General features: G+C 49.2%; 2 protein-coding genes across 4 annotated transcripts in view; both read left to right on the top strand.

Annotated features, from left to right (window-relative positions):
• The window catches only part of LOC133349641 (protein cordon-bleu-like), a 25,392-nt gene extending 8,634 nt beyond the window's left edge, over positions 1 to 16,758 (top strand). The window contains exons 5-9 of the mRNA XM_061563250.1: positions 989 to 1,036; positions 1,688 to 1,788; positions 3,238 to 4,206; positions 7,172 to 7,324; positions 14,162 to 16,758. Of these exons, the coding sequence (XP_061419234.1) occupies positions 989 to 1,036; positions 1,688 to 1,788; positions 3,238 to 4,206; positions 7,172 to 7,324; positions 14,162 to 14,188 (1,298 nt within the window). The 3' untranslated portion in view covers positions 14,189 to 16,758. The remainder of the gene's footprint in view (positions 1 to 988; positions 1,037 to 1,687; positions 1,789 to 3,237; positions 4,207 to 7,171; positions 7,325 to 14,161) is intronic.
• A 25,536-nt stretch (positions 16,759 to 42,294) lies between these two features.
• LOC133349638 (growth factor receptor-bound protein 14-like) lies at positions 42,295 to 128,757 on the top strand. Of its 3 annotated transcripts, XM_061563236.1 has the most exons (18): positions 42,295 to 42,707; positions 55,646 to 55,829; positions 63,161 to 63,254; positions 73,878 to 74,121; positions 77,018 to 77,150; positions 83,217 to 83,264; positions 110,774 to 110,930; positions 113,382 to 113,503; positions 114,085 to 114,189; positions 114,891 to 115,028; positions 116,430 to 116,540; positions 117,352 to 117,447; positions 118,508 to 118,591; positions 120,223 to 120,339; positions 121,967 to 122,036; positions 122,602 to 122,689; positions 123,050 to 123,143; positions 124,554 to 128,757. In XM_061563236.1, the coding sequence occupies exons 2-18, from the start codon at positions 55,779 to 55,781 to the stop codon at positions 124,698 to 124,700; spliced, it is 1,899 nt and encodes a 632-aa protein (XP_061419220.1). In that variant the 5' UTR covers positions 42,295 to 42,707; positions 55,646 to 55,778; the 3' UTR covers positions 124,701 to 128,757. The 3 variants fall into 3 exon arrangements, with proteins under 3 accessions (XP_061419220.1, XP_061419221.1, XP_061419222.1); XM_061563237.1 differs by lacking the exons at positions 42,295 to 42,707; positions 55,646 to 55,829; positions 63,161 to 63,254 and adding an exon at positions 73,144 to 73,400; XM_061563238.1 differs by lacking the exons at positions 42,295 to 42,707; positions 55,646 to 55,829; positions 63,161 to 63,254; ... (1 more) ...; positions 77,018 to 77,150; positions 83,217 to 83,264 and adding an exon at positions 93,624 to 94,478.
• Positions 128,758 to 143,655: the final 14,898 nt, after the last annotated feature.

Below are 143,655 nucleotides of genomic sequence, written 5' to 3'. Positions count from 1 at the left end.
TGTATTTTATAATAATATTTTTTTATTTGTTTACTTGGGAAAGGAAAGGCACACCGAGTCCCAAGCTTCTCTTCATTGGGTATATTTGGCCGGCTCCGTGTTCCAGGATTTATTTTGAGTGTGGGAGGAAACCAGAGTGCCCGGAGAATTCTCAACGCCAAGCTGCACGCACACGGGTCACCACACTCGGGGAAGGTTTTTCTGCGCTCGTTTTTGCGAAAAAAATTGTAAAATAAATGTAATGCTTGTTTATCTGTACTTATTTACACTTCTTATTTACACCCCACTCCCGCCTACCCCTCCCCCATTCAAACAAGCGCTCATCTCTGCACGTTGGTATATTTGAGTTTTTCATTGAAATTCCAGATTTCTATGGCAGGATCCATCCTCTCCATAGCGAGGTCGACAGTAACCCATTCATCCGCGTGGTGCAATAGTTTACACACCCGCGCTACGAACCTGCCCACCTGAGTTCGAGTCCTGGCCATGGTATCACCAACCCGTGGTGACGTATGGTCAAACAATCCCCTTGTACCGACATGGCGTGGGGAAGGCCTCCATCCAGCAGTGAATTGACAAGGGCGCTGTACGTTGCGTTCATTTACCCCTTTATTTAGATCAAACCCAGGAAGGATGCGTGACTGATTGGGAACCTTTCCGAGAATCGAACTCGTGGTTATTTCCTTGTGAGTGAAGCACAGGTTACAGTCAAACGCACCGATATCTGTTGCACGTCCATCATGAACGGCCACGCTTTTTGAAATACTCTTTACCTGCATTTTAAGTTCTCATACGCAGCATATGTTAAAACAGTGATAACTATGACACCGCCTGGCCAGATATCGCTGTTCGGCCGGTCACAGTGTGGTCGATGATTGATGAACGATGGCACGGGTGACAAGAGGCCCTCCAGGATGTAGGAATTGACACCGGCAGTGTCAGTGGCGTCAAGCTCTCTACTTCTTCTTCTTGTTCTGTGTGTTGACAGCGACCGCGCGATGCCATCCCATCGTGCATGGCTCCCACACCTACCCAGGTAGGGACCCCACCCACACCTGAACCTCGCACTGCCGCGATGTCTCTAGCATCGGCCCACGCACCTTGGGTGCCGGGAACCAGACCGCAGAAAAGAGAGATGCGCAGAAACGTAGCGAGCCACGAAGAGAGACGAACAAGGAACATTGGTGAAAAAAAATAGACTGACAGAAACATTGCCACAGAGAGAGAAGGGAATCGAGGTAGACACAGATAGACGCAGAAACATAGCGGCATACAAATAATAAATACACAGACGCAGAAAAAATTACACAAACAGTAACATAGTGACACAGCGGGACAGGTATGGAAAAGGACACGATTAGAGATAGACAGATACAGAATGAGAGAAACGCAAATACACATAGAAACACACAGAGGTAGAGACACACAGAGAGAGAAAGAAACAGAAACAGAGATATACACAAGACAAAAAGAGACACGCAGGGGAGAGAGAGACACATAGGGGGAGACATAGTGAGGGGGACAAACATAATCACAGAGACAAGAGACACACGCAGATTGAGTTCACCGTAACTTGCAACCCCGGCTGACAATCCCTCGGGACCGCCCAGGGTACCGCGTGTACCAACCGGGCCCTGTCAGCGAAAACAACGATCCTCTGACCAGTGGCCATGCATGTGTTGGACAGGGGCCCGCAGACAACCACCGCCCCCTCCTGGAGTCACAGAGCATGCTGGGAAGGAAAACGCGGGCATCTTCAGCTGCCTTCGGCCCCGAAAGAAAAAAATGGTGAGTCTATCACACGTTGTTGATTTGTTTTCCATTTTATGAAATACTGAGAGTGGTATGAACAAATGTGCAGCGGCTAGCGCGACCCGAGTTCGTTTTCCGCTCACGGCAACCACCAGTGGCGATTATCTGAAACGGTTCCAGGCCTCCCCTAGGTCGACTCAACCTCAAATTAGTACCTGGAGCGATGTGTAAACATCGTCACTGGGGAGACAAAGGCGGCCAGGCGTGGTGCTGGCCACCCACCCCATCGTATGCCGTGCTGGGGTTCATAGGTGCTCGCTAACAGCACTTGCCCCAACAGCGTGTTGAGGCTATATCGGGGATCTGTGTCTTTGCTACGAACAATTCTCATACTAATTGTATGTAATTGCCTAATTTGGCTGTGATTGTTCTCTACATTATCAGTAAGTGATCTGAAATGATAATAATTGGCGCGTTAAACGCTTGTACACCAATGCAACAATTACAATTGTTGGTTTATGTCGGGTGGGACATAAATGTGGCCCAAGTAGAAAATCAATTATGAATCCTAACATTGGCTGCGAAAAAAACCTGCGCACGAGGAGCATTACGGCACACCGCACGATGAACCCCGACAACCTTGGTTCGATTACCGGCCAGGGGCTCACATCAGCGGCGAGTGACATCGTAACCGGTCCTTGGCCTCCGCTAATTCACCAACTCAAATTGACCGGCGTGGTGAAGTATGTTTAGACAGCCTCCGTGATTGGCAAGGCGTGGATGGGCTCTCATCCAGCAGTGGTTTTATAGAGTGCTGTAGATTCTAGAGCAGCGTTATCCATTGCAGGGCCACTGGTGGTCTTTAGTGCGGCCCCCCCGACAATACGGAACACGTGACAACACACCCTTGCCGGCGGCGTGGCGGCTCTCACACTGACGACGTCTTGTGGTCAAAAGTGTCGCTCCCTCCTCGGCTTACGAGGGTTCGCTTCTGTCCGGATGACGTGTCACAGTTCGTGGGGGTCGAGGTTCAAGTCTCTAAGAAGTTACGTTTTTGTCACTAGTTTCTACAGGAGCTCTTGCAGCTCAATTGCATAATGTAAAAAACAACTACACGCAATATGTAAACCAATTACATACAACGTATGCCAATCAAAAAGACCACAATCGATTCTCGCGAGCACGATTCGATGCCTGCTGCGTGAGGTTAATCTCTTGAGTTCTCTCCTGGTTAAACAAAATCGACTTGACTTTAACTAACGAATCATTAACTCGGATACTGGACACCACACAGATTCCACTCTAACATCCATTTCCGAATCGAATCTTGAAATCCGCGGCACTCACGGCAAGGGTGAACCTGCGACATCTCACCGGTGGCATCGGCAGCGCCGTGCAGTCACGTTCCGCGAGATCGCGGCCTCGCCCCGACGAAACTTGCGCGTCCCGCGTCTTTGACGTCGTCGCCGCTGCTGCCGCCCGCAGGTTCACCACTCGGTGCCGGCGTCTCCAGCCCCGGTCCTCGCCGCCGCCGCGGCCCCCAGGAGACGATCGCTCGAGTCGGACGCCCCCAAGAAGCGGCGCGCGCCGGCGCCGCCCCTGGTCGCCGCCACTCTGCCTCGCGCCGCCTCCTCCGCTCGGCCCCGCGCGGCGCCGGCTCGGCCCGAGCGGCCGCGCAGCCGCTCGCTCCCGGGGGCCGATTCCGTGGCGCCCGAGGCGAGCGGCGACGGCGGCGCCGACGGCGGCGGCGCCAAGAAGAAAAAGAGGGCGGCCCCGCAGCCCCAGGGGCAGCCAAAGGAGCGGCCGCAGGTGCTGCCTCAGGTTCAGGAGCAGCCTCAGGTGCAGGTGCAGCCACAGGAGCAGCCTCAGGAGCAGCCTCAGGTGCAGCCTCAGGTTCAGGTGCAGGTGCAGCCACAGGAGCAGCCTCAGGTGCAGCCAAAAGTTCACGAGCAGCCTCAGGTGCAGGTGCTGCCAACGGTGCAGCCTAAGGGGCAGCCAAAGCCACAGGGCCAGCCTCAATCACAGGATCAATGTCACGGGCAGCCGAAGGGGCGTGCTCACCCTCGGACGCAGCTGGTGATCGTCAGCGGCTTGGAGGTGACGGTCATCAAGGACTCGCACCCGGAGAAGCGCGGCCGCTGCGACGGCGAGGCGTGCGGCGAGGCGGACGAGCGACGGCGGTGCAAGGAGGGCGACCGCGGCGATAACGAGCAAGCGCAGAAGACGGAGTGCGGCCACGGGGAGCGCGCGGCGGGCGGCGGAGATGATGACGCCGGTCCGCAGGCGGACGGTGGTGCCGGGGCCGGAGGGGATGCGGCGCCAGTGAGGGTGGTACCGGTGAGGGTCGTGCCGAGTTCACCGGAGAAAGGGACCGGCCACACGGTGACCTGGGCGGACGTGAAGGTGGCGGAGGCCGTTGCGGCGTTGCCGTACATCGACAGCGGCTACGAGCAGGTTCGTGTGGCGACAACAACATCGGTTTCTCTCTCGCCAATCAGCCATGATCGATCCGCCGGTGGATGTAGCCCCTCCTCCCCATGGTGTGTCAGTCAGGGGGGCTGTTTGGTCATACTTCCTCATTCTGGACTATTGGTTGGTGGAGGCTAACAGCCAGTTCAGACGTCGCTCGCCACTGATTTCAGCCGTGGCCAGGAATTGTATTTCAGTTGCCGGGTCCATAGCGCGGCGCGCACACCACCCGCTCCACCCTGCACACTCTGCAGACATTGACCGTCTCTTCACTGACTTCTGATGTATTTAATGAAATAGAAAAAACAACGTGTGGTTTATTTTATAGCGATTTCTTTTCGAGGTCCAACGATTACAAAGGAGAGGTTCAAAGTGGTGGAAGGGAGCTCTGAGATTTACTCAATTCCGACGGAGAAGCAAGTAAATCTGAGACAGCGTCTGTGATACTACTCCACTCCACGATTCTCTACAATGCCCGAGTAAGCCAAGGAGCAGAGCCGGCCCTAGACCTTTGGGGGCCCTAAGCAAAATTTGGTTGGAGGCCCCTTTGATGTATGATTTTTTTCACCCACTAGCTAGCAGTGACTCTAGGGGGCCCTCTGCTGGCCACGCGGCCCTTTGCAATTGCAAGGGTCGCTTAGTGGCTGGGCCGGCTCTGCCAAGGAGGTCCACGGTTGTGAATTGACAGGAAGTGACATCCCAAACCAACAACAACTCTAAATTTGTAACAGTTGCGCGTCTAAAAGTCTGGTGATTTAAGATTGATATACGTGTGTATATGATTGTACACGTTAGGCTATTCGAAAGAACAAGACAGAGCAAAAAAGACGAAACATGCGAGAAAAATAACACGAACAAGGTAGCACCGAAAAAGACATGAGAATAGCATTTTATAAATGGAATTGTGACCCCAAATCATGACCATTTATCACCTTGCCGAGGCGGTGAGTCGATAAATGCCGCATCTTTTCCTGGGCTTCACTCCGCACGGGCTTTGTTTGCTGTGATCAGGATGGTGTCGGTGAGAGGCAAGGGGGGTCTGGACGATGTTTGGGTGATGTCCGCTCTCTCCCCTTTTTAAATCCTTTATATTAAGTTCGCTTGCGTGCTTGCTTGCTTGCTTACGACCGTGCAAAAATTTCGGTCGTTTTTTAACCCACTTCCCGTGATCCAATCGAGCTGACATTTTGCACACAGACTAGTTGTGCAAGACAATTAATGTTCGTGAAATTTTTTTTCCAAAATTTTACACTGTTTAGGGAAAACAAATGAAATATTTAATTACCAATTGTTTAATACTGCAGACAATCATCTGACCCATAGGTGGCAGCCATCTCAAGCCAGAGGACGAGAGGACTCGAGCCGCCACGCATATAAAGGATTTAGAGTGAAAAACTTTGTTTTTACGGGTTAATTTTTTAAACCGTCCAAGAAGGGAAAAACGTGAATTCATTAAACACTGCCGCACGGCTCCCACCAGCAGGTGGAGACACAACCTCGTGTGTGGGACGACTGCTCGCCTTCAAGAGTCCCAAGCATTTAGAACATGCAGCGGCAAGGCTTGGACACATTTACCCCCAGAGATTTGAGGAATGATTGCAATTTGGGTCCACGATTCAAGGATGGGTAGGCGTCTAGCAGCTTATCCCCACAGATAGTTGATGAATCATCGCAATATGGGTTCACGATTCGTTTAAAAGATGGGTTATTGTTTTGTTTGTATTATTTAGATCGTGTGTTTTTACATAATAGCGCTGTAGTACGTTAGCGTTAAATTCGCATACGGTTTTCATTTATTGTAACCGATTCTTTGACGGCAATATTATGCACGTATTGTGACCACCAGAATTAATGACTCTACAACTCATTACATTCCGTTTGAAAGGACGTGTGATTATCATGATATACTATACAGAGTTTTACTGGCTGTGTGCGTGCCTGCATGGCCTTCACGTCTGGAGCGACGGAGTTTAATTTAAAATAATTATCTCATACGGATATATTCACGTTTGAATTTACTGTACAGTACTTCAGTCAAATCTCACAATTCTCACACACTCCATGCAACGCGTGTACCCAGAACGGAAAAGTCATGGGTTTTTGTTGTTAAATCGATTGATGGAGCCTCATCGTTCACAGAGGTGCAAGGCAGTTCCGCATGCAGCCAGAGTGAGGCGCACCTTAGCAAGACGACAATCAGCTGTTGCGTTAGGGCGTTATTATAGTTGCGTTTAAATACGTGTACACACAAAACAATATATCCTGTGAAACAAGATCTCAAAATATTTCTAAAGGTAATTAAAAAATCGTAAGTGCGTTGCAGTAGATTTGTCGCGGTTAGCGCAGCCCATCATCTTCTTTACTCGGTCAATAAAATCCGTAACCATTTGATGGAATATCAACAGGAGTTGTGCTGAACAATATTATCCATTGTGAAACTGGCTCGCATCGTGTGACTGTGGCATTCACAGCCTAGATCACCCGCGGCAATGAGCACTGCTGCACATTTGTATTTTATTTTCTGTCTCTCTGTCCCCATGTCTTTTTGTCAATCTGACTAACTCCCCGTCTTTTTATCTTTCTGCCTATCCTGCCTGACTACTCGTGGTCTATCTTAGTATGTGCGACTGTTCATCTGCCTGTCTGCCTCTATGTGTGCTTGTCTCTTTCTGTTCACCTGTTTGTTTGGCTGTCTATCTGCCTGTCTGCCTGTCTGCCTCTATGTGTGCTTGTCTCTCTCTCTGTTCACCTGTCTGTTTGTCTGTCTATCTGTCTGTCTGCCTGTCTTTGCGACTCTCTGTCTGTCGGTTAACTCACCTGCCTACCTATTTGTTTACCTTCTCTCGCCGCCTCTCAGTTTTGCCAGTCTCTCTCTCTCCCCCCTGCCCCTGCCTTTCTGTTTGCCTGTGTCTGCCTGCTGTCGTGTTCACCTGTGCGCTCTCCGCTGCAGGAGGAGCTGAGCGAGGCTTTCCCCAGCATCTCGGCTCACGGCCCGGCCCTGGAGGACGGCGAGACGGGAGGGGGGCGGCGGGCGGCGGGAGCACCCGCGGGGCCAGCAGCGTCCCCCTCCTCGCCACCCAGCGAGGGGCGGCCCCCACGCCAGGTGAGGCCACGGGTCACCCCCTCCCTGCTTCCCTCCCCCCCTCCACCGTTTTATAGTTCATTTGTTAAAGGGGGAGGGGGAGCTATTGCACAAAATTGTCTCACCGTGCTGGACAACCAAATGATATAACTTAGTTATCGTGTGCTGCGGATTGTACGTCGCACAGTTATTCCTGTATTATAAAGCCAGAGTTGGGGGTGCGTCGTAGAATCCGATTGCTGTGTTTGTGATTTGTATAATTGTATTCACGCTGGGCACACGCTGTTTGGGGTATGTCTTTAGTTGGCGGAGTATCTAATGATCTGGAAAAGATGGTAAAAATGTTTTTAAAATAATATTCTTTGTTAATTATTTTTAATTCACCACTATATCCCAATTGCGCTATCGTCTTCACGCTGTTGAGACGAACACATTCCAGCTAGCAGTGCATCACCCTGTGTCAGAGAACGGCTCCAGGTGGTGATGCCGCTGAACCGCTGCAGTCGGCTTCTCTCGCCACGCTGTTGTCACGCCATTGTACATGCCGTGCAGTGGTCATCACATGTCCATGAAACAAACCGTTTCTAGTCTCAGAGATAGAATTTAACATGATGGGATTTTATGTGCAGCGATTAGCAAGTAGATTGAGACCATGGGCTGACTACACTTGAGAACGCAGTATAGTCCACTGGTTGCTGGGACTCGGACTCAATCCCAGGCTCTCAGTGGTGCTGGTTCACTGCACCGAACCGTAACCCACAGGGTGGCCTCTCATTAAAAATAACCGTTGTGTTCAAAGTCTAAGTGATTGCACTCGAAATTAGTTTGAGACTCATCTCCGATTTACAGCCCTGAGTCAGTCGTGGAGATTCCGCGTCCTGACTGTGGAGACTAGTCTGCTCTTAATTAGCAGCAGAAACACGAACGACTGAGTTTGATCTCCGATGTGCATTCACAACCTTCCGATTGTCAGTCGCGTGCTCTGCCCACTTCCCAACGCGGCCAGCACTCGTCTCGATATGTCACGCGCACCAACCGCAAGGCCTAACCTGTGCGTCACGACGACCAGCATTTATCGCCGGTGAATGTTCGGTGAGAGCGAACGGCGATCGGTTTAATATGTCGCGGTGAAAGTTGGCGAATATTGATTCGCCGGGGTCCACGTGCGGCCGCGATTTCGGCCGTCTCCTCCTCCGCGCAGCGGCTGCTTTAGCGCCGCTCTGCTAAGCGCGGGCCCGCTGGGGCCGGCGGGGGCCGCGGAAGGAGCGACGGGGCGAAGGGTTTTTCTGCGGGCGGTCAATGGGTAACGATTAGCTCCTCGGATTTTGAAGGTTGGTGAAGTGGGATCAACAATTCCTGCCGATTGTCCCCCATTGCATCTCTGCACGCTCTCGAGCTCGGGGTGCATTTCACGCGGCTGCTTCTGCGAGAGCGGTTGCGTCAGACGGGAGCGTCTAGTTGGGCAGGTGCGTGGGATGGCTCTCGACGTGCTCATCGGAACACGCCCACCACGTGCAAATAATAATTGCGTCGTTACAGCGCCGGCTCCCACACACGTGCGCACGCGCACGCATTCTCAGAATCCCATTGTGACCTCCGACCTGAAGCACTGACGCACGCATTCTGATTAGTGTGTTATGGCACACAATGTCTTTTGGGAAAGGAGTTCCAATTCGGCCTGATTGATGTTCATATCAGGAACGGAGAGACACGTTTAGGTTTGTTTGTAATGTCTAAGCAGACGATGAGCCACGGTCAGTTAATTCCGTCGTTTAGCTTCAAGATTTGTTTTTCACCGTCATCGTCATCATCGCCATCATCATTTATTATTCATACCGCGCCTCCCTTACGGCGCATCTCAAGGCGTCTAAACAAAGTGGTGTTTGAGATAATTACTCAGCAAGGAAGCGATTGCAGACCAAATACAACGTTCAAAAAACTCCACAGTATAGACAATCTAATAATCATACTAATCTTTTATAATGCACCGTTGACATCCAGATGTCTCAAAGTGCTGTAGATAAAAAAGTATATATACTTACAAGTACAGATACAATTATATCGAAACAGTGAAAGCTGATAATAATGATAATAATAAACATGCCAATAAAATAAAGAACAAACAAAAAACAAAAAAATTATCACGCTCACAGCGGAGGTAAAATCCACACGGCAAACGAGAAAAATCAAACTTGAAGAGCTGAACTGTGCGTCGGTTCATTCTTTGTAGGATCACCGTTGATAATGCTGGTGATGTTTTTTGGTGACTCACACGACGGCGCAATTTACGATGGGATTCTCTTGTGAATGTGGCTCAAGAAGAACGCGTTTGGTCATTGCGCGTCACCTGCTGTGGCACATTGGCGAGGAATGTGGACGCTGGCAGCACCGAGGGAACAAAAAACCGAACGGTGCGTAAATACGCGCGGGAGGGGTGCACACTTGCAATCTCGTCTGAGAGGTAGTGGGACACATTGGCCAGAACAATACACAAGCCTGGCACATCGCGGCTACTGTGAGGGAACGTGCGTGCGTTCGCGTAGGGCACATCGCAGGAAGGGACGGTGGGCGGTGGTCGAGACTAATTACAGAGCGGCAGCCAACGGAGGGAACGTCCACCCTGCAGGAGCTGCCCTTATCCCTCACGGTCCATCGGTGTAATCATCCATCTCGTGTGCAGGAGCTCGACGGATTCTAACATTGATGGGCCACGAGTTGTCGTTGCGGTTCGTTTTGGGAATGCCTTAATCTGGCAGTGGCTCGATCGCGATTTTGATGATAAGAACGGATGATGCTATTTTCTAAAAAAGATCCACGAGGCATTTGCGGAATGGGAACGCGGGCACGCCGATCAAGTTTCACGTCGTCGTCTGCTTCGGCACAACATCGTAGATCCCCCTGTCCACAGTGAGCCATGCGAACGTCGCATTCTGCGATCCCGGCAATGTGCAGCGTGTATAGCGTCTCCATTAGCGGCCGCCGGGTGCTTTCTCGCGGCTGCGCTGAGGCACATTAGTTCAACGTCCTGACCGCCCTTACGTGTAGTGTTACCGGTTCACAAATCAACATCGTCCGTTTGGCAAGTGGTGCACAATACGAACAGCGATGATGATAGTCATGCAAGTAATGCCCTTAGTTCTATCCAGGAAAGCCTCATTGAGTCACATAATTGATTTTCAGGAGGGATATTTGAGGATGTTCAACCAGTTCCATGTATGCGTGTTTGGCGTGTGAGAAGAAATCAGAGTAACAGGATTAATCTTATGCACACAAGGGGATAATACTCAAAGCTCCACACAGATGGATTTCAAGAACGCGCTTGCTGTACTATGGAGTAGTGGTGCAGTGGTTGGTGCACAGTGCTCTCGACCTGGTCACTCCAGTTTGATTGCTAGCCAAATATCTGCCAGAATTCAGATCCTAATAAACATGAAATAATAAATAACCATGAAAATCTATTAATGTTTCTAATCACGATCTTGCCTCCAGTTCATCCCACTTACATCTCTGCCTCTTGTACAGATCTCTCTCATCCCACTTACATCTCTCACTTGGCATTTTTAAGATGAACGAGAAGGCCCCTCCCCGAAGAAAATTATTTCTTTTGGCGTCATCTGGTCCAACCCATGTGAGACTAGGCTCTAAGGAAAGCTGTCTCGGGTGTGGACCAATCAACTTCAAGGACAGTGCATACATTATCAGAGTTATGTTTTTTGTTTGCATTATGACTGCAGGTATTGTGGTCTATGCAAACATGACTCCTCGTAAAAAAGGTGTCAGTTTTGTTGCCAGATAGAAGGGTAAAAAAAACAGTCATCTCTGCTGCTGATGCCATCGCTGCTGCTGCTGCTGCTTCTGCTGCTTCTGCTGCCGCTGAGGAAGAACGCGCTGTGCCCCGTGGCACGTCAGCGCCGCCGAGGGCTCGCCAGATGGCTCGCGGAGATGCACCGATCGGGGCGCGTTACGCAAGTGGCAACAGAACCGAGAGTGTCACAGCGTCGTGCCCCCCCCCCCCGCCCCCATTGCTCCGTGCGCACCCTCCGCCCCGCCCCCCCCCCCGCGTCCATGAGCGGTCGCCTCGCTCGTTAGCGACAGGGCGACAACAACTAACGAACCGGGGCACCTGTAAAGAACTGCATTGTGGGTTTATTTTAATGATGGTGTTCTTATTATTAGTAACGTTATTATTTTTTATACCTAAGAGAACATTTTCTTTTGCAAGTGTCGGTGGTCAATATGGCGCAAGTCTTTGTGAGCTTGCAAAATGTCAACAAAACTGGGACAAGAAGTATACTGATGTGATGATGATTATCATTCATTTTGCAGAGATATAATGGTACTAAGTTTTCTGAGGGTTCCTTTGGAAATCAAGCAACCTCTGTGCATATCATGACAAGATAGATTTTGTATGATACCAACATGTGTTACCAGTGGAACCATAACATTAAGCACAAATATAAAATATGGAAATGGATTAAAAGCTCAAAAGTGCACAAAGAAGCATGGCGAGGTGCGTGCTTGGATTAAACTTCGAGACCAAAAAGAGCAACACGTGGATCACAGAACACACAGACTCAAGGTGAACATCATATTGACCATTCGGAATAGCACGTGAGTCTCCGCAGAACACATCGCTGGAAGGGGACGTGGGCCGGTGGAGCTGCGGCCAAAGGAGTGACCTACTCAAGTTTCAAGTTTATTTATTAGGTATAGCCCTCTTCTTGGTTCTTTCGGTAAAGTCACGTAGAAGGGAAGTAATAAAATAATAAAAAAATAAAACATAATAAAATAAAATAATTCTCACGACGTTTCGGCTACAACGCAAGCAGCCGTCTTCAGGTGAAGACGTCTTCAGGTGAAGACGGCTGCTTGCGTTGTAGCCGAAACGTCGTGAGAATTATTTTATTTTATTATGTTTTATTTTTTTATTATTTTATTACTTCCCTTCTACGTGACTTTACCGAAAGAACCAAGAAGATGAATCCCTGCAGTCACGAAAGCTTTAAATCGAGGTATAGCCCTGTGAGCCATTCGGCTCTTGAATCGGGTGCAACCGCAACAAACAAAAAAACAAAAACATGAACAAGAAAACATCTGAAAGTGACTATGTGCAAACAGAAAATCCAAGAAAAGACAGCAAAATATTGCAGAAAAAGCACCGTACACCAACGCTGTGTGCAAAAATCCCATTGGGATGCATATCAAACAACAACAACCACAAGACAACTTAGATTAAGGCCATCAGTCTAACTCTGTACTACAACAAACAAACATGGCCAAACCGAAAACACTTTTCAAAAATCACCAAAATAAAGCCATAAAAGCAATGAAACAGTGATCATACGAACTGTGACCTAATTTTCACAATAAACGACGTAAACAACATGTATTACCAAACTCATGCAGACATAGCTGGCTGCATGAGTCACTGCACGCCCACTGTGGAGATGGAGCGTTGGCATCAGCTCTCTCGTGCAGGAGCCAGAGAGATCGTTTCATCTCAAGACCAAGACGCGTGGCCACGGCTTTGGGGAGACCTCCATCAAGCAGTGGATAGGTGATGGCGGTGATGGGAAATGCAATTCCACGGTGCCTCAATTGATTTTCTGAAAGCCTGTGTGTTCAAACTACCATGAGGTCATGTTTGGTTTGTGGATAGTCCCACGTCAGTGCTGTTGTGACTGAAACCTACACTAGAACCGGACAATTCCACTTCTTGCCGTGTCACCACCTGTGAACAAGCGCACGTGCTCGTTGACTCGTGTTGCGTCATCTCCCCCTACCCTGTCTGCGCGCGTGGGGGGATGAGGGGTGACGCGCTACAAACCCGGTGACCTCTCCGTGTTCGATTCCCGGTCACGCACGGACGTAGACTCATCGGTGAAGCGGTGTCTGGACCCGTCCTGAGCCTCCTCAAGATTGACTCAGCCTTAAATGTGTACCTGTTGCAGCGTTTAAATATCAGCACTGGGGAGACAAAGGTGGCCGGGTGTGGCACTGGCCACATCGCCCATTGTGCTCACCAACAGGATTTCCCCCCGTCGGTCTGCGTGGTTTCACGAGGGATCTCGGTGCCCGTGTGTGTGTGCGTGTGTGAGAATTCGCGCACTTGAGCCGCGTGTCCAGTGTTTGTTGTTGGGTTTAACGGCACAACAGCGGCTTTGAGTCTCGCTGAGTTCATCACGGAGCCCACGCTCGACAGCGAGCACGAGTGGCTGAGTAATTTGCTGTTTTCTTTGTGAGTAAAATAACCACGTCGAGTGAGTACACGGACGATTTTCCAGGAATGAAATTAAATTATAATAACAACAACAATAGCCGCTTCCGATGTTCATCGCACTCGAGGGGCAGCGACGTGGCCGAGTGGTGGCACTTGTTGCAGGGAGTTGCGGTTCGAGCCCCCTGCGGCCGCCCTGGTCAATACGCCGGTGGGTGCATCGACCGGACAATGTTTACGTGCCGTCTGCTCCACAGCGGCCGTGAACGACATCTGCAGCGTCATTCGGAAAACGGGCTTCCCACGTTTTTCGGAGTCGCCCTCCAAATTTGTCAACGTATAAAATACCTCTCTAATTGCTCAATTGGGTTAAACCGCAGGGCAACTTTGCCCCCTACTGTGAAACTACTGCGCGCGATAATTGTCTGTGAAACATTATCCACCTCGTCATAACCTCGCCCCGCCCAGTGGATTATACGTGCCAAGAAATAAGACGCAAGTGCCTTATCTTGACGTGCAGAGTTGCAGCAGAGGGAGGGGGCAGAGAGGGCAATGAGAGAATGACATGGGCCAACACTTCAGTGTGCTGGTGATGTTTCTATTACTCTGCGGCATCACCGTAATTGAGTGTTTCTCTGCAGGTCTTCGACATCAATCAAGCGAGCTGAAAGTTGGCGATGGCGAGCATGGCGAGAGTGATGTTCCTGAAGAGAGAAGCCCCGGTGCCCGTGGACGGTTGCAGCCATCACTCTCTCCTCACCTTTTCCCCCATCTTTATTTCACATTAAGTCGTGACGTGACATTTCATCGCGATGATTAGCAGCGGGTACCCGCGTGCGACTGTCCTTTTCAGCCGCTGACAGCTTCATCGCATATAGACGCGTCCGTGCGTTCGGGGCGCACAAGCTCATTCACGTGTATATCTTTTCGTGAAGCTTTTCGTTGTTATTTTTTTTATTTAATGGGCATACAGCTACATAACCAAAGAAGCTTAAGCCATTTACTGAGCACAGTTGTGTAAATGACACTGTACGGTATTGTCAGGAATCGTCCCTGAGGCTCGCACTGCGGGCGTGTAGGTGTAGGGTTGTGGTCTACGGGCCGCCCCCGCGTGTTTTCGGGTTGTCCGACGTTTCGCCCCGGTGAGTCGCATCCTGCTGGGAGCTTGCCAATTCGGTATCGTAAAGAAGCTGCCGGCGCTGGGAATCTAAACGGCGCATGTCAAGCCGAGCAGGGCACGGCACGAGCCGGTGCATGAGCCAGTCCGGCGGGTGACTATGAGAATATGAAATGGTGTTAGGATCCTGTGGAATTCCTTCAGGATTTCTATTTTGACATTTCGTATAGAACCCAACGTTGCTTTGGGTTTTTTTAAAGGGATATCTGATGTTTTATTCATTGATGATAATGACTGCAACTTTACATTTCTATATAGTTATATATATTAGTTTGCATGTAAGATTACATTTTTAGAGCAAACATAGGCATATCTTATGCTTCGAGTGGGTGCTGCAGTTAGAATACAAGCCCCGGCTAACATCAGTGGCGAGTGATCTCTGAAACCGGTTCCGGGCCCTCCCCTTTCACCAACCCACAGTGACCAGCGTGGTGAAGTATGGTCAAACAACCCCCATGACCGACACGGCAAGTGGATTGGCACAAGGACTGAAAAGTATTATTATATCATGATTACTCGGCATATCTTATAGAATTGCATCTGCTGTCCTTTTTAGCTTTGCTTTGCTTAATAAATTGCAGTATAGACATTTTCATTTAGTCGATGCAGAACCCAAAAAAAATGTAAGCATTGCCTGTGATCGCTGTACAAAAAGCGTACGGAATTTGTGGAAGTGGTGCCGGTGAATGCAGTTGACTCGGCATTTACAACGCCCTACACGGCCGCGCGCGCGCGCGTGTGTGTGTTCCCCTGCTCGCTGGCAGCCTCAACAGAGCCCCTTTGATTCCCCTCCGTGACAAGGGCAGAGCTGGAATTTTATTGTACCCCCCCCCCCGCTCGCCACCCCGTGGAACAAAAGGCGTGGATTTTACATTTAAATGTCAGGCCACTTCCACCGCAGACGAGGCCCCTGTGAGACGTCGCAACGCCTGAGCGTTTTTTTTTATTTCTAATGAAAATCTAACTTTTTTATTTCTAATGAAAATCTAACTTTTTTATTTCTAATGAAAATCTAACTTTTTTACGATCTCGTTTTCCCTTTAGCAAGGAATTGGAAAATATTTCTCAATTGTTTTTCATTTTCAAAACAAAAAGAGAAAGCCAAACTTTTAACCCGACTCAAAAAATGCAATAAAGTTAAATGTGTGCGGGATGTGAAGATACATTATATGTAATACCGCAGGTTTTTGTTGTGCAAGAACCATGTCACGTTGTCCCGTGACAAAACATCCACAATTCTGGAAAATGTTTAACGTTAAACGGTGCTAAGGGTTTCTAAGAATTTCCATTTGTAAACATTTAGACGCTCCTTTCGGCTTATGAAATCAATGAGGACAAATTGTAAAATGTCTGTAAATGTTTGCACACTCGCAAAGCTGTTTGCGCAATTGTGTCGCGGGAAGGAAGAAAAAGAGACGACCTCAGTTTACGTAAAAAGTTACCAGGTAGATGTTTTTTTTCAAGACAGCAACGGGGTGTTTCCAACTGGCCTGGTTGCTGGTGACGTATCTAAAATAGACAAACCCCGTTTCTCAGGCGGGGGGGGGGGGGCGGAGGAGCTGTTATTTTGGCTGCCCTCACCGAAAGGCCATGTGGGACAAGTGAAGAAAACGAACAATCCTTGGGAAGGCACATCCCGTCCCCCGCGCGCTCGCGAAGGGAGCCATGGCGCAGCGTGCCCGGTCGGGCCACGTTGTGCCGACGCCGTGGCCAGAATTGCCACCCAACTCACCTGGCAGCTTTTGGCATCGTTCCCACAGGGCTTGCTGGCAACAGCCGTGTTATTCATGCCACGGCGCCTTCCAATGATGACAGGACGTGTGCAAGGAGAAGTGAAATGTTCGTTTTATTCAGAGATGAAACAAAAACAGTTTGTCATTTCTTACCATATAGTTCAAGCGTTTTGTGTCTCCTTATGATCATCATCAAAACCCAGAGGAATGTGTGTAGGCTACAAACAAAATGTTAAGTTCGGAAACGTTTATAGTGAAATACTGTATGGTAACTACGTGCAGCGTGCTGAATATATACACCAATGGTGGCGTCATCTTGACATGCAGAGCATGCTGGGACTTCCTTTTCTGCACTTGCTGTCTGAAAAAAAACCTTTTTGCACGATTACAATTGTCATCATGGTCACAATGTGTGAAGCAAGGCTGCTGTCTACTGCATTTATGCCCCCTTTCTCCCATCCATCCACATATTCACTTGCAAAGATTGGGCCCAAGTCAGGCCTGGTTTTGTAATATTCATCCGCCCAACATCCCTCCACATGTGCCCTCATCCGTGCTCATCTCACGTTTACTCCGCCGTTCTCAGGCACGTAACCCTGAAGTGAAAATTCCTTTGCTTAGAAGCACAAGCCCCACTGACACCGATAATCCCCTACATGCATTGTAACAATCAGCCCGTTCCACGAAGTGGATCTACAGCCCTGGCGATTCGGGCTGACAGATGAACGCCAGGGCAGTTCACGCAAGTCTGTGCCCGATCACTGCGAATGAGCGTGAAGCGTTACGAGCGTGGGAGGCGCTCAGCCAGACTCGGGGGTGAATTTTCTGAAAGTTCCATAAGCGACGATGAACTGTCAGTCGCCGAATGAGCGGAGAGTTTCCAATGATGCAGCCGCCTAGCATGGGCGTGCCGCGTGGGTCTTTTGTACACAGCCAATCCTTGCCTGAACCCAACAACAGATCTCGGCAGGCAGGGCGTGCTCCCTTTTGGCGATGCAACCACGCCGATTGTTCCCCTCCCTCCGACTGCCACTCTTCCCCCGGGCTGCGTCAGAGTGGGCTCGGTGGGGATTGTCTGTAGAAAGTCACCGTCCCTATAGAGGGCTGCTCTCGTATTGGTGTATCCAGCACGTTGTAAAGCAACTGCAACAAGGCGATTGGGGTTTCGCCGCTGTTGTGCCGCACAGATTTCCGATGTGTTTTTGGGTTGTACCGCGCGTCGGTCGGCACGATATGCGACGTTTCTCTGCGCATGCCAGGGCGATTCTTCAGCAACCCAATCGAATAAGCTCCCCCAGCACGTATGTATGTACGTATTGTGGATTGAACTTCTTTCACACCTTACGTAGCCAACCGTGCTAACCAGAGGTGCGGGGGAAGGACAACAAACTAGACACAAAATGCCGTTCTAAAGAAATTAAACGATGAGTCAAACGTAGGACAACATTTCCGAACAAAACGCGATACAACCCAAAAGTTAGTTTGACCACAAGTTCCATCCTACGTTCATGCAAGCACGAGGTATCGTGCTGCGCGATGCAGAGCAACGCTAACAGCAGCTACGAAGCTGAACAGACACACACACCTGTTACAGCTACACCTTCATTTCATTCCTGACCATTTGTAGGTTCAACACGAACCAAAGTCGACTTCACACTGACCATTTTGGTTGTCACTCCCGTTAATGTAGGCTTTGGTCCTACAGTATCCCCCCCCCCCCCCTCGTCCCCACTTGAACCGCACTTGATACAGGAGGATGAGATGTCAAGGTCAGGCCCAGCTGCGCGTGTGTGTTCCCACACTTGATCAATCGGCAGACGGAAGGATGGCGCGGGGCGTGAGTGTTTGTTCTGCAGGCAAGGAGGTCCCTGGGCTTGACTCGCCTGCACACCAAGGAGAAATCTGCCGTACGTACGAATGCCGCAGTTGCTTGAGCCCTGCTTCAAGATAAGGTCAAACGGGCACGCCTGATGACAGTGGCAAATGTTGCGATCTTCCAACTAAATGTCTTTTACCACAGCAGACCTGGGATTTGTTATTTAAATATTGATGATCGTAACACCCGTGACCAGCAGATCACATGGAAAGCGCCTGGCCCGCGTGAGTGATGCGAAACTGAGCAGAGTCGAGGCTTGACATTGCTCGGATGGGCGACCACCTTCCAGACAGAGGTCGTCAGAGGGCTTGTGCGGGGCAATGTGTTGTACTGCACCGACATGCTTCCGTGTCTACCCTCTCCACCCTCACCGACCCGCACTGAGCAGCGTGGTGAAATTCCGTCAAGTAGCCCTCGTGATGAGGACTGCCTCATCCAGCAGCGGATTGACGGAAGGGCTCAATGTGTATAACCACTTAACATCCACATATGATGGTGCAGAGTGTGACCATCAAGCACAAGTCCAGTTGCACAGTTCCTTGCTCGCAGATTGACGCTGATGAGTGTCGTGTGGATCTGTAGCAAGCAAGCAAGCGACATCAACAAGATCGAGGGCGATTGGCAATCACGCGCAGAGCGTGAATAATTGCATTGCGGCGTGGGCTGTAAAAGTCGGGACGAAGGAGCGCCTCCCCTGTGACTCCGAGGCATGCGCACAGCTGTTGCGCCAGAGTCATTTTAGGACATCGGATCTTGGGCAACATAACATTCCTCCAAACGCAGAGATGAGCCCATTCGGCTCTTAAAATCCAGATCTCAATCCCCAGCGGCTCCCCGCCCCCCACCTCGCAACCCCGCATCTCCAGCCTTCCACGCCAACCACTCCGCTCAGTCAGAAAATGCGGAGTGCACGCTGTGGTGGTCTTGATGAACGCAACACGCTGAGCGGTGAGGGTTGTACAAGAAGAGATTTTAGGTTGAGACGAACGATGCCCGGTTTTAAGGCAGTCGCAGAGATGTGGGTATCGGCCGATGAATGGAGAGGAGAGGGAAATGAAGAGGCGAGTTTGACGAAGTAAAGTAGACATATTTCACCTGGGTAATCCTGTTTTACGAAACATTTCGTTTGCCTGGGTGCCCAGGCTGTCCATTGAGGTTCGTTACAAATATGTTTTGTATACGAAACCGAATGTACAGATCGAGAGGAAAGTGAAAATCCCGTTCTCAGCCGATCTCTTCCGTGTGTTGATTAATACTTTCAATTGCACTTTGGAGTGAAGGCATCTCAATTCATGGGGAGACAACTGTTGCGTTTGTCCGCCTGCATCTCATCCAACCAGTGAGATGACCAACGTCAATTACCACCAAATAGTAAAAAAAATCATTTTAGTTTATACGTTTAAATATACTAATTGAAAAAAATATTGGTACCAGTATTAATGTGAAGCAAGTGTTAGTTGCAAATTCACACGAAGACACGGATTCCTGCTCGAGCCGTGTCGACTGTTCACGTGACCATCAATTAAAGCCCGCACGGCACGCAAGCAGGACACCACGTCCAACTCTCATTGTATCGTCCCCAATGCCGATGTTTACCACACTACACTAGGCACTCACTTCAGGCTAAGTCGACCTATGGGAGGCACAGGACAAGTCTGATATAAGGTGCCACTGATGTTAGCCATGGCCGGGAATCGAACGCATGTCGCTGGGTTCGTAGCGCACCGCTCCCCACACACACACAGACAACAACCGCCATTCACCACGAAGAGACGGAGATGCCACCACAGCGCTTGTGTCAGGCTAGGTGCACTTTGAGGCCACGTGAGTGTCAAAGGCTTGCTGGCAGGAGATCACAGGACAGACCCACGTGTTATGGGTTGACTGAATGAGATGGCTGGCTGATACACAACCTGTGCTCCCACTGTGCCAACTTGCTGTTCTGCCCTCTGTTGTTGGAGGGCAATTTCCTCCAAATGCCCAGTAGAGTCCTTCACGAGGCTCTTCCACGGAGGCCTATCTTGACACCGCTGGTAGCAATCGTTTGAAAAGTCCAAATCAGCTCCACATCATCCTGTACCACATCAGCCCATGTCTTCTCTCGCCCCCATCTACCCAGACAAACAGAAGCAGCCCCCGCAGTATCGCCTGCTGGAAGAGCTCACTGATAAGACATGGTCCAGATCTTTTAAAGATCTGTGAGCTCCTCACATAATCCAGTCTCGTTAAATCCGGGATGGATTGAAAGCAGGCCCGCCTGAATGTTTCAAGCAAATACAAAGATCCCCCCTATAGCCTTTAAGCAACTGTTGGGGCAAGTGCTGTTAGCGAGCACATCGCTAATGCACACACATACATACAGACATCCACACTAAATGGATGTGTGCAAGTGAATATTTAACACTATTTAACACTATTCTTTTCTACTCATTTTTTTATGACTGTTTAACACTAGTTAACACTATTCGCTTCTGCTCCGCAAGTGTATTATTACCATCATCATCATTATTACTCTGATGTGTGTGTTTCACGTGGGTTTGTTTCAAACATCTAAGTATGCAAAATGCACAACAGCTATCCGGACGAGTAATTAAGGGATTGTGTATTCAATCAAAAATTCACCGTCGTCGCTGTCAATGCCGTCTCGTAACGGACAAAGGTGTGGGCCTGTGGGGTTGTTTGTGGTGTTGTTTGTGGGCCTGTGGGGTTGTTTGTGGGGCTGTTTGTGGGGTTGTGGGGTTGTTTGCTCAAGCCGGCCCCGAACGGAACTTCTGGACGTTTCCGCGACACCGTGGAGGCGGTGACGTACCCAATGCGTTCTGCCCACAGACACGGAACTCCTGACGCGTGAAACGCTTCACCCCTGAAACAGCCTCAACCGCACTGCATCGCCCGGTAGAATAAAAAAAATGTGCCTTTCAAAAAAAAATCACATCTGCCACGCTCAAGGTGCTACACGTTACAATAATTGTTGTTTGGCAGGTTCTGACCAGGCCGTGTGATGCGTAACACTGCTCCAGTTTAAAATAGCCATTAGTTACGCCGCAATGATCAGCCACGTAAAGTTAACGAACTGTGACTTTGCTGTTAACTTGCTCAAATGTGCCGTGAGCTCACGGACATCGAGATTGAGCCGGGCACAGTGGAGCGCACTTGTGATCCGGCGATTTGAATGCAAGGGTTGGGTGGATCACGTCGAGATTTGTGAGGCTCCCACACTGGCTGGGAGTTGGCAGTACTTTAAGTGGGTTCATGAACTCCATCATGCATCAGTGTTGACTGCTCGTATACACAAGCTGAGTGCTCTTCGTTTCCTGCCATATGCAAAGCATGCCAAATGAAGTTTGGCAAACATCCAAAATGCAGAATCCTCTTGAAGGTCTCGAGACTCGCTGAGATTTTGCTGGATTTATAAATGATATTACTATTATTATATCCAATGCCCGGTGGTGCAACGTATTTTCAGTTAAGCTACAAAGTAGTTTTGTTGGTCAGTACTGACCCTCCATTCACTTTTTCTACCAAATCATAATCCTTTATATCTCTTTTTCTAAGTAAAAAAACAAAGAGCCCGCCTCTACACAAAGTCTGTATTTGAAGTGCCAAGTTTTGCCTTAAATATTTGTCCTAATAAGTTCTTGCAGGGACACTCTCATTTGAGCTCCACGACTCGCGGAGCTGAGGGCAGATTTACGACTTTCATCAATCCCCGCTTTGCGGTGCTGCTCCTGCCAAGTCGTTGCATTTGTCACGACTGCATGAGTCGGACCGCGACGCGCCCAGTCGTAAATGATCTCAACCCTCTCTCTTACAAAACGGGAATCGTAACCCTCCGTGTCCGGGGAGATCCCGTAACGCGGCGTGCTCTCACCTGACTTTCATTTGGGGGATTGATCGGTTGAAGACAAACGCCAGGGATTTCATTTCCAGTCGTAACGTCGTTAATTACTCCCCCCCCCCCGCCCTGTGCCACTAAATCCTCTCCGCACGAGGCTCCCGTGAGGAAGCTGCCTGGTCCCACGATGAGAGAGTTCGGGCTTGTTGCTTTTCTTTTCACCTTTTGTTCACCTGGAAGTGTCCTTTGTTGTGTGTCGCAAATCCCATTTTTACTCTGCACACTCAGGCTCACGCTTGACGGTGTTATAATTTATATTAATCCGATAAGACTGCCATGAAGCCAGACGAGATGTACTGAAAATGAAACGCGTTTGCCAGGTTCGACGACGGGGAGACGCGAGTAAATGGAAATCTATTCCGTGATTTATTGTGCAAAATTCATAATTGAAATGAAGCCTCGTGCCTCTTGTGTGTCGTCAATTGTTTGCTCCAGGAAAGGTTTACAACGTTGTCTTTACAAGCAGTATTTTTCCGTGCGCGGCACCATGTAAAAGGAATAGAGTATCCCGAAATAAAGGAACCGCTTTAATTCAGTAAATGGTAACCATGCTGCCAGCTGACGTTGAATTGTTGGCTTGTATTAAATGCACGGCTTTGCCAGGGCACAAGTGTGGTTCATTAATAAATGCCATGTGCTTGGCAGGCGTGCGCAAACACACGCACGCTCACATACACCCACAAACACACCTAAATGTGCTCAATCTCCTCAAATCTTGTAAGCTAACCAGGTTTAATCCTGGTGAGTACTCGGATGGGTGACCACGAGGGCTTGCCTGATGTTATTGGTGTAAGGCTGGCAAAGAGATAAAAGTGTTTCGTTTTTTAGCCCCTCATGCATGCTGGGTTTTCTCCGGATTCTGTCTGAATCAAAGCCAAACGATGATTGATTGGTATTGGCCAATACACCTCAATGTAAACAGGTCTCTCTGCTGAAACGAGTCTTGAGACCCAGCGATGTTTTTCTGTGTTCATATCTGGGAATTGTATTATTACATGCATACATACAAATACAAAGATCGCCCGTATAGCCGTAACGTAGTTTTGGGGCAAGTGCTGTGAGCGAGTACGTATGAAGACTGGCACGGCACACGAGGTGGTGGGTGACCAGCACCACGTGATGTTTACACACCGCAGAAGATACTCCTCGTAGGCTGAATCGATCTAGGGGAGGCCCAAGACCAGTACAGATAATCGCCACGGGTCGCCGGGCTAATAGCTACACTACCGCTCCCCACATGTATATCTACACACATGTGCACACACGCGCACACGCGCGCGCGCGCGCGTACACACACATTGTACACATTTTATAATGTGCATGCACTGAATGTGGACTCAAACACCTTTCGCACACACATACACATGCAGGGTACACGTGCGCGCGCACACACATGTTTTGCCCATGTTTCATTGGCACTTTGCCAAATGTGGAAACTTAACCTTGCGAGAAGGCAAGCTTGACTGAACACGCTTTGGCTGTTGGTGTGCGGTGCGTTTGGGTCACAGGCAGCTTTCTCTGCCCCACCGTCCCACATTCTCGATCAGGGCGTGGCTCCTGCTGCTGCTGTGTTGGTGGCTGTCTCAATCAGACCCCATCTCTGAGTGATCCACCAACCCTTCCTTTAAGCCTCTGCGTTAAAGGCATGGGCCATCATTGCTACCGTGAGAGCCGGAGAGAGATTACAACGTCCGGGCGTCCGTTATGAAACGTCTCGGTGAAACCACTGAGGCTGCTACATCTGTGTGAAGAAAGATCATTTGTTATATTCTAAATAAATAAAATTAAAAGAGCCAGACGCCAAAGTGGCCACCTGCTCCAATAAGCATGGGGCAACTCTCATCTCTTGTTTTTACCCTTGAGTCATTGATTAGAATTCCACATTCCTATGGCCGAATAAAATATATATGTTAAGTACAACCGCTGTTCAATTCCCACAAAAAAGGTACTGTACTCATTTTTTTCACGCGTTAAGGAATAAAAAGCTGACCGGAGCCTCCGATCGTTAGTCGAACTCCGCAGCCTTCCGATTGCGCTACGGCCACGCGCTGCAGCCGGGCAGATTTAACAAAGGGCTTCGGCAGAAGCAGAATATACCAGTCAGCAAAATAAAATCCGAAAACTCAGGGCAATATCAGCTCCGCGGTGACGTCATGGGCTCGCATGAGTGCCCAACAAGAGAGCACTGATAAGTGCTCGCAGTGGAGCAGCTGGAGCAGGGCCCAAACCGATGTTCAGATTAGGCGTGCGCGTTCACACGCCACATCCTGACCACTCCAGCCGGGTCAATGACCACGAACAAGCCCCGGTTGTGTCGCTTCGAGCGGGCGAGCGAGATAGCGTCAAACAGTTGACGCGTCCCGGCGGGAACGATTTCAATCGGGGAGCCATCCGCTGGAAACTGGCGGAAAAAAAAAAAAACTGCGTCGCTGTATTGTGTGTGGAGGGGGAGGAAGAAGACATCCTCAATTTGGGAGGAGAGCAGCGAATTCACCCGATGGGATTAGAATGAATGCCGTACTTACGGTAATCATAATAATAATGCCAATTGTTGACATGGGAAAGCCTCGCTCCAGGTACTCTGGTTCACTCCCACGGTAAGCCAAACAGTCATTAGTGGAATTAGCACAAAATACAAATTGCAGGCCCATTCTGAGAAAGAGTCTTGAAGCTCATCGAGGCCAGCCTGGGTAAGTAATGGGCCGAGTTATCAAGCCGGTGTGGTAAATTCCTCATTCGCAGATCGGGGATCCAGTAAATTCGTACAACAACCACTGCTGACGTCTCATAAAGGTGTACTAACTTTATCACCCTAAAGTGATGATGGGTTGAGTCAAGCCTCCACCCCATCCCCATCCTTCTCCATGACCAGCTTTTAAGCTGCCACCACAAACACTCTGATCGTCCAGTGGAGGACTCACAGACACGCCACCTTGTCATCGTCGAGTGGAGGACTCAGACACGCCACCTTGTCATCGTCCAGTGGAGGACTCAGACACGCCACCTTGTCATCGTCCAGTGGAGGACTCACAGACACGCCACCTTGTCATCGTCGAGTGGAGGACTCAGACACGCCACCTTGTCATCGTCGAGTGGATGACTCACAGACACGGCACCTTGTCATCGTCCAGTGGAGGACTCACAGACACGGCACCTTGTCATCGTCGAGTGGAGGACTCACAGACACGGCACCTTGTCATCGTCGAGTGGAGGACTCACAGACACGCCACCTTGTCATCGTCGAGTGGAGGACTCACAGACACGGCACCTTGTCATCGTCGAGTGGAGGACTCACAGACACGCCACCTTGTCATCGTCGAGTGGAGGACTCACAGACAAGGCACCTTGTCATCGTCCAGTGGAGGACTCACAGACACGGCACCTTGTCATTGTCCTGGGGGCTTTCCTCTGGGCACTCTGGTGTCCTCTCGGAAGCCAAACAAGCATGGAGGGAATTGGCCAAACATCCCACAATGCAGGACCCTCCTGAAAAGGGCTTTAAGAGTCAGTGAGGCCTTCCTGTATAAATTATGAGCATTGTAGTGACTTGCGATGGAATGAGTGGTGGACACTCTTACACTTTTGGTAATGCTTGGGCACTCTCCTATTGTGTCTTAGCCTTGTCACCTCCCCACCCCGCCAAACCATTCAAAAGACTGAGCCGTGGGGGTCGTCACTACTCAATCACAGCCCTCGGGGTCAAGCCAAGGGGTGAGAGCGAAGGTAGTGAAACGTGCTCGCTTGAAATCCGCTGCTGAGGTGTAATACAGCACTCCAACGTCTGTCGCTGAACGATTACCCAACAAACAAAGCGGGGGTTTACAGGAGCCCCCAGGCATCTTCTCAGGGAGTCTGGCCTGCGCCTGGGAAACATGGAATGGGCGATTAGCACGGTTGGCTACGTACGGTGCGAAAGAAGTTCAATGGACACATTTCTACTCTCCGCAGCTGCACACGTGTGCATCTGCTTCCTTCGAAAGCCAGCCCGTTGTATTGCTATTTTTTGTTTAAGACGAAGGGAACGCTTCTTGTGCAGTCAATAATTCAAATAAATTCGATTTAAAAAAATTGTTGTCTTCTCTTTACGGGGTCATTGCAGGATCATTTTTTCCCCAGAGGGCACTGGCACCACCCGTGGCGTGCCAGCCTGCGGCATGACGCGCCCTGCTGCTCTCGGTGTGCTCAGCACACGGCGGAGTTGGAGCGGCTCCGATTGGGGTGTTTTGTTTTTAACAAGAGCACGTGCCTCGCACACTGCCTTACAGAGCACACAGCGTGCCAGCTTTAAGTGTACTCCGGGGGGACAAGTGGAATGTGAAGCACGCACGTGGTTACGTAAAGGCTTGTTCTGGAAAGGAAAATGAGGATACGCTTCGGATGGGAGGCGGAGGAGAGCGGGGCTCGAAATCACAAAAACACACTGTGTGTGTGTACGTGTGTGTCTGTGTGTGTGTGTGTACGTGTGTGTGTGTACGTATGTGTACGTGTGTGTGTGTGTACGTGTGTGTCTGTGTGTGTGTGTCTGTGTGTGTGTGTACGTGTGTGTCTGTGTGTGTCTCTGTGTGTGTCTGTGTGTGTACGTGTGTGTCTGTGTGTGTGTGTACGTGTGTGTCTGTGTGTGTGTGTGTACGTGTGTGTCTGTGTGTGTCTATGTGTGTGTCTGTGTCTGTATCTGTGTGTGTACGTGTGTGTGTACGTGTGTCTGTGTGCGTCTCTGTATCTGTGTGTGTACGTGTGTGTGTGTGTACGTGTGTCTGTGTGTGTGTCTGTGTGTGTGTGCGCACTACGAACCTGGCGACCGGGGTTCGATTCCCGCTCACGGCCAACACGAGTAACGATTATCTGAACCGATCCTGGGCCTCCCCTAGGTCGACTCAGCCTCAAATGAGTGCGGTGTGTAAACATCGCCGTTAGGGAGACAAAGGCGACCGACCGTGGTGTTGGCCACCCACCCCCTCGTGTGCCGTGCCGGCCTTTATAGGTGCTCGCTAACGGTACTTGCCCCCACAGTCTGTTTAGGCTGCACGGGGGATCTTAATCTTTGTCTTTTCGACCTTACCCAGCGAGCTCATCTCTCTGCAGTGCTGGCGAGGGATGTTCACAAAGCAGTCGCGCATTCGGGTCAAGGCTGAGCGTCACGTCCCGTGTGAGCGTGTGTTTGTTGAATGTGATGCCTCGCGCATGGCCATGAGTGTGCCAGCGTGTTCCTTCGGTCGGCTCAGTGGCAACGCCTTGGGCGCAGGTATTCTATGAAACACCTGTGTGGTGCCCGCGTGCGATTTGCCAGGTGTGGTGGTGCAGCTCTGGAGGACGGTGATTTGGAGGCAAGAGTAAGTGAATCCCATGAATGTGTGAAATCTCAAAGTCCGCTAGGCTGAGAGGTTGTTTCGGTGCTGGAAGCAGAGGAACCAGTCTGTGTGGAACTTCAAATGTTGCCTCCTCAGGTTTGTCTCTGTGTACTCCGGTTTCCTCCCACAAGCCCAAACTCTACTTCGAATGAATTGGACAACGACTCTTGACACTCAACGGGGGTATTTATGGATAAATGAGAAGCATTTATGAGTCGTATGTGTAAACATGAACTGGCCATCTCACATTCCCATGAGGATATTGTGTTCCTGAAAATATAAGAATATATTTTTGCCATTGAGCCAGCTCACATGGAGCTTATGGTTCGAGCCCTATTACAGCTCCATTATTTTGCACTCAATGAAAAACGTGCGGTAAACTGGACAACTCAAATCCTGCTCCACCATTCCCAAAAGTTGGCGGCACAGAATCATCGCGTCAAAGTCAAATCCCCCCGTTTAACCGCTGTTCACGTAAACATACACATTACTGCAGTGGCCGTGTGGTTCGAACGGATCACGCGGATCACTGTGGCCAAAATGAGAGAACGAATCTCTACTTGATTTTACCAGATTATACAGAGGACGCAGACTGAAACAAAACACAGCTGGCGCAAGTCCACACAGAGCTTCGGGCACCAGGTTTACAAGGCTGAGTTACGACTTCAAAGCGAGTGATTCGTGTGGACGTGACCTGTCCACGACTGGCACACAATGGCCTGGTCTTGACCAGAGTGCCGTGGGAGTGTTATGCAACCAGTGCAGCTGGTCCAACAAGCCCTCGAAACGACGGTGTCCTGAGCCCGACAGCCGCGTGGCCCTGTGTCTGGGAAACTAAGTGCATGTTCGGTGGCTGCGTCTGTATGCGTGCCCGTGTGGGTATGGGCGTCTGCATCTGGGTATCTGTCTTTGGGTGTCTGTGTGTTTTGGTGTCTGTGGGAGTCTCTGTGTTTGTGTCTGAGTGTCTGCGTGGTTGGGCGTATGTATCTGAGGCATGCACCCATCTATGTGCCTGAATGATTGAATGTCTACGTCTGTGTCACATACACATGGCTATCTGTGTGTCCTGATCAGGATGTCTCTTTTTGTTAGACCAATGTGAGTTTGCAAGGTCTGGATGTCTGAGGGTTGTGGGTGTCCGTGTGACTTAGTGGACTGGATGATTGTCTGAGTATCTGAGTAGCTGTGTGTTTAAATAACTGGGTGGGTGCATGCCTACGTATCGGAGTGTCCGCATTGATGTGTATCTGAATGTGTGTAGAGCATATATACAATATATATGTGCGTGTGCAGTGCCGGATTAAGCTAGTGCGGGGCCTGTAGCATATGTTATAAATGGGCCCTAAATAAAAAACACATAAATATTAAAACACACACATTTTTAACATGCATAGTAAAGTAATTGCATTTTTCCATTTGCTATACAGCCAGATAATACTACAAATGGCTAACCTTAAACACCTAGTCGTTCATAAAATTTGAAGGCAGTATAGTATTATAGTAATAGAGCAAGTGCAGAATGACTGAACCAGAAAAATTGATAGCTTGAAAGCATTTAGCGCGTGGCCCTTGAAAATGCGGGGCCCGTAGCTACTACATATGTAGCTACTTTTGCTACGAGGATAATCCGGCACTGTGCGTGTATGGATGTCTCGGCATCTGCATGGCCGGGCATCTAAGCAAATGCTTGCTCACGTGAATGGGTAGGTGACCTGTAATGTGGTTTTAATTGAACCGTTCAATAGGGTTCGTGATTTATTATGTACCTGCATCACCTTATAACATAAATAAATCAAGTAGGCTAACATTTCAATCAATTGCCCTGCTTGATGGCTACTGGATACGTTTTATGATTAACCAGGAATGGTCTTCGTCCTTAAGCATGACACTTCCAAAAAATATGAAGGAAATTTATATTTGGATCCAGCACCCTTGAAAACTTCAGGATACAATTTTACCTGGCCCTAAGGTCAAACACAGAAAAGGTGATTAAAGGTTTTTCCTCTTTTTTCTGGCAACAAAACAGGTGTTAAGATGTTAAAACACCAAACTGAAACCTTTTACAAGGAATCCTGTCTGCATTAACCGCAATGCTTGTGGTCAGAATGCAAAATAAGTTCTACATACATTTTTGTTACGTCGCATATTGTACAATGTTGGCCGTCGTATGTGTCCTGTTTATACGCATAAGCTGCACTGTGAGTATGCCAACGTTTCAGATTCCCAGGGCTTATAAAACAACGATGAAGATTATGTAATGCACTCAGAACTGTTTATATGTACATAGATATTAGGTCTTAGTACCCGTAGTTAACATTTAAAAGGGCATTCTTGTTATAGGTGTGCGTGTGTGTTATAGAGGTGTGCGTGTGTGTTATAGAGGTGTGTGTGTGTTATAGGGTGTGTGTGTTATAGAGGTGTGCGTGTGTGTTATAGGGTGTGTGTGTGTTATAGGGGTGTGTGTGTGTTATAGGGGTGTGTGTGTGTTATAGGGTGTGTGTGTTATAGAGGTGTGCGTGTGTGTTATAGGGTGTGTGTGTGTGTTATAGGGGTGTGTGTGTGTTATAGGGGTGTGTGTGTGTTATAGGGGTGTGTGTGTTATAGAGGTGTGTGTGTTATAGGGGTGTGTGTCTGTTATAGGGTTGTGTGTGTGTTATAGGGGTGTGTGTGTGTGTGTTATAGAGGTGTGTGTGTGTTATAGGGGGTGTGTGTGTTATAGAGGTGTATGTGTGTGTTATAGGGGGCGTGTGTGTGTTATAGAGGTGTGCGTGTGTGTTATAGAGGTGTGCGTGTGTGTTATAGGGGGTGTGTGTGTTATAGAGGTGTGCGTGTGTGTTATAGAGGTGTGCGTGTGTGTTATAGAGGTGTGCGTGTGTGTTATAGAGGTGTGTGTGTGTGTGTTATAAAAGTTGACTCATCCAAAAGTGAGCACCAGTGCCGTTGTTCTGGGTGCCTTCTCGGGTCTCACACAGCACGCAGCCACTTGTCAACAAAAACACAGCACACATCACCACTTCCTTAAGTTTAACGACCGTCCAAGTGTGATTCACGTCCACAAATACGCGCGGCTTGTCCCCCCCGCCCCGGCTACCACCACCAACGTGGGCAGAGACGAAGCGAGAGAGGTGAGGACCATCACGCGACACACAGAGGTGGGGTGACAGCAACACACAGAGGTGGGGTGACAGCAACACACACTTACACAGGAGCTGACGTCATGTTCGTGAGTGGGTACTACAGTAATTGTTATTATTTTGCCATCATCATCATCATCACCGTCGTAAATATTCGTGTACTGTACTTTTGGGCGTGATTTACAAGTGGTTTATAGCCGCTTTAGTAGTCAACGTTTAGTGTCAATCCCTCCGTGTTCAAGTGCCAGCCTCAAGATGGACCTGAGTTTGTACTCTGCCCATGACTCACTCACTGCCTCTTTTTTTCTCTCTCTATAAAAACAAACGTCCGCTGTGTTTTTGTTTTGTTTGAATTCTGCCGTATGGGGTCTTGATATGCGTTGAATATAGGTGACATGTATGCAAATTGTATTGTACATTCAAACATGAATGCGTGTGTGTGTCATTGAAGTTCACTCAGCCTGCAGTGAGTCACTCAGTGTGGCGTGTGTGTGGAACACCAGCACTGGGGAGACAATAGCCCTTCAAGATCTGTGCAAGTCTTAATAATGAGGACTTGTTAATCAGAATATCTATTTATACCGGAAGAATCCGATGAGCTATGAAGCTCTTTTTCCCAGATGTCTAGTAATAATAACTTTGATTTCTAGCGCTTTTCATCAAGGGTCTCAAAGCGCTGTGCATGACACGGCAGCAGACACTCAGCATAGAAATAATATTATAAATACTGGAAATCTGTCTAGTAGGACATCTGTAATAGCAATTGCCCCCACAGTTTGGAAGACTTTATAGGGGATCTTTGTCCTTATTTGTGTGTTGTGTATGTATCTAACATGTTTGATGTATTCGTAATGAAGTTGGACCTTTTGTGAATTGTGTGTAATTTACTTAATATCGATATAGTTTGGGCTTACGAAGTGACTATCTGTCTCTTTGGTAATGTCATATACAATCTTCCCGACGGCGTGAACGGTTATGAATCAATAGATGTGTAGTGGAACCCCAACCCTCCCTGTACGCTCTCGTGGGCCGTTGTCAAAGCTCAAATTGATGGCACGTGTCCGTTAATCCAGACGCACGCACTGAGTGGTGAGAGTTACATTGCAATGTGAATGTTTTTTTCTTCTTGGTTCTTTCGGTAAAGTCACGTAGAATGGAAATAATAAAATAATAAAAATAAAACATAATAAAATAATTCTCACGACGTTTCGGCCACAACGCAAGTCGCCGTCCTCAGGTGGAAACGTCGTGAGAATTATTTTATTATGTTTTATTTTTATTATTTTATTATTTCCATTCTACGTGACTTTACCGAAAGGACCAAGAAGATGAATCCCTGCACTCACGAAAGCTTTAAATCGAAAAGTGAATGTTTTTATTGAGGGACAGTGCGTTGTGTTGGCGAGGCCGGTGACTGGTTTTGCTGCTGCTGTTTTACTGCCTTGCTCAAGCTTTGGAATTGTTTATGCAATTAAAAGTTGTACCGTTTATTTATTTATTAAAGGGGCGCCACGGTGGCTAGGAGATGTCATCTTGCTCGCCTGGTATGCAGGAGGTCGGGGACTCGATCCCGACCCTGACGCCTGTATCTGTGAGGTTTGCGTGTATCTCTCTCTCTCTCCCTCCGTAGTCGCCCGGATTTTTTTCCCGGGTCCTCCGGTTTTTCCCTCCACATTTAGAAATCTGCCTTGACATTATTTAGTTTATGTTGGTGCTATAAATGTCCAAACGATGAGCCACTTTGTTGAGCTATCATTTGTGACCAGGTCGCTTCTGAAAACTCAGTTAATGCCTCAGTGGGCTTTGCCTGGTAGGGTGGGGATGGTTTAGTTGTGTTTGTTTGTGTTTGTGTAATTTATTTACCTTTCTTGTACTTCACACTCCTATCGTGTTGTTGTACTGTTTGTTGTTGTAACGTTCTTACCCCGTGCCCCGACTGGACATCTGTGAAAAAGAGCTGTATAGCTCATCGGATTCCTCCTACCGTATAAATAAATATGCTTGTTCTGATGTTGCAACTCTCATGCACACCACATCAGCAGCTAGTGTGCGAGCCTCGTGAGTGGTCAGTTCGAATTCCAGGGGTAGGAGTCAAGCCTCTGTCAAAAGCCGTCTCGCGATGCACGCCCCTGGGAGAGAGAGAGGCCGGTTTGTGTTTGCAACGAAGGCAGATTGCAGGTTGGTCAGGACAAGGGGAATGCAATGGAAAGAGAGGAAACCTCGCGAATGGGGGGTGAAAGCAGGACGTTTTAAAGAAGGGAAGCCCTGTGGCTCGAGGCTTGAGCTTGGAATGGAAGTGATGAGTGAGGTCATTTGTACGTAAGTGTAATTCAAGTTTAGTTGCTATACCTCGTGCTCCTCAGCCCTTTACATCTGGTGGCATCGTGTCACGCCTAGACGACGGAACCACGAGGGGGACGCGCAACCTCCTCGGCAAAATTCATACCGCCTTCGTTGGACGGAAAAAGCTCACATCCAGCGGAATGTTCAGCCGATGCTGGATGCGAGTCCGTGGGGCCCGCCTGTAGTGCTCATGAAAAATATTGACGGCTCCATGCACTTTTTGTTGTTCATTTCTGTCGGCTTGACATATGTACGTTGAACTTCTATCGCACCGTACGTAGCCAACCGTGCTAATCGGAGGTGTGGGAAACGCGGTTGCTAGCGTAGACGACGCGTACCCACTTCTCCGCACTGACATCTTTATTGATGCCCTTTTCTTCTGCCACTTTTTCAGCACCCGAGATCTCCTCTCTGGGCTTTGTCGCGACCTGATTGACGCTGTTTGTGGACCCAAATCGGGCTTCCAGACACTCTGAATGTAATCTAGACTTGAAGCTTTCGTGACTGCAAGGAATCATATTCTTAGGTGTTTTCGGTAAAGTCACGTAGGTAAAACATCAAAATTAATAAAAATAATAAAATAAAATAAAGATCACGACGTTTCGGAGGCAGCACAAGTCTCCGTCATCAGGTGCAGCTGATCTGGCTGTGACTGTCCCACCTGATGACGGAGACTTGTGTTGCCTCCGAAACGTCGTGATCTTTATTTTATTTTATTATTTTTATTAATTTTGATGTTTTACCTACGTGACTTTACCGAAAACACCTAAGAATACTCTGAATGTAACTGTCTTCCAATGTGCTTGCGGACAGCTCCAGTCGCCTTTCAGTGGCTCAAGGAATTTGTGCTTACCGATGTACAATGGGAGCAGGGCCTTATCTTTTTAGATGACGTTATTGTGTTTGGAGCGACCTTTGAGGAGCACCTCCAATGGTTGCATCAGGGTTTTTATGAGCTTTTGACAGGCCAATTTAAAGCTTAAGCCGTCCAAATGCCATCTTATGCAACGTTAAGTTCACTTCCTCGGTCATGTGGTCAAGTCGTGAGAGCATCACAACCAACCTGGCCAAGGGAGGGGAGCACTCTGATTGGTGGCCTGCAGCCAATCCAAAGTGTCCCACGGGTCGGTCGGTCACCCCAGCACGGCAGTGAAAACAATGTTGCAAGTGCTTTGTACTCAATCCCCACCTCTGTCTACCCAGCGGTGGGCGATGGTGTGGGTACTCTCACCCTGTCCAAGACGTTTGACCAGTGTGGAAGAGTAGGCCAATGTACCGTGTAGAGCAGCGCTATAGGGCTCCCTTTTAGTGAAGCCGGCAGTCACCCGAGAAATAAATTGCACCCTACGATGCGCGTGTGTTTTGATGTTTATAGAATGGCTGTCATGTGGGTTGCTCACAAGGAAATTGGCTAACAGCCAAAATTGTAATATCATGAGTCAACCATGGTGTGAGCAACACGTAAAATGTGTGTTTTTAAAGTTCATATCATCCTGCGTGATGGATTCAAGACCTCGGTTGGTGTACTTGTCACGAAATGGAATCCATCCAAGTTCAACTTAAAGTAAGGGTGTTTATAACTTTGGTCACATGTCTTTATGCAGCAGTAGTCCTGTCCAACTCGCTTGTGCTGGTGGGCTAATGTGTAGGTGCCCCAACCTTTTTCAATCCACCGTGTTTTGACTAAAATTAATATGTGGATTTTTTTCAACAGTCTGTCTTGAAAATATTATGTTTGTCTAGACACTGAGTAGCGCTGAGGTCATCTTGTGTTCAATTCCGGATTTTCAGTCGTCTCTTGATTAAAGCGGCATCTCAACTCAAGCACTCTGGAGTGAGCTGATGAGCACAGCTCAATTACCAATGAAAACACGCAAAGATACTGCTTGTAAAATGTACTTTTCAACTCATTAACTTCAGTTTCCGTTTTCAGTTTCATTTATTTGGTAGAGCCCTGTGGGCCATTCGGCTCTAGAATCGGGTGCAACCGCAACAAACAAAAAACAAAAACATGAACAAGAAAACATCTTAAAGTGACTATGCGCAAACAGAAAAATCCAGGAAAAAACAGCAAAAACTTACTCCAAATGCGCTGTTGAGAACACGTAACTGGTGTGCCACTAGTCTAGATAAAGCAGCTTCATAAACTCATTTCTTCGGAACTGTTTTTTGTGTGTTAAGTGTGTCGTCCCTCCCCCGCACCTCCGATTAGCGCAGTTTGGTACGGGCGGTTGGTTGGGTGGTAAGAGCTGAAACCATGCGCCAAAAGCACGACCATGGTCTCGCTTCCCACTGCTGCTACGTGGAGAGAGGCACGTATGCTGCTGAATGACACTCGGAGCAAGACACGCAACCCACGCACACCACTACCTCGACACGCGCGCACACTTCCTTGGCTGCAGACGTCCCACGGCAGAACGAGAACAATGCATCCGGAGGGGCTCTTTCCTGCTCTGGAGAGGAGAATGATCGTGTGTTTAATCATAGTGTTTGCGGATGTGTGTGTGCGGAGAGACCATTTCACCACAATTAGGGATTGGGAGGGCGGAGGGGTGGCATAGTCGTCCTACACGCGCTTCACAACAAGAAGCGCCTGTGCTTGATTCCTGACCCGCTGCGTCTCTGATGACCGAGCGATTCGTCGGTTTGTTTTGTTAAAGCCTTTTGAGGAAAAGAGACGGAAGAACGAGGCATGCGGTGACCAGCTGAGCTGCACGAATCAGCCATTGCAGCTCCCACTGGGCCCTGCTGTTGCGTCCCCTTTACATATTTTACACGAGCGCGAAATGAGGCAGCAATGTTCAAATCACGCAATGTGTTTTAGTTTACCAGACTGTTTTGGCTAACGAGCTGAGAATTCAAGAGGCCAGAATAGTCTTCATTTTGCAAGCACGACCCGGGGCATTAGTTTGCCAGTAGGGGGCGCTGATTGCGAGTAATTTTGTGAATGTTGGAAAATGTGGACTGTGTATCTGCAAGCACACGATATCCTACTCTGGCAAATGATGCCAGGGGATGTTTAATCCGCATTGTGAACCACGTAGCAGTATTATTCTTCTTACTACATCCGCAGCATTAATGGGGGAACCTCTGCCAAGAGCGGCGAACGAGCTACTGCTGTTCCTTGTCACCGCCGTATGGTAAACAGTAGTGTTGTGGTTTTACTCGCATTCCTTCCTATGATATTCACGACTTTACCACCATAACTATTCACTTTTCCCTGGTGTTGAATTTATGCGTGTGTGTGTGTGTGTGTTTTCTCCCTCTCGCGTGTGAGTGGGTTGTCATTGGCTGGAGGGTGTATCCATGATATCATTTTACAGGTTGACAGGCGCGTAATAGGTTAGGCACGGTGTGTGTGTGTGTATGTGCGGCGCGCGTGTGTACGTGCACCCATGGACAGATCCTGAAGGCGCACGCGCTCACATGTAGAGGCGAGTCACACGTGGGAGCAGCTTACGCCACGTGGTGACAGCTTGTGCGTCACGCTCCACGCACTCCATCCCGTGAGTGTAAATAGAGCAAGCGCACCCGTGTCACCGCCCTCCCCGTTTAATCCATTGATACGACACTCATTCACGTATGTATCTATCATTCCACAATTCATTCACAGCCATCAGTTAAAGCAGACGAGAACCTACGAACTCCGCTGAGACCAAATCACCCTGCATGTGACCTAAATTGTCCTGTCAGATCCCAGAAGCAAAACGTTTGGAGCCTGGTGAGTAATGTACTCAGATGGAACTATCAGGGAGGTGGCCAGGAGATGGTAGTGCGGAAACAATATTCTTGAATCTATCAGCAACCGGCACACAACGTCCAGTATACCCCTCACTACGGCTGTGGCTACCATTCACGTGTTTTTTTTCTCTCCAGTCTACCAGCGATCGGAATATTTTCAGCGAGAAATTAAGCCCCGCATATGAGTAAAACAAAAGCGATGTACAATAAGTTGCCCAGAAGATGGAATTACGGGCAGTGGGTTCATGGGCCAATTTGTGAGCGCCTTTGAGTGTTATCCTCTTCCAGGCGAGGGTTCATCTCTGGGTATCGCTGAGTTGTCACACATGTCGGGATACATTCCTTACAACGTTGTTGACCAGCCATCCCAGTGCAGCGAGCACGATCCTGGAGACTCGTGGAGGCATTCCTTGGATACATAACAACGTAGCTGATACTGGTACAGTATACGTTTATAGTATACAGATGGAGTATCATCGCGGGATGTCACTGTGTAAGTCTGGCCCGAGAGGGTCACGGCGTGCGGTGTAGCGACACCGCGGACACCACGTGGTGTGGGTGCAGTGCCGGCCCTAGAGGGGCCCGGTGAGCGCTGAGTGACAGCGCTGGATGGCACCACGCTTGGCGTGCAGTGCCAGCCCCTACAGGACAGGGTGAGGGAGCGCCGGCCGTAGGAACGGGGTTACTAAAGGCCATGGCACTCTGGTTGACCCGGGAGGACACGTGACCGGTTAAGTCTACAAAGGGGCCCCAAGTAGGGGCTAGGGGTGGTCACGTGGTCGGGGTCGAGATCTTTCTCGAGGATTCTAGAAGGTGGGCGTGGCCAAGAGCTAAGCCGGCCACGCCGCAGAGAATATGAGCCGGGTCCCCCAGAGGGACCGGCGCTGTTGTTCATCCTGAAAAAAACCTTCGTCTACGTTCTATGTTCTACCCAGTCTCCAACACGTGGACCTGGACCCGAGCTAGGGTCCCGGTCCATAGTAGCAGTTACGGTGTAATTAGTGCAGTTAGCCTGGTGGTCACCACCCAGTTAACTACACCAGTTACGTTGTAATGAGTGCAGTTCGCCTGGTGGTCACCACCATAGGTTGTTATTCTGTTAAGGGGCAGCTACCCCGTGTGTTGGTGTTAAATAAATGTGTTGCCTTCAAGAGTACGTCTGCGACTCGGTTGAACTCACTACACATATACTGTCTTGACGAATCCACGGTCACGGATTTGACACGGGCGATGCGAGCTTGACAGCGAAGTGAGATTGAGCGTGCCACCCCACACTGACCGTGAAAGAACATCCAGCCAACTATTAGCAAAGCCAAACCGGGAAGATTTCATGCGAAATGTTGTGATTGTCAGGTGTGCGTGCGTCTCGTGCCTGTGATTTCGTTACCGTAGAAATGATCCCCAACAGCAAACAATGCATCAATCAAGAACGCCGTGAACTTACTTCGCTTATGATGATGGCAGTGATCCCCACCCCACCTCGCCCGGGGGAGGGGGGGGGGTGCCTGCGCTGGTTTGTCGCTCGTGCCATTCGAATGACCTCAGCACGGGGACAAGTGCTGCCGTGCCGCGCCCTGCGGCGCTAGTTGCCGCCACCCGGCAACTTCGCGGCCCTCGCCTCCACGTGGGAACCGGCGACCAACGACGATGCACGCGTCGCGGACGGGATCCCACCCTTCCGCTCGTGCGCGCGATGTGCGACCCGCTTGGGAGCTGAGTGCCAACGTCGAGGGCCCCTGCCGCTAGCACGCGAGAGGTATTCGGGAGGGAGCGGGGAGTTCGTGGTTGTTTTGCCGTTCCAGTTGAAGGGGGCACAGACCGAAACGTCGTTCGACTGCACGGTCCACGGTTTGGGTTTTGCACGGCCACAATTTGCACCGCCGCTGCTGCTCGTGTCTTTAATTGTACAACCCACGAAGGAGACGTTCGTCTCGGCCTGTTGGTGTTACAACCAGCGTCTTCGAATGAGGGTTACACCGGCGGTGTCTTCGATGAATGTCAAATCCACTTGGTTGCGATGTTTGGATCTTGAATGAGGAGGTGTTAAATTCGGGACGTCCGCGTTCGTTCCACTCTATTCGCCAGCGTTCTTTCAGATCCGTTAGTAACGTGATGACTGCACTCTGCGTCTCGTATGTAAACATTGTTTATACGTACACACACACATATATATACCTATAAAGGCCATTGACTGTGTATAGGCTGGTCCAGATGTCTTGTGCCCCCCACAATACATCTGGACTGCCCTGCACACGCTCACGGGAACGTGGACTCCCAATTGCGTGCGTGATGTATGCTGCTATTACAGTGCGTGAGTGCAGAGGCTGGGCAGGCATGACGTCACGTGTCATTTGGCCGGGGGAACACGGCCCGGACCCTGAGTGTCCACTGTGCACCCCCCACGAACCCCCCCACTACCCCCCCCCCCCGCACAGCCCGGACCCTGGGTGCCCACTGTGCACCCCCCACTACCCCCCCCCACAGCCCGGACCCTGGGTGCCCACTGTGCACCCCCCACTACCCCCCCCCACAGCCCGGACCCTGGGTGCCCACTCTGCACCCCCCACGACCCACCCCCAACGCCGCTCCGTGGATGAATGAATGAATCTCAAAGCCACGTGAACCCGAAGCTCTGCACAGTGATGATGTTCGTGTGCGTATCTTTTCTAATAGTGCGTGTCATTGTCTTTTGTAATGCTTGGGGGTTGCTCGCTAACAGCACTTTCCCCCACAGTCTGTTAAGGCTATACAGAGGACCTTTGTCTCTGTTTGTAATATTTGCGGGGAGCGGTCAGCGCGCTGCGCTACGAACTCGGCAACCCGAGCTCGAGTCCTGCTCACGGCCAACACCACGGTGACGATTATCCCAGCCGGTCCTGGGCCTCTCCTAGGTCAACTCAGCCTCAAATGAGTGCACGGTGTGGTGTGTAAACGTCAATACTGGGAAGACAAGGCGGCCGGGCGTCGTGGCCTCTACCCCCACACCGCCGTGTGCTTTGTCGGCCTTCAGAGGTGCTCCTTGACAGTGCCCACAAGCCCGTTAAATGCCTTTGTCTTTCTTAGGGCGTATTTTTGTCTGATCTTACACAAATTAAACAATTAAATATTGCACATCTGTATAACTGTATCACCGAGTTTCAATTTACTTTATATACACATGTGTGGTGTCAAACGATTTACCCCTGTATCTGTTTTATATAAGAAAAAACGGTATATAGTAATAAATACATTATTAGTAAGAGGTCGACGGGGTTTCGCCTGCTGACTATCTTATCGTCGGATCCCACGTGAGACAAAGCCTCTTGGATGGTGACTTTGTAAGAGTTTCAGCACGAGACTTCGAGCAGTGGAGAGGTTCATCCTGAACCTGCCCTGTGAGTGAAAATGTTGGTGTCCAGATGTTATTGCAGTCACAAACGTCTCGTTTTATTTTAGTGCCACGTGTCCGTTCTACAAACATTGTGAAACACAACGAGAAATTACATCGCTCCGTCACGAGAATGTGTAAGACATTCGCGTAAGACATTTCTGTAACAACCGATTTGTACCCGAGGGTACTGAATGTACAAAACACGAGTTTATGCATTTTCCAAAACACAATTATTGTATCGCATGCGTTTGGCTCGTCCTGTCTCTAACCCTAATGGTTGCAATAATTTGTTAAAATTAACAGCGAGACTCGACGGGGCTTTTATTTCTCCGCACAGTCCAGACGAGGCATGAGTCACACGGAGAGCGGCGGCGCAGTGCGCAGTCATCGAGTCGTCTTGTCTGGAGTCTAAATGACATCACACGGAACGCCCTTTTAGTCGCTTATCAGCAGCACGAGCTCTGATAAAAGCTTGCACTATCTGGACAAAATATGATATCAGCAGAAGTGACACTGTGGCCAGAGCGATGGGTTCACAATTAGAAGGGTTTGCCAATTGAGTTGACTCAAAGCCCATCATCCTTATGGGGTCGATAAAGTAATTACTACTTTGTTGGTGGTTGTCCTTATGGGAGACACTGGCGCCATGGGAATGTAGAATATCCACCACTGGCTCAGTGATGGCAATTGGATGCAATGGCTGAGATTTGTCAAGCCTCTTTGGATAAAATTAAATGTCAATGCGCTCTCATACACAGTGAACTAACTTACCTTCGACAGAACTCGATAGAAACATGTTAAGAGTCTGGCCAATCTGCAAGGTATTGTTTGAGGACGTGGATTTACCACTGTAGTTATTCTGACCTAAGTGCGTTGATGAAAGCCCAGTCTGAAACGTCACCTACTTAAGGTCTTTTTTTATTGACGAATATTTTCGTGTTTTTGTCTTTTGTGGTCATGCACCCACTGTCAACGCAGTGCCACCAAATACTGCAATCTATGAACACCGGGTGAGTGAGTGAGTGGCCGTTGAAACCATCCCCATTATTGCAATTCACCTCGCCGAGTTGAGATTGCAAACGCGCAGTGCACTGCAAATCATGTAAATGCTTGCGTTGGCACGAATATCTCTGTTCTGTGCCTCACCCTTAGACATTTAACCCCATAATGTGATGTTTACTGCCTTCCACCAGTACACGTTGTCTTCTTTTACAAGATTAACCCCAAAGCAAATACTGTATAGCCATTGTAATGTGCACGGTACTGTGCCGGTAAATAAGTGTTTACTCAGTCTGTGTGTGTGTTTTGGAGTGTAATTGTGGGGAGCCAACACCAGTGACGATTATCTGAAACGGTCCTGGGCCTCCCCTAGGTGGACTCAGCCCCAACAGTCTGTTAATGCTATACGGAGGGTCTTGTATTGTAATTGTTAGATTTGGAATGTCGCTTAACGGAAACACGATGAATCTTGACTTAAAGCTTTCGTGACCGTCGACGTGACTTTACCGAAAGACCCAAAGAATATGAAACACGATGGTGGCACGTTATTTATATGAGTTATTATTGGTGGCGAGGTGGTCTCACTGGTGAATGGTGAATCGAAACACCGGCACATGCTGCACACATTCAGGGAGGCGAGGGAAGGGGGCCGCAATTGCCAATCATCATGAGATTCACAGTCACCATCATCCAATCACCACCATCATCCCAGTTACCCTCATCAACATTTAGAGACGGCGTCTCCGCCTAAATCGTTCTCAACTGCATCATTCATCATCATAAATTGGCACGTCTATCATCATGAAGCACATTAACCGCACCTGTGTCCCGGTACGACACGCTAACGATACTATTGCCATTTAAAAAGTAACGTAATTTCACGTTTAATACGGCGCAGCCGGATGATCGTGCGTAGACAATAGCGAGAGCCGAGTACAAGGCGGTGCGCATTGCTGAGTGCGCGGACGCAAGCCGACCGAGTGAGTGGTGGGGAGCGAGCGACGCAGAGACACCAATAATAATTCTTCTTCTGTGTTTAATGTTAATTCAGTGGGGTTCTCTCAGGCCCGCCCACTCGCGTGCAGCATAAATTGTGGCGTGTCCTGCAACTGCTGGCATAGCCTCATGACAAGCAGCAGCAGCAGCCAAGAGCGAGGGCTCACACCTTCACAGACACACAATCTTCGGTCACCAATCCTTCCTTCATCCGCCACCGCATTATCTTCCTTCCGTCGACTAAATATCCATTCCCTCGTTTTTCCGCTCTCTCTCTCTTCACCGCTACTGGCTGGAAGGGAAGTTGCGTTTGAGTTTGTGGGGGAGGCTTGTTTCAGCTCTCTCTCTCTGTGCGTTCCTTGGGCTCTCTCTTCTGTTATAATTTTTTTTAAAGCTCGGCACACGGACCGGGGAGGGGTGGAGGGAGACGGACGGCTAAGAGCCCCACCACCACCGCCACCACTCCGACACGCCAAGTTCCAACTCGCGGAGTAGCCGTCTGGCTCTGGCCACTTTTTAACTTCACATCGTCACCATCCTCGTCTGTAGCGCCGGGTGATGCAACAGCGTACAAGGTCTGTATCGGGGTTCGTGCGCTTGTTTAGGGCGTTGGCGTTTAAAGAGCGTGCGAGTGTGTGAGTGTGTGTGTCGTGTGTGTGTCGTGTGTCGCGTGTGAGTGTCGCGAGCAGTGACGCAGTGGTAGGCGCACTTTGCCATGCAACTTTTGCCACCCGAGTTCCAGTCCCGGCCTCTGCTCCGTCGCAGCGGTTGCCGCGTTTAGAACTTTGACTGGGAGACCGCTAGGTTGACTCGGCAGTTAAAACGAGAGTTGCCCGCCCACCGGTGCGGTGTGTGACATAATCAGGCGCCGGGGATACGAAGGCGGTCGGGGCGGGGTGCTTCTCTCCGCCACTGGCCTCTGTCGTGCGCGCTGTCCGCCTTAAGAGATGCTCTTGAGCACTTGGCCGCACGGTCCGCGTGACGCTACACGGGGGATCTTTGTCTTTGCATGCGTGCTCCTACTGTATTGCACAAACACGTGTGCGCAGTGCGGAGAGGCTTTGCAGATGCAGCCGTGCGGCTCGAGCGGGGGGCGTTGCGCTTGGGTCCCTGCGACCCGAGTTGGATTCCTGGCGGGGGGATGCGCGCACGATGCAGTCTGCGGTGGAAAGTGGGAGCCGAAAGCGGTCTGTGCCGCGTCTAGGTCGTCTTGGGCTAAAAACCAAAAAGCGATGCAGTGGCTACAGTTCTTGATGCCGGCTGCGTGTTACTCGGCGGATTGAGTGCTGCTGCTGCTGGTTGTGGTTGTGTGGCCACCGCCTCTGCTCCAGACTCGTTCGTGGGTGCGCGCAACGGCGGTCGCTCCGATGGTGGTGGGGTCCACCAGGCCAGCGAAGGGGGCGATGCGCTGTGTGCCCAATGCAGGACGAGCATGGTCGTGGCGCATGCACGGAGTGGTTTTTATTTCCTCCTAAAACCTTGCCCGGGTCGCTGTTAGCCTCGGCGTGTGACCTGGCAGTCACGTCCATAGAGAGATACTGGATGCGCTGTGACCGGGAACGCATCTGAACGGTCACAGACCCGGCCTAAATTAATCTGTGCATGTTCTACACAAAGGTGATCGGTGGGTTCCATGTGCCACTGGTTCCCCAGTAGTCTAAATTAATATGTGCATGTTCTACACAAAGGTGATCGGTGGGTTCCATGTGCCACTGGTTCCCCAGTAGTCTAAATTAATTGTCGCGAGTCTTGTTCACCGATTTTCCTTGTCATTACATACTCGGAAACGGAACGTGTTCCTAATGTTGGTGTCTGCCAGGCTGTTATAAATGCACGTGTCTTCGTGTAACATGCAGTGCGGTGGGTGCCAGTGTTGTGCACAGGCAAGTTGGTGTCGTGTGGGTGCGCGACGGCGCCTCCAACATCTCCAGTAGACCCACGTCGGACCCATTCACTTATTCAATATCCCCGCTTGCTCGACTCGTGGCGTGGGTGCTAGTTGTATACATCGCTGTGGTGAATGTGGTGACGGCTTTTACAAGTGCATTGCAGTCCGCCCAATGAATGCGCACATTATTCAAATTCCAGAGCGAGCTGCGTGTCCATTGCAGAGGGTCGCGTGTAACTTTGGGTTTGAGTATACAGTGTTGCGTTGCATATCTTGACACTGTACACCACGTGGCATGTCATGAACGTGCAGTGGTCGCCGTGTGCCACTGCCCAATGCTGCATCACCCGCTAAGCGCGAGTTGTTGATCCCCTTATTGTAGCCTGCCGCGTGCCACCCTTTTGCTTGACATGACCATTGCTGTCCCTATACAGCAGTGGTTGTGCCCCACATTCAGGCGCCCTGGGATAAAAATTCCTCCAGCCCATATGATTACCAAGACCACCACCCTCCTTACCCTCGCACCCACTGTCCTTGGCGTATGGGTTCTTTAGCCGTAGGGAGATTCGAGGCGGCGTTCCTCCTTCACGGCAACCTCGACGGTGTTTCGGGTGCCACCACCACCACCACCTGGGACGTGAGTGCTACGTTGCTGTGGTGGGCCCCCAGGTTGTGGAGGTCGGTCTCGTGTATGCTTAACTTCGTTCGCACCGTACCTAGCCAACCGTGATAATCGGAGGTGTGGGGGAAGGACAACAAGCTCTTGGACAAATGTTATTCTTAGTTTGCTTATGAATGTATCTTAAGTGTCCCCAGTTCGTTTTGTTCCTCCGTTGGCTCGTCCTGCCACCTGCTTATTGTTAATGTCTCCTTTGTCGTTCATGACATTTTGCCAGTGAAAGGCCCCTTGAGTGAAAGTCGTCATTGGTCCTCTACACGCAACTTGGGGATTGCTGTGTGGCCTTGCATAAGCTAATTCTAACGACGTCTGAAAATTGTGCAACTCGTCGGACAGAAAGTGCGTGCAGGCTGCAAGCAATGCTACCGATACGACGCTCACAAGGTGCTTTCTAGACCCCAAATTGTGCGATAGTGATTCCTAATGTTGGCTCACGACTACCAACCCTGCCTTGCATGTCACGGTGTTGCCGTATTGCTTGCACGACTCGGCACAGCCCTTATCTTTTGGACTAACATCTCAACAGAGTCAAACATTGTGGCCACCTTTTGACACCGCTGTAAGCATGAGGGTGGCGAGAGAGCTGTATATACCGGTGTCACCCTTGGTTGGAATTATTGGTGCAGAAGTCTATCCATTGGCTACGGCTGCTACTGCTGCCTTGTGCCTCGGCAGTGTTATGTTGACGAGCCCTCCCTGGTCACTGGGGACATGCTGTTCGGCACCGCTAATGGTTTGTACGTGCACGCCACACAGCGCAATGCTTTCTGGATCGTGTGCCACTGAGAGGTCGTGCCGGTCACTTCTCTCCCCACTGGCCTGCGTTTTGGTGGAGGGAGTCGTCGGCGCTCTGAGAAAGTGACCCGTCAGGTTACTCGTTTAAAAAAAAAGACGTCACGTCTCTGCGGAGCTCCCCACTTGGTTATAAATGAAGGTCATGAATCAATGAAGGATGCCTTGGGGGGCGGGGGGGGATCTATGAGCTAATCTTGGGCGCTCGGGGAGACGGCATGTTTTGTTGCTGACAAAACTATGTTTGGGTTTTTTGTATAGTACTGAAGTGTCCTTTAAACCGCACTTTCATTGGACAAGTATGCAAACTTTCACTTCGGTGCAATAATGCACCATTTAAACGTGGTTTATATTCCAGTCTCAAAAGGCATTTAAACCAGGTGGGTGTTCCTAGTGACATAGATCTTTCAAGGGAAGCCTGGACTGAAGCAATCCCCCAGGTATGCCATATTTCTGGCTTAAAGCGCGCTTTTAACTCGTTGAAGCTGCGTCTCATCTGATCGCAGTGCAGTGACCGCTCACATGTTTGGAGTGAGTGGGTTCCGGAGCGCCGTGTAAGCCGGAGAATGCGGTCGGTGCTGTGATCTTGAGATGAGGCCCTTATCTGAAATTATTTTAATGTGATCCTGAATTTGCTTGCAAGATTGCATTTCAATGCTTCCTTACCAGGTAAAGAGAAATAATTGGGTCCTAAACATTGGGGATACATTTATCTCTCGTTTTTTCTATGGCCGGTAGAGTCCTGTGTACTAGGTTGAGTGACTTTTATAACTGGGTGAGGGACTCGGTCTGGGGGGGTATGCTTGCAAATTAAAAAATTGGGTACAACAAAACAAGTAATATTAAAATCTTGAAACCCAAAAGATAACACATTGGTACTAAATGAGATACGTAGTGGAAAATGTTAAGGAGTAATACTGAATGTGAGAGCTGAGGTGTGAAGTTGGACCACAATTCGATGATCAAAAGCATTTGGTTGTCAAAGGAAATATGGCTGCAAACAACCGCACCATTTACTTTATCCATTCAGTGCGATAAATGATCCGCAGCCAGGCAATGAGAGGCAATGTCTCTTCCCAATTGGGATCATGAAGTGGGGAATTTAGCCAGGAACTAAACATCGGTCTGACCGATTGTCGAGGCTTGTGGCATTCCGGAGAAATGTGAGACGTGGATAAGCGTGCACGCAGATGTCCCTCGTCCAGGTCTGTGAGTGAGGGGGGAGGGTGCAGACACCTCCCGATGTGACTACATTTTCAGCGTTTATTTGTTTAACGCTCCCTCCCCTCCCCTCCGCCGTTTTGGCCGCTAATCGGCGTTTGGATCTCAGTCTTGCACTGCCGTGACCTCGCGTGCGGCGGCTGCGCCGAAACTCGCCCCGACTCTGGCGGCTCGCCGGGCTCTGGTTGTGACTTGCTGCTGTTGCAGGTGAACGAGCGTTGGTGGTCGACGCAGGGCGACTTTAATGACCTGAAACGCGCAAGTGTGGGCGGTCTGGTCGTGCGCTTTTTTGGGGGATTGGTCATAATGGTGCCCCATTAACCAAAAAACGTGGTGTTTTTTTTCAAAACCTGGATGGAGTTCATCGAGGCAACACTACAAATGTTTCGAGTTCAACATACGACTGCACAAAATAAAATGATCCCAGGATAAAATAAAAATGCGTTTTTGCAACCAGATGATGAAATGTGTAAACAAAACTAATACGATTTTACGAGTTTACCCAGGAGCAGCGTTTCCTGTACGTCATTTCTCATCACCCGCCTGTCGGTGCAGCTGTCTGTTTACCAATCGAACTCCAAATACAAATTTAGTAATTATTGGAGCTCCGTGCACGATGGCTGCAACTTCCCGTGTGACCGAGAGAGCGCTGATATTAAAAAATAGATCTTAAGCGAGTCGCACAAGTAACTTGCAGACCATTCGCTAAACCTTGCCATTTTAATGAGCGTTCTCTATCGTGCGTGTCGAAATCGGGCGCGTGCAGTATGTAACTACTATTTGAATATGGAGAAATTGGGTGGGTGTTTTGTGGCGCTTGTAAGCTCTGTGCGTGTGGGGGGGGGGGGGGGGAATTCCCTGTTCTTGCGCTGCCCAGAAATCTTCTCTCCAAGCTGGGGATGGTGGGTTTTGTCCTTCGTGTCTGCCTGCAGAAGTTGTGTGGACGATACTAATACAACCTGCATCGAAACACGGGGGGGGGGGGGGGCAAGAATGCACACGGACACTCGGAGTGGCACTGCCGGGGCAGAGGAGCACACGGATTGGAGCGCGTTACGCGGGCTGGAGGCGCCGTATTGGCACCGACGAGAGGCGAACTTGTCGGGCTTGGGCAGGCCACGCGGCGTCATTCGGAGGCTCTCGCCTTGGTGGCCTTGGTGGCGCGCCGGGTTTGATTGACGGCAAAACAGATTACATTAATATACAGTGCACGTGACGCGAGTGCTGCAGCGCTGCTGTTTAGCTTCGTGGTAATAGAATAATAAAACGGGAATAAAACACGCGCTCCATTAAAGTGGCGTTAATAATTAAAAGGTAAAGGTGCAGTCCCTGCAATTGCTTGCTGCGCCACTAACAGAAGGGGCCCTCGCATTTCTAGAGGGGAGGTTGAGCAAGAGATCCCTTCGGGGTGTTTGGCCTACTCTGTCACGCTGGCCGGGTATCTTGGAGGCGGTGGGAGAACCACTTCTTTCCAAGCTGCTCGTTGTCCTCATTTCTACTGCTGGGGTGGGAGTGGGCACGACCTGTTCAAGACGCGTGCCCCTTGCTACGCCGAGGATCCGATCGAACCGGCGTCCGTTGGCTTGCGAGTCCGGCTTGCCGACCGCTGGCGCCACGGCGTCAAATATTGAAAGCGGATTTTAAGATTCTGTGCGAGGTTTTACTTTAAAAGCAAAAAACTGGCATTGAACCCACAAGTGTTGGCTGCACAAGTGTCAACTTGTGTGCGCAGTGGCACATGGGTCTGTTTCCGGGAGCAGCGTCAAGTGCTTGGGTTAATAAGAAGGGGGATTAAGATTTCGGCTTATCAGCCTCCTGATCCTTTACATAGTGTGTGTGTTTTGCGCATTGCACCATTACTGCTGTGCGTGCACCATAATATTCTTTAAAATAGATTAGTTTACAAAAACATAGCAATAGTAACACCCGAGAAACACGTGTTTTTGTCAGATGTCCTTTGCGTCATTGGCAGGCTTTTACGATGAATAGAGCACTAAAAATGGGAAAATAGCTGTCAACTTTTTTACCGTCTCCCCTCCCCACCCTTCCCTTCAAAAGTCAAAACGCCGTCTGATGGGTCGGTGTGACCCAGATGTAAAAACGGGACAGCTGTTGTGCTTTTCAATCTCATGCCAAGCAGAACGCGGATTAACTGTGGCGCGCAAAGGACCATGGGGCTTTTACCGTCCAATTCCAAAAATGTGCCGTTGCTCCAAGTCCCAACGGTTAAGATAAAAATGGGTGCCTATACATTCGGGTACTCGTTTTGGAAGCCAAAGCTTTTCGTTTCGGGTTGCACGATTCCCTAATTGAATTCGTGCAATCCTGACGCCCAGAAGCCCCGTGGTTTAAACAGTCCTCCTCTGGGTTGGGGGCGGGGGAGTAACAATGTTGTGGAGCTTGGGTGGGGGGGGGGGCACTGCTGGGAGTCGCTGGGGTCACCCTTGAGGCTTTGGGCCCTCCGGCACCCTGACCTGGCACCAAGGCCACTGCTTGTGCCCCGTGGTTGCTTGTCCACCACCAACCAGGCTGCCGTCTGCCTTGTTGAAGGCATTTTCTTTAAAACCATCACAAGGATTCATCCTTGTTTTAAACCCCCCTCCAATGCAAGCCGTCCCTGCTATCATTGTGTTATGGCACGTGACTATATGCTACGTTTTGGAAATACATTTTCGTGAGTGAAGTTTCTTGTACGTGGAACATAATTATATCGCTCATTTAAGCCTATTCCCTTCCCAGTCTGGATGTAAAGTTAGGCTCCCTGCTTGGACGATATGAATTAAAGTGCTTTTGACCTATACCTACTTTATTTTATATTTGTGTTTTATATTATAGTAAAAAAGTGTATCCTTAACGGACTAATGTGTTAGGTATTCTGTGTTGCTTGGTATTCGGACCAAATGTGGTGGTTGAATCATATTCCCAAGTAAACGGCAACTTTATTCGCGTGAAGGCTACTTGTCTCGGCGGATGCCAATCTGTTATTCAGCAAAGCTGTGGTCATGGTGTCTCAATTCCCCCATGTCCTTAAGATGCTCGAGTGTCCCGCATTCTCCTGGCTTTGATTTTTAGCAGGTGACTTTGGCAGAGTGTTTTAAACTGCTTTTGAAAAAAGTCTACACCTGAGCTCTTGGCACCCCAGCCACTCCCTCGGTGCACAAGTGTCCATCTGTGTGGTCCGGTTAAACCTGCCTCCCATGGCTGCCTGCTAGTGCTGCCCATCAGCGACATAGTTTTATAATATATATCCCATTTGGCCTACACTGGCAGGGCAAAGAGGTTGGTGTAATAGTTGTTTGGGTTACGGTAAATTTGGAAGATCTTGGTTTGTGTTTTTTCTGGGTGGAGGGGGGGGGCAGTGCTGGAAAGTTAGGGACGTGGTATAAATTGTAAATAAATCACGAAATTTTATAGGCAATATCCATCACCGGTGTTCCTGGAGCCACTTTCGCGTTCTTAAGCCAATTGATCCCGTAGTGCTGCGCAAAAATGGACGCGGAATGCGGTTCGTCTGATTTGCAACTTGAGAGGAGGAGATGGTATTACAAATTGGCAATTTTAATTTGTTTTAACGTTTATTAGTAAATGTCACGCGATTTGTGGTGCTGTCAGTCACCGTTTGGTTTTTAAGGCACTCTATTGAATAACCTTCTCGGGGTTTATTTTTCTACACTGCTTAATTTGCCTTTGGCCGGGGTGTCGCAGCAGCGGTGGAGAGCTGCCCGCAATTGCGCGATGGCGAGTTGACCTCGTGCGTGGTGCTGGTGGTGCTGGTGGTGCTGGTGGTGCTGGTGGTGCTGGTGGTGGTGGTGGTGGTGGTGGTGGTGCTGGTGGGGGTGGCCCAGCGATGGTGCCCCCCCCCCAGCCCTTCCCACCCTGAGGTTGATCAAATGAGCAACCACCGTTGTGGGGAAACGTAAACCGGTCATGGTGGGTACTTGCCACTGCCATAGAAATGTGTCTATACACCATCCCGCTTGGTGGTAAAGATGAGCACCCATTCTAAGTGCAGGAAACTGCTGACTTTTTGTGCCGCTAGTTTGGTCCTCAAGTTAAGTTTCAGAACAAAATGTGTTATTAGCTTTCCTCCCAAATTTAAATCGTCGTTGGGCATCTCCAGAGAAATAATTTTCATCCTCGGTTCTTGCAACTAACATTGCATTCCCTTGGGTTGGGGAACTGTCCTGGAAGGCATCACAGAAACTGCTCCGACATCATCAATGCGCGTGTCTTGGTCGTACCGGGAACACTCGCAACCCGTCGGCCTTGAGGGGCGCTGGAGCGTTCGTTTGGCACGTGCTTCAGTGCGAGATTCCCGGTAAACACGAGTCGTCGGCTCGAGAGAGAGGAGGGGGGGGGGGGAAAGAGGTCTGCGTTGTGCCACCAATAAATCCTGGTTTAGCCCGCGCGGATTGGCGCGTTGCCCAATTTTATTTGAGAGCGCCGTTGCTCCGCTCGTTGCAGGGGTCGCCGTGACCGCGCGTGCGCGGCGCGCCGTGCCCTCGTTCTCGCGGTCACTGCGGTGGCCCGAGGCGCTCTTGCGGAGGGCGCCGAAGGTGCGTGCCTCCGCTTGTCAAGTTGACGCGTTGCACACTTCTCCTTAAAGGACGCGCTGTTGTGTAGAGGGGCATGCTGGGCGTTGCGGTGTGCGCGTGTGAAATGTTATTGAGCAAAACCTTGTGGGTGTTGTCGCAATCTGTGCGCCACTTTTTGAGCGTGTGCAGAGATGGTCATCTTGGATGGTGTGCGGTTTTTATGTCATTTGGGTATTCGGAGCTTGATTTTTTTCAATGTTTTGAAACGCTGCGAGGCTGGCTTGGAGCCTTGCTGGAAGGAACTACTGCTGTATGTGTGCCTAACCATAATAATTGTATGGCGTACCCTATATTCCTACTCGTTCATAAAGCCTGTCTGCACCAGGTAAACGTTTTGAATAAATATAATTCACCTAATAAGATTTATTTTTCTACGATCAGACTCTAACAACTAGGTTTATTTCTGCAGAAGATCATTGTCGACTTGATTAAATTTCGCATTTAAACACGTACCCATAGGAAACCGTTATTTAAAGATTCCATCTTTATTACACTAAAATGAATGAACTTAATACGGAGGGTGAAGCTCCATTTACTGCTTTCAGATTATTATGATTTGAACGAAATGTGTTTTGTTCAAAACTACTTGAATCCGAAACATCTCGAACGATAGTTCTCAAAATATTTTGCTGTTTAATGCTCTATCAAATGGGGAAAACTGCAATCTTGTGTTTTGAACAGTTTCTGAATGACACAGCATTTTAATGGGGCACTTAAAATCGATTTTGGGGCTGAAAATGAAAAATCTCTGATTTTTCAGATTTTTTTTCCTCTTTTTCCTAAAAGCTACCGATGTACCGAATTTCAGCTTCCTACCTTGTTGGGAAGTTCCCTAGAGGTTTTTGAGACTCGTGTGTGTGTGTGTGTATATATATATATATATACAGATGAAGGTATTTATATAGAGGATGCCAGGAACCGGTTTTAGAACCACATTTGTTCTTCAAAATTAATATCCTGTACTATTTTGTGTAACTTTAGCAAGACTGCAGAAACCAGTGCTAATTTGCCGTTTTGGTAGGTGTTGATGGTCACTTCCCCCATGGACTGTCAAGTTAATATTCCTTTTCAACGTTGCTTGAATCGTAGCACCTTCCTAGTAACTTGCAGGGGGTCCCCTCCACCCATGATCTTGTCTCCGAGTTAAACAGAATCCCTTTCCCTTCTCAATTGGACGAATGTAGCTTAGGAATCTATACAAATGCTTCTATAATTGTCCCTTATCCATCAAAGGGCAAAAACTTATATCATGGTAATCCATTTGTAGTTATTAACTTGGTAAACTCAAAGCCATAGTGTGGTGTTACACCTCGTCAACATCCGACGCCAACTCGAGCTCTCGGTGGCTTTAAAACGATCGCTCGTGCAGCTGTCCAAGAGTAGTAAGGGGGCTGCGTTTAGTCAACTTGCACAACAAGCAGCACCATGCTAAACAGGAAGAAGGGCCCAGCCTTCGGAAAAGTCACTTGGTCGGTCTTTGCTCTCTGGCTGTAAAAAAGAATAGCTTAAGTTTTTTTTTGCTGGACCCGTCACAAATTCTCTATTGCCGTGAGGGGGATGGAGGGGGGAGGGCCTGGAATGGGGTACATAGGGGCAAAGGGGTTGCTGGATGAGGGAGAACTGAGAAACTAACATCTCCTGGTCCCATTCCAGTCGCGCGTGATTAACGACAGAAAAAATAAGCAACGGCGCCAAAGACCGCGGTTTCCTTTGCTCTGGGCGTCCTCACTCTTGAGTACAAACTGTGCGACGTGCGGGGGGAGAAAAAATATTTCTCCATCCAGAAGAGACGGTGGCCCAGTGAGATTGCACGAGTTGGTTTGGCTGGGGGAGTGGTTGGGAACCTCCAAACGAAGTTGATGGTCCTCCTCCATCTGGCCGAGTTGGCAATGTCAGAGTTGACTTGGTGTTAAGTGTGAAACCATACACACATCTACAGATATAAATTACTGTGGTTTAAACAAAAAATAAACTCCAACCAACCATGTTTATTTAACCAGGAAGGTCTTGGTTGACTTTTTTGACCTGTGTGGTTTCCAGAGTTGTTATGCAATATAGCTATAAAAAATCAAACGAAGAGATTGTCCACATTGGTATTTGTCAATCGGTCCTACGGGACTTGACCAAAATGCGTTTTGCAAGTGGTGCATTGTCCAAGACTCACGTGGGTGGAAACGGAGAAACCCCCACCAGGTGCCCGAGGTGAAAAACACTCTGGCCCACACCTCGGCTTGCTGTGCTCTCATCCTTCTGGCTACTTGGTGATCCACCAACTATGCTTCAAAGTGCTTATTTAAGCTTGGGCCACTGGCAGCTTGAGCTCTAATCCTGTGACCCAAGTTTTTCAAAAATTAACTTGACGGTTTTGGGATCTTTCACGTGGGCCCCCTGTGTACTGGGGGTTTTAGTTGTACCACCGTGCGTTTTGTTTGGCCACGAGATTGTCCAGTTTGTCCCACGTGCTGTGAGCTCAAGGAACAAATTTAATTGGTCTGACCGTGCCACGTGTTTTAAAAAATGAGCCGAAATTCTTAACTTATTTTTTTGTTTGTTATTGAACCCAAACTGCATTCACATCACAAGGCAACGTGCAGTGCACACCAGTGCCAGCGTTTCCCGGTCATCGTCTCTCCTGGGCAGGCTTTCCTCCCTCGGCACGGGGGCCTGCTAGAGGTACAGCAGGTTCATTTTCTAAGTTGAGAGATGTTGACCTGGGGAGGTGAGGGGGAGGGGGTGGAATTTTGGTTCTTGAAGAAACTCCTAGAACATTGTAGCAACGCCTTTGGGATGTGGCCAGGAACATGCGGTGCAACCCCAAAAACACGCGGGAGTGAACTGCCCCCCCCCCCCGTCTCCCCGTTTGGGGGGGGGGGGTACACGCGGGGGTGTGGGCGGGCTAACAAAGCGGCAACGCATAATACAATATCTAAATCTGGCACGGCAGCATGGGATTGTGGGAAGTTTTGCTTGCCCGTTGACCTTTTTATTCATTTGTTACTAATTGAGCCGTTAATTAAGGCTGGGTTAATTTATATTCTGTTTTGCCGTCAGGGTGGTTCGATGTTGGGCACCGAGCTGTGGCCCCGGCCATGTCGGCCTTGATTGCGACGCGTTTCCGCTTGTTCTACCTTGTCCCTCGTTCAATTATCAATGCTCGCAGCTTCTAATTGAAGAAATGAATTGTAACAAGGATCCGTTGGTTGTGGGAGCCTTGGTTTTTCGCTTGAATATTCCCTCCCCCCCCCCCCCCCCCCCCCCGTATCCTTCCCTTCGACCCAACTTTTTTGTTGTAGCGTTGAAGCGGTGAGATGAGGGGGTTGGGCACAGTGTGAAATTGAAAATGAGTTGCCTTGTTTGTCGACTCGCGCAAAGTCGCATGCGCTGTACGTTGCTGCTCTGCTTTAACTGCAAGCCTTGGCTCCATCCCCTCCATCCTTCTCCTGTAAGGTATCTGTGGTGCACGCCAATGATGATCATCTGTAGCGCACCTTCCATAGTACGACCACTCTCTCCAGTGAACATGCCAACATTGTCGCATATTGTGCCAACGATCTGTTTACAGTCCCACGTGCTCCCATAATATGCCTTGGCATAGTGTCTTGGTGATCAACGATTTAATCGTACAACCTCTAACCATAATCCTCGTGTGTTCAACTCCTTGACATCTCTGTTTTTGAGGCCCTTGCATAAAACCAGACGCAGTCAAGAGTCCTACGTAGATGGCGCTAACAAAGGTTATTAGTTTCACCACGGTGAGAGCTAGAGGCCAGGATGGTCTCATTTGCAAGAGCATCCTGTGTAGTCGAGTACTGTTTGGCTCGTGGAGTTGGAAAGCATTGACAATAATTCTGGCATTAACTTCCACGTGGCTGAACGCAAAAACGAATCTGGACCCATTTGTATTGACTGCGAAAAACCGACATGATGGCAAGCTTCGGAGACAGTGTCTGCTTGTTTATTAAATCCTTTATATTAAGTTCGCTTGCTTGCTTACGACCGTGCAAATCTTGCGGTCGTTTTTTAACCCACTTCCCGTGATCCAATCGAGCTGACATTTTCCAGACAGACTCGTTGTGCGTGACAATTAATGTTCGTGAAATTTTTTTTACAAAATTTTACACTTTTTAGGACAAAAATATTATATTTAATTACCAATTGCTTAATGGTGGCATGCAATCATCTGACCCATAGGTGGCAGCCATCTCAAGCCAGAGGACGAGAGGACTCTAGCCGCCACGCATATAAAGGATTTATAGTGAAAAACTTTGTTTTTACGGGTTATACTTGTTTTTACTTTTATTTTCCCACAGATGCTAATGTTGTTTCCTTCTGCCCTAGGGTGCTGAAGACTTCCCGAGGCTTCTTTCCAAAATAAGTGAGCACGACGACGATCCAGAGAAAGAGGGGGGGGGAGCCTTTTCGTGTGCCAGCTGTTGGAAACCGTCACCGGGAGTTGAGGCTCGAAGTTGGAATGGATTTGGCAGGGAGGCCCCACAACTGCCTGCGACGCCAGTATTTTCAGGTGCGGCCACTGACTCTGCCGGACGTTGGGTGTGCTTTTGTCGTCGTTGTAATCCCACGTTTGTGTGACGTTATTGGCACCAATTCGGAGGGTTTTTAAATTTGAGAACATTTGCAACAAATGCACTTTCATTTTAAAAAATTTCACCTTTTCTCAAATCTTTGTTTTTCCAGCTTTGCTTTATTGGTGTTGTCAAAATGAATATCTATTCTGAACTCCTGCTAGCAGCTTTCCATTTAAGTACTTTGACAGCTTTTCTCTGGACCAATCAATTTCAAAGACCATGCATATTATCCGTTTTTGTTTGCATTCTGTTCACAAGTATTGTGGTTAATGCGGACATGATTCCTTGTAAAAGGTTTCAATTTGGTGTTTTAACATCTTAACACCTGTTTTGTTGCCAGAAAAAAGGGGGTAATCCTATTCTAATTTTTAGGTTACATTTTATATTTTGAACAAGGCGAACTTAGAAATGCCGAACCCAAGTTCGCGAGAGGCTCCTCAACGTCGTCGGATACAGATAAAATGGCTCGGAACTTTGCTACTACGCTTGTTTTTGTAGCCTTGGCGAGTCTCTGCTCTTTCTTGAGGAGTCCTGTTTATTTTTCTTCGGAAGAGCAACGCTTGTCATGCATTTTCCATTTAAGTACTTTTGGTTTAAAAAAAAATTGGACCATGATGCCTGCACACCATGGCCTACTTTGTTTAAAATCACACCCACTCTGAAGCACAGACGTCTAGTTTGATTCCTGCCTTCACATCGGGTGAATTTAAATGGATGCGGAGAAGTACGGAATGCCACGGCCGGGCAGCGGGATAAAATTATGAAGCTGGCAACAAGACCTTGCACTTTTTTCTTTTTAAACTGCATAACCGAGATGTCTCCTTGTTTACTGTGACGGAATCGTAGAGGCAGATCGGACGCATATTTCACGTTCGTGACGAGCTGGGCACACAGCTGGATGATGTAGCACGTGCTGGCATGCCTAATGTATGGGATGTTTAGGGTCATGGCGCATATTTGAAACCGCCATGGTACAGTACATCCCTTAGTGGCGCAGGAGAGAAAAAAACGACTTGTCCGCTATTTCTCAGTCGCGTTTTTTTCATAACGAGAGGGAGGTACTTGTGTAACCCTTCTCGTTAATCGTGTGGGTGTTCCTCGCTGACTTTGGTCGGTGTCTGCGACCCCCCCCCCCCCAACCTCGGCCAAGATTTGCGTTTTGTTGCTGCGTTTTAAACATTTCTTAGTTAATGCTTGAGCCCTTCCCTGGGTCGGCGTGACCTAAACCTAAGTCCCTGGGTGATGTCGACACCACCACTGGAGAGGACTGTGCCCGAGCATTCATTGGTGCTAATCCCCCTTGCAGGTCTCTCAACAACAATTGCATTGAGGGCCCTTATTAGGCTCTTGCTAACGGCGCCCGATGCTAGAATACTCGGGAGTCTTGCACTCGCTCGCGCGCGCTTGCAGGCTCGAGCATTCGATTCGTTTATTTTTGTTTTTCGTATCCGCGGTAGCTGCCAAATGATTCGCGATTTGGAAAGTGCTCCATGTGCATCGTCTGTGGCCAAGAAGTCACGTTACGTCTCCCCAGCTGTATGCTTCCTCACAGCCTCGGGGTTGTGAAGGAGGTGGGGGGGGTGAGAAGAGCAGATGGAGGGGGTAGGAGTGGCTGGGGAAGCTGGCAAAGTTTTCTGGCGCGTCGCACGGGTGGGGAGGGTAGGTGGAGGAGGGGTGACTTTCTTTCGTAAATAGTGATGGAGGCTTGGCGGGGTGGGGGAGGCTTTCAATTTGAATGGCCCATCGTGAACGGTAGTGACCCCCAGCGCATCTCCCCAAACGCCCATTTACCGGAGCGTTAAGATTTTCCGCTGTCCAGAACCGCATGGGGCCCCGTAGCCATTGCACCGTCTTGCACCACCAGGGAGCAATATCGACAGTCACGTGCTGCCCCAACCTCCTTGAGGGGGGGGGGGGAGATCACTTCTCGTTCTCTGTTCGTACCACAACCACGTGGAGTCCTCCGCCCTTGAGTTTTGACGCTGCGAGTTCTGGCCTAAACGGTCAAACGCGGGTTAATTTTTAACACGTGGCCGTGTTTCAGACACGCGCTAATGTGTGTACACGCTTCCCTTGATTGGCTGACGTCGGTAAGGGACGCGGGTAGTGGAGGTGCGGCTCTCCCAGTGGTCTCCAAGTGTGGGGATGGACGCGCACCGCCTGGTGTACAGGAGGTTGTGGCTTGGATCCCGACCCTGACGCCTGCTGTGTGTTTTGCGTGTGCGTCTTCTCCTTGTGGTCGTGTGCATTCCCCCCCCCCCCCTATTTTATAATCTACATGCGATTAGTATTTGGCTGCGATAAATTTCCACGTGGTAAGCCACTTTGAGATACCATTTGTGATAGGTCCCTTCTGAAAGAGCTAATTAGCTCCGGTGGGCCTTACCTGGTGAGAAAAAAATGTTTAGTTTTTAGTTCCGCGTACGGTTTCGTCATTCCAAGAAGAGCTCTTTTGGCAAATCCTCCTTTTTACTTTCCTGTAAGAGTTTTAGGTTTGCCAGTTTGATCCTTTAATTCGTGCAACAAAAGGATTTGGAAACGTTGAGGTGAGCTTGCAGCGCGGGTGGCTTGTCGTCATGGCCGTGTTTTTCTTTTTTTTCCCCAACGGTACAGAATTTTCCACCGTTTTCGCCAAATAGGCTTGCGTTTGAGTTTATTTATTTTGTAACACAGATGGTCCCAATTTTTTTTTTTAGCCAGTTGCCCAGATTTTACAACAAAAACAAAAGACAAGGCTCAATATTGCATTAGATTGGGTACACGATCCTCCCCAAGGAAGTGAGATGCGCTGGTAATGCTCATGCATCTCGTGGACCCTGCACTGCTTTTGGTATGATGCCATGACTGGTAAAAAAAAAAACTAAATTGCCCTGGAATATGCCAAGCTCTTGGAAGCTAAACAGAGCTTCTCCCTGGTTTTTGATGGGCAACCACCGTGTGTCTAACAACAAGGTTGCAGGGGGGGGGGGTACATTGTGAGCAGCAGAGTTGGTTTGGCACACTCCGTTGTGCTGTGTAAATGCCCCCATGTGGTCACCGTCTTCACAAACCCGTGCTTACCGGCATGGTGAAGTTGGAGCAAAACTGCCTCCACGACCCTCCACGGTGTGGGAAGGGAAGCACTCGTCCAGCGATGGATTGGCAACGATCTACTGCTGCTCGATGCAACGGTGCGGTCCTAGGCACGTGACGGTTGGTGGACCAGGAGCCATTGCGAGTGAAAACCAAACCCAGGTGCACCGCCCCGGAACGTTAGACGATCAGTTGCAGCTTTAATACCAGACATGGTTTATATACCCGGGGAGGGGGGGGGCAACAACGCCAACTTGCAATCTTTTTTTTTACTCTCATAGCGTTGCTTTCAGGGTCGCCCACCCCCCATATGCACGATGGATGTTCTGACATGATTCTACTCTTGACACCACGATGCACACACCTAAACATTTAAAATACCGTTTTTTTTTTTTTTATAAATTCTTAGCGTTGGTCATTGACTGCAATGGCCATGCCTGAACTTGAAATTGTTTTTCCGGCTTTAAACGTCCAAACCCATTTTTAAGGGTTAACAGGCGTCGCAAAGTAGTCTCGATTTAAAAAATCATAACCGTTCTCCCAGAGACCCTAACGCATTGGGTCCAGATTATGGTCCTTTAACATGGCGCGTGTGCGGCGATCGCGCACTCGTAACTACTCCGTCCGCGCGCACAATGCCGCATTCACGTTGGCTGCGAGCAACCCAGGGCCTCTAGGCGTGAGGCATGGATGGCGTTTGGACGTCCTTGCGTGTGTAGGCTCCGCTATTCACCCCCTTCTCTCCCAGTGCACCGGTTTGGACAGCTTGATGCTGCGTTGGCCTTGCGAGAGGAGGAGGAGGAGACGCTTCATGGTAGTTACCAGCTATGAGATTAGAGCGATTTAACTTTTATCTCCGCACCCTTTTTAAAACTGTCCCAATTTTTCCACAACTACTTTGAGGGGGAAGGAAAAAAACCCTGCACAGCCCTACCCCTCTACCAACACCACCGCTCTTCCCACCTCCAAAACTGCCCTCAATTAAATCCCCATAATTGTTTGCACTGGGGAGGTTTTTAAAAAAGATTTTTAAACGGGAGCAGTCTCTCCCCCCCCACCACCTCACTCGTCTCACTTGGCTGTACTAAACCATACAATTTTGACCAAAAACGAAAACCAATATCGCGCTGCAGCCCGAGGGCGTTTCTCTCTCTCCGTGAATAACCCCAAACCAGTTGCTCTGGAACGTGTGCCCATTATTATGTGTGTGCGCAGTCTTGCCTTGCCCTGTGGGCAGCGCTGACCTGCTCTCAAATTCCTCGAAAGTGAGGGAGGTTGCTGGGGTTACGGGGGGGGGGGGGGGCGTGAAGTAGAGGGGAGAGAATTTGGGGGGGTGGGGATGGATTGGTATCCGAGCATGGAGGGGTCTGGGGGTAGTCTGAGGGTTATGAGGATAAAAAGCCGAGGGAGTCCTGGGGGTTTTTTAGGGGTGCGAGGTGAACGTCTGGCAAAGTTTTTGACGTCTTGTTTTCACGAGGTGGATAACGGAGCCCTTTCGGCCATCCTCCCCTCCTAACTAACTTGAGTCAACATTCGGGTTTTTGTGGTAGCAATTTCGTAGAGTGCCGTTGTGCAAGGTGCGTCCACGCATCTTCATCAACGGCCGTCTCGCGCGCAACGATTTTTTTTTTAATTTTGACGCGATCCCAAGTCCACCCGCTTTACTGCGCGCGTTTATCAAATGCGAACTTGCCGTCCAAGTTTCCCGTGCGGCTTTGGCAAGCGGAGGGAGCGCGGGCTGAAGCTGCTGTGCCAAGTCTCTTGCCCTGCTAACTTATGTTTATGGAGTGCACCCATTGTCCCATATGGCCACCTAAGCGTTGCATTCTGGACTTTCCCACCCGTATTGTTTTTTTGGGCATTGCGTACATCAACACCCTATGACTTGTCACCACCTAATATTGATTCTGGCAATTTGTTCATTTTATACGACGCAACTAATTTGAATCGTCGTGTAGTCCCTGGTTAAGACCGGTGGACTTGGGCAGGACTCCTTTGCTAGAGGGAGCTGGCCAATAGTTGACTGACAGTGATGGCGTTTGGCGATTTTTGTATTTGGACAAAGACTATTGGATATTTATCAAGCTGTGCCTAGGCATTGACGATCGATCATTAGAGTAATTATAGTTGAAAAAGTTGCGGCGGGGGGGGAAGCAATTTGTCACAAGTAACTTCCATAATTGTTGGAAGATCTATATGCAAGCTGGTAATGCCGCATGATGGTGCGAGTCTTGCCTTGAATGTTCACGATGTACTTGCCCCTGGCTACTATGCATTGTCAATGTCAGGATTTCTATTGACCACCTCCTTGGTCGATGCATGGAGATTTGTCATGCGATTCTAATTAGAATGACGAGTCTGCCTTAGAGTTCCTTTAGTTGCCAAATTTTTTTTACGTGGCTGTTGCAGGACTATGACTGCGTCTGATGCCGATGCATGAGGCTGGGCTGTCCAACGTTCCACCGATTTTTGTGGTAAAATGCGACTGGTCAAGTCTGCCACGCCCTCCGCTGCTATTGCGTTATTGCTTTCTAACTTACGTGGTCTGTGGAAGAGTAGGCCAAACGGCTCTAGAGGAGCGCCTTCAAGTCCCCATGAGGGCCCTTTCACCTGCTGGGGGGTGAGCCGATGCTTGCAGGACTGCGCCTCTGCTTGGCGTACATTGCTGCTGCTGCAGCTGTGGTCTTCTCGGCATGGCAAGCCCCCCCCCCTGCTCTCTCGCGAATGTTTGTATTCTCATTCGTCGAGATTTACGCTCTCGCACAGCTGGACAGAGGTGGGGGGGGGGGGAGGTACAGCCTAAATTCCTATCTATTTAGTCTGTTTTCATTTTCCTCCCAGAGTAAATGATTGGTTTGACCCACGTCGTCCTTGAAAGGCTCTCCTGCGTCTCCTCGGGTTATCGCCTGGGTTCTAAACCAAGGTTGGCTAGGTGCAACTTCTGGTGATGGAAGTTGAGGGAAATGCAAACTCTGCAGTAACCAAGACTTAATCAATACCACGTAAAAAACGCACACGACTCGCTTGCATAACAGGGGGGTGGGGGGGGGGGTGTCATTTTATCGGGCGCGGATGGGAAAAACCTCCTCTGTGAAGTCTGCAATGGGCACTGTGGTGGAGGAATCGATGACGATGATGGCTCGTTGGGAGTGCCGGCGTGGCAGCGTGTGAACGCCAGCCGATGGCTTCACTGCTTGTGGTTTTTGTGAGTGCGCTGCCCCTTTTCAAGATGGGGTGGGAGGGACCTTGGGGATTTGTTTTCTCAGAATTATTGGAATGCATTCGACATGGGAGTGGGGGAGTGCAAAGAAGATGTTCCCGAATAGGCGATTTAATTTTGTTGTGTTTCTAAAATGGCTTTTTTCAAATGTTCTGGGCCCTTGGTATTGTGAGCTGCTTTGGACTGTGTTAGTTTTCAGAAACTGCCTTTTTTTTCCTTTTCCTACGAAGCCTGAGCATAATTATTCTATTTTGCTTTCCACAAGAGCCTTTTTCCACAATGAAGGTATTTGATGTTCACTGCAGCAAAGGATTACAATTTGGAGGCTTCCTCCAAGTGGATGGGTAATGGTTAATGAGGCTCAGACCATGGATTTCTAGTTTCCATCTTCGAAATCCTTAAGATGCTCTGAAAGTAAGAGTCGCACAATTGTGGCAGTGGAAATTAAGGTGTACAAACATGGTCAACCTATCGATTTAATACTAAACTGTTTCTTGAAAATAGAAGGGAACAAAACTACCTTTTTATCTGAAGGAAATGCTTAGGCCGAATTAGAAAACTTTAGCATAGTTTCATCATTTAAGACTAAGGATGGTGTGTTCCCGTAGGTCAGGGGAGAATGTCCCCCTGATGTGAGGTAGTTAAGACTTTATGGGTAGGGAGTTGTGCAGTTTCAGCAACGCATGTTCATGATTATAAAAAAGTTGTCCCTAAAGACTTGTACATGCAGCGTCTGTTGACATATTTCACCAATTGGCTTGAACTCTTCCATGATTTTTAATAAATGATGGCATAAGTTTGAAAGGTAGTGGTGGCTATTGTGAGGTGCCAGGGGCGTGTAAGGGCGATAACGTTATCCAGTGTTGGTTACCTCGACCCGGTTTCCACCGCAATATATTGAGCATGCCTGTGCCGAGATTGTACATTTTAGTTTTGTTGCATTATTGACTTCTTTGTGTACGTGTGTGTGTGTAGGATAATGAGCGGCGAACTGCACCTCCAGTCCAGCCCCAGGGCATTCTGGAAGACAACTCCACTTTGCAGCAGGGCGACGTTCCAGCAAACACTGGTGGGGCCCCGGTGGTGTTCTGCCCCCACGTGTCCCCTTGCGGCCTCCGGGCTTGCACATTCCCTTTGCAGGAGCACCTCGCAGGAGCTCAAAACGCACGTACGCACGCGTCGTGCGGCCACATTGTGGTTGACGGTTGGTCCGGCCCTGTTTTCTGGCCCTTGATCGTTCTTGCAATGAGACTCTTCTTGTTCTCAACTGGTTAAGCAAAATTAAACTTCTCCCCGAAATGCCTCCCATTGAGCCGAACTATAGCAGCAGCGTGCCCATCTGATTTTTCTCTGGGCCACCAGATTTTTTTTTCCCTCTGAAAACACATGTAGAATCTACATGTGTTTTCAGAGTTTTTGTTGACTGCTATACATTTCCATATGATAAGCCACTTAATTTGTGGCCCAGGTCTATTCTCAAAAAGAGCTATACATCTCAGGCCATTCCTGGTAAAATTGCACATTCCCACTTGCTCTTCGTCTACTTATTGTTTCCCCATCGGTTCTTTGCGTCAATTGGTCGTTGTTACCTTGGTCAGAGCAGGTGCCAGTAGAATTCGCCCATGCTCGTTCTGCCCAACTCGCTTTTTTTGACTTGTCTGCTCTTCAGACTCGTCCAGTCGCCCTGAACGAACCTCCTTGATGCCCAACATTTTAATTCGATGAATTATTATTCACGCAACTGCAGAGGTACAGGCGTGTTCACCAGGGAAGTTGAGAGATTCCAATCTCAATGTATCGACTGATGGCGAATGTTACACGTTATGGACAAATAGTTGTTTGCACTTCCATGCAGATAGCTGCCAATTCTCATTTACTTGTGCACACAATCTGTTCATTGCCTGCCAGCTGACGGCACGCCCTCCCACGTGATGTTAGTGTGGATTGTTGAATTGCAAAGAACCAGCAGTGGAGGTGGCTGGACGGAGAGGAGCGGGCACCTGCTGGTGTCCTGGGTTCAACTCCAGATGGATGCCTGGTGTGGTTCTCATCTGCTTTCTCAATTCTAGTGAATTGGTCGTACCCCAGTCACCGATGGCCGACTGGTGTTAAAAAAACCCATTGCATTAAATTTAGTTTTGCCCGAATGCTAACTCCTTGAATGTGTGCCTTTTTTTAAATCTAACAACCGAAGAGTGAAACTTGCCTTGTGCAAGTTTCACTCTTCCTTGCCGTTCTGATACGGGACCCTGCTGTGATTTCCGAATGGCTTTCTTATTGTGCAACACGATGCACATTGATAATTGGTTCTTTACCCTTCTATCTGGCAACAAAACTGACACCTTTTTACAAGGAGTCATGTTTGCATAGACCGCAATACCTGCAGTCATAATACAAACAAAAGAACATAACTCTGATAATGTGCACTGTCCTTGAAGTTGATTGGTCCACACCCGAGACAGCTTTCCTTTGAGCCTAGTCTCATATGGGTTGGACCAGATGACGCCAAAAGGCGCACAACTCAAGGACAATGCACCATCAGAGTATGAGAGCTCGGGGCAAGCAATTACACTAGTGGTGTAGATGCTTGCCCCGAGCTCTCATACTCTGATGGTGCATTGTCCTTGAGTTGTGCGCCTTTTGGCGTCATCTGGTCCAACCCATATGAGACTAGGCTCGAAGGAAAGCTGTCTCGGGTGTGGACCAATCAACTTCAGGGACAGTGCACATTATCAGAGTTATGTCTTTTGTTTGTATTATGACTGCAGGTATTGCGGTCTATGCAAACATGACTCCTTGTAAAAAGGTGTCAGTTTTGTTGCCAGATAGAAGGGTAAAGAACCAATTATCATATTTTTACTGGCAAATGAGGTTCCCATAGTGACGATGCACATTGTGCTTGGAATACACGGAGGAGGAAAACGACCAAGAAACTAAATAAAAATAAAAACTGCAGACCTGAAGGCCATTTTTTTTTAAACGTAACATGCTTGTGCATGTGTGCAAACCGACCTTTAGAACCGTAGTCTGCTGATTAATCTGTTTACAGGTGCTATAATTCCCACCTGCTGCTCGTTTTCGTTGTCTCGTTTCTCGCAAACTAACCAGTGTGTGCAGCTCTGCTCCCTGACGCTCCGTCGGCGACTCGCGCGCGTTCTTGCAGTCATGGTGCTACGCTCCTCGTGACCCGGCCGATCACTACAATGGGCGAATAAATGTTGCATTGCGATTTTGACATTCCCATAGCGGTCGGCGCGGTGGCTGAGTGGTGGCTTGCAGGAATGTCGCTTGTCCAGGAGGTGAAAGTGGGGGGCCTGGGGTCGTGGTGTTGGGGGGGTGTTGTGATGAAGTCGTGCAGTGGGACGTTTCGAGAGTTGAAAACTGCAATTATACTTATGCAAGTGCCGGCGCTGCAAACATTGTTTATGCAACAGTTCTTTTTGTCTAAACACTGCTCGTTTGCTGTGCAAACGGCTCGTGCTGTTGTAATTTTACGCTCCCTTTGCATTATAAATGCAAAGTGAAGACATGTGAGGTTTGTGAGGGGAGCGCCGTGGTGTTCTTAAGAGCGGTTTGCTTCACCAACTCTCTAAGCCTGCATGCCAGTTGAAACCTGGGTTCTCCAATCCGGTGTAAAAACACCACGCAGCGCAGTACTTGATGATGATGTGAGGTTTTGTCAAGCCAATGAAAATACATTTGAAAAGTGTGACCCAATGATTGATCGACAGAACACACAATTTGACCTGACCTGATTTTAGCATTCGTCCAAATGTTCAACTGGGAAGCGGCAATTGGATTTATTCAAATTTTGCAAACTCTTCGTACAATATACAATGGTGTGACAACTACTGCCAGCAAATAGTACTTGAAAAGGTAATGTCCTGAAGTAGTTTAGTGGGTGGCTGATGGGAGCCATCCTCCCCGAGGGTGAAAGTAGGACTTGGGACTTGGCTGCAATAGGCCGTTCCTTTGACTGCGATTTACTGCGCATGTGAAATGTAGTTTTTTCAGGTCAAATATTTCCCCCTAGCACCAGTGGTAGTGAGGATGGGGGTGCCTGCAGTGATGGGTGAACAACATTTGGGGGCCCGTTTTAGATTGAACTCGAGGTGGGTGCGGGCCAGGTATGGCCCACGTGTGTAGGGGAGGAGGGGCGTAGGCTCCACCACCCCCCTCCCCTTCACAAGCCACATCGTGGCTTTGCCCGTGACGCCACTCATTCGTCCCAGCTCCAGGAGTGTTGCACCGGGGTGGGGCGGCCGTGAGCACGTGGTGCTTGGCGATGTGCCGCGTGGTGGTTGGTGCAGCGGGGCGCGTGGGCACCTGGTTCCACCACGAGCGGCCAGGTGGGTGGATTGGTCACGTCGGGCCCCCTCGGTGGCCACTGACTATCTCTGGCCCATGTCTTTTTTCCACTGTGCAACCGAGTTGTGCCGGGAGCCATGTCGAGCCAGCTCTCCTCAAGGTGCGGAGTGTTTGTTTACAACTGCAGAAGTAGAACTGTGCCGCTGACAACCATGCGTTTTAATCATTTTCGTGATGGATATGATTATCCTTGCTTGGTTATGAGCTGCTCCGGATATCTTTAAGGCAAGCGTTTTAATGTTTTTGTTCTGGAATGGTAAAAAGCGATGTGGGTAAAAATTACCTGAGCCATGAGGGCACCTTCTGACGTGGCTCGGATATGCCAGTGGAAAAAGGGGCTTCTGTGTGCGTCCTGGTGGTGGCACACCGGCGACCGTATTTAAATGCACCCGGGGGGAGTCCTCTGTTTTTGTAGGCACTGCGTTGTCACAAGCACCACCTCCTTTTGGTTTGTTTGTCGCCTCTTGTCAGCTGTTGCCTGCTTGGTAGTTTGGCTTGTTGGAATCCCATGCTGGCTCCAAACAGGAGCAGTCGGAGCTATTTGACCTTGGCCAGCATTCCGGAGGCGACAGTTTGAGCACAAAGTGGGGTTTTGTGGGTTTGTGGTCGTTTCCCACGTTTGTTCGTTGGTGGCACCCGGTGTGAACCCCCCCGCCCCCACACCTTGTGGTTTTTGGGAACAGTCGTGGTGCCGTGTTACGTCCTCGCTAATTTACGTGGTGGTGATTGTTTTTTCACAGCAAATCTTCGGCGAACCGATGTCGAATTTGAGCCGGTGAACCCAGGACCAAAAGGCAAGCGCACCTTTGCCACCAGGCTATCCATTGCATTAATGGTGATGCCCTCTAACGCGGAAAGTCTCCAGTGAGACATAAGATGGCTGTGTCTGGGTGGGATCATGCGTTGGAATGTTTTGGTCAGTTCCTTTAATGTAGGAAGACTCATGAGCAGTTGGAGCACTCGCAATTCATATTAGGGGATAATGCTCAAAGCTGCAGACGTGGATTTAAGAATCTCCTTTATGCTTTATCATCTTTTAAATGATCTGCTATCCAAGAACAGACCGGGCTCAAACTTGTTTTAACTTCCAGGAGAAACCCTGTGGTGCAACATTCAATCGTCACGTGATTGCTAGTCTGCTAATTGTTCGAACATACAAAATTAATGTACAGTCCTGCAAGGCTGAAACAATGAAAAAGTAAATATACGGGGTGTTTGGTTTTGCTGCGTTATGGTGCGCTGGTAAAGGTTGTGCCATGACTTGCGCATGGAACTAATTTCGTTGTAATGAAATTTGCGAATTGGATTTTTAAATCCGGACCCATTCACGTGCAAATTGTCCCGAGCCTCTAACGTGCGCATAGTTTCCTCCTGAGCACCGCCACTTTTGCGCCTTTTCCACGTTTTTATTTCATGTGGTGACGTAAAAAAAATAGAATCCCAACAGCGAGTGCTCCGGCACATCTCCTCTCCCAGAAAATCCCAGGCACTCGCACAAACGAGGCGGCGGCATTTGCGTCCCGAGTCCCAAGCGTTGAACTCTCCGCTGCATGGGATGTTTGAGGCTGCTCCCAAACCACCAAGCGCAATCCGCTGGCGCCTGTCGGCTTATTTGCACACTGCAAGGATCGGGCGCGAGTGCTCCCGCGAGTCACGTGTGAGGATTAGGGCTGATTGTGCACCGTTATCCCTAATTAGTTGTGGGTTCAGCCTTGAGTTGCTGAATGAGCATGTGGCTTTATCTAATAGGTTTAAGGTTAAGCCTCGCTTGGTGGGGGTGTGGGTGGGGGGGAGACATGAATAGGGTCGGGGGTTTTGAGTGACCGTCATGGGTCATCGTGCTCGGGTGAGCGTTTTTTTGTGCCAGGGCAGGAGGCAATGGTGATGTGTGGACATGAGTCTCCGCTTCGGTTCCAGCAGTGACGATCTGCCCCCACCCCCACCGCCCGTGAGGTTTACATGTATTTGAGGTTGTTCCCAGTGATCTATCGAGAGTAGGCAGTGGAGCCACACTGGGGCCGGAATGGCCCAGGCACTTGGCTATGAAGACGAGTGCAAGTCTCATTCCCTGCACTCGCCGCCCCATGCCAACTATGCTTCGCCACTGATCGGCCCATGGCTGATGAATCGGCAACAGGTGCCCTTGAGTGCTCTGCCCCAACTGTTTGGTGTCCTAAAGAATACAATTTTAGAATAATTTACAGCCAGTAATCGATCCATTACTCGATGAAGATCTCTGTTGACCTTGGCCAGTTTATTTGACTGCAATTCGTGCTGGTCAGTGCGGGTTAAATTTGAGGCATTTCTATAAGTCGTTGGCATAACTTTCCACCGAGATGGCTGGGACTCGAACCCAGGTTGGTTGGTTCATAGCGAGTGTTATTTAACCACTGCCACCGCGCCCCTCCTTTGGATGGCTGCAGTAGTTTGTAAGTTTTTTTGCAGTCTTGCAGCACCTGATGCGTAAAACCGCTGTGGGTTGGTAATCGTCAGGCCCGGAGCAGATGGTGGTGCCGTGTCTCCCCTGGCGATGGGCATCGGTGACCGTGTTTTTATGGGTTGAGTCTCGCCCCACTTTTAGTTTTCCTGTTACACGAATACCCCCATTCGACGTTTACCGGTGGGTTTTTTTATATCATCACCTTGATCAATACCGCAACCTGATTTGTGTCGCCTCCAACCCACGTCGCTGACGACATCGCCCCTCCTTTCTCGAATCCCCGTCCCCTCGGCCTCCTCCTCCCTTGTAGATGGTTTTGATATTCGTCTTCCATTCTTTTTCAGAACGCACCCCCGACGCAAGCCGTGGTTGTTACTGTCAGTGGCAGACCTGGGCCCTCTTCCTCCCCTTGGCTTGTTGGCCAATTCGTGGCGAGGGTGACTTGACCCACCCGCGAGTGACCCCTGGTGGCAACAAACTGTGGTGGTCTCGTTGGCATTCCGCATTGCACCAATGTACACGGTGTTGTCCACGATCAAAGCCGCTTCACGGCCCTATGCTTTGCGTTACAGGCACTGTTGCAATAATTCAAACGTAGCCGGCTCTTCTATCTACTGCTGGATGAAGAATCTCTCAATTGCGATCAATTTTGCGTGATACGCTGAAATCGATTGTTCTGCTAAAATATATTGAAATTTTCCACTTCTGCTGGAACTGCAGGATAGTTGTAAATTAAGTGTTGCTTTATATACGGTCTTTTGACTCTTTTCCTTACCCTTTCAGATTGCAATTGGTACATGCTGATGATGGGAAAGGTCCTGGATAATTGTGCGGGTCTCTACCCATTGTTTCTCCATTTTAGATTGTGCCGTGATCTCGTTGCTTACGCAGTTACGATCTTGATGCAGGCAGGTTTAATAACTTGCATAGCCCTGTCAATCCACTGCTGCCCATGCTGTCGGCCAATGAGGCTCGATTGGCCAACACAGGATATTGAGTTTGAAAACTGAGTTTACACCCCCATCTGAAGCAACACGGCATAGAGAAAGGAAGCCTTTCCCTGAATAATTATAATCGGTCCCATTTTTATTGAATTTGATGTTTCTGTTTTGTCCTATTCGAAGGCAAACCTTTGTGTAATATAGCTGAATTGGAGCATTGTGAAAGTTAGATTGCGACATCAGCCTGCTTCCTTGGCAGCCAAAACTACAAACCAGCTCGGTCTTCTAGATGAAGCCACTTTTTTTACTTTGTGCAAAGGCAGCCTGAAGCTGCTTTTGCAGTGACTGGCTTTTTTGAAGGTGGTATTTTTAAACTTGGATGTTTTGCCGAAGGGGCATCCATTAATGCAAGGAGCAATTTGCGTTATTTTGGTCCGATTCTCTGTCCTGCGCGGGGGGGTTGCGTCAACCCGTGCATGGATCTGACTCTGAGCTCGACGAATGTCGGGCCCGGGGCACAGGTTGTGTTCAGACTGTGACCACGAGGTGGTGCCCCCCCTATCGCCAGGTTTGTGCTGGTGACTCAACTGGGTTACTTGGGCACAGAGCTCCCTCTGCTGGCAATCCTGGATTCATATTCGCATTTCATCCGCCTGTGATATTTTTTTTTACAGTTTTTGAGGTGTAGCACGTTACTCGGTCTGGTCACCGATTTAACTACACGCAAAAACACCGTAGTTTCAATTTGTCACGTCATTTTGTTAACTTCCATGTCTGGGAATTGAAAAATGGTGTGACTGGAATGGAAAGTGCCCCTTGGTAGTAAAAGGGAACTTGAAGGGATTTCAATGGTATTTGCTGGATATCTGAAACATACCTTTCGCTCATCAAATTCCACCAGTATAAATAAATATTCATATTTCTACATTCCATGGGAAATTGTTGATAATACCACCTGCCATTCTTGCATTAAGTTTGCTTTTGGATTGTTTTTGTAATTGTGGTGCTCCAGCTGAGCTTGTTGTCCTCCTTTGGCTTTAAGCAAAGGGAAGTTTTTTCTGTAAGATGACATTGGCAACAATATATTCTGAAATTGGATGCACATTCTACCATGTTATTTTTCAAGATAATCTGGTAGATTTGATGCGCACCATAAGCAGCTTGTGCCGACTACGTTACAATGTGACTTTGCCCTGCACATCTGTGCACCACATTTTTTATTAACGACTGGATGTGGGAAATGTTGCGCAGTTATCCTCATGAAAGGGTCACGACTTATTGCGCTGTACGCAGTCCTGTCGCACTTCAGCCATGGTTATTCCTGAACTGAAATTTTATAAACGTTAGCGCTTTTGTGCTGATCTTTTATGAACGGGCTTTGATTAATGCTGACCTTAAATTCTTACCAGCTAAAACAATGTCCGTGGCATTCACAATAAAGAAATACAAATATTCCAAAACACTTAAAGTTCAATGTTGCTGACATCCTGGATTAAAAACTAGACGGGCTGATTGAACTGGATTTTCTACCGAAGAGTGCTGTTCTCCAACCTGGTCATCAATGAATGTTATTAAATTTCACCTCGGTATTATACAATATTTTAGAACCGTTAGAATGGTCACTTCTATCGTTAACATGATGGAGATCTGAGGTAGCTCTATGATATCCGCTTCTGTTGGCCGTTTGCCTGCGGACAAGGGGGTCATGCTGCTCTGAGCGAGTTCAGTTATTCCTCTTATGACATAATACGGATCGCACAATGGATACGGTTTATGGAAAAACATAAAGATTCTCTGCTGCTTGGCTGACAACAAAGTTTGGGCCCCAAGGAGACCTGGGCTTGAATTGCCCTGTAGGGAATGGGGGGGGGGGGGGGGGGGCGGCCTAGTGTTTTTCAGCAAGAAACCTACACAGCCGGCTGTGGCTTTAATTTTTTTCGTGTGCTTTATGGCGCACACTCGCATAAGTTTTGCCGTGCTCGAGTTTCCTGCTCCCCCCCCCCCCCCTGCTTGTTTGGCCAGGTTGCCGGGGAACGATGGCGTGCTCTCCTAATCGTGGTTTGTGCTCCCCGCCCGAGTAGTGCTAGGATGGCCATGGGCAGCGGCGGCAGCAGCAGAGACTCGTCGCACATTTCCACAGCATCTGTCTTGTGCCCCGTAGCCTGATGTATGATGGAGAGTGCACTTCTCGCCTGTCCATCCAAACCCATTTTAGGAGAAAATGAAATTGTAAAATGTCACGCTTGTTTTGCGATTTGAACTGCAGGTTTTTGCCATTGTGTTGGATACAAAATGACCATTCCTATAGTAGCTTCCAGCAGCATGTGGCTCGACATCGTAACACCATTCCAAACGACACGTGGCGCAACATGAACGCCCATCGGAAAGCTATGGTCTCAAGATTACATTATTATAGTTCTGGTGAGAATGTTCAAGATTTACGTTTTTTGGCATTAAAAAAAAAAGTTTGCTCTCACGGCTTTTGGTGTCGGAGGGGAAATTCAGTAAGTTACGGGGACTCCGGGATCGCTGGGAATGTGCGGTGTTTGTTTTTGGTGGCGGTGGTGGCTTCCCGCTCGTGGCGTGGTCTCTTTCCGCTGCTATTGTCCCCCACTCGCTGGGGATGGAGATTGCGGGGAGGGGGGGGGATGGTGGCATGGGCTCGGTGTGTACTTAAAGTTCACGGTGTTCCCGCGACGCCACTCGCTTCGAAGCAGTGATTTGTGTTTATTTATTAATCGTTTCCTTTGACAACTGCTGCCTGGTGATTTAATCACATTTGCTGGTTATCAACAGTCTGGTGCACAAGATTACCACATTGTGAAAACTCACTTGGATCAGATGGCTGGGAAAATGTACATGTGGATTTCAGTGGGTTTTAAACATTGTGGCATTTATTTCTCAGGATGTTTTTTTGCCAAATCTCTTCCATTCTGGGTGTTTTTAAAACGAAAAAAGCAGCATATTCTTAAAAAAACACTGTTTTAGTGACTGGCAACCGGTGATATTTCCCATTTTGGGTAAATCGTTGAGCGGCTCATTGGGACTTGAATATCTATTTCGTGCTTTGTGCAGTCGCCGAAACCAACGCCATTGTCGTAGCAGTTAGAAGCATTTGTTCACAGTTACGCTTGTTGGGTCTGCTCTCCTGATTTGGCTTTTTTTTTAGTGTGGAGGGGAGTTTGGGCGTGGGGGGGTTAAAATAAAAATTGGAAAAATCCAAGCGTCCAGTTTCCTGTTCTTGTTGCGCAACAACCTCTGGCATCCGCTTGGGCCACGCTCTCGAGGAAGCTGTTGCCGCTTTTTATTTCGGGACTGCTTTTCCGCTGCCGCTCGCGCGAGACGACGGAGTGCCGTCGTGCTCTGCGGGGGGAGCCTCCGCACAGTTCGAGGTCCGAGCGGTGGCGGCGGTGCCGCGTTTGACCCTTTTGGGAAGAGAGGCGCCTCTCGCTGTGGACTATGGCAGGTACGGCGGAGCGTTGGTGTGGTGGCGACGCGGTTCGCCCCTTGCGCTACCGGCCCTGGTGGCCCCGGGTGTTCAATCCTTTGACTGCGGGATTTTTATTTAATCGGTGACGAGTATCTGAACCATTCCTCCTGAACCCTTCCCAAGGTCGACTCGTCCATAGATTGAGAGGTACCTGGTGCAATGTGTAAGACGTCGGTGTTGGGGGGGAGGCATTTGGCCAGGTATGGCACTGGCCACGACACCCTCTCGTGTGTCGCACCAGCCCCTTTCTAAAGTAGGTGCTTGCAGCACACCGCCCCCACTTTAGCATCTGCGAGCCAAACGGGATGGATGTATGCTCTGTACGTGTGCCCTGCTGACAGACTCTTCAACTCGGTTCCCCCCTTACCCTTAAACAAATTGCCGCTGGGGTGTTGGCGTCCGGGAACGTCCCCCCCGTGAGTTCCACCGTGCGCGCGTCTCTTCCGATTGCAGAAGACGACGTGGACTTAGAGGCGCTGGTGAACGAGATGAGTATCTCGTCCCCGGCGGCAACGTTGGCGGCTGACGGGCCGACTACGTCGCAGCAGCACCGGGGCGAGGGGCGGGCGGCCGCCACGCAGGCGAGGCGCGGCCCTCCGGCGGGGTCGGCGCCCGGCTCCGGCACCTCGTCGCCCGTCCACGTGTCTCCCCGGCAGGGCCTCCGCCGCTCCCTACCCATGCACATCAAAGCATTCAGGTATGCCCTCGTGCACGTGTGTGTGTGTGTACGTATTTAGGGTCGTCTGTAACGCATGGGCCTGTTCTGTGACCACTTGTCAGGTAAGTCTTTTAAACTTCACTTGGCCTTGGAGAGCCTGGTGCAAATCTGTCTGTCGCTTGGTGGTGAGTCGGCTGTTGTGCGTGTGGTCTGAGCATGGGTACATGTAAGGTGGAGTGTAGGCACGTGTGTGTGTTGGGACCGTGACCCAGTCAATGGTGGATGGTCTTCTGCTTGAACAGTCGCCCAACTTGATTAGATTCCCATTCATGGCTTGCCTCAGTCTGTGCTGGCCACTCTCATGGCTTGACGTGAACTTGAGTACCTGGTGCTGTGTGAACGCGAGCACTGGGCAGATGTAGGCGTTTGGGTGGGATTCTGATCACACGCTCGGCTCGTGTCCCACGTCAGCCTTGACAGAAGTGCTTGTGAAGGCCGGGGGGGGGAGCGGGGCAGGTTGGTATGGTGGTTAATGCGCTGAGCTGCTGTCCTGGCAACCGGAGTTAATTTTCCAGCCGTGGCTATATCGTCCGTGCTACCTCCTCCCCACGCTGTCATGGCAGCCACCTGTTGATTTAGCTTTTAAGCAACATCAGCATGGGATGCTGGGCAGGCGTGGCTGCGAGTCGTCGCTACCACCACGCCCTCGTGCGACCGTGCCCACTTCGATGTTTGCACGCTAAAGGAGCTTGCCCCGACTGTCTATCAACCTAAATATTAGCGTTGCACACGCAGATGTGCGTGCACAAAGCAGGCAACTCTTAACTGTTCTTAGATGGGCAACATTTCACACATCAAAATAGCAATTAATAAAGGAGTAGTGTTTCTATTAATTCAAGTTATACTTTTGTAAAGATGTTATGAAATTTATTTTAAGTTGTCCATGGTGGCATTTTGAGCCCAGGACAAAATGGTCCCAAAATTAGTTCTTCCTAAACCTCTGGCCCTTGCCTTCATCAGAACTCTCTCTGCACTTGCTGCAACAAGTCTCCAACTAAATTGTAGCTGCACTTGTGTGTGGTGCTGCTTGCGTGTCTTGGTGACTCTGCAAACAGTAAAGCTTTTGACAGGGCCACGTTATCCTTGTGCCTCCCTCTGTGTAAAAAAAAAAAGGTTACACGCTTTGCATCTCGGGCGAGTGGCCCCGGTGCCTCGGCGTCCCTGCCAACGCTCATCAAGCAATACGCGTTATCTGTCTGGGTGGCGCGCTCGTGTTTCCCAGAACGCTACGTACAGATCTGGCTGGTTTTATTAATAGGTATATATCCTACCAACGGAACCATGTTAATGGCACCCAGTGCCCAACCACACAGGAGAGATGCCTGTGCTGCATTGGTGCGGGGAGTGCCTTATGGTGGAGTCGTAAATGTTTACTGACGTTTATCTTTAGAAGTAAATATATAAATGCCATCTAAAACAAGCTGGTTAAGCTGTTACATCAAAGGAAGCTTGCTTTTTTGTTGGGCAATTTGACCTCGCCACACAGGTGTGTGAGCGCGTGCTGTACCGGCCTTCATTAGGTGCTCGCTAACGGCACTTGCCCCAAAAGTCTCTTCATGCTATATGGGAGATCTTTGTGGATACGGGACACGTGTGAACTCGGACCCATGCCTTCGCGTTTTTATCGTGCCGGTATGCAGCGTCGTTTATAACATAACCATCTCAACTTTTTGTTATATAAACGATTTCTTTGCACTCAACTGGGGGGAGGGGGGGGGGGCCACTGCGTGTTTGAACCCGTACCTCGAGTTGCACCGTCTGTATACCCGTCGTGGTGAGCCCGCCGTGGCATGTGCGATCTTTATGTAAACTAATCGTAGCGTTATGTTTTGCCTGTTGTAAATCCACTTGGATGAATACTTTATCGTGTGTCACTTCTACAGTTTCCCCGCTGTGTGCGTGCGCGAGTACTCGTGTCTATCCACGGTGGCGAGTTTTGTAATTCCCTCGGGGGTTGGGGGTGTTCTGTTATGTTGTTACACCCTTGTGTACATCACTGAGTGCTTGTGTGTCTCCTGAAGTCAATCTCGCATGTACCTCCCAATGGGTTATATTGCCTTGTGTTCCCCTTTATGGATTGCTTTTTCTGTGCTAATAGCACCATGCATCTCCCTGGCAAACGATCTGCATAACGGGCTAAACGGGGCTTTCCATGTAACAAAATACCGATTGGGCTGCGCGAGCATGCGTCTAGTTTCATAACGGCGAGTGTCGCTGCAATCGCACGCAACGGTGTGTTCCACTTGGCAAATCCGATTGCGATGATGGGACTTCTGGCTTGCAAGAGGGTTCCGCTGGTGTGCATTGGCTTGCATGCTCGCGTGCAAAGCCTGTTACCTTTTTGTGGCAACGTCATGGCCTGAAAATAAGTAAAATGCCTGGAAATGACATTGGAGTTTACGTTTGTTATCATTGCCCCCTGCTATCAAAATGTAGCAGGCCCTCCTGAAAAACTTACAAAATAAGGCCCATTGAGCTTGTGTCGCTCCTTTTTTCCAGAAGCAGGATGGGCACGAAAATTATAGCTAAACGAAGAGGCTTATTTGGAAATGTATAGCAGCCAAATACTCTAAACGCGTGATGTTGATTCTAAAATGTGGAGGGGTGGAAAAGCTGGAGGACCTGGAAAGAAATCCCCGGGGAGAACTTGTACTCAAAATACAAGCCAGGTCCCCTAAGACATGGTGGTGGGGGGGGGGTTCTTTCCTGGTTTGGCAAACTTAGTAATAACATCAGAGGCAGTCTACTAAGGTTGGTGTTCATCGTCATGGTGTGGGTTCTTGAGCAAATTCATAAATGGCCGTCAGTCCCTGGTGCTTGGGCAGAATCCCTGAATGGTGCTCGTTTTCCTGTACCCCCCCATTCTCTCCCGCAGGCTCCTGCAGCAGGAGGACCGGCAGAGCTCCTCGCTGCCGGCGATCCCCAACCCCTTCCCGGAGCTCGGCAGTCCGGGGGGTTCCCCGCTCCGTGACGGAGCCTTTCTGCCGGAGGATCAGAGCAACAAGAAGGCGAGTTGTGACCCCGCAAACGCACGCCTCGCTTGAACGGTGCACCGCTGCGGGTTTTGCCGCACTGCGTGCCGGTGTTGTACACCACGCGGTCGGGCATTGCAGTGCGTCCGCAGGTCCATCGAGCAAGGGGAAGGCCTAAAAGTAATCCACGAACTCAGACTCGGATATCTCACTTGTCAGTACCACCCAGAGGTGGGGCAACATTCGTGGTTAAAATTTATTTTTGGCCAATTATGGTCATTTTGATGTGGCCGTTAATCAAATGAATCCATTGCGGTCACCGTTTTTAATACGTTTTTGCTGCTGCTGCTATTAGACCCAGATGTTCGAAGTCAATGCAGATTATGGGCGTAGCATTTGTGTGGAGCGGTAGCTGTCCTTTGAAGACATTGGCGATGTGGTGCCATTGATGACGTTGGCCATGATCTGGAATGGCATCATCTACGTGTGGTGCACTCAGCCCGGTTTTAAAGAAAATGTTAGTGTGTGTAATATATATAATCCAGTAGGGAAATGTTGGAAACCTAAAGTAAAAAAAAAAAATCACACGCAGTCTTGTGAAGTGTTGGGCCACCAAGAAGGCCACCACCATGGCATGCAACCCAAACCTAATGGACCGCATCTTAAACTACCGTAGTCTGTCCTCCAACGGAGAAGAGCACAACTACACGGACTCTCTTAGCTCCTGGACACATCGCTGCTGCCACCACCATGCGCAGTAACAGAATGGCGTTGAGCGTAGCGAGTTGGGAAAACGAAACGGCGCATGCACCGTTCCTGCCGCTGGTGGCCATTTTTAAACTTTGAGCACCGATTGACAAACCCTGCTGCATCTTACCCCCCCCCCCCCCCCCCCGGTCTGGCACGTTGGCTGTTATCGTGCAATAAATTATGTCAATGCCCATTGACGATTACAATCTGTCAACATCAAGCTAAACGGCCTAGGTCTAACAAGAGACGTGGAAAGGAGAGAGATGAAATAAAACCCGAGGTGCTTTTTGAAACGATGCCAAGTCAAATGTGCGGTACAAAATATTAACCCTTTAATCGGCGCGCGGTACCGTTACTGTTTTCATAGCCATGTTTAAACATTTTTACTAAGATGCCCTTTGTACGCGCTCGGCCATCTTGTCAATCCACTGCTGGACGACGGCCCTTCCTCCGCACCGTGTCGTTCACGAGGGCTGCCCCTTTGCCACCCTGGTCTGTGCGCGTTGGCAAAGGTCGGCGGGGGAAGCGTACAAGTACTGTACAACAATACATTTTGCCGTGCTACCCTCTGCTTGCCCACCTTGTCGCGACGCAGCCCAATAGGACCTGTTGTGCATCGCTGTCACCTAGCGAAGCACCAAGCCAAACTCAACTTTGCTTAGTCTGTGAATTCTGACTTATTTGCGTGCATTCAAAATGATTTTGGGCAAAGGAGGAAGATGTCTCCAATGTACATTTTCCATCCCCCCCACTGCACTATTTGCTTATTTTTAGGTGGGCTAAATGATGTGGCTCTCACATTAATTATTTGCAGGCAATTCTGTAATTGCCCCCTTTTGTAGGCGGTTATCATTTCTGGGAAATTGTGCACAAGCACCACCGATGGGAAAATATTGTACGAGTGTTAACCCAAAAATGTCACTTTGCGTTTGAAAGGTTGGTCGCTTTCCATTCTTTGTGGCTATCGAAATAGCACTTGCCAAAAAAGTTTGGAATTGTACTAATTATTTTTGCGACCGCATTTTTCCTGCAATCGCTGGCATTTCCGATAAAACTCTTTAAATTTCTAGGCCTGCTGACGCATTTCGCGAGGCAGGATATTGTACCAAACGAGGGCCCCCCTTTGGACTGCGTGCCCTTATTAAAGTGCGCCACATCTGCTAAAGTTTTTACAGTTTATAAAAAAACCCGCTGTGGAGGAAATAATCTGTGCCGTGACGTTGGCACGTGACTCATGCTTTTCCCGGTACAAGCCCTTCCAGCAAGGCTCTAAATTGTCTTCCGCTTATAACCTTTCATGTGGCGCTTCCATTTCAACCACTGCCAAGGTTTGCGAGGCGGTGGGAGCAGGGGGAGGTGTGTGTGTGGGTGCTGCGTGACGTAGAATCACGCCGTGGTAGCGCGGATTCCTGGCAGCACGGGGACACGGACTGGAAGCAGCCGTTGCCATCTGGGAACACGTTTTTAAAGCGATACATTGAAAACACTTCTGCTGCGAACGCATGCGGGGAAATGCACGCTGCGGCGCGCTAATAGGTAACGCGTGGGTGCAATTGAGTTGTGCAACTTTTTGCCGCACACGCTTGCACTCTGAATGGAATGCTTAAAATGTTTTGATTGTGTGCCTTTTAATAGAACAGGACCAAAGGCGTTAATGTTAGAGGGGTGTTTTTTTTGCTCCCAGGTGAGAAACAATTCCTGAGGAATATTTTGGGAGGTCTGCCCCATCGTGCTGTTGCCAATCGACCAAATCGTTAATTCGCGACCTTTTTTATGTGCGGAACCACAACGGTTTAGACAAAAGCTAATGCAGTAAAATATTTTGAAATGGAGGCTGCATCTGTGGGCAGTGCAAAGAAAATCCTTCGTTGTAGCATACTGATCCCACGTCTATGTTCCCAGTCTTCACTACCCCGCTCGGACCTGCATGAAGTTTTATCAAAACTACCTCTGTCCGTCGGCATGGGTTGGGGGTGGTAATTGTGTAAGTTGTAAAGAAAATTGGGTTTCAAAAGAACTTGTGATTTTGTCGTGAACGGGAGATAGTTTTGGCGTTGTGATTTTATAGGTGCCAATTGCTGTCTCGCTCGACCTTCTGCAGATTCGCAACAAATTGCATGAAGAGCGCGGAAACCTTCCATGTGAAAACTACTCGCCCATGAGGCGCGTGCTCACTGCTTGATTTGTAGCTGTTGTAGATATTATGACTGGGAAACACTATCAGATTGAGCAGTGGTAAATGCCCAACCGTGCCTATCCAGTTTTTTTATTTTGACAGTGGGTTTTCGCAGCAGAAACCTGTCTGTTTGTAAATGGCAGTGGACCAATAACAGAATGGTTGCTTTTTTTGGGGTGGGAGGGGACAAAGGTGGTTTTTATTTGGCGCGCCCTTAACGTAGTCCATCGTGTGGTGCCTCATTCCATCTGGAGTGGCTTTTTGTACGCCGGACTAATCTACCCATGTGCGCATCCGCACACTCGCTGCTTATGCAGATGTGTGCTTGGATAACGCCGTGTTGGACGAAACCCACTTTGGATGGGTGCCCTCTGTTCCAGAGGACATTGTCCAGGCCGTGGTTCATTTCGGAGTGCAGGGAGCGTGACGTGCGCGCACCGAGGTGTATGCCAACACTCTGAACGTTCGAGAAATACCTTCATAGTTGGGGGGCGGGGGGGGGGAGGCATGGTGCAGGGCAGCAGAGACCTTGTGGCATTCTTTTGCTTTTTGTCTTTTCCGGCATCACTTCAAGAGATGAAGTGTTCAGTCACAGCTGTTGTAGAGCACAAACCTGTGCTGAAGAGCCTGCGGAAGCAGACTTCGCCAAACTACTTCTGAGATCCCGTCAAGAGATTTCTTTTATCCACGTTTTGACACTCGAACAAAGCTTGATCATGGGTGGCTGAAATGTGGATATAGATCCAGGATCTCGGTTGTGCAACTGTCTTTGACCCTTGTGCTATGTGGATGTGGTAATTAAAAAAATATATAATGTAATGGATTGTCTTGGAGTGGGAGTTGCCTGTGATTGCCCCCCCACCCCAGAACCTATGTAGATGCCACACATGAATAGCATGTTGGATCCTACTTGCTGTGTACTGTGGACTCGAGGCTCCGTCTTATCTTGGAGTGGAATATGCCCAGGGCTTTGAGCCACATTTGAGACTTTCGATTTTTGGGAACTTGGATGATCTCAAGCTGCCTTTTTTATTGTTACTTTTGCATGATCCCTCTGGTTTTAGCGGCATTATGTGCCATGTTGGCGACGACGATGCCTAATTGTTGTTTTTGTGTACTTGTCTTGTTTGGCCAAATTTGTTACAGCAAAAATGAGTTTCTAGTGGGTGGTAGATTTTTGTTTGCAGTTTTTTTTATTTTGACTCCTAGATGCAACGTCCACTTCCTTTTGAAAAATAATCGCTGTTTCTCCTGACGTGTGCCGCTCAGCAGCCCAGTTTGCTAAAGTGCATAGCATAGGCAATCGGTGGCTTTTAAGGCTCCAAGAAACAGGCAACATTTAATCAAGCTACGTTTTATCAGTGGTGAAGGGGAAAACAAATAATATGCAAGGTTATGTGATACTAAATCGCCAAGTTGGCATGAATAAGAAAAATCCCACACGCACGCTAAGTTTATATTTATGCCTTTCTTGCCCTAGGCAGGGGAGTCTGAGGGCTGGCTGAAGTCCATCTGAGAAAATCACGTCCTCTAATTCTTCCCCCTCCAAAAGAATGTCAAGATAAGCCCCAGCATTTCGGGGTTGGATATTTCACATGTGCCTTGCGATATTTGTTTTATCAACATCAAGGCCAAGGTTACATGTGGTGATGGCAGGGAGCTGAGGGGAGGGTGTAAAACATTTTGGGTCGTGGGCTGCGGTTAAAAAAGCATGTTTTTATTTTCTCCACTCCAGGTTCTTTTAGTCGCACACAGGGCAGGACATGAGGGTGGGGGGGGGGGGGGGGGGGGGAGGAAAAAAAACAAGAAAAGTAGCCTGGGCGTATTTTTTGTAAAACATTTTCTTTGGCAAAGGGGGGAAATTATAATCTTCTCGCTCAGAATGGCCTGTTTTGCCATATGAAATAATGTGATGCAAACCTACACCCCGACCCTATTTTTAAGAGTACCCACACTGTGCTTAATGACTTGCTACTGTATGAGAGTCGTCCACTGGGGTAAAGCTACCGAGGACTGGCGTGGTCTTGGCAGGGCCGGCCGCCCATTGGGCCTGCAGGTCCCTGCCTCTTGTGTCCAGTGTTGACCTGTCCGCGGTTCTCTTGCATGGAGCTGTGCGGCGAGGGTCTATCAGCCACGTGGCCAATCTTCCGCAGCCTTAAACATGAGCCGTGTGCATGGGAACATCCCCCCCCCCCCCCCCCCCCCCCCCCCCAGCGTTGTTAAACATCGAGCACGTACTTCTAAATAATTGCTGGCTTTTGTTTTCAATAATACAATATGAAGGACGTACGACTGTTTGTTCTCTCTTGCCCATGTATAGTCTAATAAGTTTATGTTGTTCTTCCGTATGCCGGTGACGTGTGACCACGTATCGCAAAAAGGTCGACATTTTTTTACGAGTTTCCTGCCGGCCACTAAAGTGCAACAATGCCGCCTTGTTTGCTACCTCCGGTGGTAGTGGGTGGCGTTGGCTGCCGGGTTTGGAGCAGGAATGCCTGTGCGTGCGTTTGTGCGCGCCGTGTATTTAGGCGAGCGCACGCGGTGCTTGCACGACCCCCACAAAAGTCTCGACGCGTGGCCTTTAAAGTGTCGACTTGTTTTCTTTTTAAGTCGACGTGTCCAAAAACTGGTCCTTTTTTTTTACACGACGATGATAAAAATTGAGGTCACTTAATAAACAGCTGCTGATGAAGTTTAACAATGTATTGGTGGCTTCATGCCACATGGGTACAATGGCGTGTTTCGTGGCTTGAGTAACGCTGCCTTATTTTGTATCGGAGGCTGTGCATTTAAAATATCCATTAGCCATGGGCCTTGGTGATTTTTAACCGTGCTTTATAAAAAAAATATTTACTTTATGCATGCGTTTTTGGTTTAATTATTAGCAGATCCTAACTTTGCAAGGGTCATTAATTGCCTCTGCCAGCATGTCCACAAAGAAATCGCGTTCGAGGCAACTGAGAACTGATGAATCCTTCTAGATCTACCCCCCCCCCCCCCCCCCCATTCTACGTAGAAGCTATTAATCCATTAACATTGCATGAAGTCTATGCGTGCTTTTGCATTTTATCCTGGCATATCTGGGCCGCACCAACAATTACCAGAGATTGTTGACTGCTGTAAAAATGGTGTCGAGTGGTGGCTGATGGAGATGTGGCGTGTGCTGTGTGCAACAGGCGCTTGGAAACTCAGAGTCCCATGGAGCTTCGAACACAGAAAAAATGGTAAGGTCGATCTTTTTGTTGTGTGTGCAGATGTGGTTTTTAATTTCCCCATTCGGCTAACACCAGACCTGTGGTAATGTTTTATTTTGTAGTTGCTTAATTGCAACTAACTGCAATCACTGATTTTTATTTCGGCTGATAATGTTGCTATACTTGTAACTAATTGCCCAAGTTCTGACCTTCTTTTATGGTGCTCAATTAAGAAGTGGCTTTGAACACGACTGGTAGTTTAACTGAGAAATCTCAACTCTGCTATATCTCGTACCAAAGTCTGATTCAACTTGAAACCCCGCACGGAAGTTGCTAAGGAGGCGGGAGCATTGTGCTGAAACCATGACGATTTTGGGGGCTTTTATCCAGGTGGTGGTTTTATCATTTAAACGGTGCCCGAGGTGAAGAGCTTTGATGCTCGTCTGGGTCACAACTGTAACATAAGATGTGTGTTCCTTGCACATGGCAGACCTTCCACTTCTGAGTTGAAATATAAATTTTAATGTCACGTGATTTTAAGCCTTTCTTTTTTGTCACGTAGTGGTGGTTGGTCAAGTGGCCTCTTCGTGCACTATTTTAAACCGAGTCGCATGTTGGAAACTGCTCTCATCTCTCTCCTAATGGGCCCTTTTTTCTAACATGCCATGAACTCTGCTGTGCTGGTTGTGAAATGAATTTTAGTTTTGTGACGAATTATAGTAAAAACTGATTTTAATATTTGTCGAGGGGGGAAAATATCAATTTGGCAGACAACCACCGCCTGGCTAATCTTGTTTTTACGGTGCACGCAAAGCGTAGCAACTATTTTAGACTTCCTCCCCGTGCTCCATTTCCCCGGATGTTTTACGTTTCCATATTTACTAATCTTCGCCGCTAGCAAGCGCTCAAAGCCATTGCACAATTGCATTCCCCTGGTAATGGATAAATGCTGGAAACTTGGGAGCACTGGGGTTGAGAAAGATTCGGTTTTTAGGGGGGGGGGGGAGAAGCTGCAACTCGCTCATGACTTTGGCAGCAGATGCCCCCCATCTTGTACATCTGTGTAAATGACTGGAAAGCTCAATTCTTTTAAAGTTTAAAAATAGATCCATGTGTGATCGTCATCCCCCACTGGCTTTTGAACAACGGAGCTCTGGTGTGGTGCATGAAGCGACTCATGGTGGGAGTCGGACTGGCTGCAGAAATTCCCCCCCCCCCCCGCCATCTCCCTGTGTGATGTTGTCTTTATACTTTTTTTCTGCACACTCCCCTACACATGATGCTTTCTTATTGCACGCCAGTTAAAATTGCTATCTTAGTTGGTCTACATGGTGTAACGTGGACAACGGGTTTCCTCCAAAACCAGGCGTAATGTACGGTGGTGTTGACGGTGACTCGCATGGCGTGCACAGTGTCGCGTGTGCATGAGTTACACAAGTCACCGCAGCACGCTGCTTTTTAATTTAACACTTAAAGACATTGGGCTGACATTGCCCGTGGCGCTAGTTTGGAGTGGCAGCCTTCCAGTGCAGTAAAATGCTCGGTGTAATTAAAACTGTTTTGCCTTCGCGGCTGTTGATGAACCAGTTTTATTCCAACGCCGCACGCGAGGCTGGTAAATACTTGCGTACAAATACCGAGGGCTGGAGCAGCTACAATGAATGACGGCAAAATCCGAGCTCGACCACCGCACGCTAAAAACTTAGTCCGGCCTGCCCGTCCCTCGGTTGAGGGGGGGGGGGGGGGCTGCTGTCGGGCGATGTTTTGAAGCTGCGGCTATTTTGTTGGCGAACGCGAGGGTCGTGAGAAATTGTAACTGCTTGTTGCGGTCGCTGTGTGGCGGAGGTTTAATCCGCTATGCCCAGGTCTGTCCCGTAGCCTCCTGCCAGCGAGCCAAGTGCACCTAGCCTGGCGCGAAGTTTGACGTTATCGGCACGTGGCGGTTCGTCGTGGTGTAATGGCACTCGCACGCTGCGCTACAAATTTCCGCGGCTTCGATTCGCTTCCGGCGAGTGTCGGTAGCCGGTGGTATTGAAAGTTTTTTGAGTCGTCCCTCGGTTGACTTTGGGGGAGGAGGTGGGGGACGTGACTGGGAATCTTGTTGGCTACAGAGCACCCTACTGCGTGCTCTCCCTTGGATGTAATGGCTGTTTGCTAGGAGCACTTGTGCCAGCTGTGGTACATGGAGATATGACAGTGTGCGTGTCTTTGCTCTGTACTTGCAGTTCTAAGAATCCTTGGTGGGGGTGGGGTGGGGGAGTAATCCGTGATTCATGGCCTCGGCTCTCTTGGAGCTCTGAAGGACCAAATGAAGGTTGTGTCAAACGCAAACCTAATTCAAGACTCGTCAGCTTAAGAACAAAGCACGCATAGATTTCGACAAGGTGACTTGATAATCTACACCCCCCCCCCCTCTCTCTCGCGCCGTGTGATTTGCTGAGGGGGTCACAATTCAACTCTGCAATCTTTTCTTGGCGTGACTACGTGGATCCCAAGAACTTGCGGTGTACAATGTGAACAGATCAAACGGTCATTGATCTCACACGCAGTTGGATGCCTGGTATTGAGTGGACAAAAACATAACTCTTAATAGATTTTTCTACATCCGATTTCGGAACCTCTATTGCATAGACTTTTGTGCCGCAATACTTTATTTTTCTTTGGTTCTACCCCCAAATCTTTGTCAGTCTTTCTTCGGACTGCAGGAAACCGATTTTGATGTACGAAGCAGCTTCTCAGATCGTGTAATGGACGTGTCGCCAAGTTGCAACCGCAACCCCCACGTTGTTTGGCATAATTCTGAGCGTTATTGTTCCATGCCGGAGTGTCCTGTCCTGAATTGATTGGTTCTCTTCCTGGAAAAGACTCGTTGTGCTGAACGGCGCCGCGACTTGAACACTCGCACATGGGAGGAGAGCGCCAGCCGGCAGCTCTCTCGCTCGCTGCCCGGCGGCGCTGTGCGCACCCTCCCCTCGGTGACGCGCCGCGGGACGATACGGAGTGCTCGGTGGAACCGTCGCAAAGGTGGTGTCCGTGGGGGCGTAGTTTAGGTGACAATTATCTCCAAAGGCTGTGTTACCTTGTTTGACACCGGGGTCTACACGCGTTTGTAAAGCCTGGTGAAAGAGGTTTTTGGGGTGCAATGAGTTTGAATGACGTCATTTTGAGTGGTTTAGCTGCTCACGTGCACTTGCCATGGGCCCTGCCCCTTGGTGACGGTTGAACAGAGGCCTGTGTTTGTGCGATTGGACTAGTGTCTTTTTAATGTCAAATGGATGTTGCGTCATCAGGCATTGAACTGCCGGATGACTGTTTTCCATAGCCCCCTCCGCCTCCGATCCCACGATGTAACAATCCACAAAGCAACATAGTGCGCACTGCCATTCTCGTCGCTGCTTCACCACTTGTGGACATCCCCTTGGGCGTTTACTTCCTTGGCCGCCACTGCGTTTGGCACCGGTCGCTGGGCCGCGATGACGCGTCCTGCCCACGTCCGTCTACTTTTCTCATTTGAAATATTGAAGCCAATGTCGCGCCTCGTATCGGCAGGTTTTTTATGGCGTGAATCTTAAACGCACGACTACAACTTGGCATTCGACTGTTTGTTTGGCTTGACGCATCCAAATATGTAAGACGACCATGCAGTTCACTTGAAGCTTTGTCAGCAACAAAGAGGTGTGTGTGTGTGTGGTGCTCTTGGGTTATTTTTCTCTTAAGACCTGAAAGGCTACTGATTGCTAAAACCGGTTTACTGGGATGGGTGGAAGTTTCCATGGTACAGTTTCTCTATTTGCTGATGCAATGTCGTTCTTGCGTTTCCTACCATTTTGACCAGGGTAGCGACTTGTGCATTGCGGCGAAAAATGGCCTGGGTGTTTCGGGAGCCCTTTCTGTTTCAGAGTTTATTCCCTGCAGTGTGTAATGATGGCTGAACACTTTGTATGGTGAACTTCTTTCGCACCGTACTTGGCCAACTCTGCTAATAGGGATGGGATTGGATGGACGATCTCTGTGGATGGTCCTCAACAGGGATGGTGGAATCTGGTGAGGGTGAGGTTCACAGGAAACTACAACAACTGTTGTAGCAAGGGTAAGGAGGCGACGGATCGTTGGTGGGCGAGGGTGACGGTGACTCGTTGATCTCCCTGCATTACTCTGAATTATATCCAGTGCAGTGACGTTGCAACTGGGGTGCTTCTCCCGGTTATGACGACCGTATTCAAAAATCAAGCTGGGGTTGGCGGAGCCATCATTGATGGCACCTGTGTAAGATGTCCATTGACAAGTACAGTAAATGACCAAGTAGGTCAATGATGCACGTACATATTTGAGCATCCTCTCCTTTGTTCTGCAGATACTCTTCCTTGTGCGCACTGTACCGAAATGCAGACTTGATGCAACTTTCGTGGATTGAGAAAATTGTATTGTGGGTGTTGGTGATTTGAGCAGATTCTTAATGTGAGGTGACGTGTGTTTGGGTGGGGAGGGTGTTCAACTTGTCGACTTTCCACATTCGTTCCATCCGGCCTGTGGCGTGTTCATCTTAAGTGGTTTTTGGTTCATGAAAACAAATCGCCCGCTTTTGCGTTGCGTGGGTGCCGTGTGTTTTCGTAGCGATCTGTTTTAATGTCACATGTTTCTAATGGGGGCAAAAAAAAACTTTTCAGGAGACTAAAAATGGAACCCAATGTAAGTCTTGGAATCGGGATGCTGGTTTTTTTGGCATGTAAATATATACCCAGCACTGGTATTTTGTGAAAGGATGCAGAAAAGAACACTGTTCCTTTTTGAAACTATCCCATTATTGAATGGTAAATATATTTTGAATTAGACTTCTATGTAAAAAGTTTCATACTCAATATTTGGTATTTCGCAAGCACTTTAATTCGTACACTCAAAGTGTTGAAAGTAATTGCTGAGGCAGCTCTTCTCTCAAGATGGTACAACAGGTTCCACGTTGCTCATTTGGTCCCAAGTTGACCTCGAGTGTCCCCATGGACTCGGTCACTTTTCTCCTTTTCATGTGTCCATGTACAAGGCCCCTTCTGTCAACTCTCGGTCATCCTTTGCTGCACGGGAGGCTGTGACCTTGTCCACTCTACTACCGTAATACCATCTATGGCCTAGATTGCAATATTGTCCATTTGTACATATGAAGTATGGGAATTGACGGCAGGAACTTCTTGACGGGAACACACTTTTATTAAATCTTTACGTATCAAATTACAACGTGTAGTCTCCTTTCTTCCGACTTCACACTCCACTACTCTCGTGTAAACTCTAGGCCTCTGGCTACACACGATACCCTTCACTCGTGTAGACCCTATGCCTCTGGCTACACTACACTCGACTCGTGTAGACCCTATGTCCCTGGCTACACAATACACTGCATTCGGCTCGTGTAGACCTTACGCCTATGGCTACACACACTACACTCGCCTCTGGGTTACACAGAGTCCCGGTCCCGTTAGGACAGCGGGACTAGGTACCGCAGGGCCCTAGGTCTTCATCCCCGTCTTCATTTTTCGCTGGTTACACACTGCCCTCACGCCTGTGTGCATCCCCTTTTATAGCCCCTGCTCACGAGAGGCGGAGCTGATGCGTACTTCAACGTGAGCATCGCTCCTTAATGAACCAATCACGACGCACTCTCTCTACGATCCGTTTTCCCCAGCGCGTGTTAACACTCCTCCACCAATCACACCGCGCTGCCACCCGATCACTCCCTCTCAGCACGTCACCCGTCCACAGCCAATCAGTACCCCGTAACCCACGACCCCGCGCTGACCCCTGATCCTCCACCGTCAGCGCACGTCACCACCTACACAGCCAATCATTACGCGCTGGCATACGATCTCTAATCCCAGCGCGTATCACCTCTACACATATATGGTTTTGTATTCAACTATTTTAGTGAAATCGGTTGCTCCTTGAAATGTCACCACTGTCCAACCCCAGGCTCCATCTGTGTTCTGCCATTTTTTCAATTGGCACGAGTTGCTGGGCTATGAAATCCAAAACGACTGCTTATCTAGTAGCTATAGACCTAGTGTCTGTTCCTAGGATGTCCCCCACGAGTATTACATTTCACGAATGATTTAAAGACTTCTCAAGTCATGTCCGAGTGAGCCACTGGTGTTCTCGTGATGATGCTGCTGCTGCTGCCTCGCGGATGATCATCAATGCATTAACATGGCCTAATTGAAGGTGCTTGTTATGCATTTAACTTTGTTTTAATTATGAATAATCAAGCTGTCATCAGCCCAGAACACGTGGCTGGGAAATGATCCCTGCCAGGTAAATAACTCCATAATCTTGGGGTGCTGAATTTTCCCATGATGCAATTCATTCAAATTTAATCCATTTTACTTTGGGCAGTTCCATGGGGTGGATGCACATTCCAGATATTTGAAAGTTCTGGGTCCTCCGTAATTATCATGAAGTGGCTGTTTACTTGGTGTTGGACGTTAACAAATCATTTCTCGATTTTGGCGAGATGCTCGTGAAATACCGCGGTGGTGCCGAATGTACTCTGACGAACTGACACTTTAATTTGTGCCGTGATGCTGCTCCCAGTTCTGTCTGCCAAACTATCTTATTCCAAAAAAAATCTATTCTGCAGTTACTTTAAATCACACCGCATATGTATTCGGAGGACTTGATAATGCTCTGGTTTTCTTTTGCGGCACTGGCCATTTTTAAGTCCTTAATACTCGTTTTACTTTAAGAGGTTTGTTTTAAATTGTAAAGTAGCTTACTGGAGCATGATGCAGTGTAGGTTTGACTTCATTATCGTGAGGCGAATTAGTAATTTAAATCCACTTAGAAGGTAATCAAGGCTGACCATGTGAGGAAATGATCTGACCTTGTTTTGTAGAAAAGAGGCTTTAAGTGTAGCTAAAACTCCAGTTTCTCCGTTGCATATCGGTTGAATTTGTGCGCATTTCAGTTGGCTGTGCTGCTGCAGTTTGTTAGTAAACACTGGAAAATGCCCTATCATGGCTCATTAGCCGTAGCGGCCTGCACATGTTTACATAACTCCCCTGCTGGGAAACAAAAAAACCGCACGCATGCACGAATCGCCACCGAGATTCTCACGTGACGGCAACTTTTTCCATCTTAGCTCGGGACTGGGGTATAGAGGACAGGTTGGGGACACCCGCTGATTGCTTTGATCTGTTTTTTTCAGCATGTGGGGGTGGTGGGTGCCAGGTGGCGCAACGTCTAAAAATGAAAGTCAAGTGACCCTGGCATGGGCAACTCGTTGCACGTTTGCGATTTAGTTTTGTTCCGTGCAACGGTCCTCACCGCCGATCCTTGAGTCGCTTTTTTGCGATGGCCACATCACCGGCAAGCGAGCAGCCCCCCTCCCTCCCGATGCGTTCCATTCATTGACTACCACATTCTGATGAGCCCCCCCCCCTCTCCTCCCCCCTCAACTCGCTTTTAAGGGATTACATCTTGAATCATTGCCTCACTCGATGCAGCTAATCTGGCTGTGACGGTCCCACCTGATGACGGAGACTTGTGTTGCCTCCGAAACGTCGTGATCTTTATTTTATTTTTATTAATTTTGATGTTTTACCTACGTGACTTTACCGAAAAAACCTAAGAATATGAATCCTTGCAGTCACGAAAGCTTCAAATCTAGAATTAAGCTAAAGAGGGTTGAGCCTGTTTAGTGCTTTGCGAGACCGGCATGTGAATAATCAGGCGTTTATACTGTTTGGGTTGATGGCCTTGGTATGTGCACCAGTGGGGTTGAAACCAAGGCGCCCGGGTGTGGTGTTGACCACCCACTCCCTCTCGTGTGCTGTGCCGGCCTTCGTATGTACTTGCGAATGGGCGCTTGCCCCAACAGTCTGTTCAGACTATATGGGGAGGGATCTTTGTCATTTGTATTTCCTCTCCTTTTTAATTTCTTCCCATATTCCAAAATCTAATTAATGGAATTGGCCAAACCAACCCAATTTGGGCACCTTCAATGTTTGCAGATTGCAAGGCCGTCCTGGATTAATGGAATTTTATGGTATTGTGCTTTTCGGATGTATGCCGGTGATCGTTAATGCTCACCTGTTGCATGTTCTCATCTTCGTCGTCGCCCAAGCCGGCAGTGTGATCCTCCAGTGCTGCATGAACACTTCCCTCCCCCTTCGCCATCCTTTTGCGGACCAGTGTCACATCAGCCTTGCTTGTGGGGGCTTGAACTAATCTCGTCGCTCCACATCTGCGGTTCATTGCAGCTGCAGTCAACTTGGTTCTGCTCCAAAGCAACGTCGATTTTCCACCACGGTCGGCATAGCCAATGGTGGTTGTCCATTGCTTGTTTTGAGCGCTGGGGATGCGTTGATTTTGACCGTTTGGTTGTCTAGGAGGAGTGTGCTGGCTTAAACGCACGGATTTGCAGAGGATTCTTTGTTTTTAATGGAGACCAAATGGTTTTCCCAGGAGGGTTTTTGGATAAGTGGAAGGGGCTTGTGAAAGCAGTTGTGTGGACACTGCATCCACATTTTCAAGAGATTTAAATAGGTCACATAGGAGCAGTGATAATGTTTAACACCGCTGCACAGACCATGTGGTGTGTGTGTGTGCCTGGAAGTGGAGTCGTGGCACATTCGTGCCACGTACATTTTGCTACGAACCCTGTGGCCTGAGTTCGATACCAGGCCATGGTTACTGGAGAGGGAGGCTGGTGCTGGCTGTCACATCGGTGACGAGTGAGCTCCTGGCTGGTCCGAGGTCGATGTTGGCTGCAAGTAAATCGGCTGGTGCGATGTGTGAACATCATCATAGCGACTGGAGAGAGGCTGGTACTGGCTATGCCACTCCCTCGTGCAACATGTTGGCCTTATTAGATACTCTCTAACAGCACTTGACCCAACAGTCTATGACCTTCACAGGCCATCTCGTCGTAATTACCGCCATGACTTGCACAGTCCAACACTCCTAAACAGAACCCAGTTTCAATACCTGCCTGGTAGTTGGCCCTCTCGAGTGACATGAACCTGGCCAGAGCCAGAACCCCCTCGGTAAGCTCTGCCTACAAAATGAGCTCTGAGCATCGCCCATCTGTTGCGCGACATTGCCGGTCGGTAAAGCGCGACGCAGCCGGCTATGGGGGGGGGGGGGGGGGGGCTGCTTTTGGCGGTGGTCGGTGGTGTGCCACGGTGCCAAGTCGTTCCAAGAACCCTGGCGGCGATGCCCATGTTTATATGTTTGTGGCCGGTTGACCGCGGCGGCGTGCTGTGGCACGCGCTCCGTCGCGGCCCTCTGCTGTTGTTGGGCCCTCTGCTTGGCGACTGCTGGGGGGGGGGGGGCAGGGAGAAACACATTTTCAGGAATTCGATGGTTAACTTATCTGTTAACTTAGCATTTGTGCAATTTCTACTTAATTTGTATTTGTGGTTGTGCTATGGGAAGACTAGTTCCTGCCACGAATTCCATTTCTGCAGTTTCTACTTCTCTTAGACTAACATAATTGAGGGTTAAAGTTACTCTGATGGCAGATCGGGGTGAATAAGAATGTTCAATCCTTCTACAACTTTATCCCCTTGCAAACACCAAGTGTTTGTCCTTTTATTGTATCATGCGTTTAGGGCTCTGAAAGAATTTTAAGTCGAAATAAGCCTCCCAACACGGATTCCATACAACCTGCAGGTGAATGCAAGGCCACCCATTTCGTAGAGCGATGCATTCATTGCATGTCGCAACACTGCCAGTGGTGGGCATTTGTTACAGAGAAGCTGTTCCTCGTCACCTTGACCCAAATGGAAACGTGAACATGATCCCGAGCGGTCTTTCGCCTACATCTTGGCGCAAACCCCAGTGAAGCATTCTCGTCGCGAGCGGCGCTTTCCACGCGCCACTCTCTGCCGTGCCTTCTCGCCGAGCACCCAGCCAGGAGACTTGCCCCCTCGGCATCTGTCGCCGTGCGTAGCACGACACCTCCCTGGCACGAGCATCCCCTGCTTGTAAATTCATAGTGGAAGTAACGCCTTCACTGTTTGCTGGACCCAGTCTTGCACAAGTCTGTTGCGCGATTTGCGGCTTTAGTTTAACCTTTTTTCTGCTTTGCCCTTAGTTTTTTTGTAAACATGTTAACTAAACCGCTCTCGCTGTGCAGTGCTGCGGCGACCCATTTAAGGTGCGTCTCTGAAACTGTCCTTGGACGGCCTCCGATCGTGCGGTGGAGGGGGGGGGGGCGGAGGCCGGGGGGGTGTGGGGAGTTTGTGCGTTTGGGTGGTAGCTCGTGTGGAGGTGGCTGCGTTGCGTGGGGGCAAGCATGCGCAGGGGGGAGGGAGAGGGAGGATTAAAGGGACAGGCGTGGCTGATGCAGCATCTCCTGAAATACGGACCAGGAAGCGTATTCGCACAGAAGGTGGTGTGTGTGGGGGGGAGAGTACGTTGCTTGTTCCTCGAGTGAGCATCTCGTGGGTTGACAGTTCGAGCGTTGTGGGCTGCGGCGTGGCCGGCACCGGCGCCCTCGAGTCGCGCGGGACGGGCCCCTGGCTGCTCCCCAGTGCACCGGGGGAGGGAGAGAAGTCTGCTCGTGTTTTTTATTTTGCAATCGGCGCCTGCGGAAACTTAGAACCCTGGCGTGCCAGTTATGCATTCTGCAGACTGTTTGCACCTGAGTTAACATTAATAATTAAGCGCATGCGCGCATAAATCCAGCTGTCTCAACAGCACCGTAACAAGAACATCAGGTTTTTCCCACCCGCCCATCCCTCCGACCAAAGTGGATTGATTTTGCTGTTACTTTAAATCGTAAGCTTGCGCGCGAGGGTTCGTCCAGGGACGCTTGGGCAGGTGGCTGGTGCGGTCGGTCTGCGCCGTCCGCTCGCCGCTGCCGCCACAATCGCCGTCTCGAGCCTTGGGGGCATGCATCTCGCGACGACTCCATCGGCGTAGCACCGCGCAGCCTCTCGCGCGCTGGAATCGTCCGTGGGTGTTCGCCAGAGTTTTGGCGCGTCTGACCCCGGGGGGGGGGTGTAGGTGCGGGCGAGTTGCAGCTCCGTGACCTTATCCCGTGTAGCCCCTTCTCGGCTGACGGACGCCGGGGCTGACCCAGGGAGTCGTCGGGTCGATCTCGAAGAGCGGTGTCCGGCCGCACGCTCCGGTCCGCTCTGTTGGGCAGCGGCAACGCCGCAGCTCCCCCCGCCGATGACGGAGGCGGGCGGCTCCGGGCTGCACCTGCGGAGGGTGACTCTGCCAGCGATCACGCCGCTGCAGCTCAGGGAGCGGGTGAGTCGCATGGGGGGTGCCTTGCACCGTCGTGGTGGTGTTTGCCGGCTGTGTGGGTGGTTCTTTTGTATCTCCTAATGTTAAACTTCTTCTTTCGCACCGTGCGTAGACAGCCGTGCTAATCGGACGGGGGGGGGTGGGTGGGTAGCCCAATGGGTTTACAGGCTCTGCTGTGAAGCAATCCAAGGTTCGATTCCTGGACATGACTAACATCGCTGAGTCATCTACATTGGTTCTGGGCTGCGTTACTGAGGTTGCCTTTGCCATAAAGAGATACGCGGGGTGGCGCGGTGTAACCAATGGCACCGGAGAGACAAAGCCAGGCGTGGTGCTGACCTTAATGGGTGCTCTCAAACCACATTTTCTCCAACCGCGGTAAAGGTTGATAGTCGTTTGTCTGCTTTGTACACTGTTCTCGCCACGTACGTAGTGCGATTTGATACATTTTCGTTTTTACAGTAATCCTTCTGTCTTAGACTCGTGTGTGTGTGTTCTCATCGCTGGTGGTGTTTATTTGCCCCACTCACCTTGTTGTAGCAGCGTGTATTAAATGTAGGTCTGGACTTTACTCTCCACATTATGTAAGAGTATTGTATATTGCTAGATCTATGGGTGTACCCTATTAGGTGACCAGTGGTTGGGGAACTGCACTTTGAACTAGGAATTGACATTCAATTCCTATCTGTCTTTCATAAATGGTTGGTAGTCTTTAAATCTTTCCTTGACATCCCCCAGGTTAACTCTGCCTTGTTGAGTGTAAGTACTTCGTACGATGCGCAAGTCAAGTAATGCGAATTAAACCCTAAAGCTTGGAGCTGAATGGAGTTCAAAATAACTCCCAAACACCTTTGGAAGACCCCAGCGCAGATGATTCCTTGGATAGATCTTCCACGAAGCTCCTGGTCCACCCTAAATTGCACCCACTGCACAAACCATGGCAGATGCCTGGACGCCTGATGCACAAATGGAAATGGAAACTCTCCGGTAATGTGCGACCTAGTCGTCCAGAACAAGGACCGTACAACGACGCAATGCCCCGATCCGCACACATGGAGGCATCGCGGCGATAGACCCCGCAGCTCCTGTTACGGTTATCTGGCTTGGCCACCTTGATGTCAGATTGTAGTTGGTCCACATCAGCCGTACGATAGAGGAAAGCAGAAGTTATTGGAGTCCTCTTAGGTGACTGCGCTTGGTGCTGGTTACAATAGCCCCTTTGTGTTCCTTGCCAGATTTAATAGGTGCTCGCTTATGACCTTTAGCCCCGGCTGTAGGTCTCAGGCCGTAAGGGCTATCCGTCTCCTTGTCTGCCATGTGGACTGTGGCCCAACTTCACGTGAGGATGCAGCCCAGAGTCCGAGAGACCCCAGGATGTTTGGCATGCACGGTTTTAGACCTTATCCAAGACGACGTTTGAACATGTTTTAACATAAAGGAATCCTGAAGCTGCTCATTTTTGAGCAATTGTACATTATTGCTTGTGGGGCTTCCAGACCTAACTTTTGGAATGGAGTAGTTCAGAGCTGCATCCTAAGATTTATTGCTGATTGTATTGTAATCGTGCCACTATCTGTTAACTATGGGCCAAATCTCCCTGTGGTGTGTGTGTACTTTTGAGTTGGCCAGAGTGGTAGGTGAGGATGGGTCGACTGGCATCTTGTGAACTACGCTCTTCCCCGTGACCCCACATACATAAATTCCTGGCTTGAATAGGGGGGGTGAGGTTAGGTTTGCTTGTGTACATAGCCTTCCTCCACAGCAACCACATGGGGCTGTAGTGATGCTGTCACTGTAATAGAAAATATGCGCTTAATCTGGAACGTGCCGTGTAAAGTCAATAAGTCAACTGGCCGCTGTTGGTTTTGGCCAAGTCGACCTGTGCGTGCACACATTTTGTGTGTGCACGTCCACTTATAATAAAAAAAAAATTGGGTTTTTCGCCGGCTTACTTTTTCCTGAACGCCGGGCGTGCGACGTGCGCGCTTCTCTCGCGTGCAGGTGCAGCGGCAGCGGCGTCGTCCCAGCGGAGTTGGGGCCGCCCCACTTTTATAAATGAAGCGGCTTGTGTGTTGGGGGCAGGCGGGGGGGTTTAACTTTTAGTTGTCGTCGTTAAGGAACATGGCACCACCCAAAGCCACCTGCGGAAACACGGGGAAAATACCCGACGCGCTTTTTCTCTTTGCTCATTCTTGTGGTGTTGGGTGCACGGTGCCTCCACCGCAGCCGCGTTGTGCACCGGGGGAGCGGCGTCGGTTCGCTCTCCTCTCCCGCTTCTTGTCTTTGGCTCCCGCTCGAATGAGTCGTGTTCTGCACCAATAGTTTTTTTTTTTTCCCTTGGGGCTGTGCGCACGGCGGGGTGGAGGCGGGCACTCGCGCGCATCCCAGAGGCGGTCGGTCCGGCGTGGCAAAGCTGTTGAGCGTGCAGGTGGTGCGACTGCATGCTCGGGGCCCAGGTGCCGGGCAACGGAGGGGAGAAATTGGACAGGAGTGGGGACCCATTTTTATTCTTCACAACACGGCCAATGTCAACCATGCAGCGTCGCAATCTTGCTTTGGGCGCTATCGGGTAACCGATGCCGCGTCGCCTTGTGTGCATTGCCGAAGTGGATGGTGGTGACTGCCATCACGTTTGCATATCTGGTACCTAAACTACTGCATTGAAGACATTTTCTCGCATTGTCCCGAAACGGGCGTGCTTCCGTCGGCCAAGAATGAGTTTGCTGCTTTGTAAGTGACGACGACGAACTGCAGTGCCTGTTTGTTGGCCAGCCAAGCACTCCCCGCGCTCGACTCCTCCATTTTTAAACCGCTGAGCTCTGACTGGATTGCATGCAAATCCGTGTTCCCCCCCCCCCCCCCCCCCCCCCCAAGGAGTTTAATGGAATTAACGACTACAAGTCTGGCTGACGTTTACCCCGAGGGCCACCCTGTGCTTTGCACGCTACTTGTCACCCGACCTATGCCGTGTTGTTGTTTTTAAGCCGCGCGTGTTGCCAAGAGTGCACCGTAACATCACGTTGGCGTTGCGCTCCGACCCCCCCCCCCTCCCTTCTGACTACGTGGTGGGGAGGGGGGGGGCCCTCCGGGCCAAGGCCACCCCGCGTGTCGTGCTGTCCAGCCGGTTTGCCAGGTGGCACGTGTGCCCACGTGGAGGTGTTTTGTGAACGAGAGGATTGGTCTTGAGTGGTCTCGGTTTGGCTCCTGTGGGGTAAATTGGCGGAGGTGCTGGAAGGTGGTGCTGGCCTGTAATGCAGCTTGTAGACATGAGGCGGGGGGCAAGCTTTGGTGCTTTTGTGTTCGGTACTGCAGAGCCCTCCTCGATTCGCCGACCTTGTTAAGATTCTGGTCGCGGTTAAATTCCAGGAATATTTTTTCCCCACTTTGTGGCGAATGTAGCACCTCCTGGCCAGAGGCGTCGTGAACTGACGGCACCACCGTGTCAGTCTGTCGGCTGATGTCTGCGAGTTGTTGCTTTCTGATGTCGTGGCAGTCATGATGATGGTGGTTTGACCGTGCTTTACCACACTGGTCGTTGTGGATGTGTGAAGGGCAAGGGTTTGTTCCAAAAGCCACTTGCAAATGTTAGCTGCGCCCGAGTTAAATGTTCGTCTCCACGTTCAGCGCACCGTTTTGCCGACTATGCCACCGCTCTGCCCGAAGCCAATTGGGTGCCGCGTGTATATAAATACAACCACTTTAGTAAATGCATGATTTGATGCATGTTGTGAAATGTAAACGGCAGTTTTTTTTACCTGCTTCTTTCATGCCTAATTTGAATCCTAGGTTTAGGTCTAATTCCAGAGGCCTCGTGGTGGTCCATGCTACACCTGCTGGCTGGAATTGGAAGCTGGTGTATCTTTTGTAGTGGTCTTGGCACCTTTTGATGTATTATTGGTTCATTTTTGTTTTACCTGCAGTCATGTTTGTCTGCTATGTCAAGTACACTACTCGCAAAGAACTCTCGTTGCTTTTTAGGATGTAGATCTGAAAAACGCTTCTTAAAATATCCTGTGCCATCTTTTGACAGCCTCTCCCCTAAGTGTTTTAAATGTCCTTGCTCGTGCACACTGTGTGGCACCCTGAGTGCGGGGGGGGGGGGGGTCCACACGAGTGCAGTGGGTTCACAAATCTCCCTGCCATGGAAGGCGACGTGGTTCTGCAAAAAAAGGGGGGGGGAGGTTTTGGTGGGGGGGTGTGAAGGGGGTGCTGGTGTGGGGTGTGGGGGGAAGGTGGTGGTGTGGGGGGGGGGGTCCACATGTCTGGCGACCCAAGGAAGAACTTGAGTGGCGCTGGTGGGATGCAGGAGATGCCCTCCAGAATTCGTGAGGGATGTCTTCTGGAGATGCTCGTGAATGGCAAATATTGCGGATAATGATAGTGGCCTACAACAAATGCGTTTCACTTTTTAATGAATTGCCTTTAAATATCACACTAAATGCATTACATTTATTGCATCACATTCTCTGCATTTGTGTACATTTACAATTACGATTAGCAGACAGCCAAAATCGCAGCGAGCAATTTCTTGAATAACGAGCTAATACTGTCTTCTGTTACAAGAGGGTGAAGGGTGTATGGCTACCATATACTGCAACTGTGGGATCTGGCAGAAGAGGGGGAGTGGATGGCTTTGGCAAAGTGGTGGCATCCATGGCTTTGGCCCTGCAATGCCAACAGCCTTGTGTTAGATCGATCCCTGATTAAGGTCTAATTAAAAGGCACATGTTGGGGCCCTCCCCACTCGGTTAACGCCGCTCAAAATGAGTGGCCACTGGGCGTGAACGTCGTGATTTTAATTGGGCAGACAAATGAGTTGATTGGGCACTTGGCCACATCACCTCGTGTGTCGTTCTCGCACTAATTTGTTTTTTAATTCAAATGTCTTCCAAAAGTTATTTTTAAAGCTGCCTCTGATGCGACGCTTCAGGGTGCTCCCCTGCATTGGGATGTTTTGACCCAGTTCCAAGGAGAAACGCTTGCCATGACCATGTTGGAGGAAACTTTTTATGGTACCGAGAGGAACTCATTCGAAGAAGACGTGGGGGGGGGGGGGGGGACAAACATTCCACGTAGCAACAGATGGGTTGTTGAATGTGCGCCTGCTCCACTGCCTTCTCCTGCTCACGTGGTAGCTTGGCAATTGTTTCTCCCCACGTGATCCACAGACTTGCCTCCCCACGCGATCCACAGACTTGCCTTCCCCACGCTGTTGGATTGCAGGTTTTTGTGCGAGAGCGTCTGCCACAGGAGATGCGTGCGTCTGCCGCTCACTCGCGTTGTCTGTGTGCGGTGCGGCAGCCGCGTGTGTGGTGTGTGTTCGGAGCTTATCGCCGTTTTACCTCCAGCGTGCGTGTTTATTTTGAGACGGTCGCAAGCGGCGGCCAACGCGATGTTGTGTTTCTCCCCGCAAACTGAAATTCCGGCTGCTGATGAGACGGCGAACTTTCATGGACTTGCCATCGCGTTTTCAAAAAGCCACCGGCGCTCGCGATTCTATCGTTCTGCGGTGTAACGCCCCTCTTGCCAATCGACTCGCCTTTTGGTTTTTAAAGGTTGTTTCTGTGTGTTTTTGTTTATACGTGTGTGTGCACCCTTATGCCAATCGTGTTCTCTGCTGGGCAGCTGCGAGCGACAGATGTGATGTGCTACTCGCACCGTGACACCGCGTGTCTAAAGATGGCTTTCGTAGGTTGTGCAACAGCATTTGTTAGGCAAGGGAACTTGGTGCAGGAGTACATGGGGCACTTAAACTTTTTAAACTTTAAACGAGGCGTGTGGTTTGGGTTTTTTAAATAAGAAATATCGACTCCTTTTTGTAAAATAATAAAAACACGTGAAACGGAAAATAGTGTTTAAAATAATCCATTACTCTACAGATCGGGCATTGCTTGACTACTACAAAACAAATGGGTTGAAGGTATGGTGTGCAGTTAGACAGGAGTTGATGGGATGGGCCTTGGTGACTTGCACGGCTTGTGGTGTTTCCTGGCTCGGAGGCAAAATCTCAGGCCAGCCATCGTTTTTCAAGGTGCCCCAAGTCGTCATCAACTCTAACTTTGTACAACCAGTCGCTTTAACCTAATTAAACTGACCCACACTGGCATTGTCTGGCATATTGATAAAGTGGAGAATTGTTAAAGGGGTGTAAAAATACTTCGTATAATTTAGACTTTTCATTTAAGATACGTTAACTTTCAAACCACGCCAGCATGAGACGGCAAGAATCCTCGTTTTTACTTCAGTTCCTGGCACTTTGACGTAATTGTTTCGTGTTCCAAATGGCGACCACATCGGGCACTTTAATTAGCAGAAGGGGACAACTGCTGCCAGAATAATATGTGGCATGCACCCAACATGTTACCAACTTCATGACCATCTGCAAAAGATCTATGGCCAAACCAGAGGAGAGTCCAGGTTGTTGAGTTGTCACCCATTTGGGAATTGGCGTACGGTTTTTTGGATGGCAGTAATTTATTTTTTTTGTACAGTGATGTGGTACCGGGATTGCTGTGAACTTTACAATCTTAGTACACAGTGATGGACCCCCTCGGCACTGTCTGGGTTTGATCTTGAGTGGAAAAAGGTGGCCACCGCAGATTCCCAATATGATTGCTGTGGAGATGACGTCACCCACCCTCGTGCATGGTCTGCCCAAGGCCCTGCTATGGTCATGGCCACACCCAATTGGTCACCACCCAGTGTACGGGTGGTGTGCGAGCTAATCGACACACGTCCCTCGGACACATGTGACCAGTAGGCCAGGACTATCTGTTGCTGAAGCCCCAAATTATGGAGTCGGTGTATGGTTGCCTTTGTCCTTGTTGCGCCTCGAGTTTTTCGGTTGGCCTTGCATTGTTGGTAGCCCTCCACAAGGATGTTTGCCCCCAGTGGGGAGGGCATCTGGGATTCCTGTCGTGGTGCTGTTGCTGCTGTGCGCTGCTTTTGTTGCGTGCCATACAAGTGTCCATTGTGAAGAGGCAACCGGGCATTGGAAGATGGTCTTCAAAAGAGCCCTCCAAATTGAAACCAAGGGAAGGAAGTTGCAGTGCTGCGCGTTTACACAAGTTCCGTACTCTTCCTCCCCCGTTCATGGTCGTCGTGAAACGCCCACTTTTTATGACTTCCTTGCGCAAATCCTCATTTTGCTCGCGCTTATTTCCACCCAACAGTGGCGCGAATGTGTGAACTTTTGCAAGACTGCCGTACATCGGACGGCCCTGATTAGTCAGGTTTTATAAGGCTGCCATGTGCGTCACCGCTGCGCGTGCCCGCGTCATTTCGTAACCCAAACTCCGGGGCTGATATCTTCACCGGGGCAGCTCTGAGTGAAACTCGACCCTCGGATAAATTGTTTGACTCTGTCGTCCGATGGGGTGTGGATTCGGTTACTCGGTCTCGGGTTGTAAGCTGCCCCCAAAGGGTAGCGTGTTCTAAAAATACCACGGGTAGGCATTCTGGCTTGTGTTTGGGTGCTTGTGAGCTGAGAGGGGGGGGGGGGGGGAGCATGTGTTTTTAGTGGGCTGTGTGTACAGTGTCGGGATGCCTGCCGTGGTGCCGTGCTTGGACAACTGGAAGAGGATCTCGGTCCAGTCACTCTCCTCGCGGTACGAACGTCGCGACGGAAAAATCCCCATCCCTCCTGCATCTGATCCACCACGTGTCGTGGTGCGGGAAGCGTGTGGGGTACCTGCAACCTCTCCTTCCAAGGAAACTTCTGACCAGTGTGAAAGAGTAGGCCAAATTACCTCCCTGGGCACCCTTTTTTTTAGGAGACCCGTCTGCCAGCAATGTGGTGGAAATAATTGCAGGGCTGCACTTTTTTTACTATAACCTTTTCCAGTGGACTGCCTGTGTACATCATCTGTGGGGGGGAGGAGGGGAGTGGTCATCCCATTGACGAGCGCCCTCCAGCAGGCAGGCGAGGGACGATGCCTTCGTGTTGGGTCATTGCGTGCTCCGGGTGGCTTAAGTGGGGGGGGTTTGTTTTTTCACTGCTCTGCTCGGAGACACTGGCATGTGCAAGTATAAACCCCAATATATTTTTTCGTATTGTAATTTTCTGTGCAGTGTTCACACACTCTCAAAAATAAAAACTCCTGAGGCATGAGGATTTGGATCCCGTTGGAAGGCAGCAGCTGGGTAGCGAACCGGTTGACAACTGTCGAAGCTTTGAAGTTTATCTCGATATTTTCAGTCGACTGACTGTTCATTACTTAAAACATAAATCTCTGCGTGGAGATGAGAGGAAGAAGAAAGCCCCATGTCAGGCAGTGGGAACCGTTAATAGCTACGATAATTTTGTATGGTGGTAATAGGGCAGATCGGTGACAAATGGATCATTATGATTGGTACATAATCTAGCCCCTAACTAAGGGAGGGTAACTATTGCTCTGTAATCCCAATTTAAGTCCTTGTAGTAGTTTTTTTTTCCTTCCCAAACTTGGATCATGTCGGCACACAATGGTGTACTTTGTTTCAAACGGCCTCATAGGCCCTTTAAAGTCGGCTTGTGAAGAAGAAGAATCTTTTTAGGGTGAAGTACACCTGCAATAAAATAGCCGGGGCATTCTTCCGGAATTGAACCATGAACTTCTGCAGCAAGCGGCGACAGGGCCACCTCCGCTGCTGGCCTGTCGCTGCTCCGAACGTTCATGTCGAGGTTGTGAAAACCCTTTCCCGTTCCGAGACGTCTGCAAGTTGCAAGGTTTGGGCCTATGGTCGCTGTTCAATATTGGAACACGGAAGCTGCTGTTGGTGTCAATTTTTTTCAGGCATTGGGCCGTTAACTTTCAAGACGTTTGCACTCAACGCAGAGAACGGTAGCAACACAACCACATTGATAGCTGGTACCACAGTGCCAAACGCCTTCCCGCATGGCCTTGTGGGGGCCTTGGTATTGTATTCTGACCTGGAGATGTACCGATAAAGTTATTTTAGTTCTTTAAATTCCCTACGTGTACGTCATCGGAACAAATTGGAAGAAACTGACGTACATATACGTCCCCAGACTCAAAGGGTTAATCTGTCGTGGTGGTTACGTCGACTGCGAGAATGGCAATATGTGGATATTTGTGACTGGTCGACCAGGGCAGTGTCGGATGATGCTTCCTTTCTCGACAGGTGGGGGGGGGGGGCAGGGTGTGTGGCCGTGTCAAGCGGTGCACCGCGAGATTCTCCCGCGTGTGGGCTGTGACCTGCGCTTGCTCTGGACGTGCGTGTGGTGCCCCACCCCTGCCGGGCGATTTGGGTTTTCCCCACGTTGGTGATGGAGTTGCTTCGTCTCGGTCGCTTTTTGTGGGAAATCCCAAGGGCTACAATTGCTTCTCTTTACGTGATTTTTTTTTTTTTACCATTTTACCACTACATTTGTGGCATATAAAGACTTTTCCACACCACCCTTCATATGCCCTGACACCTGTCCAACTGACTTTTTAGTTCTCCTTAAATTTAATGCACGAGATGAGTGTTTTTTCTAGGGCCCCTTCCATTTGTCAAACTGTTCTCGCCAACTACCATCGTTTTGCAGTTTTATTGAAATGCCATCTTCTTTCAAATCGGTGCGTGCACAGTGGTGACACGCATCCTGTCTGCAGCAAAGTAGTGGGTGGGAAAGTGCCCCAGTAGTGGATAACACACGACCTTCAACTGATCTCATTGGCATAGCATGACACCGCCAATGGAATCTGAAATAAAATTGTAAAAATGTTTAATTATAGAAGAAAAGTCTCCTACGCTTGGTTCTGGCCACTTTCCACCCCCCTCTCTATACTCTCCCTGGAACAGATGCTCGCTAACAGTACTTAACGCAGCAGTGTGTAAGGTTAAATGAGGGCGGATCTGTTGGCTAAAGCACACACAACTGCAAAAGCAAACATTCCCTGCACGTTTTTGTGCCGTGAATACACTGCGCGGGATTAAAGCGTGCTGCCAAAATGGGGGCAGCCGTGTCGAATTCTTCCCCCCCCGTGGCAGAGTTCTTTTGCTGCTTGAGTCTCTCCTCGAGTGCCGTTTTGTGACATTGTTTGCGCGACCGACGGTGCGGCAGTGGTTGACGCCGCCGCTGCCTGTGCGCGTGTCTTCATTTGAAAGGCTTTGTAATGCGCGGAACGCTCCGCTGAATTTTAATGCCACTGAAGGGGCCTTCACTGCCACTCTTAAAATCGATACTGGTTAAGTAAGGGCCAGTAGTTTGCCATGTTGCAACGCGCACCAATGCGGAGGACATTTTTAACTCCCCCCCCCCCCCCACCGTTCCGCTGGATCGTTTTGTCCGCTTGTCGCTGTGAAGGAAGAGGCCCCTCGCGGCCCTCGTGCTATGTTAATAATAATAATGATAATTTACATTTCATTTGTGATTGTTTTTGAAGGAATGTAATGCTCTGGTGTGGGTCTCCTTTGTTTGTGCCACAACTCGCCTCGTTTTTTTTATTTGCGCGACAATTTAGCGTCGGCTTAGAAGGACCATCCCAGTGGTAGATTGATTTAAGACCGATGAAGATGGCATAATTTAGGATGCAGTAACTGGTATGCCTGGTAGGGAGGGGATGGGAAGGTTGTTCACTACTTTAGTCACCATTTACAGCCTCCGGTTTTCACAGTTTTTTAAGGTACGGCCAGAATTGCACCGAACCCAACTTGGTTGACGGTGGAGGCCGGACGTCTCGCTGGCCTCTCCCATTGGCGCTTGGTGCCGAGGCGATGTCACGCGCAGGATGCCCAATTGGCTGCACTTTGGTGTGCGTGAGTTGACGGTGGCTGGTGGTGACGCTCGCCCCCCCCCCTCCCTTTTTCTGGGTCCCATGAGAGAGGTGTCACTTATTTTCTGTGGCTGAACGGTGAAGACTTGCAAGTTAAAAATGTAAAGGAATGAATTAAATATCAACTTTCTTGGCTTTGATGCTGTTTTTGAGTTGGTCACATGGTTAGGTAAGAGGATACATTACATAAAACCACGAACAACTACTGTATGCAGTAAGAAAAAAACTTCCCCTGAAATTGGCAAAAACCCCAAACGTACAAACCCATGTCACTTAAATTATTGATAAAGTTACCTTTGGTTTTGTTAAACAAAATATACAGATCCCTAATACGTTTCATTTGGGTTGGATCTCATATGTGGCGTTAACCCCCGCCACCACCAAACACCGGCAATTGGTAAGGGTTATCACGTTAACAGAACATGCCAATTTGTTACTAGTACAGCACTGGTGTGGTGGAGAGCAAATTTACAACATTTACGAAATATACGGATGTTGTAAATGGTTAAACATTGTTGAAAATTGAGCTTTAACAACCTACGTTATATTGTTCTATGCGCATGCAGCCTAATTGAGTTGGCTGTGGCTGATCATGGGTGTGCACTGTCCACCTGTGGTGGTCTCGTACGATTTGAAGCCATCGCTCTGTCTGCGTGGTGGGAGTTTACATCCCACCCGGGCTATGTGGCACTGTTCAAATGTGCCGGCTTCAACGTTTCGTTAACGTCGTAGCTGCAGAAGTTGTAAATTTACAACGTTGCCATTTTTGTGTGCAGGCTTGGTGGACTTAAACTTTGTTTACTGAAATCCAGAGGTTGTGCAAAAATGGCCATTCATACCTGTAAAATGAAAATTCCTGAGTATCGCTAAACTAAAAGGGGTGAAACCACGACGGCTGTGACCTTGTTCTACTGCTGCCTGTTGGTTGCCCACGTTTGAAAAATCATCTTTATTTAAACTGCTATGGCCGCACGGTTCGTTTTGAGCTGTGGTGTCGACATTAAAGCCAGAGAGCTTGTACACACTTGGTGCACATCCTTTTACGTGGTGTTAAAATTCGGTTACAAATTGTATGGGGTGTCCCATTTCTTCACTACTTGTTGCTAACTTACGTTTAAAACTCTAATTTATAACGGAATAATTTGTTAATTGTGCCTTGGAAAATCTTAAGATGACTCGTTCGATGCCGATGCGCTCTTTCCGTGGGCGTAACGCGTTCAAATTCCCTTAGAATCTGAATTTCCCCCTGTAGCACAAATTGAGGTGTGTAAAAAATCCCCGCCTAAAGCAGCACACCTTGACTCGGCGGGGATTTTTTTTTGTTCCCCTGAACCCCCCCCCCCCTCGCTGATGACTTCAGCGGTGTCGCACCGCAACCCACGCAGTCTGTCTGCAGGTCACGGATGCCACCTCTCCCTCCCTCCCTCCCTACGCGGCCCTACCACAAACCTCACTTAAAAGTGCCCGGAAAGTTTACTAGAAACCAATTTATTTTTTAATGGGAGTTAGTGTGGGGCGGGGGGGGGTGTCGTGGATGGGCACGTGAAAGCGGTCAACTTCTGCTGTACTGCTGCAGAAGCCAAGCTGGTACAATTCTTTAAGCATTATTTTGTAATGAAAGACTGTTGTCTTGGCTTATCTGGCTTTGGTTTTAATGTGGGTTTAATGTGGTTGCTCTATCCTAAGAAATGACACTCGAGTCTTTCTTCTTCCCCTTCTGCTTCTCGCTCAGTCTTCTGTAACCTACGGCAGTGCAGCCGACCACACTGCCCCCGCCCTGTGAGGACAGACGCCGCTTGCAACAAACGCCCACGCGTCGCAGCGGCGGCGATGATGATGAGGATTTTTGTGCTTGACTCATCCTTCTGGCGCACCCAACGCGCACTTCCGCGCTTGCCGGGAGGGCGGGCGGGCGAGTGGGCAGTGCGATCTGGGCACAGTCTCGCATTGAGGAGCGAAGGCTGTGGTGGGGGCGGGGGGGGGGGGTCTTTTGGGATAACTTAAAAAAAAACACTCGGCGGACGTAACATTTGCGGTTGCTGCCTCTCTCTCTCTCTATATATATATACCTCCCGGCGGAACGTTTCCCACTCGAATGAGAGCGGCGCGCTTTGCTCGGAGTGCGAAGATAAACTTTGCTCAGTGGTGGCTTTTCATTGCCTCCTGTAACATTGCAGCCTGGCGAAATTATACGACCTGGTTTAGAAAATCCATGTAATCTCGGTGGGAGATAACGACACGCGATTTTTTTGGACGGTGGGCGGGTTCCTGTAGAGCGCGGGCGTTGGTACGCGATTACTACAATTTACGCTTTGCGTTTGGCCCGAGTTTCTACAAAGTTGCTGCGAAGTGCAGCGCTAGAGTTCGTGGAAGGGGGCGCACCGCTGCACCGCTGCGTCTCTGAGCGCGGCTCCCAGTTTTGTCCGTTCAACCATGCGGCTACAAATGCAGGTGAGTGACTTTTTTTTATCTTGTACATTCATATTTTACCTAATTTATATTCTTTCCTCCTGTAAATGACCTGTGACTTGCATGTTTGCTGTGACGTGGTCGTACACATTTTATCGCCTTGATAGGGATGCTCTAAATGGGATGGTGCACTATATAACCCTGGCAACCCAGAGTTCATTTCCTGGCCACGACCTCGTGGTGATGGTCGAGCAAACCTCGCGGCTGACCTTTTTAAATATTGGAAATTATTTTTATGTTAATGCAGAGCGATGTTATAGATTTATTTAGAAACAGGATCTACGATCACCGGACGTCTTTGCGATCTGTACGATACCAAAGTTTGAAACCTGCGCGTCTGGTCTCAAAATGGTTGGCCTACGTACGACGCAAAATAAGTAAACAACTCTTCCCTCTACTTGGTAGGCTGTTACTGGTAGGGCCTTTACGAACACACCGGTACAGCGATCACACGCGGAACGTTGGCATCCGCTGCGAGCTTGGCTACCCGTGTCGAACATTACTCGCACAGCTGTGAACCCAGGGATTAAACGTGAGTGCGTGTTTTAAAGGATGCCGGATTTCACCATGACGGCCCGTTGAGATGTTACGTGTGGCGTTCCGCGCGAGAGGTCGTTCCTAGTTCATTTCGTCTCAACCAAACATGAGGGAGGAGGAGGAGGATGGCCGACGTGAGGACGGGAACCGGCGGCACAAGTGTGGTGTCTATTCTCCCAACAGATCCAGCTGTGGCTGAACCAAATTCTTATCAAGTATTGTTTAAAAATAGATTTTCCTGCGTGACTGCCTGCCTGCGAGGGAAATTTCTTTCCCACTGACGTACATACGCGCGTGCACTCTCTCCCTGGTGTAGTCGGCTCGTGTGCAACTCATTGTCGTTTTTATGGGCCGTCTCTCAAGCCGACGTGCACTGCACCACGGTCCGTTTGCCTCAATTCCACGTTTAAACCTCGTGCCTCGAAGGCATCTGCATGTGCAGGAGTTCTTGCTCGTGGGGTCCCTGCCGGTTTAACGCTCCATACCGATCCTGCTATGTACGAACTTCTTCTGCACAGTACGTAATCAACCGTGCTAATTGGAAGTGCGGGGGAAGGATAACAAACTACTTCCCTTCTACGTGACTTTACCTGAAAGAACCAAGAAGATAAACACAACAGTTCTAAAGAAATTAGTTTATTCAATCGTCTACATTTAAGTGCATCACCCCAGTGGCTACCAAATGTCAGGAAGGAGGAGCATTCCAACCTGCCGCAGAAGCGCATCCCGAGTCCGATTCGGTGACGGGTGACGTCCTTGTTCGATGGCTCGCCAAAAGCTGCTGCTGCGAGAATGACCGGAATTCACTTTGTTTTATGCTCCTTGACCAGATCGGCGAGGGTGTCGTGGTTCATTTGTGGCGAGCCCTTTTTGAGTGTAGCGACCCATTGGCAGGGTGGCAGTCTTTCCTGCAGCATCCCGGTTGTCTTTAATACAACCGTGCGTGTGCCTTGTGGGATTTTTTTTCTTTCAATTGAGTTATTTTTCCTGATTGTGTCTTGGCCGGTCGCTCTGCAGTTGGGAGCACCACCAATCGGAACCGTTTGGGAGTTCAAATCCTCGTTGGAAGGGGGATTGGGGAAGTTGACTGGTCATCCTTCCGGGGTCTATTAAATGAGATTATCTTTGTGGTCAGGAAGTGGTTGTCCGTCCTATGGGTATCCTGGACATCTGAAAAGATCTCTACAGCCCATTGCATTCCTCCAGCATAAATAATTTTTATTCTGAACTCTGCCCTCGCCACACCAATGTGGAATTTCCACCACTGGCTTGGCATTGAGCTCGAGTTTGAACACCGATGCCCAATTTGAGCAACAATCTGCTGAAGTGTCTTCAGTCCTCTTTCTGGTGACTGGGTCCGTGGATTCGTGATTTATTTTTTAAAATCCTGTTCCATTAATGCGCACATTGATCGGCTGCCCCTAACTTACAATGGAAAATTCCGTGGTCATATGTCAGTAGCCACAAAGTTGACTGCCGTTTTTAGAATTTCCTAAACTGAGATAAATAATTGTGGCATGAAAGGAATTTGCCCATGTAACGATTCGAGGAATTTTAGTTTTTTGGAACTCCCATGTGGGATTTCTTGCTTGGCTCCAACAACTCTGCCCACTGCTTGGCAGCTGGCCTGTGGTTTTTTGAGCCCTTTTCGAGGGTGAAGCGACAGATCTGACTGCCTCCAATGCTGCCTTGGGTCTTTATGGTAACGGCTTGCCTTTGTCTCGCTACACTCTGCGTGTAAAGATTTCGTCCTGTGAACCTGGCATGCCCACGTATGGGCATGGATGCTGTGTTGGCTCAGGAATTTTTTTTTTCAACATGTCACTCAAATCTACCAACGCTATTTATTAATGACTTGTTTTATTTGTCCAAGATTACTGGTGCGCGCGCTGTAAGACCTTACATTTGAGTAACACTCCATTTTAAAAAGCTACATTCTGTGCAACATTAACCAAATGTTGTTGGTACATTTTAATTGCGTGCCGTCTAAATTTCATGTGGTTGTGCAACTTGAGAGTTTTTTTATTCATTATGCTGGAGGTTGCTGAGAAGTAATCCTTTGTTTTGGATAACGTTTAATTGTTTTGAAAAATGGCTTTGCACCGCGTTCTGGTATTATGATATACAGCAGTCGCTGTCATCCAGTTGGGAGGTAAAGCAATACTCTTGGGTACTGCAGTGGCAAGATACTGACTACCTCGCCTGGTATACAGAAGGTCGTGGGTTTTTATTCTGTCCCTGACACCCTGTATTTAGATTTTGAATGTTCTCTCCCTGGTGGTCACGTGGATTTTTCTCCTGGGTCTGGTTTTTCCTCCATTTTTTTTTATCCACGTGCTTTTACGGTATTTTGTTGCTATAAATATACACATAATTTAAGCCACTTTTTTGAGCTACAATTTGTGATAGCCAGATTGCTTCTGTAAAAAAAGCGGTGGCTCGGCGGGCCATACCTGATTATTTTTTTTTTAATAAAGTTTGTGGCCAATATCTGACTGTGGCTGCCATCCCCGCCCCCCTCTGCTCGTGCAGGTGATCAAGGTGTTCAGCGAGGACGGCACGAGCAGGGCGCTGGAGGTGCCCACGGACGCGACGGCACGCGATGTTGCCCAGATGCTCGTTCAACGACGCCACTTTGTGGACGACAACAACTGGTCGCTCATCGAGAGCCTGGTCTCCGTCTCCATAGGTTTGTGGCTCTCCCCGTCGTTCATTTGCTCGTCCGCTCTCCCTGCCGCGCTGCTCATCGCTCGCCCACAAGTGCTGCGGTGTTGTTGTCCGACCAAAGGCGGCGTTCGTCACGGTTGTTTCGTGCTGTTTTCTTTGCCTCCAGTCCCCCTTTTCAATACATAATCGCGACTTGTCGTTTTTAACCCCCGTCACGAGCACTGTGGCTTTTGTGCTGAAGTGTTGTGTGCACGCGTACACGGACGCTCTTTGTACCCAGGTGAGAGCACCTCCATCGACACGAAGCCTCTTACAAAAGAGCCGAGGTGCAAACAAAGTGGGAGATACAAATCTCTCTCTCTCGTGCAGACAAAGCAAACAGAGATATCACGTCCTCCCGACCCAACCGATCTTTCCTTTGTCACGTCGGCCACTTGGTGCCTCCTCTTGGTGACATCTCCTCCAGCCTTGTTTGTTTTGAGGCCGCAGTTCGATCCCCCCACCCCCGTGTGCCATCGCTGCCTGCGCAATCGGTGGGTCGCACATTGGAACGACATTTTGCTGGCGTTCCAACTATTTTTGAACTGCGTTCTCACGCGATTTTTATACCGCAAGGATTTCTGTGGGGGGGGGGGGGGGCACACATCTGAGCTGGCAGCGACTTACAAGTGTTATCTTCGCGGTTCTTCCAACCAGCGAGGCGAGGGTGGCTCTTTTCCCTCTGCCAAGTGTGGCATTGTGGCCTTCTAACATCGCCTGCCGAATTTCTCGTGATAAAAAAAAGTGTTCTTCGCTGTGTCAAGTTTAAATATTTCGTGCCCTCCACCTCCCCCTGTGACATGTCCATAGCGACACCTTGAAGTAGCATCATTGACGAATGAAAGGTCCAGACGCGATTTATAGAAAAATATCCCCCCCCCTCCCCCATGTGCATTCCATCGTTCTCTAATCCACTCCGCGTGATCTGCTTGTGGTCCCGTTTCCCGCATCCACAGTCTGCTCCGGCATGTGCCGGGCAGGCACAAGTCGGTGTTGAATTGTGCTAAAGTCGAAACGTTTGCCTGTGGTTGATTTGATAGAACAACAAAGCCAAGCGGGGTTTGGGTGCCAGATGGGCAGTGAATGCGTTGTGTGTGTTTTTTAAACCAGCGCTTGGCAATCTCTCTTGTCTGGTGGTTGTTCAACTTTAGTCGGGATTAATTTTTAATTATCTCCCAGTTGCTAGCCGTCTGGTTAATGCAGTGGCTTAATTTGTAATTGCCAATCTGTTCTAGTTGTATGCGTGTACATGGTGGATCATGGGACTGGAGATGTGGAGATAATGCTCCTACTTGTTTTGCTCGACCACACACTTCCTGAAAATCATAATTGACCCAAAGGACCAAATACCGGGACTCTGTCTGTCTGGCAATAAGGGGGGATGCAGAGCCAGAACTGCTGAAATCTTGGGCTACAATCTTGGCCTTGGACACCCATTGCTTGAAACTGGGCACTCTCTTCCTAGTAGCGACAGGATGGCCTCTGCAATTGGTAATAACTAATGAAAGAGCCATAGCTTCTTTGTTACTCTGACTTTATTTCCTTTCTGAAAAATAAACATTTTGGTTTTTAGTAGTGTGTGTCATAGATCTCTCTGCAGTGCTTCAGTGTCCTCCAAATTGAAACGTTTCCAGCCAGTTCAATGAATTGCTGCATTTGTTGTAACGGCAGCAGGTAAAAAGTTTCCCTGCTCTCATGCCAAGCGATGTTCATGGCAAGAATATCTACACTCGCGGTTTTGAATTTCGCAATATGATCTTGTGACGTAATGTGTTTACGGAATTGTCTGCCTCCACAAGGCCACGCGGACACCCATAACCCCCCCTCCCCCATCTGCGAGTTCCAAATGGAAATTAAATTGTCTCGTGACACTGAGGACAACATTGCAATACAGATGTAAATACATGCAAAGCACCTTGACATTGCCCAGTGCTGAGCGAAGGTCTGTCCATACTGTTGGTCGTTGTTATACTTCCTGCTGGTCAATGGAGGTGGTGGTGAAGGGTGCTTGAACTGGTTGAACTATCACGAGCAATGGTGGGGTATTAACTCTGGTTGCCGAGCTCGTAACACATTGTCCTAAGGACATTGCCACCGCTGCACCCATCTGGCAGCATCTCGCATTACAAACGCGCGACTATCTGAATATTTTTTTCGCCTCCAGGTACACCCACAGAACATTGACGCATTTGTGTCGAAGGCTTCGTACTTCAGAGGCGTAACGACGCAGATTAAAATCTCTTCATTCCGTTTGTGCAACTACAGTACTTGGTGTTCTGGTCATGCACTGACCTTCGTTGTGGAAAACTAACTGTGCCAGGTCCTCTGCGTGACACCTGAAGTCTCCCTTGTAGAAAGGCTGTGCGCTGGATGAATCTCGTTTTTAAGGTGTGGTGGTTTTTGTTGTGGTGCTTGGTTGCCCCCATATGCGCAGAGCGGTTGCTCGAGGACCATGAGGAAGTGATGCAGGTGCAGGCATCGTGGGGCAGCGATGCCGACAGCCGCCTCTACTTCCGCAAAAACTACGCCAAATACGAGTTCTTCAAGACCCCGCTGGTACCAGCCATGAACTCCCCCCCCCCCCCCCCCCCTCCTCCCGCACGGCACCACCCGAAATCCCTGAGTGCACAAGGGCATTCGCAGCTTGCTCCCTTCAGAGATGTCTTCTAAAGCTGCATTCACGTTTTGCTGTCACCGTTGTTGCTGATACTAGAAGTCTAATGGATCAACGGTAACCTCATCGCATTGATGAAATTCAGCTTCATGCTCCTGGCACATTATTGTTGTGAGTGACATTTTGACAATTCAAATGATATACATTTTACCTTTTTATACCAAAGGCAGCAAATTAAACTGTACAAATGTTTTTTTTCTTCCCATATACAAATCCTAGTCTCTCACAAATTGAAGTGTGAACCCAACTTGTCACTTGAATTGACTCGTCACCCGGCCGGGGGTAGAGGAGTAGGGGGTGTTGACTTGTTTGCAGGCCTCACGGCCGCACTGCTTGAAGCCCTCCCCATGGAGGCCCTGACGTGAGCACGCCGGGCCCCATCGGCAGCCTGGCGGCCCTCGTCCGTCTCGGTCCCGTCCTTCACCCGCTGTCGTCGTTGTCTCGTGTGTTTTGACATCCGCAGCAATTTTTCCCTGACCAAATGGTGTCCAACTGCAGCGAGGCCGCCGCCACCTCGTCGTCGTCTTCGTCGTCAAACGGAAGTGTCCCTCACTCGCAGCTTGTCCAGGTGAGCCATGTAATGCCTCCTGCACGCAGCTCGTGATGATGGGCGCGATGTTTTCGGGGTAGGAAACTCTGGCGCGCTCTCCTGCTGTCCCGGGCCTGTGTGCCGCGATGCTAAATACTCTGCTGCAATAACGCAAGCGCCTCGTTTTCACTCCTATTTGCATCCATATGGAGTTGACCGTGCTTCGCCACACTGGCCAGTGCATGTTGTTGATATATCTTCTTGCAGAGTACCAGACGGGTATGAATGCCCCCCCCCCCCCCCCCTCGTAAGTTTCTCATACTCGGGTCAACATGACCTCTTGAGCCTCTTCAGCCAGGCAAGGCAGCGCTCTGAGGAATAATTGTACGAGGTGTGCGTCGCCACAGGTGGTGAACTGTTCCACGTGGTCGATAGCTCCCACGATTTTCAGCTTGAGCTCTGAGTCAACGGTGTACCAGAGTTGTCGTTTCTGTCCGCGGTGGTGATGGGCAGTAGTGGTGTGTTCAAAGATTCAGTGAAACAACCGATTTTGTACACATTCTGTTCCCACAATCGTTTAAACCCCAACCCCTCGGCTGCAGCCTCATGCTGTGAACTTCCACTTTGAAAAATTCCCCCAAGCTGTGGCGACGTCTTTGAAAGTACTCGTATTTATCGTGCATTGGTGCTCGATTCTCATCTTGCTATTTTACACCCCCCCCCCCACCTTCCCGCACCAGAATTTCTTCAACTCGAGCAGCTGCCCTGAGATCCAAGGGTACCTGAGCGTGCGCGAGTCGGGGAAGAGATCCTGGAAGAAGTCTTTCTTCCTTCTCCGCCGCTCGGGCCTCTACTTCTCTCTGAAGGGAACCTCGAAGGTGACGAACGCTGCTGCTCATTCTGCCCGGGGGGAGGGGGGGCTGCACTACGGCGGTTGCAGTTTTTAAATCCTTTATATTAAGTTCGCGTGCTTGCTTGCTTAGGACCGTGCAAATCTTTCGGTCGTTTTTTAACCCACTTCCCGTGATCCAATCGAGCTGACATTTTCCACACAGACTCGTTGTGTGTGACAATTAATTTTCGTGAAATTTTTTTTCCAAAATTTTACACTTTTTAGGGAAAACAAATTAAATATTTAATTACCAATTGCTTAATACTGGCAGACAATCATCTGACCCATAGATTGCAGCCATCTCAAGCCAGAGGACGAGAGAACTCTAGCCGCCACGCATATAAAGGATTTAGAGTGAAAAACTTTGTTTTTACGGGTTTATTTGTTTAGTTTTTCCCCACGGCTGTTTTTTTTGTCTTTCTCTTTCCTGCAAGAGGGGTGAGATGTGGCGGGTGGGGAGTGTCAATGGCTCGACAGGGATGATGACGTGGAAGCTTGGGACTTGATCGTCCAATAGGATATCCAATGGGGAGATTGCGCAATATTAAATTGGTTCGTTTCCAGGTGCCAAGTGGATCATTAACGTCGCAGTGTTGACAGGTGGCAATAGCCTGTGGATGCCATAATCCCAACGGTGGATTGACCATGGCTGATAATGATTTGCCATGATGATTGTTTATTGGGCTTTCTTCCTGACGTTATTTGGACTGTGGCTGATATTTTTAACTTTTCTCTTTAATCCCAGATGTTTTTTTGCGATTGGCGCTTTTTGAGAAATCTGATCACCTCCCTCCTTGGAAAAGCGCAACTACGCCCCCCCCCCCCCCCCACCTTTTTAACATTTGAATGCTGGCCCCAACCCAGCTGTCACAACTTCCAACTACTTCTGAAATCCATTTCATTAAGTAACCTGTGGGTTCACTCTGAAGGGAGCGTTTTCCCACCCCACCCATCGAGTATAATGTTACTTTGTCACATGAAGTTTAGAACTATATATTTTGTTATTTCTCTGCTCGTGTAACCTTTGTCGCATTTGGTTCTCTACACCTTAATGCTCTAATTTAGGCAGATTAAGTGTGGACCCCAAATTCAATGTGGTGGTTTTATTTGTCCGTTTTTAACCCGGTCAAGACCAACTCTCCTCCTATTTAGCGTTGTTGGCTACGTGTGGTGCGAAAGAAGTTCAACGTACTTATTACACCTCAAGAACCCGGTTTGAACCGTCGCAGCTGGTTTGGCTGGATTCGAACTCCGATCTCTGCGGCAAGTGCCAAGCCCATCGCTCCGACCTCCCCGGAGCCCACGCGCCTACCCACCTGGGCTCCTCCTGGGCTGTCTGTTCCGCTGCCTCGGCCTCACCTTCTCCCCATTGCTTCCAACCCCACAGGAGCCACGACACTTGCAGTGCTTTGCGGAGATAACGGAGAGCAACGTGTACACAGTGCTCTCTCCGCGGAAGACTCACAACGCGCCCTCGGACTTCTGCTTCTGTCTCAAGGTGAGAGAGGAGGGGGGGGGGCCGAGCTTTGCGTGCGGAACATCAAGGGGGGGGGGGGGTGGAGTTCTCAAAGCTGGGAATCGTGCCGCACGCCAATTCCACCAACTGGGCCGATGTGGGGGGTAGGGGGGGGTTGGGCGGAATGGCCAACTGCGTTTTGCTGTTTAAACGTGAACAAATGGGTGTATTTTACGTTTCAGGCAGAAACTACTTGTAAGAAAGAGCCATTGCCTGATCTATATAATCAATGTTCAGGCGTTGTTAATTAGCGAGTGCCGTGAATGGTTTTTAACCTAATTTTTTTACGTTTGTGAATGTAGTGGCCTCCAGTGGCAGGAGTTGTTCCATGCCACGTGAACAATTGAAAAACTTGTTCTGACACGTGCACCTATCGCGAGTGCCACCACTGTGTTATTGTTAAGCATCTGGGATTAAGAACGATGCAGGAACTCGTGATTTGCGTGTGCATGAATTTACACGTGCAGGTTCCACGGCCTAACATTGCCAGTCGAACTTAACTTTGAGGCTTTTGCTTGGTATGGAATTCTCCCTGCCTCATCAATTTCATTTCTTCGGGACCTGCCATTTGGCTAATTGAAACAATGTCTAGAATTCATATATAATTTGTTTTCTGCATTGTTACGGGTTTGTTCACTCCAACCTAACCGTTAAGTGATCTTGTTTGCATGAACCCTAAATATTCGCACGCACCGCTTGTGGTGTTATAAGTATATAAAATTTCCCCGTTAGTCATGCGGCAGCGATGCCGATCCACCGACTGTTGCGCTTTTTTGTGCTTGCGTTTTGACAGCCCAACAAAGCGTGTGGCGTGAAAGATCTGAAGCTGCTGTGTGCGGAGGACGAGCAGAGCAAGGCCTGCTGGATGACCTCCATGAGGCTCTTCAAGGTGATTGGGGGGGCATGGGGGGTGCTTTTAAATCCAAGTTGTGGTAGGAAGGGTGCAATCTCGTTGGGCTGAACGTCTTGTGCAGGGGGTGGTGCGCATGAATGTTGCGATCGATTGAGCTCAGATTTTTTTCTTCCAAATTAGAGATTGTGCTATATTGATCGCAGCTCGCGTAAATGGGGGAGGGGGGGGGGGTGGCGCAAATGAAAGTTGCATTTGCAAATGAGGTCCGTGTGGAAACCCCAATCCATTTGCAGGACTCATTTTGAATGCTTTCCAACCTTAGGTTGAAAGTATTAAGTGCATTGGTTCTGTCTGGCCGTCTGCAACGGGAAGGGGGGGGGGGTCATGGTAATAATCCTAAAGATGATCCAATAAAAATTATTTAGTGCACACTTGTGGTTGCTAGAAGGACTTGTCCTCGAGAATATTGGCGACTTGAATAAGATTGCCCAAATCTTGGCTTGAGAAACCAAACCCCCTTAAAGAGGCCCCCCCCCGCCCCCTTGCTGGTTCGGGCTGACGTCACGCCGTGCGCTTGACTCGCCGACCTCTCCACCGTGACGTCGCCTCCGGTGCCCGAGCGCTGTTCCACATCTCGTTGTGATTCGGTCGTCGCGAACGTCGTTATGTCAATAACATCCGAGAACAAACGGTTGGGAAAGCGTGCTAGAGTTTGTGCACGTGGGTACATTTTCTTGTTTATATTCATGAAGTATCCATTAATTTTGTGCACTTAAATGCGATAGCCTTTGCCAAGGTCATTTTAAAAAAAAGGCAAAAGTGGTTGTCCCCTGGATGGACTCGCCCCTGTCGTAGGACCGCAAATTGCCCCCACGGGCTCGTGAAAACACCGCTTTCTGCTCGTTTGAGCAGGAAATCACTTTGACCTTTGACCCTACGCGTGTCGGTGGGTCTCGCACGCAGTCGTTCTCGGTGCAGCTTGTTGCCGACAGTGCCGGAGGAGATGGCGTGCTCCCCCGTCGGCTTGCAGTGGAGCAAAGATCTGTACAGTGACGCGTGTGTGTGTGTGCACTTGTCTTTTTTTGTTTGTTTTCAGCACGGTATCCAGTTGTACCAGAATTACAGGACCCCGCATCATCTGAGATGGAACCACCTGACTCAATTCACCGCCACGCCCATGGTAAATTCCAAAGAATGTGCATAATTTTTCTCGACCCACTCCCTCCACCCACCCTCATCCTCGTGGTCGCTGCTGTTATCTTATGTAAGCATGCAAGTGGACAAAAATAGACCACGATCACATTTTTATCTGCTCATCTGACGGGCATGCTTGGTGTTTTCAAACAAATCGCCTTGGCCTCCTGCAAGGTGTCATCTTTTTTTGGCCACCTGCATCTTGTCCGACCTCCCAAATTCTGCAGACCGTCATGTCGGTTGGCCTGCTGCCACTGCCAAGTTGGTGCGATTTTTTTTAGTGGCCCCTTGAATTGCCTTGCTCACTGGGATTTATATTCCCATTCTCTGCCAAATCATTGTGAGCCAGAAATAAATTCTGCTCAACCCCTGTTTCCGTTTTGAGACGTCTGCAAGTTGCGGGATGGGTTCTGTTAACCGCTGAATCTCGGAACACGCAAGCAGTGAGGCATAGCGCCGTTGCTGTTGAAGACCTTGTGCTTACTGCCGAGAACTAGTGACATGACCGCACTATGGTAACTGTTGCCAAACTGTGCCACACACCCCTCCCGCATGGCCCTGTGGAATCTTCGGTACGTCTTCTATTCAGAAGACGTACCGGCCAAGGATATTGTATTTTGATTGACGTTACACGCACACGATCTAAAAAGGGTTAAGAGCCTCGCTCACTTTTATTTATAATCCCGTGCATCACTAAGCCATGGGAAACTTGAGTAAATAAAAAGATGAACTCCTCTCTTAATTGACTGGCTAATGCACGTTCAGCCGATTTTGGAGGGGGGAGAAAAAACCAAGGCTGTGAGAAATGTATGCTAGTGTTTGATTTCTCGCAAGGCTCTACCAACGTAATGAGTCTCTAAATTCCAAACATGTGCTTGCTTTTCCTTGTGCGACCCACGGGCGCACGCGCTAACTTTAGAATCGCGTGCGCCGCCTGGGGATTTGACACTGGACCCTGGCTACAGCGGATTGCTTAGGAATCCCAGCGATACCAGTTTAGCCGTGACCCCTGCCTGAACCTCGCCGTCGTTGTTATGCCACATTTGGCGCTATCTTTAAAGTCATCGGCCAAATATTTATCTGAAAATGCGCTTGCCCAGAAGATTGCAATCCCTTGAACGGCTAGAAATGCAGCATCGCAAGTCTCCAACACAGGTTTTTGTTCCACCCAGTTTGTATTTTTAAGGTAAAGGTGTCTGTTGCGGGACCCCCTTGACAGTCGTGCATGTTGGGGACCTCATTGGTGTGGCAGCGTCGTGTAGTATCCATCCGTGGACGCGCCGCTGTGTTCGCATCCCCAAACGCGTGCTGCGTGTGTGCGCACGTAGTGGACGTCATCGCTGGCCGTGCAGTGTGGCGGATTTCAGTTCTGTGCAACCTTATTTCGAAGAGTAGCAACGTAACATTGCCAGTCTTTTTTTTCTCAATTCTTGCCTCCGCCCCCCCCCCCCAAACATTTGTTGAACGAGAGAAAGGAATTAAGGCACAGTTTGTTCGCGTGCTGCACTACGAGCCCAGCGACCCCAGCGCGCGCTCCCAGCCACGGCTGACGTTATCACGTGACCTCGGTCGGTCGGTAACCGGAATCTTGTGGTGGTTTGTGCGTGTGAACAACAGAGGAGCATTTCGGAAAACTCGCTCGTAGCGATGGATTTTTCGGGACGGAAAGGCCGGATCATCGAGAACCCCGCGGAGGCACAGACGGTGGCAGCTGAAGAAGCCCTGCTGTGGAAGGTGGGGGGGGGGTTGCACAGGCCTCTTTAATTCATGACTCCCTCCCCGTCAAGTTTGTCACTTTGAGTAGGGTGACGAGAGACTAATCCATTCAGATATCTCGGAGCGCGGCATTCTGTCTGACCCCAGAATGCTCGGCAAAGAAATAGTTTTCCAAATTGACTTGTCCTAAAAAACAATTTATTGAATTTCCCTGTTGTCCCTTGCACAATACCAGGGGATTGCACAACACTATACGCTGCTGTGAGATTGTGCACAGGACAAGTGATATTTGTCATTTTATTAGAGCTGGAATTTGATTGATGGCCAGAAACCATGAATTATTTCGACTTGATGAACATGTTTTAATCATTGGCGGCAGAAACCAAGCCAGTATATGGAAAGTGTGACCCTGTTGTGTCGAGATTCGTTTCTCCATTTGCCAGACAGATCTGGCTGTACAGTGAGTGTGCTGCTTGATCTGTATCTGGATTTCTGAGCGTTGTGCCCACATGATGGCATTTTATTCAAATTAACATTGGTTGGTCAAGCCATCGCAAGTGCACGACCTTAAGCCGCTTATTGGTAATGCTTTATTTTGGCGAAGTGGGGTCCACACCGCCTGAGCACTTGCATGCAGCTGCTGTTGCTTACAAGAGGAACGACGACCTCTACCGTTCGTTCCATCTGCTTGGCGATTTGGTTGCGTGACTGATTGCTGTCCCAGTGGACCTTGGCTCTAGATGCGTGTACTCCCAGTCGCCATTTCCCTACCTGCTCCCCTCACCGTTCACATGAACATACCAACTTGCCCTTTGAGTTGCTTTGCTGAAGCACTTGGGGTGTGTTGGCCACAGATTGAGACCCGAAAAATAAACTTGCGTGAAATTCTGGGTAAAGATTAACTTGGAAGAACGGGGGACGTACATTTTATTTTGGCGTGCGTGAAAGATGGTGGTCAGGAATTCTGGCTCATCACCTAAGCGCTTTTTAACTACGGCGGTGTTTTTATATCGCTGAACGCGTGCGAGCGCCTCGTGTGGACTCGTGGTCACGTTGCCGCCTCCACCCCTGCTTGGACGTTTGGCAACTGGGTACAAATACAACAATCTCAATCATTTAATTTCTCCTGGAGAAATCCGATGTTCAGTAGGGGGGTGGGTCGTCTGTGCTTGTCCAGTGGTTTTGCGCCAGTGACAACCTTTGGTTCAATGAGGAAATGGCTGGCGCTTTCTCTCAGAGCCACTTCAAGTTGTCGTGGTGCTCCCTCTGCTGCCTGCCTGCACTCCCTTGCTGCATAAACGCCACCCACGGCACCCTTCCTCGCGTGTCATGTCAACGGCGACTCCTGAAACCCAATGGTGCTCGTCCACAACGCCCATGGCGTTGTCGGTGTGCTTCTTGTGCAAATTATTTTGTGCACCTAAATTCCTACCAGTGTGGGGTGGTGCACCGAATCTGGTGCTCGGAGTTTGATTTTCCCTGCCTTGGCTACCACCGTCGCTTAAAGGTGGTATCAGCAGAGCTGTGCCCACGCCAACCCCATTCATGAGCCGAAGGTTGAGGTCTAAATCCTTGTTTTACTGATGGATTACTGTGCTTTGATGGGCAACTGCCTTCATTTGACGCGCGCTTTTAACTTCAACAGAAACGCGGTTGCAACCGACTCAACGTCCTGGGAAGCGGCAGTCCCGGACAGACCACCACGCTGAACACAAGTGAGTTCCAGAGCGACGCGTTCAGCGCTCCTCTACTCGGTGCGCCTCCCACTCATCGTTTCTCGGTCGTCAACCTCGCTGCTCAGGCAATGGCCCCTGGTGTCAATCTGTCGTTTGTGTGATGTCGGGGCCTTCATAGGTGCTCTAACTATCAGCATTTGTCCCAAAAGGCTTCAAGGCTATATGGGGCATCTGCACTTTGTTATGGTGGCAGGGTTGCATCTGCTCGTGGAGTTCCCCAGGGCAATCCGTTTTGGTCGCTCGCTCAACCTACATGCTTTAAAGCCCTGGGTCCTAAAGTCGCGTGATCCGCGTGCGGCTGTGCGGATATTTTTGTGGACGCGTGTCTTTTTAGAATGGTGCGGTGTTGTGCTTTTGATTTGTTGCGTGCCTGGTGCCCACTGGTGTCTGTTGGGCATGTGGTGGCATTATTGCGCACATGTAATGAGTGGTGTGGTTTATATCTCTACATGTTTCGTGGTATCGAAGCGTGTGTGTGGTTTGTGTGCGCTGCTATGCGTTCTGATTGTTTTTTTTTTGCTGCCGCTCCTCGTGCGTTGCCCAGTGATCCACTGGACACAGCCATGGTTCTACGGCCACATTTCCAGGGAAGAGGCTCAGAAGATAATCGCGCAGCAGGGGCTTGTGGACGGGTGAGTGCAAACGGCAGCGATGCACAGCCCCCAGACATCGAATCGATCCTCCAATCTGTTCCTTCTGCATGTGATCATATTCAAATTAGTTTTGCTTAATTGAGCTCTAATTTAAGGTACTGCTAGACGACACACCCTGAATCTAACTTTGGCCCTTGCCTACCGCTGCCGTTTCCCGTCAATGCCTCCCTTCAACGGGAGGCCACCTCTCACAATTTGGATGTTTTTACCCCCCCCACCCACCCTTTGTCTTAAGCTTCCTCCTGGCCCCATTGCACTTTGGCCAACATTAACTTTGATTTGTGTTCTCAACGTGCAACATCCGTGTCTGGGTTTGTCTCCGTGCGTGCGTCTGCACAGGGTGTTCCTGGTGCGCGATTGCCACAGCCACGCCAAGGCCTTCGTGCTGTCTCTGTGCCACAACCAGAAGGTCCGGCATTTCCAGATTCTGCCGGTGAGGGAGACGCTCTACCGTGGGGTGGTTGGAGATCGCCGTTTTTAGCACCACGTCCGGTGGACCAAACCAGCTTCGCTCTAGAACCAAATAAATTGCGCTGCGTTTTGCCGTGGGTGCACCAGCATCAATAAACATCGCCACTCGTCTTGACAAACGGCCTTGGGGATATTTTATCAGTTCATGTTTGGGGTAAGATGATCTCCTTGAGGGCTCTGTGTTGTGGAACAAATTTGTTTTCTGTCCTTAAGTTTTTCAATCTGTAACTGCGTTCTGAACATTGTTTTCTATAACACTGTCCAGTTTGGGTTAAAGACGGGGTGGGGTGAGGGACCCACGACTGGTTTAGCGGTCTCCTAGACACTGATAGTTGTGGCTTGGAATAGAACTGTGGTTTACCAGGTTCCTATTGCAGCAGCCAAACGACTGCACCGTCGCTGCACTGCAATGACGAGTACCGTAGTGCGAAATTATTTTAAAGATTCTTTAAATGACTCTGGTGCTCGTATACTTGTGGGTGTTCTGCGTCGTCTTGTGCACGAATGGAATGAATCCGAGGCCCCACTTGGTGTGACGCGAGTTGTCTGGACGTGTCGCGACGAGGCCTCCTGCCGTATTCGCTGTGTGGGTAGTAACGTTACGTTGTGTGGGTGGTAACGGTGTGGGTAGTAACGTTACGTTGTGTGGGTGGTAACGGTGTGGGTGCGTGGTCACGTGCCTTGTTGGCGACTGCTGTGTGGTGCCGCCCGACGGCGCTGCGTTTAATGCTGCGGATGTATCTCTCAATAGAGCTCCGCCTGCTTCGGCGGGCGTTAAATATCCCCGTGACGATGTTGGTTAAAGGCTGTGTGGCTAAATGTGCCGGCATCATGGTGCAAATGTGGGTGGCATGGTGGCACAGTAGTGAGGCTCGTTCCTCCGCAGCAAAAAGTTCCTCGGTTCGAGTCTGAACACGGCACCTTTTTATTGTGAGGTTTGAATGTTCTCCCCTTGTTCTGCAAAGGCGTCCCCTCCTGGGTTCCCTGTGTTTATACCAGTGCAATGCAAATAACTAACTGGTATTGGCTAAACATCCCCAATGCTGAAAAAAAAATCCTCCAATAACTCTTTGAATCGCACTGACAGCAGCAACGTTGCCCTCTACTGCCAAGCCTGGGTAGGACCCTGACAGTCTTGGAGGCTGGCCTGGCTAAATTGAGGATAAATTAACTAACACGTGAACACACACTTGGGTGGGGAAAAAAACACAAATCGTTATCAACGCCCCCCCCCCCCCCCCCACTACTGCAGACCAACGTCCGTCAACCACGCGGTGCCTTCGTGCGCAGAAAGCCTTGTTGCTGTAACATTGGCGTCCAATACCAGAATCTTACACGAATCCTTGTGCCATGTTGTTGTTTCCTGGACCAGGTGGAGGATGACGGGCAGGGTTTCTACTCGCTGGACGAGGGCCAAACAAAGTTCTCTGACCTGTGCAGCCTGGTGGAGTTCTATCAGCTGAACCGCGGCGTTTTGCCTTTCCGCCTGCGCCACTGCTGCACGCGCGTTGCCCTGTGATGACGTCGCGACGGGCGTGCCTCGGACCTCGCCCCGGACGGGGGAAGAGAAGAGAATCAACTTTCCTCTGCGTTTTCTGGGACCTCAGGGTGGGGGGAGTGGCGGACCGCAGTCAAAGTCCTCTTCTCTCGTGATCCAAATTTGGGAGAGCCGTTTAATTCCAAGAGTGCGTTTTTTGAAGGATCGTCAAACACCATATTTTTTAAAGAAGCGAAATCTCGAGTGGTGGCTGCTACTTGATGGACTTGTGAACGTTTGAGACGTGTGGGGCTTTTTTTTTTTCTTGAGCGGCGGATGGGGATTTGTGCCTGGAAGGGGGGGGGGTACTGCTGGCCGTTTGGGTAAATTCGACACGAATGTGGTTCCACCCCCCCTCCCCCTCCATCCTTCCCGTTAGGGGTGCCGCACGACGCTATTGCCTTTGCAATAAAACAAGCAAAAAGAGGATGAGGAGGAAAAAAAACTTTCACGTGAGAATTTCAGAGAAAAATAGAGGAAACTGACGTTTTTTTCAGCACGAAAATGCACAGAATGTAGTGTCCAAAGGATGGCTTTTACTGTGAGTTTGCATTGCCACTCGGATCCCTTGTTACTGTTGTGATGGTGCACTAAACAATCAGGTGAGTCTCTTATTTACATGTTTTTAACTTTTATTTGTTTTTAGCGGCACGTTGTGCGGGAATGACCGCGCGCCCCAGGAACTTTCCTAATGTGACGCCCATCATGGCGACGACGCAATTGTTTCTGTCCACGGTTTTGATGTCAAAGTGGAGCAGATCTCCAACGGGTGGTGGTGGTTTGAGAATTTGACGCACATGGGTGGCGGCGGTTGTTATGAGGAGGAAGACGACGAAGATTGAAGGCTCTGAAAATGTGGACAATTACAATAATTTGCTCTGAGCAATTTGTTTTTAAAGCTCGTACCTTTTTTCAATTCCAAAAAGGCTTCAATGGACATTCATACTTGTGTGGCTGTTGTGTTTTAATTCAAGCGGAGTCTGTGGCGTCTATACCAGTTGGTTTCATCTGTAGCAGTCGGCTCTCGTCCTCATTTGATGCTGTAAGGTTACCAGTCTTGTGTTATATTTTGTAAGACTATGTATACGCTAAGTAACTTTTTATTCTGTTTATATTTTCCTTCCGGAGAAACCTTTTTAAATATTAGAGCCGCTGTTTTTGGACACCACACTGTTGTACATTTTCTATTTTTTAAACTATTTTATTAACCAGCAGAGTATTTTAATGTTAAATTAGCATTTAATTTCAAAGTACAAGAGTTTATTAATTAAGTTTCGTTTTGCTTTTAAACACTTGATGTTGACGCTAGAACGTTCTGTAACTTTACATTTTTACGTAGCCAGTGTTTTTTCATCAGTTTCTTTTGGTTAAAGTTTTTAAACTTTTGCTTAGCTCCATAATGTAATGTAAGCAGGTTATTGGACTTTATTTAACATTATAAGCTTTCCTTCCTATTAATACAAATTGTGTGTTTTTAGACGTGAACACTCGAGTGTAATTTGGTGATTGCCCATGTGACTTGACCAAGTAATATGAATACCAGCCATAATTTAAAGAAAGTTAACACTTTTTTTTCACACTTTTCCATTCGGCGCACACTTGTATTGTTGTCAACAGCTCCAGATTGGCCCATGCTGTTCTGTGCACCTGTGGCCAGTAAACAACACAAGTGCTCGGAAATTAGGTCTGCAAAGTCTGAAGCGAAAACCTTGCACCCCCCCCACCCAGGTCTTCATCACTACTACAACCACCCTTGCTGTTGAGTGAAATTCTTTGTAATTCTTGCATTTGTTTTTAGGTAACGTCTGGACTACTAGCTATGTTGCTCTACACCTCTTACTAGTCCCCCCCCCCCCCCATCACTCGTGCCACATGTTTGTAAGAACGCAACACGTGACATCACTTGCCCACTTCTCTACCCTTCTCGACTTTCGTGCAGCGTTTTTAACCCCAGCTGCCCCCCCCCCCCTTTCAAATTCTTGGCGGCGTTAAACCATCTTGCCTCCCTGGTGCAAGGTGAGGTTTCTAACAGAACCCCGCCTCTGCACAGTGGTGGGACACCCTCTTTTTGAGAGGGAGTGGTGGGGCCCATTCCATTTGTGTCGAACCCTCCGACTCATGTAACCCAACGGCGTCCACTGGTGATGAGCGGCAAGGAAACGCGGCGTGAACCGTGGCCTTTGCTTTTGGGGTTTTAAAATAATCTGAAGAGTAAAGATTTTAAACCGACTGTGACCTACGTGCTTTTTAAGAATTGTTTTAAAAGCCAGCCATGAACGTGTGTTTTTTATGTTTGGCAGTCTTCAGCATTTTAAAGCACCACTTTCTGTCAAATCCTCCAGTACCACCTTTTAGAAATGTATAATTTAACATTGTGTAATGAACAGTTTTGGCAGGTTTTAGATGCACCTGGTGTGTCTCTCCCTTCGGGTCCGACTTGAGTAAAACCATACATTCTGCACTTCTCTTTGAATGGTAACATTGCCTCCCGTTCTATTCTAATTACAAAGACTTGGACAACGTTGCCAACATGAAATGATTTGACATGGAAAAGTGCCTGCATCAATTATTCTCGCAGGCCACGACGATCAACGGCGACTAGAATAATTGTAAGCTGTGGTCTTGGAAATCTGATACCTCCCCCATCCCGGTAGACGTTGCCTATCTCTGTGAACGTGTTAATTGCGAGGGTGAAATGGAATGTGCACGCCGTCGGCTCTGTCACCGCCTCTTGTTTGGGATGTTTTCTGGCTCATTGCTACCCTACAGCTCCGACTTTCTGTCCAAAAATTCACGAAGGCCTTAAAAGAAACAAGTGCTTTGCTATGCGCGATATTTGTATTTTCATTCGCCACGGCAAGATTGGTCTTTCCATGGTTATTACCTTTACCACCCGAGCAGTCGACTTGTTTTAAAAATATTTCTCACCGTTACTTTGTCGGCCCACCATTTTCCTTGCACCGTAGATTAGTTTTGAAAAGTGCGTTTTTGTAACCCATTTTCTTCCCCGACCCCCCCCCCCCCCTCATTGTTCATTGACGACCTAATCCCAAGACTTGTGGAGTTTGCAGGTCGTTTTACTCGTGGAATTCAAGTGTTGCCTGTTAGTGCCATTTCCTTGACGCACGGTAGCGGCACTCCTTGGCTCGGGTGGAGTGCTGCACAGTCAGTCGCCACGTGATGTTTGTCTTGCTAATTGCCGATCGTTATAAAATTGCTTCTGCCGTTATTGTTATATACACTTTAACTCTGGTATTCGTGTAACGTAATGAATACATATTGCAACTAACAATGTTATAAATACTTGAAGCCAATCTTTGGCCTGACATGTTTTTTTTTACTTTTGAAAATGTTCAATTTGAAAGTTTGCATTTTTAGTGGAATAGGGTTAAATATGATACTTTTCTGCTGTGTTTTTAAGCTTCGTTTTTTTGCCCATGCCTTCAGAACGGGACAGGTGGCTCCAGAAAAACAAAAACTGACCTCACCCCAAATGAAACTAAATGGCACGGTCCAAAATGAGTGCTTGTACGCGTTTCACTCCACCGTGGAACCGCGCCATTTACATTCAGGGCCTTATGCATATTCCCATATCTGTATCAACCTGTGCTTAGAGCATTGTTACCTTGAACCAGGTAGGAGGGGCACCATTTCAAAAGACTGTAGTAAAGCCATTTTCGTCCGCACGTCCCAGGGAATTAAGAGGCTCTACAGCAGAAGCCAGGTCCAGTGACATTATTATGAACCCAAGCTGCTAAGAACACCTTGTATGTTTATTATAAAAAGAAGATTGCGTGCGTGGCTGTGCAACATGTTTTTTTTTAAAATCCTTGTTGGAAAGCCTATTTTGAAATGTGGATCTTGCCTCTGTTTGACTTGGTGTTATGCCCATATGTTAAATGAGATGTGGTGAAATGGTGTACATTTTTAGGCAAAGCAAGTCTTATTTTATTAAGTGTGCCCTTCACTTTATCAAAGGACTAAGCTAACTTGCAATGTAAAATTTGTAACGTTTCTTAATAAACATGATTTTAAAATATTTCGCCGTGGGTTTTATGTTTTTTTAAACCCATTGTGGTTTGTAGCCATCTATGCTGTTGTGCTATGGTTTTCTATCCGAATCTATAACGTCATCAATGTCGCTGGATTAGAAGTAATGACAAGTTTGGTTAATTTTACCAGCCTTCGCATGTGGACTTACTGCGTTTTGAAATATAAATGTCATCTGAAATTTGGCGCAAACTGGGATCGCCTTAAGTCTTCGCAGAAATCCTAATTCTCGGAGGCCCTCTGTTACTTAATTCCACCAGAAGGCAGTGTGGAGCAGTGGTTTGCGGTGGCGTTTGCCAGTGGGCAGTGCTTTCGGTCGATGGTTCGTCATTCCTCCTTGGGCGAGCTTTCGCGCTCTGGTCAGAGAACAACAACAACGTTGTAGCATGTGCACAGGTGTACTTGATTGGTCCAATGGGGCGTAACATTTATTTAACTTGAGCAAGAAAGAAAAATACTAAACGGTGTCGTTGTCCGCTGCATTGCCGTTCGGCTCCCTGAAGTTGTGCTTGCAAAGCAATCGGTGTTGTGTTTTGTAGTTTTACGATCGTTTGAATGCTCTCCTCGCTGTTTCGGGCGTTAACCAAGGGTGAAATGTTTCCTCGGCGTGATTTTAAGCGCTCAACATTTGCATCGTCAGCGTGCAAGCGTAGTTTTTAATAACTAATATAAATGAGGATAATGGACCTGCTAGATTCGGCATCCGATGAAAACAAATTCGCGTCAATGACCTTCGATGGCTGTTCGGTCCTGGAAGACCAAGTTCACAATCCTCACTTGGTGTACACAGGACTTCACGAACCCTTGCTCGCTGAATTGGAACGCTGCACGATGTACTTTTGTGTTGCACGCTCTCTCCAGATTACCGCAAATGAGATTGTTTTAATCTGCGGACTCGAGCCTTCTCGGATGGGGGAGGGGGGGCGATGTGCTTGTACAGCTGCAGTGTGGAGTGGGTCATAGCAGTGATGCACTACGACCGGGAGTCAACTTGGGGGCCATCCATTGAGTCCGTACGTATGGAGGGGGAGGGGGGGTGGTAACCCAAACGCGTTCGCTTGCGTATGGGGGGTCCACTGATAATGTTCGCATAGGAAACGGGGGGGGGGGGGGTGAAGCCTCGAGAATAATTTGTCTACATTGTCCTTCAAATGAGTTAGTCCGGCGGTGGGCTATCTGTTTGCTTAAACACGTGGTTATTCTAGATTTGAAGCATTCGTGACTGCAAGGATTCATACTCTTAGTTTTTTGTCGGTAAAGTCACGTAGGTAAAAAATAACAAAATAATAATTAATATAATAATAAATGAAAATAAATCGATTAAATCACGACGTTTCGGAGGCAAAACAAGCTTCCTTCATCAGGTGTAAAAAGGCTCGGCAAAATAACACCTGATGAAGGAAGCTTGTGTTGCCTCAAACGTCGTTATTTAATTGATTTTCATTTATTATTTTATTATTCTTTTTTTACCTCCGTGACTCACGTTAATATTATGAATCCTTGATCGTTTCTGCGTGAATTGAATATCGGCCGTTCTATACGATTCGGGGGGGGGGGGTGTAAAAAGTCCGCGTGCGTACAGGGATGTGGGGGGAGTCAAGTTTTGACAGATTCTTTGCGTACCTACTAAATGGATGACCCCTTGTGGGCCGAAGGGACCGTTTTGGTCGGGGCAGGGCCCACCGGACCCACCCCAAGTGCCGGCCGCGTCGTGCAGTTTTTAGGAATTGCTCCAGCCCGGATTTACGCTTCCACCGACACGGCGGACGAGAGGGGCCCAGTCCCGGGTCGGTTCACTGTTGTGTGTGTGTGGGGGGGGGGGGGGGGGGGGGTAAAGTTATGCCGTGTGAAGGTGCCAGGATCGTGTGCCTCTCCGCCCCGGTCAAACTGGAATTTCCCTCCATCGTCAGTGATCACATTTGGCTGTTCCCACAGAGTCTGGGTGGAGTGCCGTCTGCGCGGCCCGTGTGTTGCCCTCTGCGCCCTGACCACCACCAAATGCCCCCCCCATTTAAGCGGCGTCTGCCCCCCTGCTCCCCTGCCCGCTATCCAGCGGGCTGCGCGCTCTATCCGTCAGGAGGCGCGCCAGCTTGACCTGTAGCAAGGTCCATGGCTGCTGTGTAGGTAATAAAGGTGTCGCTGCCGTGTTCCCCTGCAGGATCTCGCCCCCGCCAGCACGGGAGATTCGACGAATCGCCACGAGCTCGCGGCGTCGTGTTGTGCACCACGTGTTGGTGCGGGACACGTGTTGTGTTGTGCATACCACGTGTTGGTGCAGGGCACGCGTCGTGTTGTGCATACCACGTGTTGGTGCGGGGCACGCGTGCTGCTCGGCTTGGTGTCGTCTCGTCGTGGCGCGTCGGAGCGCCGCTCGAGGCTGCGAAGGTCACGTGAGCCAACGGCGCGCAACGTATCGAGCACAAGTCAAACAATGGATCGTCACGCCGGATTTAAATGCATCTGTTCTTGAACGTAATACATTGACATTTAAAAATTGAAGCATTGTTTAGTAAACTAGGCAGACGACATTCGCGTAGCGGTGGACGGCGTGGCTGATGATTGACGGTGATTGATGCATTGCTGCGTGAGTCGTGGATTGTGTGCCGTTCAGATCACCTCCTGTGACCCAGGTTCCATTCCTGGTCCTACAGTACACGAAACTAGTTTGTCGCACGCGTCTACAAAAATAAATAAATTATTGCTTTACAATAAGAGCCCAAAATGACATCACGGGCAATCTACTCAAATGTCACGATGACGCGTTCCTGACACGGGGTTACGTCTGAAAGAGTGCGGTCGTCTAAACCCACCCAACCCAGCCTCCTTTGCTCGCCCGGTTAGTATAAAAACAATGGTATGCTTGACAACACTCATCTGTGTGCTTTGCTATATGCGGATAAATGTGGATCCTTGTCGCCTGTGCAAACGGTGACATTGTTTACACAAATGCTACAGAGGGCACGTTTGTATTGCGCGGCTGTTGTGAAGACGTGTGTAGGTCGAGCGCAAATCCTGATAATAAAAAAAAAAGCGCCGTGTTTTTAAGAAATGTTACCACCTGCTGCTTGGGCGATGTCTCCTGCCCGCTGCCGAATGACTGTGGTGTCGTGCAGGGCTGCCCGAACCAGTGATTAAAGCGAGAAGGAGCACGGGGGGAGTTGGGGGGAGTTGGTTACTTTCTGCTGATTACAGCCACCCACCTTCCTTATTAGGAATAAAGAGCTCCCGTCTGTTACAAGATGCAAGGAATGTCATTGCTGCAAGATGGGCTAAGCAGTGCGAACGTCTGGAAGAAGAGATCGTGGCAGGTGAATGGTGTGCGCCGGGTGAGACACATGGAGAGGAAGGAGGGCGAGAAGGCAAGATTCCGAGAGGGGGGCATTGGAATGGTCTCCAAGAATCTGGCAACGGAGGGGAAGACCTAAGGGCAGGTGGTGGGAATTAAGCTGTCGGGAGAGATCTTGGAGGTCTTGTCGCCTGTGCAGCAGCTGCGGGGGGCTCTGGCAGAGGAGTCATAAAGAGGTGGCATCAAGGGAGCTGCCCATGATGACACCTTGATGATCTTGCTACGAATTAGGGTACCTTCCGGTTATGGATGTCTGCTTTAACTACTGGGCCACACGAAATCCCGTGGTGTAAATCTGGCCTGCGGTGGTGCTCGCAGTTACTGTTAAAAAAAACAGCTGTTCGCAGCTTTGAAATTAAGTTAATCAGCTAATTCGATTGTTTTGCAAAACATGTGCAGTAATTACATTAACTCTCTTGATTAGCTTGTGGGCTGTCTTGGCGTGATGAGGAGGTGGCGTCAGTGGTGCTTAGGGGACTGAAGGATGAACTTCAGCAGAGTTCCCGTGAGTATAACACGCGCCCACGCTTGTCTCTTTTAAATTCGATCTCGTGTGTGTCCTGTATAAATGCTCTCAAATCTCACTGCTATCACTCATATCTCTTCCCACTTATCTTCCAAATTCATCGACTGTGTCATCTATTTCTGAATATATCTCCTATCCCTAATAATGTGGCCATCTGTTCTCAACATTTTTGTTAATCCGGCCCTCAATGCTAAAACTTTGTGCATTCCTGGCCTCGTGTTCAATTTAAGTTGCGGGTGAACTGCCAACGCCAGAGTTTGTGGTTTGGTTCTACCACCAACATCAGCCATGGTCAATCCACTGCTGGATGAAGGCGTTCCCAATCCACCACTCACAACCCTGCGATGCTAACAATCCACCCAGCGCACGGAGCTGCTTTCATTGCTCCATCTCCTCGGTGGGCGGTCAATGGTACTACCAACTAACACGTACAGATGTGTCCGCGCGGTGTCCTGTTATGGAAACGTAGGTTTACCCAAGTGTGTGTTTTGGGTTACCTATGCGTGGTGATGTGTGTTTGTTTACAGGGAAGGCAATGGTAGATATAAGTGAAGTGTCACGCTGCCCGTGGCAAGGGATTATCGTTTGCCATGGGAACGGTGGCCACCATGCACTGACCCTCCAAGCAAGTAACGTCGAAAATCAAATGCTTTGAATGCTGTGTGGTGGCTTGTGCTATGAAGAAGGGTCATTGCCTGAAACGTTAGTATTACGGTATATACTTTATCCATGTTAAGGCCACAGTGTCGTTTGATACGTGTCGGATTTTTGTTGCCGTTACTTGTGCACCACTGCCAAAAGCAGTGTCGACAAATAATTTGATGCGTGTGCAAGTTTGCTCGTAACACACGAGCATTGCAATGTAACATCGCTCGGGATGCCCCCAATAACCATCTGAAGAGGTAGCAATCCGACTCCGAGAACAAGCCTCAAGCAAACAACAACCAGTGCCAGATTCAGTATCTCGCCATGCAGAGACAGGGGTTGCGGGGTTGGTGGGGGGCAAACGTGGCATTTATCCATGCCCCCCCCCCCCATCCAAAAAACTCCGAGAGCTTACGAAATGAAATGGTATCAATGTTTATCATGGTATCAATGTAATGTTGATACCGTGTCTCTAACCGGCTAAATACAAGGTTTGCATGCTTGTTGTTAAAGTCACACGTGGTGTCACTATTGTTCATTGTTTGTAATAATTTGGCTACGTGTTCAAGTGAAATAGGCATTTACTGTACATATATTCCGTGGCAGTGTGGATCTGGCAAGTGTGTGTTGTCTATAGCAGGGCTTGGCAACCAAAATAACAGCCATTTTTTTCGAATTCCATCAAAAAATCTCAATATTCCAAGAGCCGCAATGCTGTGTCGTGAATACGCGACCGTGGCCCTGAACAAACGTCACGAGGCAGTCGGCGGTCTCTTCATGAGCTGCATGCGGCCGCGGACTCGCAGGTTGCTGATCCCTTCCCATGGTAAACTGGACTCCCATGGTAAACTGGACTCCCATGGTAAACTGGACTCCCATGGTGAACTGGACTCCCATGGTAAACTGGACTCCCATGGTAAACTGGACTCCCATGGTAAACTGGACTCCCATGGTGAACTGGACTCTCATGGTAAACTGGACTCTCATGGTAAACTGGACTCCCATGGTAAACTGGACTCCCATGGTAAACTGGACTCCCATGGTAAACTGGACTCCCATGGTAAACTGGACTCCCATGGTAAACTGGACTCCCATGGTAAACTGGACTCCCATGGTAAACTGGACTCCCATGGTAAACTGGACTCCCATGGTAAACTGGACTCCCATGGTAAACTGGACTCCCATGGTAAACTGGACTCCAAGAGCCGCACTACAGTCCTTAAAGAGCCGCATTCGACTCTAGAGCCACAGGTTACCGACTGCCGATCTATAGCATCATTTAGATAATTATAAAACACACGAAGTTTGTCGTTTGCATTGGAGTGTATCCCATCAGTACCGGTTGGGGGCTGTGTGTGTGTGTGTAGCGGTTAGCGCGCTGCGTTACGAACCCGGCGACCCAAGTTCAATTCCCGGTCACGGCCAACACTGGTGGTAATTATTTGAGCCGGTCCTGGGCCTCCCCTAGGTCTACACCGCTTCAAATGAGTATTTGGTGTGGTGTGTAAACATCGTCACGAGGGAGACAAAGGCGACCGGGCGTGCGGCTGGCCACCCACCCCCACCTGTGCCGTGCCGGCCTTCATAGGTGCTCGTTAACAGCACTCCTACAAATTGTTAAGGCTACACAGGGGATCGTTGTAAGTGTTAGGGCAGGGGGATGGGTATTTCCTGCTCTTGTCACCTGGACGTGAAGGCAACGAGGTGTTTTATTTATTTTAGCAGGTTTAGAAGCGACCTGGCCACAAATAATCTCCCAACGAGAAGTGGCTTATCACGTGGAAATGTATAGCAGCCGAATACTCTAAACGTGTTGATTCCAAATGTGGAGGGGAAAACCAGGGAACCCGAGGGGAAATCCAAGTGACCACGGGGAGAGAGACACGAAGACTTCAACCCACGACCTCCTGTATATCGGCGAGGTAGTCAACATCTCGCCACCGCGACGCCCTGACACAAACTCAAGGTTGTTTTTTTTTTAGTTTGCCATCTGAAGATAGGTGATGATGAAAAAGGGCTATTGCTCAAAACGTTGCCGATGATGTTTTATTCCTTTTAAGGCCCCAGTGTTATTGACCAATGTGAGTTTGTTGTTATAAGAACTGGATTGGTTACTCCGTTGGCTATTGCAGATATTGGACGCCATTTGTTTTGTTATTTCCACATCGATTGGAATTTAGATCTAATCCGATCACGCAAGTCAAGTCAACGCCGCAATTACCGTCGTGTGAACGGTGTTATGATTGCATTGAGTTGCAAGCGCTGTACGTCGCCAGTGAAGCATTTCAGCTGCATGTTCCCGTAAGATAAATGAAGCTGCTTACGTTGGTGATGTATGAAGTGAATGAACACTTGCATAAAATTCTTACCAGATCTCACAGTTGAACATATGTTGTGTGGTGTAGCGTGTGTGTGTGAATCTACGTGTGCGTATGTGCGCGCGCGCGCGTGTCTTTGTTAGTATATGTGTGCGTGTTTATATATTTTTCAAACTATGCGTGCAGACAAAGTCCCCGACGGATAATTTACGGCGCAATTACCATTCGTCACGCCTGCTGGCTGGTATTTAAGCATGCCAAGATGGCTCGTTAATATTCATGATAATACGCATCGTTAATATTCATTATGGCAGTAATTCGCTCCGCAACACGGACAAATTGATCAGTGGCGTACGGAGTGAGTCTCGCGCGAGCTCGCCTGCGGGCTAAAGGGGCACTGCATGCGTGCCGTGTGCTGGTGTGGCGGCGGCGGCGGTGGCGGTACGAGGCTTCAGCCGTTGAAGTTAAGTTGAGGGCCCCCAGAGCAGCTCTAGGGAAAGCCAGAATAATGAAATAGAAATAAATGCGATAAATATCAGCTCGTATTCAGATCCTAAAAAAAACATTTAAAGCCAATTAACATAAGTGCAGAATTATGTTTCGATTTAAAGCTTTCGTGACTGCAGGGATTCAGAATTATGCTTTATCTGCCTCTTTCTGTAGCTCTCTAATGTCTTGACAACAGTTTTTTGTTCACACTTCTCTCTGCTGGTTACACCTGTTTCTCATCTTTTTCTCTTCTGTCATCTCTCGAGAAGTTTACAAATTGAAACAAGTGGAGGTGGGGGAGGGGGGTGGTTTTTGGACCCCCTCCAATGTGTCCGCACCACCATTTGTGGATGCCGAGTCTGCGTTCGCAGAAGCGAAGCTGTGAACATCGGCACACCTGTGACCACATCGCCCGGAGGGAGTGCGGCCCCACCTCATCAGATCTCGGGAGCTGGGCACGCTCTAGCCTGGGTAGTGCTTGCATGGTTGACTGGGCATCTGTGAAGACAAATAACTTCGTATCTAATCGGATTTATCTTGCAGTCTCAATAAAGATTATGATAAAGACTGTCATATGCGTTTTGGGGTTTTCGGCTATAAGCCATCATGGCCCCCCAATGAAGTGAAAACGATGATGGGGATGTTGATGAAGAGGCTCGTGAGGACGATGTAGCTACTGCTGGTGATTGGCGATGACGGAGTTGAGTTTAACCCCGCCTCAAGTGCATGGCAAAACACAGAAGCCTCGTTGAACTGATCCGCAGCCACAATGTCTGTAGGCAGCATCTACCTGTGCCAATCTCCGACTCGATGCCACGAAGGAGTTCCCCGTAACGGAGGCATCTTCACCTGACTCGCGGCTCCTCTGGGACAAACGTTGATGCCACTTTGTCTGCGGGGTCACGCGACCCACTTTTTGACCGGCCGGCGAGTGGCCAAGCCCGGGTTTGGCGCGGCCTCAGAGCGGAGCAAACTCGGCCAGCACGCAGAGAGGTCCAGCGGTTCCGCGGGGCGCGCTCAAAGTTGATTATGAACGTGACCTAAGCTAAGCCTCCCCCTGGCAACGCGCTTTATTTTTCACCCGCTGTTCCCGCTCGTCACTTAGGTGATATTGGCAGATGTCCACCGTTTAATGTCAAGTTCCACTCACTCCGCTTCAAATTATAACCACCCGCCACCGGCTGTACACTGCTGCCTCCGTGAAAAGGCATTGCCCTTTAAGCCGGCGGAGGATAATCTGTTAACCACTGCGCACGTGCACTAATAATAATAATAATTCCTGCGTGCGTGTTGGTTGGTGGACTTTGAGACAAATCAAATGGTCGGGAAATCGGACATCAAAGTGTAGCCAATTATTATTTGGGCGATGCGATAACATTACTCTCTGCCCGACTGAATAACAGTGGATAATAATTAGAGCGGGCATTTTTTAATTTCGACCTCCCGTAAAAATCCATGGGTGTGCTCGCGTGTGTCATTACAGGCGCACGTGTGTGTGCGGCCACAGAGAGCGGTGGCGTGGCAGTCAGCGCTGCGCTACGAACCCGGCGACCCGAGTTCGATTCCCGCTCACGGCCAACACCGATGACAATTATCTGAACCGGTTCTGGGCCTCCCCTAGGTCGACTCAGCCTCAAATGCTACCTGGTGCCATGTGTAAACATCGCCACGAGGGAGACAAAGGCGGCCGTGCGTGGTGTTAGGCACCCACCCCTTTGTGTATCGTGCCGGCCTTCATAGGTGCTCACTAACAGCACTTGTCCCAGCAGTCTGTTAAGGCTATACGGCGGGATTTCTGTCTTTGTTTTGTGGCCACCAAGAATGTGTGCGTGCGTCCGTATTTTGAGCAACGGCGTGGGTTCGTTAATCTCGTTCGTACGGGTCACGCTCCGTTTTGTTGACTTAGAAGGCCGTGGTTTTATTTTTTCAATTGTAATTCGTGCGTAATTTTTTATTTTCTCGTGAAATATCGACGGTTTCATTTGACCGCCAGCTAATTGGGATTTCGTGCAGTCGGGGGGGGGGGGGGGGGACAATGCGAGCCTCGACGACGCCTCGTTGGACGCGAGGCTGCACTCGCGGTTCAAACTCGCGCGCTGGTCACAAGCTCGCTCTCAGACCGCTTGCACACCTGACATTTTCATCTCAAACTAATTTATGCTGCGTACATTCGCCGAGACAGTCCTCGCTCCCAGCGTTTGCGCGGCCTTTCGCTGCACAAGGAGCTTTCAATTCCAAATTGCGGCCATCAACGAAGATCATTTTTTTCAATTCGGAAATGATTGAACGGTAGCACCCAAGGCCTCGTCTCTCAAAAAAATAATTAGTGGGTTTTTAGTGGCGACTTTGTGGTCGATTGCTGGAGCAGTTGGCTCACAACTCAACCACGGAATACAACAACAACAATAGAGCATGTTCGCACCCTCACAGCCGCGCACACACGCACACGCCGACGTACACGCGTGCGCGTTTTTCAGGGAAGGTGCCGCAAAGACGGCGTCCTGAGAGTCCTTGAGAGTGAAAGAGACATTGTCGACTTGGAGAGGCCACGCCGCGCGCGCTTGTGCAGAAGGACGGTCGCCAATTTGAACAATAAATATGTTTCAACGTCCACCCTGCTGTTTGTGGCAATTGTGATGTCTTGTGGAGCATTGCATCCTGAGTTATTTAATTTCCAAGCGCCGTCTAGGCCTCACAAGGACACCTTGTGTATCCCCACACAATGTTGACGCCCCGGATTTTACTTCCCAATTGTTTTTCTTTCCGTGCCGAGACCAGGTTTGCAATGTCTCTTTCCAAACGCGAAGGATACAAAAAAAAATTCTGCTTTTTTTATTTTGACTTCATATGAAACGGAAACAAAATAAATAATGAAATATACGTACGTGTATTTTAATGCGACAGTTGGAGATTACGTGCAACGCTTTCTAGTGCTCTTGACATTACAGTATTAAATGTGCTTGCTGTCTGTCCCCTTGGGCCAGCCTTTCATCATACCAAGTAGGTGTCCACCTTCATTCGTCTGCTGCAGTTGCCAAGCCATGCAATGTTAACATAATTACCTCTCTCGGTTTACGTAGGAAAATCTGCAGCACCTTGCATTGGGATGTTTCAAGCAATTCCTTAACGGAGATTTTCTTTGCATTCGGGCGGAACAAAAAATATACTTGGGAGTTCTGCAAAGGGGTGCGCATTAACCAAGTCCTGCATGTTGATACGTTGATGGATACGGCGGCCCTTGGCCAATCCACTGCTGGATGAAGAGCGAGCCGTACTTTGACAGCCATGTGGGGAATTATTTGACCGTACCTCGCCACCCTGGTCAGCGCAGTTTGGTGGTGAAAGGGGGGCACAGGAACGAACCGGTTCAGACATCTCACGAGCCACTGATATAGTCGTCATCTAAAATCTCTGTATGGATCTTAGTCCATGGGCCAACACAGTAGTAACTGGTAACACCTTCAAGTGGCAACATTGCTGTGGTGTCGATGCTTGGTTGACAACAGTGTCGCGCAGTGGTGCATGCCTGCGAACCAGCGCTGTCGACTCGATGGCGTTGGTGGAGCACGCGAATCTCGTGACGCTACCTTCCTGTGGGTGTCGAGGTGCAATACGCTGGCTTTCCAGGAAGAGGCAGTGCAGCAGATGTGGACTCCCACCTGTATGGGTTCGTGTTTCACTCACATGTGTGGCTTTTTTCCGGGTCCTCTGGTTTCCTTCCCGGAGCATTCATTGGCAAATAACACCTTAATATACAGATGACTGCAAAGCTTGGGGGTAGGGCTGGTGGGATTTGGCACAGGGTGACCGCGTGGCTGCCTTCCCACCTGCCTGTGGGTTCTCGCACCTCTCAGTCGTTCTGTCTTCGCGAGCGAGCGAATACTGTGCACGTTACAAGTTGAAATTCTATGAATTATGAGATTACTGTACGATTGATATCTAATGACCTAATTGTAGCGTTCATTTTTTGTTTACAGTGATTAATATTTGCAACAATAACGAAAAAGCACATTTAGATTTTGATTGATAATTTTATTCTACCAGGAGAGAACCGAATGAGACGTCAAGTGCCCTATTCAAGCGTGACGTGGGTCAGCAAGAGACGAGGCCTAACGGGCGAAGATAAAACCCCAGGCGTTACCAACAAGTGAAATGTGTGGCCACAACTTGTGCAATTGCGTTTTTCGCATTATTACTCCTTAAAAACAACAGCAGTGCCACCACTGGGCCACCCAGCTCTCGAAGAGGGCTCGAGGTCTGAGGGAGCTGCGTGAGAAAGGCTCTGGACGTGAGGCCTAAGCGTCCGTGGGCCCTGCCCCGGTGCTGGCGTGTTCACAGGCTGGCTCACTTCCCCTCGATTTACAGCGGCCGCCTTCAAGGTGTCTCCTCCTCCTGCCTAAAACTCGGCGGAGTGGAGAGCGAGGCGTGTTCGGGGGGGTGGGTGGGTGGCTGGGTTTGATGCCCCTCCAAATTAAGTGGCGTCCCTGGGCACCGCCATCGGCCTGCCCCGTCCGCCCCCCCCCTCCATAACTCCCCCCCCCCCTCCCCCCATCATTTTCAAATCCCCCGACAGGCCACCGTAAAGCCGGTCGTGACCGTGGATCTTGCCAAACAGCAACGATGCATATAATTAAATTACGGATGTTTTAAATGCATTCATGCGGCTGGTGAAGTTATTGGTGTTGACATTAGAGTTTTTATTTAACTTGGCCTTTTGCATCAGGGGAGGGCTGGGGGTAGGGGGGGGGGGCACTGTGTGCTGTTTGAGGGCCACGCAGGGCTGCGGGTGACAATGGAAAAACACCGAGACGTGCTCGCGTGCCGCGCCTTGGCCGCCGCGCGTGGCGTTTCGGCCGAGGCACTCACGCACGCCTCCACCCCCCCCTCTCTCCACCCCCCCCCCCCTGCAGTTCCCACAGACACCTTCGCATTTAAATTTCCTTTAATTTGCCGCGGAGAAAATTAAACTTGCTTAAGGACTTGGAAGTGTCTGCAAATATTGACCTGCGCGTAGTTCAATAACGCTGTGCGCTCTTCTTTCTTTGTGTGTCAGAGTGACTCCGAGCAATGTCGAAGTGGAGCCTTTCATGGAGACGCGGCGAATTGAATCGCGTCCAGCTGATAACACAGAGGGCAGGGGCACATTCAAAAATTAAGTGTAAACCAAGAACTGGCGTGCCTTTATTAATTTACTCTGTGAGCATATCAATAAGTTGGCACTGGGAGCGGAGGCACACGCCTGATCCACGGATCAGGAGATGGTTGGTGGGCCATGCAGGGATGGCGCTACAACGACAAGGAGACGGAAGAGCAAGTGGGTTTCTGGCACGTTCGTGTGGAATTTGAATATCATCTCCCCCCCCCCCCCCCCCCCATACATGTGCGTTTTATTCACCACATCCACGGATACTCAAATGGGAATTGGCCAAACATTCCAATCAGGGGCCATCCTGAAAATAAATCCTCAGACTCACTGAGGTTCTACTGAGAAAAAAAAACAAATCGCAGTCATATGATTTGCATGGATAAATCATCCCTCTGAGTGTTACAGATCTAACGGAGGAATGCCACGTTGTAGCGTCTTCCCTGAACTGTGCGTGAATGTTTAATGCAATTGTTTTTAAATGCTTATTGATTTTTCGCCCTCCAAATCGCTGGGGCACGCGAATGCCACGGCAGTGTTGAAGACGACCGTGTGAAACCTCGCAGGGCCGTGGCACAACATTATCGCACGAGACTAATAAAACACCGCCCCGGAGTGGCACTGCCAATGTTCCTGGGTTAGATTTCGATTTAAAGCTTTCGTGACTGCAGGGATTCATCGTCTTGGTTCTTTCGGTAAAGTCACGTAGAAAGAAATTAATAAAATAATAAAAATAAAACATTAAATAATTCTCACGACGTTTCGGCCACAAGAAGACGGCTACTTGCGTTGTGGCCGAAACGTCGTGAGAATTATTTTATTATGTTTTTTATTTTTTATTTTTTTATTTTATTAATTTATTTCTACGTGACTTTACCGAAAGAACCAAGAAGATGTTCCTGGGTTATTCCGGTTAAGGAGACAGTCCTGCAAAAGGCCCCAGTGCGTAAGTGCACCCTGCGTCACGTCACGCGCTACGCTTAGCAAATAGCACACGCGTCAGAGTTAACGCTGATGAATTACACAGATTAGTCCGGCCAATCAAAAACAGCGGGCACGGCTATCATAGAACAAGTAAACACACACACACACATATATATACAACCAGAGTAAAAAACACATCTAAATTGGCACCACTCTGGCAATAGACATTGCTTAAACCAAGTTTGCGCGAGTCTTTGGAATATGTTGTCTCGAAACCTGCAAACAGCTTGTGATATTAGACGAGGGTGGTAGTTATTTTTACCGTGCCTTGGGTGTATATATAAAAAAAAAGTTTAACAGTTTTTGATGAGCGCGTAAAGAATTGTTGTTTTCTTTCGTCTCTGCTTGCCAGCCACGTCTCTCGGGCGTTACAGGTGTTTGGTGGCATGTTCCTGGCACTTTGTCAACAATATATATACACCATTAAAACAATAATACTTTCCCCACTATTTTGACCTTGAATCTGGTCCAAAAAATAATTGGCTTCGCTCGTCATTAAAGTCACGGATCGTCGAAAGTTTTACCGCAATCCATTTCGGTCGTCTGTGAATTCTTGCCGTTATGACATTGTGTGGCACAGATGGACAGGCATGCCAGCAATGTCATACCTTACTAGTAATAATAAAAACCACGCCGTAAATCCACTGTTGCTTTAAGCATTTCACAATTACTTGTGTTGTGTTAGCGTTCACAAACATATTCAGAGCCATCGCACGGACACCGAGGTGTTTATTTTGGGCAAAACTGTGCAGTGAATCGGCTTGGCGATAGGGGGCAACAAGAGGCTGTTTCCTTGGTCAGCGAGGCAGGAGACCCTCCTGGGTCTTCTTCCATCAGACCCAGCAAACATTGCTAATACAGCAGCCTAATGCAGTGCTTCTCAAACTCCATTCCTCAGACCCTCCATCTCGCCCTCGGCTCAGTTTTCAACGCACGCCAATCTTCTCCATTACAGGGCTACTCATCAAGTCGTTGCACCTTGCGTGCACCTGACGGTTGGTAGGAGCGGAAAGCTGCCCCGTGGTGGCCATGGGGGGGGGGGGGGGGGGATGGAGTTTGAGAAATCCCTGTCCTGATGTGACCTTATGGCGAATCAAGCAGAGCTCCTGAACGGACGCGAGCAAATCCCACCGCTGGTGGTGTAATCGCCACTTTGAAGGGGCGAGCGCGTGTCGGAAAAGTTGCGCGTATAAAAAAACCCAAATAACTTTTATTAACTATAAAAAACAACTAAACTATTTTTTATTGTACCTGGTAAGCCCTGACTAAGCTGTATAGCTCTTTTCCGAAGCGATTTGTCCACGAATGATAGCTCAATGAAGTGGCTTATTACGTGGAAATTTATATAAGCCAAATACTCTAAGTGCACGTTGATTCTAAATGTGGAGGGTAAAACTGGAGGATGCTGAGAAAAATCCACGCGACCACGGGGGGAG

Source organism: Lethenteron reissneri, chromosome 31 (genome assembly GCF_015708825.2).
Source record: "Lethenteron reissneri isolate LAM-NWPU_2019-01 chromosome 31, ASM1570882v1, whole genome shotgun sequence".
Lineage (NCBI taxonomy): Eukaryota > Metazoa > Chordata > Hyperoartia > Petromyzontiformes > Petromyzontidae > Lethenteron > Lethenteron reissneri.
This window is presented reverse-complemented; position numbering and strand designations above follow the sequence as displayed.

What these genes read in the sequence shown, in the direction of transcription:
- LOC133349638 (XM_061563236.1), top strand. Translation starts at nt 55,779, where the DNA reads ATGGATTTGGCAGGGAGGCCCCACAACTGCCTGCGACGCCAGTATTTT. An exon ending in CGACGTTCCAGCAAACACTG is followed by an intron (nt 63,255 to 73,877) that starts GTGGGGCCCCGG and finishes TTCCGATTGCAG; the next exon opens with AAGACGACGTGGACTTAGAG. An exon ending in AAGAAGCCCTGCTGTGGAAG is followed by an intron (nt 120,340 to 121,966) that starts GTGGGGGGGGGG and finishes TAACTTCAACAG; the next exon opens with AAACGCGGTTGCAACCGACT.